The sequence below is a fragment of the Mesoplodon bidens genome (genome assembly GCF_964165515.1).
Source record: "Mesoplodon bidens genome assembly, chromosome: 3".
NCBI classification, from domain to species: Eukaryota; Metazoa; Chordata; class Mammalia; order Artiodactyla; family Ziphiidae; genus Mesoplodon; species Mesoplodon bidens.
In genome coordinates this window covers 178,352,794-178,463,720 of record NC_138178.1, presented here as the reverse complement: position 1 = coordinate 178,463,720, position 110,927 = coordinate 178,352,794, and the positions used below count along the sequence as shown (strand labels likewise).

Below are 110,927 nucleotides of genomic sequence, written 5' to 3'. Positions count from 1 at the left end.
GGGTCGGGGGGGACTCCGAGCGCTCCCCGCTCCTCCGGGTCGCCCGGGGCCCTTGCCAGGGTTCCTGCACGTCCGTGTGCGACAGCGTGCATGTGCGTGTGCGTGAGTGCATGTGAGCCTACGTGCCGCACGCGCGCGCCCCGGGTTCACTCGCGTGTGGGTAAACCAGCGAGCCTTGGTGTCGCAGGTGGTGAGGAAGCCGATGGGGTGCCAGCAGGGCTGGGGTGGAAGAGGCCCGTCCAGGTGGGTGAGGGCACTGACAGGTCAAGGGCGCGGAGCTTCCGGTGAGCGGCAGGAAGTGGGAGCAGCTCTGCCGCTGACCTGAATTTTCTGAGGTGGGAGGAGCCCATGCGATTGGAGTGGAAGAGACGGCTGCACACGCACGCGCACACGCACGCGCACACGCACGCGCACACGCACGCGCACACGCACGCGCACACGCACGCGCACACCCCTCTCCCACCTGGACTCTCCCCAGCCCTGAGCAAAGCCCCTTCAGTGGGTTGGCTGCACCCCTTACATGGTTACCCCCGGAGACCAGCTGCAGGCCTGGGCCTCCCCCCACGCCTGGCCCTCGCGCTCCCCCGCCCCCCCGCCCCGTGTCCTCCCGCCCTTGGCTGCGCCCGCCCCCTCAGACCCCAGGTCCTGCTGCAGTGCTTCTGGCCACCCAGCAGGATTGTGGTCACACTCCCAGGGCGGCCACAGTGCCTCTTCCGGTGCCTGCTGACTTGAGGGATCCCCTCCTCCAACTGTGGGTTCCTGGAGGGCCGTGATCCCTGCCTTCCAGGACCTTCCGCGGGGCAGTGCACACAGCAGGTGCTCAGTAAATGCTCACTGGGTTGAGCTGATGGCCAGACCAGCCCTAGTCCCCCACCCCAGCCCAGCAGCCCCCCTGGGTGTTACCCAAACTGCTGTAAGGAGGTTGGCCGGAGCTCCAGCACCCTGCAGAGGAAGCCGATTGCTTCCGGCCGAGCACTGGGCTCCCCGGGCCCCCGCGTCAGCCGGGGCGTTTTCCACGTGGGGTTGCTGCCTCTGCCTCGTCTGTCTGGGGAGGTGGGTGGGGGGAGAGGGGAGCGAGTGGGGAGGAGAGCCTCACCCCACACCCTCGACAGCCCCACCCCTGGCAGTCTTCCTCCCCAGGTCACTTCTGCTTTTTTACTCAGTGGCAGCGGATGACGGGTGGGGGAGGGCACAGCGCCTCAGACCCTGCTGTGCAGCTACAGACCTCGAAGCATGTCCTCGCCCCGCCCTCCTGGCACCTGGTCAGCTTCGCAGCAGCTTCGGGCTTCCCGGGTCTGGGTTGGTGGTGGGTCAGGGGCAGCCCCTCTTGGCAGGGCTACCAGGCAGCCTGTGTCCCTGCCCACCCTCCTCCCATGGGGGCATCAGAGCAATTCCTAGCAGGGGGTCTGCTTTAAACCCGCCCACAGGCCTTCGGGGTTCTCTACCCCAAAGACACTGCCGACATTTGGGGCTGGAAAATTCTTTGTGGTGGAAGAGGGCTGTCCTGGGCGTTAGGGGTTGTCTGGCATCATGCCTAGCCTCCCCCACCCGAAGCTAGCAGCACCTCCACCCCAGCTGGGAAACCCAAAACTGTCTCCAGAAAGGCTCAGTGTCCCCTGGGGACAAAATCGCCCCATCTGGGGACCCCGGGCAAGGTCCTGGGCCTAGATGGGTTGCAAGGAAGTGAGGTCCTCGGGGCCTCAGAGGCAGGGGATCCAGGGGGAAGACTTCTGCTTTCACTCCCGACCTGCCATCTGCGGCTGACCTTGGACAGCTGAGCCAGGAGGCAGACTAGAAAGAAGGCAGACGCTCGGACACGATGTCTGAGCCGCGCCACCCTGCCACGCGGGCTGCTCCCGGCTGCCTCTCCGCTTCTGCCTCAGCTCTCGCTGGACCGAGCTTTCCAAAGCGCCTGGGGCAGGGCACGTGAAAGGCTGCACACACCTGCACTTCTGCTGGGCAGAAGCTGTTCTGCCGTCCCTCTGGGGGCGGCCTGGGAGTGGCCCTGGTCTTTGGGACCCTTCCTGTGTCATGGGATCCGTAGGGCAAAACAAGCAGCTCCCAAAGGCCGCTGAGGCTGGACCGCAAGGGCCCGAGGGCCAAACTCCTGGGAGGGCAGCAGGGCTGAGGGAGGGCAGAGGTCCCTTACCTGGGGCGGGGAGACTATCTTGCCCCTGCTTTGGGCCTGGCACACAGTAGGTGCTTAGTAAAACAACTGTTGGCCGAGTGAATGGCCTCCTTGTGTGGCCCTGGGCACATCCTGTCTTGCAGAGAGGCTCACTCACCCGGCGCCTTCCCAAATTCTCGGGTGGGTAGCCCTGGACAGGGTGAGCACCTGCCAGCCAGGCTGGCTCAGGGTCCCCGGTCAGGCGTGCTGAGAACCGTGGACACTCTCCACCGAGCGTCTGCCTGCTGAGGCTCCCTCCCTGGGGAGGCCAGGGACCGCCCAGGGGGCTCGTGGACCCGCCATGGGTGGGGGCCTGTGGGCCGCGTCCACGCAGATGCCGGTGCCTCTCCCCTGCACGTCTCCACCTGCAGAAGCTCCTCGCACACCTTCCGTATTAATTCTTGTTAATTGTAGCGCCCGTGCTCTCCTGTTCTGTCTTCGTGCGTTAACTTGGTCCAGGCATCCCCTCGGACTACAGGGACAGACAGAGGGGGAGGCCCTGTCATACGAGCAGGATTCGGAGTGACAGTGACCCAGTCCTATATCTGGAACCCGCTGGTGCCCCCAACAGACACTGGTGATTGTGGGTCCCCAAAATATCATCGAGACAAAGTGTCACTGGACGCTTTCTTTTTTCTTTTTTTAAATTAATTAATTTATTTATTTTTGACTGAGTTGGGTCTTCGTTGCTGCACGCGGGCTTTCTCTAGTTGCGGTGAGCGGGGGCTGCGCTTTTTATTTATTTATTTATTTATTTATTTATTTATTTATTTATGGCTGTGTTGGGTCTTCGTTTCTGTGCGAGGGCTTTCTCTAGTTGCGGCAAGTGGGGGCCACTCCTCATCGCGGTGCGTGGGCCTCTCACTATCGCGGCCTCTCTTGTTGCGGAGCACAGGCTCCAGACGCGCAGGCTCAGTAATTGTGGCTCATGGGGCTAGTCGCTCCGCAACATGTGGGATCCTCCCAGACCAGGGCCCGAACCCGTGTCCCCTGCATCGGCAGGCAGACTCTCAACCACTGCGCCACCAGGGAAGCCCCGGGGGCTGCTCTTTATTGTGGTGCGTGAGCTTCTCTTTGTTGCGGAGCATGGGCTCTAGGCACGTGGGTTTCAGTAGTTGTGGCATGTGGGCTCAGGAGTTGTGGCTCACGGGCTCTAGAGCACAGGCTCAGTAGTCGTGGGGCACGGGCTTAGCTGCTCTGGGGCATGTGGGACCTTCCCGGACCAGGACTTGAACCCATGTCCCCAGCATTGGCAGGCAGATTCTTAATCACTGCGCCACCAGGGAGGTCCCTTGATGCTTTCTACTGAAGAGTTGATGGGTCTTTCTAGAAATTCTGGAATGAACAATAAGGTTATTTGCCATATTTAGCTTCCCTGGGAGGAGCACCGTTCTGTTAGTGGAGACAGGGGTGTAGCAAATCCTGTTAATGCTGGTGGGCCAGAGCCATGTGGGCCAGAAGCCACGTGGGTTGATGGTTTCGGTTCTCCATGTGGGTCCTGCTTTCCAGGCTTGGGGGTGGTGGGTCTCCTGGGGTTTCTGGGGGGAGAAAGCCACCTTCAGAGGAGCTGATCCAGCCTTTACATTGGGGCCTTCTCCCCTCCATCTCCCCTCCTCTTCCCTCCCCCAAACCCCCTCTCCCAGTTTCTCTGGTCTCTGGGGTCCTCCTCCTCCCAGATCAACCCCCCTCTGGACGCTTTTCTCATCTGGGGGCAGTTTCATCCCTGGGCTTGGGCAGTGTGCGCCTCACCCACCAGTCTGGGACCTGCCTTTGCCAGGTGGAAGGGAAGCTGGTGACCACGTGCGCCCAAGGCAGCACACCCCCAATACCCAAATGCCCCTTCTTGCTTAGGAAGAGCACCCAGGGTCAGTGGGCACAGTGAAATCAAAGACCACATTTCCCAGCTGCCCCTGCAGCTGGGCGTGGCCACAGGACTGCATTCCTGAGGAGGCAAGACCAGAAGCATTGGATGGGGATTCTGGGATGTCTCCTCAAAGGGGGGTGGCCCCATCATCCTCCAGTTCCTTCCTTCCTGACACCTGGAATGCAGATGTGAAGGCTGGAGCTCAAGTAGCCATTTTTGACCAAGAGACAAGGCACCTGTTTTCCCAAGGCCATGGAAGCTGCTGGGCCAGCCCCGGGAGGGAGAGAGAGAGAGAGAGAGCGCGAGGGAGAGAGGGGGAGGGAGGGAGGGAGGGAGGGAAGGAAGGAGAGAGAGAGAGAGGGAGAGAGAGAGGGAGAGAGAGAGAGAGAGGGGAAACCCCTGAGTTCAGCATGGTTGTCTGGGGTTTCTGAGGTGATGGGTAGCCTCTCCTGGGCTGATCTAGGGCACACTATAACTTTGTTGAAACCATGACCCATGATCCACACTCAGAGTGTGCCCTGGTCAGAGGAACACAGGCTGGTAATGAGTTTCAGAATCACCAAGCTCTTGGGGTGACAGCTTCTCAAAAGCCCCTTTCCATTCCCAGCCTCTTCTCTCTCAGGGAAACTCTCCGAAACTGCCCTGAAAGTCCCTTCCCTGGCTGGTGCCGGGGAACTCCTGCCCTCTTCTGAGAGCACTGAGTCCCATGGAAACCCCCGGAAGCTCCCTGCCTCCCCCTCCCCCAGCCCGATTCAGTGACTCAGCATCACTGAGGCTCAAAAGTGGGGGAGCGGGGAGAGGTCAGCAGTCAAGGAAGCCTGGCAGACTCACTGGAAGAAGAAAAAAAACGGTCATCCCAGCCAATGGGATCTGGCGTCGCACAAACGGACTGACACACACGATGGAGCAGGGCTCACTCCAGGCACATGGTGTTTGGTGATCGACGGACAAAATTTACCACAATAAAAAGCTAAAGAGACAGACGTGTGTCACCCCCACAGGGGCGGGGCGGGTGGTTCATAGAGTTTGGGATAACTTGAGTGTGGTCGACGGAAACACACTGAAGATACAAAACCCCACGGGTCCTGCACACCAGTGTTCACAGCAGCGTTACACATAGCAGCCAAAAGGGGGAAGCAACCCACGCGTCCATGGACGGATGATGGATAAACAGATGTGGCCCATGCACCCAGTGGAACAGGATTCAGCCATAATGCGGAGTGAAGCTCTGACACCTGCTCCAACACGGGTGGACCTCCAGGACCTCATGCTGAGTGAAATAAACCAGTCACAAAAGGACAGATCCTGTGTGATTCCACTCATATGAGGTCCCTAGAGCAGCCAGAGTCCTAGAGACAGAAGTAGGATGGTGGGGGCAGGGGCTGGAGGAGGGGATGGGGAGTGAGTGTCGAATGGGGGCGGAGTTTCTGTCTGGGGAGATGAAGAGTCCCAGGGATGATGGCAGTGGTGGTCGCACGACGTGAGTACACTTATCACTAAAAGTGGTTAAAATGGTAAATTTTACGTTATGTATAATTTACCACAATAAAAATCCCTGAGTCCTTAATGATACTCGGGAAGAGGGTGAGAGAGAGTCCCAGACCTTGGCTGCAGCAGGAGGCGACTGTTGCCTGTCGGTTGGGGGGAGAGGGGAGGGACAGCTCATTTCCCCCCAAACCTGCTGGAGGACACAGGTGGAAACGTCACGTAATGGGAAAGTCACCACTTCGCCAACCAAGCAAGGTGGCTGCCCTGGGATGGGGAGTGGGGGTAGAGCTCCAGGAGGGGCGGCCAGGGTGCCGGAGGGCGTCCACCCCACCACCCGTCCCCGGCCATCGAAGGAGTGCTTGTTGTCGCCGTGATCCAGGCGCCAGAAACGTCGAACTGAACCTGCCGGGGCTTTAGAACCACTTCCCAGTCACGGGGAGCCCGTGATGGAGAACCACGTCCAGTGACTCTGGGAGGACCCAATCAAGCAAATCGAGAATGTGCGATGTTTTAGGAGACAGGCCCCTTCAGAAAGCGAATGTCACGGGTGCAAGGGGTCGGGGCGCTGCTTCCGGGTGAGGAGACCAAGAGGCCTGATGCCAACCAGGTGCGCCGTCCCTTCTGTAAACACCTGGGGACAACCAGGCTGGCTGTCGGGGGCCGAGGGGTGCAGAGGACGGGCAGGACGCGCACGTGGCCCTGGAGGTGAACTCGGAGGGTCTGGGTGCCGAGCCAGGGGCCTGATTCTACTCACACACACGAAGCCCGTCTCATGGGATCTTCGTGCCTGTTAGACGTGAGTGGTGGTCCCCTCCTTCCCCTATAAAACCTGTAGGGGCAGTGAGGAGAGTGGAGACGTTGCCCGGAGGTGCCCGGTGCCCGGCAGATGCCCGGAGAGCGTCGCCACCGCCCGCCCTCTTCCCTCTTCTCGAGTTTGGATCCATGAATATTCGACCCACTTAAAACGGTGAATAATGTTCCCCTGTTATGAGGTGATGAAAGTGAGGGTGCAGACAGGATCAGGGAGGAAACCCTTCTGGGTTCACAGACACCTGCCTGGTGGAAGTGGGACCACAGAAGCCAGTGGCCTCTTCTCAAGGGGGGCCCCCGGGACATTGTCAAGAGGGGGCTACAGGGTCCCCCTTTGTCCTGCCTGAAAGACACTCAGTCTCCAGGAAAAGCACCCAGCCCCCTCACCCCCCCAAAACCCCTTCCCCACAACTGCTTTGCTGGTCAGGAATTGTGCTCGGAAGGGGGTGGGGTGGGCACAGCTGCCACCCCCCAGCTCACAGCCCTCCACTCCCGCCCCAGGGGCCCAGGCTTCCCTTCCCAGACCCCCCTGAAGACCCCAAGGGGAGGATTTGGCTGCCACCCCTGACCCGACAGCCGCGGCACGGAGGGTGACGGTGGCCAGGGTTTCAGGCCCAAGCGCGTCAGTTGGGTGCGGGGCAGCCCGGGAATACGCGGACCCCTAGGTGGGCGTGCAGAAGGGAACAGTCCCGGGGAGGGCCTGGGCCGCCCCCATGATGACAGCTGTCCCCCACCATCCCTGAGGGTGCCTGGCCCACCGGCCGGATGTGGGCTGTGTCCCGGCTGAGGCCCTGCTTCACTCGGACCCCAAGGGTGTGGGTACCACCTGGCCCACCCAGAGCCTCAGCTCTACCTGCCACTGCTCACCTGGGAAGGGCTGCCCTGGACAGGTGCTCTGGGAAGGCTGAGGTGAGCCTGTGCTCAGACCTGCACGTGCTCCGCACCCAGCTCTCTGCTGCTCCATGTTCCCACCCACCCTGAGAAGCTGTGGTGCGGTGGAGGTGGGGGGACCGAGAGGGAGCCAGCCTCCAGCCACCAGACGAACGTCCCGAGGGAAAGTGAAGAGTGGGGGTCCGCCCTCCCGGGCTCCCCGGGCCCTCAACGTGAGGGGGGGCGCGGTGGCCTCAGTTCCAACGCCGCCTACCGCCCGTGCTGTGGTGCTGGACACAGATCACCCACAAATGTTGGTGGGCCCAGCCCTGCCCTGGGCTGAAGAGCCAGGTCTGCAGTGGGGATGCAGGGAGGGGCCCATGGTGCCTCCGTCTCACCCCAAAACCCAGAGTCAGCCCAGGGTGGTCAGACAAGGTGGCGGTCACCTGCAGCCCCCCGCATCTTCCGAGGACACTGGCCACGTGCTTTAGGCTGTGATCCTGCAAGCCGTAGAGAGACACACAGACCCCCCACCGCCAGCGTGGACTCTGGGTCCCCGGGGGATCCCACGCGGCCTCTCAAGAGAAACCCACCCTCAGAGGCCACCTGGCCTGGCTGGGATCGGCTTTAGGGGCTCAGAGACACCACCTAGACGGGGTGTGCTGGCCCACCCCAGGACGGGGAGTGGGGAGGGCGGGCTCCATGTGAGATGTCTGGGCGCTGGGGACAGGTGCTGTCCTGGGGCCACAGTGGGCAGTGCCGGGCAGCATCTCTGCTCCCAGTGCCCCATGGGTGTCCCTGGGAAGGCAAGGCCTCTTGCAGGCGGCCCTGCTCTGTGCCCAGCAGCCTGTGAGGGGCCACGCCAGGCCTGGGCCTGCGGAGCTGGGGTCCATCTCCCTGGGGGTCCCTGCCCCTGGGTGTCCAGCCGCAGCTGTCTGGGAGCACTAGGCACCAGCAGCTCATGCGAGCCGGTCCCATGTCCGGCCCTAGCCGCCTGGGAAGGTCCTGAGGGAAGGCAGGTCTGGGTGTTGCCAGAACCACGAGAAGTGGCACTGAGGCTGTTCTCAGCAAAGCGATGAGGCCACAGTCTCAGCACCAGTGAGGAGCCGCCCCGGAGGGCTGGCCAACCCCAGGTCTCGCTCTGTTTGCGGTTTGGGGAGTTTTAGAGACACTCCTGCTACTTCCTGAAAGCTCTCAACTGCGCCTGCAGGGAGGGAGCACGAGGCTGGCACCGGGCGGGCCCTGAGTAAGTCCCGGGCCCATGTGCGGGGAGCAGTCGGGGTTGGGGTCTGAAGGCAGAGTGATTCGTTGGCATAAAGGTGGGGGCTTGGTGGAGGGTCTTAACCTGGGCTCCTTCAGCAAGAGGGACCCCGGGGCACCACAAATGCGGAGGGAGGGCGGGGGACTGGGGGGAGGGACGGTCCCTCCGCTGCCCCTTCAGAGCTGCTGAGATTCCCCTCTGCAGAGTCCCCCGCCCCCCCGGCCACAGTGCTGGGCCGGCTGGGAGCCGGGAGCCGGGGGCTTATCCCCCTGGGAAGGTCTCCTTGCCGTCTGAAAGTGTATCTTAAATGACAGGAGGGACCCACTGCATACGCAGGGCATAGGGCGTCGGGGGCCAGCGCTGGGGGCCAGGTCCCTCAGGGCCTCCGCCAGGCACTCAGGGACTTCCCAGGGCTGCGTGCTTGTCGCTGATTCTCGGAGGTGGTGGGGAGCCTGGCGGGGTGGGTATAATGCGCGGCCACCCTGGCCTCCAGGGCCTGGTGGGGCCAGAGGCACGTGGGCGAGAGGAGGGATGGAAGGACAGTGGGTCTCTGCTGGGGTGGGCAGCCAGCCTGGTTCTGAGGCTGGGCAGCTCGCAGGCTTCTTGGGACGGTGTCCAGCGCCAGGCACTGGGGGGGCTCCCGTAGGCGTCTGCTGAGGACGGTGGGCAGGGGCTGGGCGCTGAGGAAGGGGTTCTTCCTGGCGTCTCTGCCTGGACGGTGACAAGGTGATGTTTTAGGGGCTCCTCCAGGCAGAAGGGAGAGGACGGAAATGCCTCCGGCGACGGTGGGACAGGTGCGGGCTCTCCACCCCCCTCGCCGTCAAGGAAATGGAGGCGCGTTTGAGAAGGCACACTCTAAAAACTCTACCTAAGTGGGGGAAATGGAGAGGGACTCCTGCTGTGCTGGTGAGATGGGGGCCCCGGTTCAGCTGCCTGAGAGCAAGGAGCTCAGGGGCTGCTAAGTCAGGAGCTGCCTCCCCAAAGTGTAACCTGCGCAGAGACGGAAATAAAGTCAAAGCTCTGAGTGGGAGCAGGTGGGAGTGAGAGGTTGGAAGTCACCGACAGGCCCAGCCGTGGTGAAAGGTAAAGACTTCCAGCAAACCCACAGCGATGATCAGTAGCTGGGGACCAGGTCCCATGGCGTGCACTGGGGCACCGGGAGGTGAGGGCAGTGGGCGTGCTGGACGCGGGCTCGTGCCCTGTGCTTTTGCATTTGTTTGAAAAGCTCCAGAGTGAAACGTCTGAAAGTGTATCTTAAATGACGGGAGGGACCCACTGCACACGCAGGGCATAGGGCGTCGGGGGCCAGCGCTGGGGGCCAGCATGTCACGTGAGCATCCATCCGGACACAGTGCTTCCTGTGGGGCTTCCGTGGGCCCTTTGGGGACGTGCAGGCACCAGGGTGGTGCCCAGGGCCAGAGGGGGTGGGGGCGGGAGGCAGGGGCCGCTCGAGCCCAGGGCTGGGTGCATAGGGGCTTCGGGCTGACCTGGGCCACCCACCCCATGGCCTGTGGCTGTCATAGGCCCCCTGGAGCACAGAGCGGGGACGGAGGCCCTGAGCCCACCAGGCTGGCATGCTGGGCAGGAAGGGCGGTGAGGCTGCCGGCGTGGAAGCTGCGTCCCTCTTGGCACCTGACCCCGGGAGAGGACAAGGGGGCACCCAGGCCTGTCGGCTCCTGGCCGGCAAGAGCCCCAGCTCCTAGTGGGGAGGGGCCACGGGCACTCTGGGGCTGGCAGGGTGGGGACACCAGGAGGGGACAGTCCACGGCCACCCCGGGAGGTGGCCGGGGCGGAGACCTGAAGCCATGTGTCCACTGGGCAGGGAAAGGCCAGGACGAAGCCCAAGACTGGGCTGAGCTCTTCTGGGCAAAAGGCCAGGGGTGGGCACGGGGGCAGGTGCCCAGGCCTGTGGGCATGAGCAGGGCAGGACCGCACCTGGGGCGTGGGGCGGTTCCAGTGCCTGGCTGCTCCGGCCTGGGCCTTCTGTGCCCCCCGATCCTCTCAATGTGACCCCTGCACCCTGCCAGTGCAGGCAGACTGTGGGCACCTGACAGTCAGGGACGCGGCCCCAGATCTGGAATCAGTGCTCCGCTCTGCAGACTGCATGGGGCTGGGGGGGCGAGCAGGGGCCCCAGGACTGCACAGTGTCAGTTGCACCACTTCCTCTGGCTTTTGCAGAAGTGACTTCTAGAGACAGTGGTCACCTTTCTGCTGCCATCTGCATCAGGGAAGAGCCGGGCAGCGCAGCCCCTGGGGGAAGGGACCACCTCCCAGTTTTCCAGAATCTCAGTTCTGACAAAGGAATCGGGCCCAGGGTGAGGCTTTTGTGTCCCTCCCAGGCTCACGGGGCTCAGGGGCGTCTGGACAGCTCCCAGGTGGGCTGGCACCCCTGCAGCTCATGTGGGCCACCCTCACAGTTGGAGACCCTCCTGGACCCCCCTTCCTCAGGCTCAGCCCTCCCTCACCCCCGAGCTGACCGGGCCACAGACCCACGTGCCACGCTGGCCCCACTGGGTGGCCGCCCTGAGCACCTTGGGCCATCTCCTTAGAGGGCAGTGTTCGCTCTGCTTGCGGGTCTCAGGGCCAGGCATAGACCGCAGGTAGAGCACCCCTGGGTGGCCCCCTGGGGGCTGACTGAGCAAGGGGGGTGCAGGGATGGACGGGGGTGGGGGTGCCCATTGACCCTCTGGCCACGCCCCCCAGTCTGTCAGGACGTCAGTTTTGAAAGGTCAATGCGTTTCTTGATTCTTTGTTGCCTCAGCGCCTTACCTTTGTCTGTATTTCCGAGGTCTTGCTCACAAATTCTAAGTCGATGAACTCTTTGCAGTTTCAGGTAAACACCTTGGCTTCCTGTTATTTCCCGGTGGTTCATCTGTTGTCAGCACAGTCGGCCCTCCCAGTGTTGGGGGGTGGGTCCTGCACCTGCCGACGCCCCACGGGGCTGGGGGCTCCGCCTGACAGAGGCTGTGGGTGGGGTCTGGGCCTGGCTCCAGGCTGGCTGAGGAAGGGTTTAGAGAGCCCGCCTCCCCCAGACCCTCTCTAGCTGACAGGATGGAGCTTACGTTAGGGGCACCTCTGGTTCAGGAAGGAAGCAGAGAGATGGGGGGGCAGAATTCTGCACCATCTGCCAGCACCCCCGAGCCTGTCCACCTCTGTCATGGGCAGTCTCCCAGGGGTCCCGGTCCCTTTCACAGGAGCAATGTCCATGCACTTTGCATCTCAGGTAATTCTTTCACCAGGAAAAATTCCTAGAAAGGATTTTATCTGCTCAAAAGTGAAGCACAGGGCTTCCCTGGTGGCCCCAAAATAAATAAATTTATTTTTTTTAAAAGTGAAGCACATTGAAAAAAATTTTTAATTAATTAATTAATTTTATTTTTTGCTGTGTTGGGTCTTTGTTGCTGCGTGCGGGTTTTCTCTAGTTGTGGCAAGCGGGGGCTACTCTTCCTTGTGGTGCACGGGCTTCTCATTGCAGTGGCTTCTCTTGTTTCAGAGCACGGGCTCTAGGCGTGCGGGCTTCAGTAGTTGTGGCTCGTGGGCTCAGTAGTTGTGACTTGCGGGCTCTAGAGCGCTGGCTCAGTAGTTGTGGCGGACGGACTCAGTTGCTCCACGGCATGTGGGATCTTCCCGGACAAGGTCTCGAACCCGCGTCCCCTGCATTGGCAGCCGGATTCTTTTTTTTTTTTTCGATACGTGGGCCTCTCACTGTTGTGGCCTCTCCCGTTGTGGAGCACAGGCTCCGGACGCGCAGGCTCAGTGGCCATGGCTCACGGGCCCAGCCGCTCCGTGGCATATGGGATCTTCCCAGATCGGGCCACGAACCGCATCCCCTGCATTGGCAGGCGGACTCTCAACCACTGCACCACCAGGGAAGCCCACATTGAAGATTTTTGAGACATGTTACCAAATTGTGCTAGAAAACATCTGTGCCCGTTTATGCTCCCAACACAGTGAAGGATCCCACTTCCTCACTCTCTTGCCAACACTAAGAATTAAAGTTCTTTATTTTTGCCAATCTGATAGGCAAGAAAAAGACCACTGTTTGGTTGTTTACGTTCGCATTTCTTTGACTATATGAGTGAAGTTGAGCGTTTTCCAATCTGTAGGAGGTACTTTTACTTCTTCTGTGAATGATCGGCTTTGACACTTATTTCTGTTGATTTGTGGGAGTCCTTTTTATATTAAGCCTCGGCTGTTGTATCCCACAGGATGAATACAAGACTTGGCACTTAACAAATGCTCACTAACCATTTGTCAAATAACTTAATTTGTGATTTAATCTGATTTCCCTAAAGCAATTTCAACCCACCCTTTCTCCAGGTCACGTGAAACTCGGAGGAAACGTCTCAACAGGATCGTCATATGACATACACCGCAGCCCCATCCTGAGCCCAGAGCTGTCAGACATGACAGGTGAGAGCCCCACCCCATGCCTCCTTTGACTTGGAACATTTAGGAGGGAGCCCGTGAAAATCTTTCTACCAATGTAGTTTGTCTCATAACAGGGAAAATTACTTCAAAAATTAGCATGCAAAAGTAGACTTCTCAAGGGACTTTCCTGGTGGCGCAGTGGCTAAGACTCCGCGCTCCCAATGCAGGGGACCTGGGTTCGATCCCTAGTCAGGGAGCTAGATCCCACATGCTACAACTAAGAGTTCGCATGCCACAACTAAAAGGATCCCGCATGCCGCAACTAAGACCTGACGCAGCCAAATAAATTTTTTAAAAATGTAGACTTCTTGAAATAAAAACTAACTTAGAAACAATAAAGCTGGAGGCTTTCCATCAGGACATCAGGAAGCCCCCACTTCTTAATTCCCTTGAAGTGCTAGAAAAGAACCAAGAACAGGACTGAAGGAGACGTGGAGGCTCTGGGGTCCACCTGGGCCTTGTATCCTGCCCAATTCTTGCGAGAGACCCTGTGCCGAGCCACAGATGCCCCACAGAGCCTCCTTCCCCTCCCGGGGGCTCGTGTGCCCCCAGCCCGGGAGACTCCTTTCCCAAGCAGTCAGAGTCCTCTGAGTGCCCCGCGGTGGGAGGGGCAGGCTCTCACCTGTGTGCTCAGTGCTGGTCACCAGACGGCTTGGGGGAGGGGACTGGGTGTGGGCAGGTGAAGATGGGAGGCCACGTGCCAGCCCTGTGGCCCCAGCAGGTGGCATGTGGCTGCACTAACTACACTGAGTCCAGTCTGCACCCTGGGGGGGTCGGCAGTGTTGTAGGGGTGGCTGGGAGCAGCGAGGGGCCCGCAGGCCTCACCTGGGCCTCCACTTGGGTTTTGGGTTCCCTCACGCTCTGCCCCCCAGAGTGTGGCAAGACAGGGTCGGTGCTGGGATGGAGCCAGGGCAGTGCTGGGGTCCAGGGGGTTGGGCTGGCACCTTGGAGGACTCGCATGGCTGGGAGGGACAAGCCGTCCAAGCAGGGCCAGCCTGTGCAGACAGGTGTCACCTTTCTCCCACCTGAGAACCGCCCCCCGCAGCCCAGTGCTCCCCTACACACCGTCGGCCCCTCCGCTTGGTGCAGCCCGACTCGCGTGTGGAGAACTGCCAGCCGGGCCTGATGACTCCCCGACACCCTTCTGTCTGCACGTGGAATGAAGCCCACGTCCCGGAGTTTAGGGCCTTGAGTGGGGGCCCAGAAAAGGGACCGCCTTGCTCCTATCGGGACAGCCACTGTCAAAACCAAAATACCGGGCTTCCCTGGTGGCGCAGTGGTTGGGAGTCCGCCTGCCGATGCAGGGGACACGGGTTCGTGCCCCGGTCCGGGAGGATCCCACGTGCCGCGGAACGGCTGGGCCCGTGAGCCATGGCCGCTGAGCCTGCGCGTCCGGAGCCTGTGCTCCGCAACGGGAGAGGCCACAACACTGAGAGGCCCGCGTACCGCAAAAAAACAAAACAAAACAAAAAAACCCCCAAAATACCAAGTACTAGTGAGGATGTGGAGAAATGAGAACCCCCGTGTGCTGTTGGTGGGATCGGAAAATGGAGCAGCTGCTGGGGAAAACAGTATGGAGATTCCTCAAAAAGCTAAAATAGAGAATCACCATATGCTCCAGCAATCCACAAAAAAGAAGTGAACTTGGGACTTCCCTGGCAGTCCAGTGGTTAAGAATCTGCCTTCCAATGTAGGCGACTCGGGTTTGATCCCTAGTCAGGGAACTAAGATCCCACATGCCGCAGGGCAACTAATCCCACGCGCCACAACAAAGAGACTGCGTGTGGCAGCTAAGACCCAACGCAGCCAAAAATAAATAAGAAGTGAACACAGGTGTGGAAGAGGTATTTGCACACCCACATTCATGGCAGCACTACTCACAACAGCCAAGACGTGGAAGTAGCCCAAGTGTCCATAGACAGATGAGTGGGAGACCCTAATGTGCTCCATCCACACAGTGGGCTATTACCCTGTCCTAAAAAGGAAGGATGTTCTGACACATGGACCCTGAGAATATGATGCAAAGCGAAAGAGGCCAGTCACAGGAGGACACATTCTTTAGGCTCCACTCACAGGAAGGTCTGGGGGAGGAGTGGGCAGTGGGTGTTTAATGGGGACAGAGTTTCAGTTTTGCAAGATGAAAACTTCTGGAAATGGATATGGTGACGGTTGTACAACAACGTGAATGTACTTAGTGCCGCAGAAGTGGACACTTAAAATGGTTAAGATGGTCACTTTTATCTTATGTATATTTTACCAGAATTTGTAAAATTGTGAAAAACAAGTTAGTGGCACAGAAGGGTGTCGGGAGCGCACTGGGGGGCCGACGGCTCCGTCACCCTGGGGACCTTCACAGTGAGCCTTCAGCTGAAGAACAAGCACTGCTCTCTGCCCGCCTTCACTGTCCTGCCGCTAATTTCTGCATCAGGTCGCCCTGTGGGGGGCGGGGGGTGCTGAAAACCATGCATGGGCACTGGGGCTGAGTCCCTCAGAAGGGCCCTCGAAGCCTGAGGGATCCCGGATGGCTGCCCGCGACCCCACGGCCATGTCAGCGTTGGGATGCACCAAGGTTTCCTTGGCTGTTGGAAGGGGTCTTCCAACAGGGGTCTTCAACCTAAGCAGCTAAAGAGCTTCCAGGCCTCAGGGGTCACTGGGCTGCGGAAGCAAGAGCCGCGTTCTCTGCTGTCACTGAGGCCACCCCAGGCCTGTCCAGCCTGCTGTCCACTCCCCTGGCCGGATCACAGGGCCATCACCGCCAGAGGCTGCTGCAGCAGAGCGGCAGCGCGAAGCCCCACCTGCGTCCGGGCACTGCCTGCGGCTCCCGCTGACCTCAAGGGGCTGCTCCGTCCACAGTGTGCTGTGCACAGGGCCTAAACGGGACAGCATCTCCCGAGGCCAGGGCACAGGCTCTGGGAGGTGCGCGTCCCCCCATGGCCACCCAGATGTTCCTGTCGCATGGCAGGTCCCAGGGGCGGGTCGGGAGGGAGAGGGTCCAGGGAAGCTCTGGGCACAGGTCAGGCAGTGGGTTCTGGGGTCACCGCCACGAGAGGGACCCAGGAGAGGCAGGCTGGGCGGGAGAGGGAGGGCGCCTGGGACACGCTGGCTTCCTTCCCCACGTCGTGTGGGGTCCCTCAGCCCGGGGAGCCCCCAGTGTGAGTCACCGCACTGTCCATGGATCCTTAGACGGGGGCAGGGGGCTCACCCCTACAGCAGGGCGACTCATTCCTTGTCCCCTCGGAAACACCTGGTGGGGAGGCAGGTGAGGGCACCACCTCGCAGGTGCCTGGGGCCTGGAGCACCCGTCCTCACTGGCTTCTTTCCCCCTGTTGAGACGGGTGGTAACTGGTGTCCCAGGCAGGGCTTAAGGGGAGGGCAGGTGGGCATCCAGGTCCCGCCATCCTCCTGGGTCCTCCATGACAAGCAGGCACTGGAGCTTGGAGGAGCCCCCAAGGCCAATCTCTGGTTCTTCCCAGCCCCCCATCCCAGCAGGGACCGCAAAGCCCTGGTGAGCTTCCACTTCCCATGCTGTGGCCCACCAGCCCGGCTCTGCACGGTCCCAGTGCGAACCCTGCAAAGCCCAGGTGACACATCTGAAGAGCGTGAAAGCTTGGCTGAGCTCACGGGGGTGGAGGAAAGTCGGGAGCGGGCAGCGGACCGTGGGCTGTGGGGAGCCCTGGGCTGTGTGATGCCGAGGTTGCTCTGAGCTGGGCTTCATATGATGGGTGACGGTGGCGACTGTCCAGTGTAACTGACGCTTAGAATCAACAGAGGGACGCTGACAGGCCTAAGGTTTCAGGGCTCGTCTCATATTTATGGACTGATTCCTCATCGTTTGTTTCTTGAGGGGACAGCGGGTGAGCCCTGGCTCCCACGTGGGGAGGGCGTGGGCTCGGAATTGGGACACCTGCATAGAGACCCCAAAGTTCAGCCCCGCTATGAGGCCTGGATGGAAACCAGCCCTGGAGTAAATCCAAGGACTCCTGCCCTCCGGCCACCTGAGCCCACAAGCCCTCGGGAGACAGCCCCTCCCACTCAGGAAACGCCCACGGATAACGCCCCATAAGGCATGAGCTCACAACCGCCACAAGACATGCGAGGGAGCCGGCCTGTGGGAGGGTGTGCAGGCACTGTGCCAGGGCGGGGGTCCGGCCTCCAAGACTGCAGGTGCTGGGAGGGTCACGCACAGTGACATCAGTACGTTGAGTGAATGTAAGGAGATCAGAGACGGAAGGAAAAACATGAGCAGAGAACAAGAGACTCGAAAGGGAGCCAGATGGAGTGTCTAGAAATGAAAGACATGATCCCTGAATTTTAACGCAGTGGATGAGTTTTTAAAAAACCCCACCAATTAGACACAGATATAAAGAGCTCACAAACTCAAGTTCAATGTCAGTAGGTTGCCTGGACAGACGGACGGTCCTGCAGGATGGGGGAGGGGGGGAGGGTGCAGAGCGAGGTGAGGATGGGGCGAGAGGTCCAGCACGTGCCTGACCAGAGCCCCAGGAGGCAAACAGAGGGGCATCCAGAGCACTGGGGTGTACAGAGTCTCAGAGTCAGGGGTCCGAGGGCAGAGCAACTAGACAGCAGGCGGCCGCCGTCGCAGCTTCAGAAGCCAGAAGCTGGGCTGCAGCGGGGCCCGAGCTAAATCGGACCCCTGGGGGAACCGTCCTCCAGAATTGGGGTAAAAGTGCATTTCAGATGAACCAAAGCTGGGGCAAGCTCTCGTCCCCAGGGCTTGTGAGGGCTGTCTTCAGGGAAAGGAGGGAATGACCTCGGAAATGCAGCAGGAAAGGGAGCGGGCAGGAGTCTGGCCGACATGTGGGCCCCTGTGAACAGGGATGGACAGTGTGAAGTCACAACAACAACCACGGCAGGAATGGTAATAATAATAACATCTGACCTATGGGGTTAAACAGGCAAAGAACCCACACGACTAACATAACTGGGACCAGAATTGCACATCAGCCAAACGTGGGGCCATTAGAGCAACAGCGTCCCAGGGTTTGTGCCCACGCAGGAGGTGAAGGTTTTGGCTAACTTTAGACACTACTAAATATGCACATTAAAACATCCAGGGTACTCTCGAAAAGATTAAAAATGGCTTAATAATATCCAAACCAATAAAGGGGGAAATAGACTAAAAACTAAACTCCATAAATCCAAAAGATGTATTGTTTGCTAGGGCTGCTGTAACAAAGGACCGCAGACCAGGTGATTTATTTTTTTACTTTATTTTTTGGCTGTATTGGGTCTTTGTTACTGTGTGTGGGCTTTCTCTAGTTGTGGTGAGCTGAGCGGGGGCTACTCTTTGTTGCGGTGCGCAGGCTTCTCATTGGGGTGGCTTCTCTTGTTGCGGAGCACGGGCTCTAGACACACGGGCTTCAGTAGTTGCATCACGCGGGCTCAGTAGTTGTGGCTCGCGGGCTCTAGAGCGCAGACTCAGTAGTTGTGGCGCACGGGCTTAGTTGCTCAGTGGCATGTGGGATCTTCCCGGACCAGGGCTCGAACCCGTGTCCCCTGCATTGGCAGGCGGATTCTTAATCACTGTGCCACCAGGGAAGCCCAGACCAGATGATTTAAATCACAGACATTTCTTCTGTTGTAGCCCTGGAGGCTGGAAGTCTGAGATGGAGGTGTGGGCGGGCTGCATTCTTCCGGGGCCTCTCTCCTCGGCTTGGGATTGCCGTCTTCTCCCCGTCCTCACATCGGCTTTCGTTCACGCGTGTCCCTGGGTTTAAATGTCCCCTTTTTATAAGAACACAGTCATACTGGATTAGGACCCACCCTAAAGACCTCATTTTGACTTGATCACCTCTGTAAAGACCCCATCTCCAAATCCAATCACGTTTTGAGGTCCTGGGGGTTGGGACTCCACATATCTTTTTTTTGGGTGTGGGGGGGGCACAATTCAACTCATAACAGAAGGCGAATAGAGAAATAAACTCACTTCAAGCCCACAAACAACACTTTGGAAAATGACTCGGTTAGTGACAAGGACGAGGTATTGCCGCCCTTGTATCTTCGAGGCCATCGGCTGGGGGATGGGTGATTTAGGATGACTTTAGGGAACCATCTGGAAAACTTGAACCCTGGCGCGTCCAGTCCGCAGCTGACAAGAGCCTTCTTGCCCCTTCTTGCACCATCACATCTGATTCAGGTGGTTCCCAGCGACACCCGCCCTCACGCTGTCTCTGCCCCACAGGAAACGCCACGCCGGTGGCCAGCCCTCTGCCAGGGGCCCTGTCGACCGGCGTACCTCACCAGAACTGCACGGTGCCCTTCAACGACAGCAGGGTGTTCCTGGTGACCGTGTACAGCACCGTGTGCGCGCTGGGCCTGCCAGCCAACTGCCTGACGGCCTGGCTGACGCTGCTGCAGGCGCGCCAGGGCCACGTGCTGGCCGTCTACCTCTTCTGCCTGGCGCTGTGCGAGCTGCTCTACATCGGCACCCTGCCGCTCTGGGTCGTCTACATCCAGAACGGGCACCGCTGGCCCCTGGGCCCGCGGGCCTGCAAGGTGACCGCCTACGTCTTTTTCTGCAACCTCTACGTCAGCATCCTCTTCCTGTGCTGCATCTCCTGCGACCGCTTCCTGGCAGTGGTGTACGCGCTGGAGACGCGAGGCCGCCGCCACCAGAAGACCGCCATCCTCATCTCCGTGTCTGTCTTCATTCTCGTGGGGCTCATCCACTACCCGGTGTTTCAGATGGAGGAGAAGGAAACCTGCTTTGAGAAGCTGCCGATGGACCGCGAGATCGCCGGGTACTACTACACGCGCTTCGCCGTGGGCTTCGCTGTCCCTCTGTCCGTCATCGCCTTCACCAACGAGCGCATCTTCAGGAGCATCAAGCTGAGCGCCGGCCTGAGCGCCACCCAGAAGGCCAAGGTGAAGCGCCTGGCCATCGCGGTCGTGGCCATCTTCCTGTTCTGCTTTGCTCCCTACCACCTGGTGCTCCTGGTCAAAGCCATAGCCTTTTCTTACTACAAAGGAGACAGGGGCCCTGTGTGCGCCTTCGAAATCAACCTGTACACGGTCTCCGTGGTGTTCCTGAGCCTGGCCACGGTGAACAGCGTGGCCGACCCCATCATATATGTGCTGGCCACAGAAGTTTCACGCCAAGAAGTGTCCAGAATCCACAAGGGGTGGAAAAAGTGGTCCACGAAGGCAGACGTCGCCAAGCTCACATATTCAAAGGACTCACAGGAGGCACAGTCGCCCACATAGCTCACAGACAGCCACGCCTTCCCCAAGCCTGTCCGCCCACCGGGGCCACTGCCGGGCACACGGCCTCGCCACGCACCCTGGAGGGCCTGACTGAGGGGCCCGCTGAACCCAGCATGGGAGTCCAGGGCCAACCGCTCGGCTTCCCACAGAGCCTGCCCGCCGGTGTCCATAGCACTGGCTGTGGAGCCCCCTCTGGATGACACGCCACAGATTTCTCGTTCCTGGAGCTCCTGCGCCTTGGGGGCCCCAGCCCCCCAGGCTTTTCCACTGGGAGCAGAAGCCCCACAAGGGAGGTGGCAGCGCCCCGAGGGTGAGGGCGGGTCTGCCAGCTGCAGGGAGAGCCCGTGGCAGGCAGGAGGGCTTGTTCTGGCTGGCGCTCTCGGCTATTAGCGCGCCGCAGGGTCGCAGGCAGAGGCCGCGTGGCCACGTGGTGCTGCCGGCAGCTGGCACAGGCCCTGCGTGCGGTAGGTGCCTGTCAGCCTCCGCGTGATGGCTTTATTTCCCGTGCTTTTCTGCAAGCGTTGCTTGGAGGACTGGGAGAGGACATGGTGGGGCCTTTGTTCTTCCGCCCCAGATGTCAGCGCAAACCGTGCCCCTTCCTGCGGCGGCTGCTCGCGGGGCCTGGGCTGGGGCCTCTCTGTACGGCAGACCTGAGGGGAGCCGGGGGGGCGGGGTGCACCCACACGGCCTCCGGAGGGAGCCCCACGTGCTCGTGGCCGGAATGCCCATCAGCCGGGAGGGCCGGGGGGCACCCCAGGCAGGGTGACACTCCGCCAACGGGCTCCGAGGACAGCGGTGAGTCCTCCGCACCGAGGCTTCCCAGCTCCGCTGTCGGGGAGAAGCCGCCGAGGGCCAGGCCAGGTCACAGCGCAAACTCCGTTCCCCCATCCGTGACAGGGGCCAGTGACATCTACCTCAGCGGGTCGGCATTGGGGGCTGACCACGCCCACCGCTTATGTTCGCATTTCCCTAAGGCAGCAGCGATCGATGTTCTTCATTGTGAGAGACCCTGAGAGGATATGTGATTTAGAAAATACGTTTAGAAATAAAAACGCAAGAATACACGTCGGTGCCAACTTCCTAACCTGGGGTAACGTCATTTTACCTTCTCAGGCAAACGTTTCCCTCTAGGGATCTCTTGGAGGGCCAAGCCCGGGGGGAGGGGCGTGCGCCTGGGCTCTCCAGGTGATGGGCCGGCTTCTAGGAACAGTCTGGAGTATTCAGGCCCGCGATCACAGGACGTTTGGACAACATCTGACGTATGACTTCCCGGGGCTGCTGTAACGAATTACTGCAAACGGGGGGGCATAAAGCAAACAGGATTCTCTCAGCCTTCTGGGGGCTGGAGGTCGGAGATCAAGGCGTGGGCAGGGCTCCTTCTGGCGGCTCTCAGGAGAGCGGGTTCCATGCCTCACTCTCGGCCTCTGGGGCTGCCGCGCCCCCCGCCCCGGGTTCACCCCCCTCTCTGTCTCTCTTCTGTCTCTTTGGACTTAGGGCTCCCCTGGATAATCCAGGGTGAGCTCAGTGCTGCGTCCTTAGCCAAAGCCTATTTCCAAATAAGGCCCCGCCCCCAGATTCCGGGGAGTAGGAGGAGACGGATCCTTCCGGGGGCCACCAGTCCATTCACTACGAATGGCAGGAAGGAGCAGAACCCTGCTCTGTGGCTCCCAGGGGAGGAGTGGCCCCCAGACTCATCGCCCACCCCTCGTCGCTCCGCACCTGTCACCATCCACTTGGCGGTGACCGTGACAAACGTGGGGAAGACACGGTTACCGCGCGAGCACCCCACGACTGTGCTCCGGCCTCCTAGTTGCTGCGAAAATCTGCTGTACAGAAAAAAGAATGATCGTAGTCTCTCTATCTTCTTCATTAAGACCCTTTCTTGGCAGTCTCATGTCGCTTCCTTGGCAGTTTTAGGAAGTGTTCCTGGCATCCGAAATCCGAGCCTGGGGCTCTCCCTCCAGCCCCCTCACCTGGCAAACCGCCCCCCAGGACCGTCCTTGCACCCTAGTCTCTCGGGCAGCGTCACTGGCCCTGGGGTTTCAGCATCTTACGCCTCAATTTCAGCCACAGAGGTAAAGCTGCCACCGAGGGGAGCAGCAGGGCCTTGTGAGCAGGTCCCCACCTCCTGTCCATGAGAGTCCGGGGCCACCGAAACAAATGATTGCAAACCAGGATGAAATGCCTTAAAACAACAGCAATTTACCCTTTCACAGCTCCGAGTCCCCAAGTCCAAAATCAAGGTGTCAGCAGGGCTGCGCTCCCTCCAGAGGCTCCAGGGGATAGTCCTTCCTGGCTTTTTCAGCCTCTGGTGGCTCTAGGCATCCCTGGGCTTGTGGCTGCATCACCCCAATCTCTGCTTCTGTCTTCACGTGCCCCCTTTTGTGTCCCTCCAGGTTGCCCCTTCTTTTTTTTTTTTTTTTTTTTTTTTGCTGTACGTGGGCCTCTCACTGCTGTGGCCTCTCCCGTTGCGGAGCACAGGCTCCGGACACACAGGCTCCACGGCCATGGCTCGCGGGCCCAGCCGCTGCGCGGCACGTGGGATCTTCCGGGATAGGGGCACGAACCCGTGTCCCCTGCATCGGCAGGCGGACTCCCAACCACTGCGCCACCAGGGAAGCCCTCCAGGTTGCCCCTTCTGTCTCAAGGCCGCGTGGTGGGCCCCAGTGGCCGTCTGGACGCCCAGCACTGGCCCTGCCGGGTCCGCAGTCATCCTGGCCCAGCGGCTCTGTGGCAGGGCACTGCTTTCTGTCCGCTCTCCCCGGGGAGCTCAGAGCCTGCCTCGCCCGCACCAGGGTGCCCAGGCTGCGCAAGGCGCAGGGGAATCGGATGGGAGCTGGGTGAGAACTGTGCCTGACGGGTCCGCACCCTCCACCCTCGGGCCATGGGGCTTCATCCACACAGGCCTGGGAGTAGCGGGTGCGTGAGCCTTAGCGGTGGGCCTGTCCTGTCCACCCTGCCCCTCCTCTCTCCCTCTGTCCTCTCACGGGACAGTCTCAGAGGACCGCCTGTGTGTGTGTGTGTGTGTGTGTGTGTGTGTGTGTGTGTGTGTGATGTGACCCTGGACGCAAGCCCCCAGCCCCCAGCCCCCAGCGAAGGGGCTTCCCCCGTTAGTTCACCACCACCTCTTCACACCCAGGCTGGGAACTGCCTACTTTTCCATCTTTTGCTGACATCATGCAATCAATAAACGGCCCCTTTCTTCCCGGGCAGGATCCCATCAAGCGCTGCCCGGCCCACCAGCTCCCCACTGTGGCGGTGGCAGGGCTCAGGTCCCGGGAGCCACTGGCTCAGGAGAGGGGCTGCCAGGACTTTGCCAGGAGGGGTGGCCTGGAGGGTCTCCGCCCCCGGGGAGTCTCAGAAGGTGCCTGCTGGATGACGTGGGGCCACATGAAATTAGAAGGTGGCCGCAGGGAGGGGCTGTCACTGCTGGGGAGGGCAGGCTCCGTGCTCAGGGCCCAGCCAGGTCCCAATCCGCCATCCACAGCCCTTAGTGGAGAGGCTGCCCGGGCCGGGGTGGGCCTCGAGGGAGGGGCTGGGCTCCGGTCACCTGCCAGCTCCGTGCTGGACACAGGGCCACCCAAGGCGTGAGGCGGCCCTGCCCTTGAGGCCGAGACCCTGGGGAGCAGCTGGGGAGGCGGTGGTCAAGGGCCCACCTTGGCCCGAGGCACAGTCTCCCCAACACTCCCCTCCCCTCCCCTCAGATCGTGGCTGAACCTTCGTTCACGGACCACAACCTTTCTCCGTCATCTGACTCACGTCGCTCAGGGAAACTTCTCACGTTCATAGTGCGGTTACAGAGCCTGAGAGCCGGTCAGACAGCCTCCCCTCCCTCCATCACACCCCTCCCTCCATCACCCCCCCATCACCCCCCTCCCTCCATCACCCCCCTCCCTCCAACCCCCCCTCCACACCCCCTCCATCACCCCCTCCCTCCACCCCCCTCCACCCCGCCTCCACCACCCCCTCCCTCCACCCCCCCTCCACCACCCCCCTCCCTCCATCACCCCCTCCATCACCCCCCCACCCCCTCCCTCCATCACCCCCCTCCCTCCATCACACCCCTCCCTCCATCACACCCCTCCCTCCATCACCCCCTCCCTCCATCACCCCCCCACCCTCCCTGCCCCCCTTCCATCCACCCCTCCACAAAGTGCTCCCCACGGTTCCACGAGGTGGGGAGGGAGCCAGGCACAGTGAGGCCCACCCTTGCTGTCCTGGGGTCCATGGAAGGGGACAGGAACTGAAGAGGGGAGCCCCCAGACCCCTCGGGGCTGCCCGGCCACCTCGAACAGCCCAGGCTACACTCCTGGGCTCTTTCCTCAAGTGTGTCCCAGACCAGCGCTCCCTGCTATTTGTTCACTGATGTATTCCCAGCTCCCTGGACAGTGCCTGTGCCTGAACAGGGTCTGTTGCTGTTCCCTGAGGGACCGGTGGTCGAGTGCGTGGGCAAGCTCCCTGCCAGCCGGGGAGACCCACCCAGGCTCCCCCGACATTTCAGCACTCACATGTGTCCAAGTATTTGAAAAGTCAACAACCTAACAGCCCCGTTCCACCAGACACACCCCGGCTCCAGCCCTGACAAATACACCCGCACATCCGGTGCAGGGTCAGGCCCCCTCCGGGGCCCACCCTCACTCCGCCGGGCTCGCGAGTGGCCACAGGTGTGCACACCGGGCAGACCCCGTGGGGACAGGCCCAAGGAGAAGCCACGGCAGCGGCGGGGGAGGTGAGCTCTGAACGGTTTGGCTGGGAATCCTGGGGTCACATGGTCTGGAGTTGGTCTAGAAGAGGCGGCACAGCCCCAGGAAGGCACACTGCTGCCCAAAGCCTCCTGACGCAGCTAGAGGGACCTGCCCGGGAGGCCCTCCTGAGTGGACAGGACAGCACGCTGACGTTCCGGGGAGCGCGTGGTCCTAGCGGGGAAACAGCCGCGCTCTCCGTGTGACTCTAAGACCTTCCGGAAACCCCGGACGTCGGAGGACAGCTCGCTTTGGACGAGGTATTTCACCACCGCCAGCCCAGCTGGCGTCACCTGTGATTTGGGGATGGCCACAGGACCTTCCCGCAGGGCTGTTGGGGACGTTCACTGACATCATGTCTGTCCCCCGCTTAAGCTGTGCCTGACACCGAGTGGGCGCTCAAAACTTAGAGCCTCGTTTCAGCTTCCTGGGTGGTCTTTCCCCGGGGTCCTGCGAAGACCCAAGTTCTTAATGACCAAGGCCCGCCTGTCCCAGTGACGGCCCCTAGAGGGTGCCCGCGAGGCCGAGCACGCCGTGCATGTCCGGCCCGCGGCCGCCAGGGGGCAGCACCACCTGAGGCGGCTGCGGCGGACTAGGCGGACTAGTGTCTGAGCGCCCCTTCCTCGCCGGATCCGGACCCTTTAGAGCGGTTCTAATGGGAGAAACCGCGCGGCGCCACGCAGGCAGGGCGTGCGGAACCGGGCCCAAAGCCCGGTCTGAGAAGGGGAAGAGAAGCCGCGAGAGGCCCTGCGCCCGGTGACAAGTGACAGTCACGTGATGGTTGACGGTGACATCAACCGGTGCTCCCGGCCTCGTGCGAATCCTGAGAAACTGCAGGGTCACGGGGCTTCGGGGCTGGGCCCCGAGGGATGGGAGCACGCCCCTGGGGCGGGGAGGGCGGGGACCAGCAGGGCCGGCGGTGGCCCTGTCCCTGGGCTCCCGGCAGAGCGGAGGCGGCCAGGGCCGTGCAGCAGGGAGGCCCTCCCGGGAGGCACCCAGAGCACACCCGCCACCAGCCGGGGCAGCTGCTGTCGACACGGTCTGCCGGTGCCTCAAATTTACACGTGACCCAGCAATGCCACTCCGATGGCGTATCCAAGAGCGTTGAAAGCATCCGTGTACACAATGCTGGGAGCAGCATTATCCCCAGTAGCCAGATGGCCATAGCAAAACGTGGTCCATCACACAACGGACTGTTACTCGGCCATGACAAGGAATGAAGTTCCGGCCCCTGTTACAGTGTGGCTGAGCCTGAAAAACGTGCTAAGTGAGAGGCCAGACACAGAAGGCCACATAAAGCATGATGCCATTTCTAAGAGGTGTCCAGAATAGGGAAATCCATAGCAACAGAGGGGAGATAAGTGGTCGCCTGGGGCTGGGGGCGGGGCGATAGCTAAAGGGCAGGGGGCTCTTTCTGAGGGGATGAAAGTGTTCTAACACTGACGTGTCTGTGGATACACTAAAAACACTGGCTTGTGCACCTTAAAAGGTGAGCTGTATGGTATGTGGTCGCATCTCAATAAAGCTGTTTTTTAAAAAAAGACACATCAGACCCCCTTCATCCAGACTGCAGCCCCAAGGCCCCTGAAGGGACATTCTGGGGCCACCACAGCTCAAAGGAGGGTGGGCTGAGAGGCCTCAGCCCCAATGGCCCCCATGTATCCCCCGCTCATGGCTCTGGGGCTCCACAGTCCCCTAGTGACAGAGGCCTAGGTTTCAGGCAATGGGCAGGCAGGGTGGGCAGGGTGGCTGAGGGTCCCCAGTGGGCTCTGCCCTCAGCCCTGCCAGACCACCTCCCAGCCTCACCCCAGGGTGTCAGGTGAGGTAAGCAGGGTACCTGTTGTTTCTGATGCCCAGGAGATAATCACCTTCCTCCCTCATGACCATTCCTGACCCCCCTGGAGATGACAGCCCACCCTGCCCTGCCCGCCCCTCCACTGCTGGGTTTGGGCTCTGGGTGGGCTCTGATTGCTTCTCAAGTTTCAGCCTACATCAGAATCCCCTGGTGGGCCTGCTGAAACACAGGCAGACAGAGCCTAGCCCCAGAGCTTCTGGGTTGGAGAATCTGCATCCATAACAAGTTCCCAGAAGATATTGCTGCTGGGGGGGCGCAGGCCTACACCTGGAGAACCTCTGCCCTAAGCCAAACGCCACTGGAAAGGCCTGTGTTCAATTCTGGCCAGAAAACAGGTGGGCCAGGACTTCAGTTTGCCTCCTGGAGGAAAGGCTCTCTCTTTCCCCAGAACTCCTGTGAGACTGGGTGCACGGTCTGGTGCCGCTGCAGCCACTCTGAGACTCTGGGGGCAAAGCCATCTGAGCAGGAAGCCCACACACAGGGGGGACCTCTGTGCTCTGCACCTGCCCATCCTGCTCCTTGGCCTCTTCAGGGCTAGTGGCATTTGCCTCCAGTCCACCACAGCTCCTGTGCCCAGGGCCTGCTCCACACCAGAAGGTGTGCCAGCCACACGCTGATCGACCCCTTTGACTTCCTTCAGGTCTCTCACGCTGCCTCCCCCGCCGTGTCTCTTCAGTTTCATAAGGACACCGTTTTCTTTCCTTGATGATTACATCCATGTATACTTACAGAAGTTGCGCTTTTCCTAAACATTTGCTTGCCTACATAGGTACCCATGGAAACTATATAGAATTATTGTGTGTATATACTTTTATCCAACTTTTAGTTTTGAAATAATTTCCAATTTACAGAAAAGCAGCACACACAGTTTTGTGGAATTACAGAGACTAAAGTAGGAGCCGGGACAGACCTGCAGGGGAAGCTCTCGTGCCTACTGTGCATATTATCAATTACCCCAAACAGGAGACGACTTTACCTACATCTCTCACAAAAGGTGCCTCCAGTTACAATGCAACAGGAAGAAGAAGACTTCCCTCCGCCCCACGACAGCCCAACCAACGAGAAGCCTTCATACTTGGGACTCTACGCTCGCTCCCACTCTTTGGGTATCACAGCCCCTCCCAACTCCCTTCTTTTCCCTATAAAAGCAAGTTCCTCCTCCTTGTTTTCTGGATTTGCCTGGGGTCCACCATAGTTCGCATATGCAGAATTGCTATTCCTCTGGCTATTCCTGAATAAACTCACTTTTGCTGGTAAAATAACTGGCTACTGTATTATTAAAGTTGACATATTTGGTGTCCGAGGTGGGGTCCAAAGGAGGCAAACCCCGAGAGATGACAGCTTGTGGAATGCGGTGACGTGCCCACACTGAGCCCCTCGTGCTCATCACTTCTGTGAGTCGCCACCTGCTTTCGGTTTGGTGCGTCTCCTCTTGGATTCCACGCCCCGCTCTTTTTGTGTTTTGAGCTCTCAGACTTTACATGGGATCTGGAAAGGTTTTGTCCTTTCTGGTTCAAGGCTTTGTCCTTGGTAAGTACTCAGTTGTTTTCTGGAGTGCGGTAACAGGGTTCTCTTTTGGGGATCATGCTAACTGGGACCTTTATTCCTTTTGGTATCTGGGCAAGGACTCTAGCAACCATCTCGGGTTTCCAGGAGAACTTAGGGAAATGGCATCCCAGTCTCCTAAATTCTCTGAGGGCAGCCCGGCTTCAGGGACTCTGGCCAGTTTCATACTCAAAAACTATGGACCCCCATATGTACATTTTAACTAAGTGGGCCAAACAAACTAAAAGTAATCTGGAATTACAGTGCACATTATGGGGAACTTTTAATCTCAAACTCATTTTTGTTAGGAATACATTGGAGGACCGTGGTCCTAAAATTAAACAAATGAATGGTAGATTTCTTTTTCTTTTTCTTTTTTTTGGATACAGTATATCTATCCTACTAATCACCTAAGACATTATAACTGAAACAAACCATCACGAAAGAAAGTGCTGCTAATTGGTTTCATCAGTTAATATAACATGGGTGAGGCTGTGTGTAGTTTAATTGCTAATTGGTTTTATCAGTTAATATAACATGGGTGAGGCTGTGTGTAAATTCCCCTCCACCTCTCTAAAATGTCATTTAACCTATAATAAAAATTGGACCTCCCTAAAACACAATATATATTTTACAATAATCTTTTCAAAAATTTAATTGTCATCCACTCTAGCATAGCTGACATAAATGGCGCCGAAGAGTGAGCTATTGGTCAGAAGTAAGGCAGAAGATTTAAAGAATTCCCGGTTGGTTCTTGAGCAGTGGATCTTCTTCCTGGTTTCCGGGGAAGAGCATCTTTGCAAAATTGAGAAAAACATTCAGGCCTTTGCCTCTGACCACGATCCCAGTGCTGTTTTCTATTGGTTTGTATTCCTTGTGTTTTTTGTACACCAAAAGGGCGATCACAGTGACAAATATGGCCATGCAGCCAACGAAGACCAGGGTACCATTTGCCATTCTTAAAAGGGAGTCTGGGTCTTTTCCAGGGATAGAGACAAGGGTGCTCGTGAGGGCCAGGCTTGCATCATCACCCAGAGTGACGTTCATACAGTATGTCCCAGACCCACCAAAGGTTCTTCTCACTGTCAGCAAGCACATGTTGCCCAGGTCCATGTCCACAGGGTCACAGACTGTGTTCTGAGTGACCTGGCAGGTGGGGTCGGAGATGACGGTACAGACCTCTGTGGGGATGCTCCCTTGGCAGGTCACGACGAAATCCACCAGGGAGTTGTCAGGCTGTGGCACGGGCATCAGGACATCTGTCACCTGGATGATGTTAACCTCCAGAATTCCCTCTACAATTGTGATGGTGGCTTTAAAGTAGCCGCATCTGTTAATATGGCAGTTTTTATCAGGAATCTCCCTCAGCGCCAGGGCATTGTCACCAGCAGGTACTGGAGAGTCCAAAGAAGGGGTGGTTTTTGGAGGTCTGGGTGAAGGTGAAGGACAAGGTCCAGGCACTGTAGCTTGCACAGTGAGGTTGAGACTGAAGGTTCCATTGAGAACATAGGTGTGGTTCAAAGTGTGATTGTCGGAAACAAACAGACCAGTATTATCCCCAAGGTTCCACTTGTAGTAAATGGCAGACTCATTGAGGAAGTGGCTGGGATCATGAATCAGGACATCGAACGTAATGGGGAGGTCCTTGAGGAAGGTTTCATCAGATGAATTTCGATTGTTCTTCTGGGACATAGTCACAAATACAGGAATCGGATCTGTTACCACATACACATCTTTCACTTTTGCTATGGGAACGTATGCCCGTCGGTGTCTTCTATAGACAGTTACTTCCATGATTTGAGGGCCAAGCGTCACATTGGCTGTATTTATAGAAACTCTCACTGAACACTGTCCCAATGCCTGGAAATATTGACCAAGTGTGTGGAACACATAGACGAAATTCCACTTTGCGGGGTGAGGGAAAGGCTTCCCGTGATGGCCTTGTCTGGTGCCATTTCCCCAGTCACTGTCCTCTGTCCATGCTGTGCAGTTGTAAGCATATGGGTCAGGAGATGGACCAGTATCATTTCTGCAGTTCTTCTCATAGACTATGTTGCCACTGGCGTCTTCCTGTTGGCATCTGGGGAATGCCAGGTTCACTGCGAATGTTAGAGTTGAGCCCGTGCAGCACTGGTCAGAAGTGCCTGCGCACGGCTTCCTTTCCAAGAGTTTTTCCACCTCGAGTCTCCCCTCTTCCACACTGGATAGAGTTTTTCATTACAGTCATTTTCATCTGATGACCAGCCATTTAATTGCCTGTGCTCCCGCACATAACCAGAAGGTTTTTCATTGCTCAGCACATCATGAACGCCTTTTCTAGCTTCTAGAGGTCTCCCTGCATTTCCTCCTGGCTTAGGGCCCGCTTCCATCTTCCAAGCCAGCCGTGGCCGGGCACGTCTTTCTCGCACACAATCACTGACACTCGGTAGATTTATTTTTATTGGCACCCAAAAGCTTCCAAATGTGCACAAAACTCTAAAATTGCCTCTTTGCAAGATACCTTTTCTAAACTGGCCAAAACAACAACAAAAACCTAGAAAAGAACAAAATGGCTTATGAAGCCTGGGGCTCCTTGTGTTCCCTCCCCCAGCTTCTTTGTCTTGCTTGTCTTCCCTGCCCGCTTCGTCTCAGATTCCACCCCTTTGTCTCAGGTCCCATCCCCTTGACTCAGACCCCACCCCTTTGTTTCAGACCCCACCCCTTTGTCTCAGGCCCCATCCCCTTGACTCAGACCCCACCCCTTTGTCTCAGCCTCAGCCCTTAGCACCATCTCCCTCTCTCCTCCTCAGCAAAAACCTGCCCCTTTAAAATTGGATCCAAATGCTAAACCTTTAATTACTGTTTCTACCTTAACTGGAGCAAATAACAACTAGAAGGACAGATTTAAATAGCAATTGCCCAAGGTTTTTGATTACAGACAAATATACTCCAAAGCTTCTAGGGGAAAACTTGCTTTCTGTTTCTGTCTGTTTGTTGAAGCGTTTTGGTAAGTCACCATCCTGTTCTAAAGGGGGAACCTTTGTTTGAAGTAAGTCCACCTTAAGGGGCACCCTTAAAAGAGAGAATTCCAAACGTCTCAGGAGACCATGCAATGCGTCCTTCCATTGGTATGCAGAAGCTTCTAAAAGACAAATTGACTCCATAAACGGCTCTAAAAGGATCCTTACAGCACAGTTTGGATCTGACTATTCTTTTGAGCTTATATCTGAGACATGGCTAGAATTTTAAATGAAACTGTAAGGCCCCTGTTTGCATCTATCTGTGTTTTCATGTGTGTCTATATATGTGTGGTAGATGTGTGGTATTATGTTTCTCTTCTATTTCTGGTTGGTATTGTTAACATTAATTTGTAAAAGGGCTCTAATTAAGTGGTTTAAAAACAAACAAGCCCTTATATGAATTAAAATATAACAGACTGGCCTAGGTGCTTTTGGGGTTTATGTGATCTAGGATTAATTTTGGTGAATTAAAGCTAACTTGGAGTTGTTGGCTTAATTAAAATAAACATGTCTTTGGAGTTATCAACGCTGAAAAGAAGGCAGCCATTCTAAGACCTAAATAGACATTTCTCCAAAGAGGATATACAGATTGCCAACAAACACATGAAAGAATGCTCAACATCATTAATCATTAGAGAAAAGCAAGTCAAAACTACAATAAGATATCATCTCACACCAGTCAGAATGGCTATCATCTAAAAATCTACAAACAATAAATGCTGAAGAGGGCGTGGAGAAAAGGGAACCCTCTTGCACTGTTGGTGGGAATGTAAATTGATACAGTCACTATGGAGAACAGTATGGAGGTTCCTTGAAAAACTAAAAATAGAATTACCATATGACCCAGCAATCCCACTACCGGGTATATACCCTGAGAAAACCATAATTCAAAAAGAGTCATGTACCACAATATTCATTGCAGCACTAGTTACAATAGCCAGGACATGGAAGCAACCTAAGTGTCCACTGACAGATGAATGGATAAAGAAGATGTGGCACATACATACAATGGAATATTACTCAGCCATAAAAAGAAACGAAATTGAGTTATTTGTTGTGAGGTGGATGGACCTAGAGTATGTCATACAGAGTGAAGTAAGTCAGAAAGAGAAAAACAAATACCATATGCTAACACATATGTATGGAATCTAAAAAAAAAAAAAAAAAAAAGGTTCTGAAGAACCTAGGGGCAGGACAGGAATAAAGATGCAGATGTAGGGAATGGACTTAAGGACACGGGGAGAGGGAAGGGTAAGCTGGGACGAAGTGAGAGAGTGGCATGGACGTATATACACTACCAAACGTAAAACAGATAGCTAGTGGGAAGCAGCCACATAGCACAGGGAGATCAGCTTGGTGCTTTGTGACCACCTAGAGGGATGGGATAGGGAGGGTGGGAGGGAGGGAGATGCAAGAGGGAGGGGATATGGGGGTATACGTATATGTATAGCTGATTCACTTTGTTATAAAGCAGAAACTAACACACCGTTGTAAAGCAATTATACTGCAACAAAGATGTTAAAAAAAAAAGAAATGAACATGCTCAAACTACAATAAAAGATTTAAAATAAAAAAAAAAGCAGGCATTCTACCTGAGCTATTTATTTATTTATTTATATTTGTTTATTTATTTAGGCTGCTCTGGGTCTTAGTTGTGGCATGTGGGATCTTTTTTAGTTGCGGCATGCATGTGAGATCTAGTTCCCGGATGCCCAGGGATCAAACCCGGGCCCCCTGCTTTGGGAGCGCAGAGTCTTATGCACTGGACCACCATGAAAGTCCCCTGCCTGGCTTTGTTGGTCGGACAAGTTCATGTTATCTTTGTTAAATAATTTGTCAGCAAGAAAAATAACTGGGTATGATAAAATTTTTCATGAGTGATCTAAATATGACTGTTGAAAACAAATGAATTGAATGGATGTGGATGAAATACAAGTTTCTAGGTAAACCTTTTAAATAGGTTCCTCAGACCTTTTTGGTAACCTGAAACCTTACAGTTCTGCTAAGTTAAATTAAATGATGGGTAGTCATTAAACATCTAGATTATTCCCAAATAAGATAAAATACTGAAACATAATTAAAAATAGTTTCATTCACTTTTGGCTTCCTTTACAAAGGAAATAGATACTTTGGTCTATTGGTAGATATTTGGTCTATTGGTAAACATGCCAAATTTACTACAAGGATAATATGCTTTTAGGAATTATGAATTGTATTGATGAATTGTATTGATTGAAAAATTGAATTGTACTGATAAATTTGCTAGTAACAGACCATTCATAATTGTTTAAAACTACTAGAAATAATAAAGGAAAACAACTCTGTATACAAGGAAAGTAGGATGTGTGTTTTTGGTAAGAAAAGGTATGAGGAATGGAAATGCACTTTGTTGAGGGAAAGAAAGTACTTTTGTTCTAAAGTGAATTTGATTGTTTCAGAATAGGAAAAAGGAAAGACAGGACAGAAGCTGGATGGTAATACTAAGTTGTAGGTTTGTGGAAAAGGAATCTTAAAAAAAGGAAATTTATGTGTGGTCAAGATGGCGAAAATTGAATTGCTATTACAAGGGTTTTAAAAATAAGCTTTAAAATCAGTAGTGCACTTATGAAAAATTAAAACCTAAGTTTCATATGCTAACAGGACGAGGTTTTCTTGAATTGTTGCCTGCTTCTGATAAGAGATTGTGAAAGGTTTTTCCTTACCTTTTAGTAATCTGCTTAGAAAACCAAAATTGTGTTTTACCCAGATTATTTCCTGTGTTTCAGGTTGTCTTAATCAGGTATTTGATTACTTAAGAAAACTGAATCTTCTCAATATTAAAAGAGCTACATTTTGCTTACAACTATGTAACTTTTTGTACTTATCTTTGAAATCTTTTATCATTACTTTGGTCAAATAGATAATTAAGCATCATTTCTTTTTTTAAAAAAATTTTTAATTTATTTTTGGCTGTGTTGGGTCTTCGTTTCTGTGTGAGGGCTTTCTCTAGTTGCGGCAAGTGGGGGCCACTCTTCATCGCGGTGCGCGGGCCTCTCACTATCGCGGCCTCTCCTGTTACGGAGCACAGGCTCCAGACGCGCAGGCTCAGTAATTGTGACTCATGGGCCTAGTTGCTCCGCGGCATGTGGGATCCTCCCAGACCAGGGCTCGAACCCGTGTCCCCTGCATCGGCAGGCAGACTCTCAACCACTGCGCCACCAGGGAAGCCCAAGCATCATTTCTTAATGGTCCATTGTCCTCTTTGAGCAAATGTCCAAGATCTTTTGATATTTTTGGCAAAATTTCCAAAAGTTTGGTTCTAAATGAAGTCTTTCTGACCTTGAAGTAACTCTGGGCTCTTCCAGCAGGCCTTTGGAAAAGCTCAAAGGATTTGTCTCTCACCCGGTAAAATGTTAAACTAATCAGGCTTATTTGATGTTAAGTTACATGGGACGCTTGTTAAAGAAGAAGGAATACTAAACCTTTTAACTTTATATTTGTATAGGTATGTATTAATATAACTATTCCAAAATTGTATGAAATTCCCCAAATTCTGAGATGTCCTGATATAATGTCATCAGTAATAATTTAAAAGTAGATGACAGAAATAAGATCTTTTTTTTTTAATTAATGTATTGTTTATTTATTTATTTATTTATTTATTTTTGGCTGCGTTGGGTCTTCATTGCTGCACGCAGACTCCCTCCAGCTGCGGCAAGCGGGGGCCACTCTCCGCTGAGGTGCACGGGCCTCCCACTGCGGTGCCCCCCCCGCGGAGCACGGGCTCCAGGCGCGCGGGCCTCAGCAGCCGCGGCATGCGGGCCCAGCAGTTGTGGCTCGCGGGCTCCAGAGCCCAGGCTCAGCAGTTGTGGCGCACGGGATCAGCTGCTCCGCGGCATGTGGGATCCTCCCGGACCAGGGCCCGAACCCGCGTCCCCTGCCCTGGCAGGCGGACCCCCAACCACTGCGCCACCAGGGAAGTCCCCAGAAATAAGATCTTCGTTGAGCTTGGGGATTTCCCTTGTTGTGTAGTAAAGAAAGGAAAGTTGTCCAAGGAGAGGGCAAAACCTTTGCCCTCCGGTCTTGGGAGGGGATGTCCTGCCAGCTAGTAGTGTTTTGCTGGGGGCCTGGGGCCACACCACATAGTCTAAGATGAGATTTAGGGTGGGGGTGTGGAAGCCCCGAGCGAGCACGGATCTTCCTGGCTCCAGCCCCACACACGGAAGACTGTAATCTTTATCTCTGCATCCTTTCGCAGTAATAAACCATGACAATAACAGTTTTCATCTAGTTTTGTGAGTCCTTCTGTGTATCTTTAGGACCTCTCCACTAAGAAGTTATTTTTTAAAGAAACCTCCTCTCCTTTCCTTTTTTTTTTTTTTTTTTTTTTTGCGGTACGCGGGCCTCTCACTGTTGTGGCCTCTCCCGTTGCGGAGCACAGGCTCCAGACGCGAAGGCTCAGCGGCCATGGCTCACGGGCCCAGCCGTTCCGCGGCATGTGGGATCCTCCCGGACCGGGGCACGAACCCCTGTCCCCTGCATCGGCAGGCGGACTCCCAACCACTGCGCCACCAGGGAAGCCCCTCCATTTCTTTTTAATTAATTCATTTATTTTTGGCTGCGTTGGGTCTTCGTTGCTGCGTGCAGGCTTTCTCTAGTTGCGGCGAGCGGGGGCTGCTCTTCGTTGTGGTGCGTGGGCTTCTCATTGCGGTGGCTTCTCTTGTTGCGGAGCACGGCCTCTCGGCGCGCGGGTTTAAGTAGTTGTGGCTCGCGGGCTCTCGAGCGCAGGCTCAATAGTTGTGGCGCACGGGCTTAGTTGCTTCGTGGCATGTGGGATCTTCCCGGACCAGGACACCCTGCATTGGCAGGCGGATTCTTAACCACTGAGCCACCAGGGAAGTCCCCCTTTTCGACTTCCGTGATTTCATTTCTTACAGGTAAACCTGAAGCCCCTGGAGGGACGAGCAGTCCAGGGAGCAGAGGCGCCGGGCTTCCCTCCCCCACCCCGTCCTCTCCCCCTCCCCCACCCGTCCTCTCCCCCTCCCCCACCCGTCCTCTCCCCTCCCCCACCGTCCTCTCCCCCTCCCCCACCCCGTCCTCTCCCCCTCCCCCACCCCGTCCTCTCCCCCAGCCCTACCAGCCCCGCCCTCCGGAGGCCAGCGCAGGCGCACTGGGGCCGCGCGCGGAGACCTGGGAGCTGCCGGGGGCGGGGCGGCCGAGGGCGCGGGCCCAACGGCCAACGCGGCCGCGCGGGAACTCGGGCGCCAGGCCCCGCCCGTGGTTTGAACCAGAGGCTCCGCCCCCGCACCCGGCCAATCAACGGGCGGGGCGGCCGGCGCCACGGCGACCCATTGTGGGCGCTGCGCGGCACCGCCCCCGGCCCCTCCCCGGAGGCCCCGCCCCTCCCGGCGGCTCCTCCCTCGGCGGTGGCGCGGGCGGCGCGGACGCGGGCTGCCAGGTGAGCTTCTCGGCTGGGCCCGGGCCTTTGTGCGGCGGCGGGGTCCCCGGGAGGGCTCGGGCGTGGGCGGCGGGGGCCCTGGGAGCCTGTGGGGTCCTTGGGGGGCGGCCTGAGGCGGGGGGCCCGGAGGGCTGAGGACAGCCTGGGGAGTTGGGGGGGGCTGGGGGTAGTCCGGGGGAGGGGGCGGCCTGGGGGTCCGGGGGCGCGTCGGAGGAGGGGGCGCAGTCGCAATGACCGGCGCCCCCCGCCCGCTCGACGAGTGACCGGCCTCCTGGGATTCTCTGCTGCCGCAGACTAAACTTTGGCTCTTCCGCACCATTTCAAGTCAAAAATAATATATAGCCTTGCCTTTAACCTAATTGGGGGCTCTTTTTAAGAGGAGAAACAGTTACGATGGGTCTGTTGGGCTCCTCCGCAGGGAAGTCCCTACATTGTCTTACCTTTGACTTGGAAGGGGTCGGTGCAGGCCCTCCTTCTCCTGCTTCCCACGAAGACCCTCCTGGGAGACCTGTGGGGACCCTGGCAGCCTACTTGGATTTACAAGCCCTGACCACAGTGCCACCAAGCTGCCGCTCCTCTGTCACTCATCCATCCCTCATTCTACGCCTCCTTCCACCCACCGGTCGGTCCTTCCATCCATCATCCACCCATCTACCCATCAGTCCATCATCCATTCGTCCATCGTTTTATCCACCCATCTGTCCATGTTTCTAGGTTTCCTTCCTAATCTGCATTCCTTGTAGAGCGACGAGTGGGTGGTGAGTGTTAGCGATGGAACACTTGAATTGCATCCTAGGTTCTTTTAGCAGAACTGGGATTTGCAGTACTGTAGTGCCTTCCAGAAATGGCCCGGCCAGGGGCACCTTCCTCTGGAACCCCGGAGGGCAGGGCTGCCTCCCTGTAGTAGGCTGCATGCCTGTGAGCGCTCAGTTTGGGTTCTTTTCCTTTGTGTCTCAGTCTTAATTGCTTTGAAAAGGAATGTTAAGGATATTTTGCAATATCCTTCGCTCCCCCATACTGTAGGAGACCCAGCTTCTCTCTAAGCTGATCAAGGGGGTATCAGGGAGCAAGGGATGCCAGCCTTGGGTGGTCTGAAGCTGGTGCTGTCTGCTTCCCCTGCAGGCTGGCCTAAGCTCCCCAGTCCATTGGAGACAGACATCAGGGAGGGGAGCAGGATGTGGGGGGAGGAGGACTCCCGGACCCTGGCTGCTAAGGAAGCTGTCTTCAGTGGGCTCCTTGTCCCGCGCCATCCTGCTGCAGTCAGAGGACTAGGAAAAGTACCAGGCACTCACTTCCACAAGTCAGAGGCAAGCGCAGCTCTACATTTTCAAAAGCTTATTGTCCCCACAGCAGGATTACCAGGAAAAGCATCCACCAGGTAACTGTTTGCTGGGAGAAGCTGTGGTCCGAATAGAGGGTTTTCCTCTGCTGGAAATTGCCGTGTTTCCTCTTGTGGGGCCCTGTGTTGCTTACACAGAACAGCCAGACTGAGTTTACTGTCTGAGTTTACTGTTAAAATGAGGCAAAGAAGATACTGTCCGCTTACAAAATTAAGTTAAATATTGTATGAACTTCCTACATACAGTTGCTCTTTATTTTCAAGTTTCACCATGTTTTATAATTAGAGTTGAAATTCAGAATAAAAAATCAGTTACAACCTTTTTTTCCTTTTTTCTTTTTTTTGGAGAGAGAGAATGGCAGGTTTTATCTTGGAAGGAGGGCTGGAAGTTTCCCTCAACTTGCCAGTAGAACATATTCCCAGGCAGAGAGGTTTGTGTATTTTATTCCAAGTAACAAAAGTACTTGAGGGAATTCCTTGGCGGTCCAGTGGTTAGGACTCTGCGCTTTCACTGCCGTGGGCCCGGGTTCAGTCCCTAGTCGGGGAACTAAGATCCCACAAGCTGCACGGCACAGCCAAAAAAAAACGTACTTGAAACCAACTTTTTAGTGCTAGCTTTTGAAAGCTGCAGACAGTCAATAGTGGAGGGGTGACCGCCACACAGCTTAGAGGTAACCGTTTCAAAATTTTGCTTTGCTTGCTCCATCTTCAGTTTTCTTTGATGAGTATTTCAAAACCAAATAGTGAGACAGACACTGAGAGTGTTCATGTTGATTTGCCTTAAAAACCTGAAACTCACGAGAGTGCTTGGCCGCGGCTGAAGGTCATGGTGACGAGTCTATCCCCAGCGCCCCCAGCCCTGCTGCTCTGGATCTGGGGATCTGCATTTTCCACCGGCTCTTGGGACGGTGGCCACGTGGCGTGAGAGCTGCTCAGGAATGGGGACCTGGCTCTGACTGGGGTCTCCTCTGCTGGGAGTGCTCGGGGTGGGCGGGCACAGTGCCCACCGTGGCTTCACCGCCACGTGGAACTCCGTGGCCTGTCTGTCCCTCTTCATGTTCCTCTGTCCGGCCTGCGCCTGTCCTGGAGGAGGCCTGAGGGCGGTGCTGTGCAGCGACGGGGGTCAACCCTGGCGGGCCGGCTGTCCGGCGATGTTGGAGGGTTTTGTGTGGTACGTGCTAACTGAGGACTCGGTGCGCCTCGGGGGTTTAACCAGCTGCGTGGCGAGACCTTCCAGCCGACTGTGGAGGTGACGGAGGTGGTAATAATGCCTGACATTTTTTTGTTCTGCACTCAGCGGTGAGTCAGGCTCTGCGGTTAGGACAGCCTCGGAGGCGCAGGGCCTTGTGTCACCCCGTGTTAGAAGGGTTCAGTGCCCTCAGTCCACAGTCACTGCTGGGCAGGGAGCTGTGCTCCACCAGGCCAGCCTAGGGGTTCTGGGTCCCCACCTCTGCCCTGAGCATCTCTCAGAGTCCCTTCTGAACCATGCTCTGTTCTGACTTTGTCCCAAACGCAGTTGTCTGAGGAGGGGGAACCCTCACAGGCCACCGTCTGAGATCATCGTGACCCCACCCACTCACCCAGCCCCTGGGTGATGGGGCACTGCCCATGGACTGCTCCCTCCCGTAGATGTAAGTCGGCCAGCATCTTCTTTTGTGGAGTGTGGCACAAATTAACAGTCGCTTAGGCTTTGGAACGTTTGCGGGGAATAATTTGGGCTGACTTTGAGCCTGTATGTGTTCTGGCCTGCCCGTCGGGGCGCGGGGGGCGGGCAGTATCTAAAGTGTTTTAGATTTAATGTGGTAGCCACCCCCATCACATTGGTTACTGATGCATTTTTGTTTATTATGAAGGTATAATTCGATGAAATGAGATGAACAGGTGTTAGTTGTGCAGTTCAGTGAATTCTGACAGATGCATCCTCTCGCGTGACCAAGGCGCCCATCTGGAGGGGACTGTATTCCCACCGTCCCAGGGAGTTCCCGCCAGTCGTGACCCGTCAGTGGCAACAACTTGGGTTAGCTTTTGCCTGTTCAGTGAGTTCATGTACATAGCAGTACGGTCCCTGTGTTCTTGTTCTTGCTTTGTTATTCATATTCACGTGGTGTTTTGAGATCCATCGTGGCGTGTCCTTGCGTCTCATGGTGGGTTTTGTTTGCCAAGTGGTGTCCCGTTGTCAGATACACCACTCTTCACCCATTCAACTAGCTGATTTTCAGTCTTAAGTAATGTTAACGTCGGGTGGTGAAACCGGCTGGTGGGGGGCCCGAGCAGGCAGAAGTGCTGTGTGGGGTGGGAGGGGTAGGGATGTGGGCGGGGAGGGTCTAGCTGGGGCTGGGGCTGTCGTGAAGCACAGTGGGAGCTCGCCAGCAGCTGTGACAGATCGGTGCAGGAGAAATGGCAGAGGGGGAATTGGTTCCTTCCTTCCCTGAAGGCAGCTTGGTAAAATCGCGCTGTCCCTCGCCCTGCAGACGCACTGAGGAGTCGGTGCTGGAGCTGTGGGGCCGCCTGCACCCGCCTGGAAGGCTGGGAGGGCAGGGCCCTGGATTAGCCGTCAGTAAGATCAGGGCGTTGTATGTTGGGGCAGACTCGCGGCTGTCAGAAGTGGTGGTAAAGTTCTGAGTAACGTGGAAGGTGTGGTGAGCAAGGAAAGCAGGACTTGCTGAGACTCAAACACGCAGAGGAGACCGCGCTCGGGACGCGCCGGGAGCTGGCGTGATCACTGGTTCCCGAGTGTCTTTGTCTTGTGCTTTCTGCTTCTTTCCCGATTATGTGCAGTGACTGTGGAGATGAATGAAGGCTGCCTTGCGAGAAGAGCAGAGGCTGTTTATTCCAAGCTGCTGCGGCCGGGGAGCCGGCACCACTACTGCCGCCACCGGGCTGAGCAGGGACTTGGGCAGCAGGGGAGTGGGAGCGCTTCCCGGTGGAGAGGGGGCTCGGGCTCCTGCTGGGGGCTGCGGGGCTGGGGAAGCTGGACGGCTGACGAGACCCGGGCGCCACTGCGATGGCTGGGGCACGTCCGGTTTTCTGCGGTTGGTCCTCAGTCGGGAGCGAGGACAAAGACCGTGGAAGCCGTGGGTTATTGATCAAGCCAGGCCATTGGGGGGGGATGTCACAGGGCGGTTGTAGGGCTTCCTGGGCTGTCGCTAGAGATGGAGGTCTGCCTTCCTGCAGGTCTGGCGCAGAGGGAGCAGGCTGCTTCCTGGGCTGGTTCCTGTGATGGTGGCTGGGTGTCGTGGCTGTGCCCGCTCAGTCTCTCAGAGCGAACGCCGTAAGCGTGCCCTCTGCCCCTCGTGCCTGGCAGTGCTGCCGCCCCAGGTGTGGACCACACCAAGCTGCAGCTGGCCCGGAACTCAGCCCCTGGGGCTCCCACTGCGTTGACCACTCGTGAATTCGGGGGCTGGGCGTTCTGAGGACCCCTCGAGGAAAGGGAGGTGCGGTCCCAGGGTTTTCCCATGTAGCTTCCCGGCTGTGGGTCAGCCGTGGTCTCCAGCCCGACCCCGCCAGCCTGAGTGGCCGCTGACCTGAGCTGCATGGGGCCCATGGAGGGTGGCTCGACTTCCTCTGTTGGTAAACTCAGGCTTAATTGTGTTATTCGAGGGAGTTTGGTTTGGGCCTTAAATAATCTTTTTTTTTTTTTTTTTTGGCCACGCTGCAGGGCTTATGGGATCTTAGTTCCCTGACCAGGGATGGAACCTGGGCCCTCAGCAGTGAAAGTGCGGAGTCTTAACCACTGGACCACCAGGGAAGTCCCTGGGCCCTAAATTAAATTGGTCGCTGTGCAGAGTCAGGATTTTAGGTTTGGTCGAAAAGATGCTAAAAGCCAGAGGTGATTAACTTGCCACAGAGGAACCCTTGAAACTTAATTTTTTCCCCCCAACACAGGGTGTCTCTTTATAGACATACTTCATATTAATTATAAATTAATTATAGTTAATTATAAATTAATTTACATTATAAATAAATTATGTCTTTATTGACATAATTTATAGTAACTCTCAATATGCTTAGAAAATTTAAGCCAGTGACTTTTACACAAGTAACTGGGGAAAAAGACTAAAAGTTGAATTTGTAGCCAAGACAAAAAACTTGAATCCTTTATTACTAGAAGTCACTGAAATATTTTTCCTGTATTTTGGTGGTAAGCTGCTTTTGTAAATGCAAGTTCGTGTGCCGGATGCACAGTGAGGCCAAACAAACTGAAACACCAGAGTCTGGAGCAGAGAAAGGTTTACTGCAGGGCCTCGCACGGAGACGAGGTGGCTCGTGCCCTAAAAAGCCTCGAGCTCCCTGAAGGCTTTCGGCAAAGAGGGCGAGGGAGTGGGGGTCGCGGGGTTTGTGATCAGGTCGTGCACAGTTTTCTGATTGGCTGATGCTGAGGGAACAGGGTGGTGTCACGGGGGTTCACGTTATCCGGCCGGCCTTAGGCTCCAGGAGGCCTGGGGCTATGGCTCATGGGCATCAAGTAGTTAACATCTTCCATTTGGAGGGGGAGGCTTTCACATCTGCAAAACAACTTCAGGAAATGTGCATCAATTACTATCATCTGGGTACTTCAGAGAGGCGCTAAAGCGGAGGACATGGGGGAGGGGCTGTGCTGGGAAGGCCCCTGTGGCGTCCTGCCCCGTTACACTGTCCTTCACTTAAAGACAGCTAATAAGCGGGGGTGTGCAAGGTGTTATGATTGGCTGTGGCCTCGGGGTTATGTTGATAAATTAGACCTGTTTGCTGTTCTGGGGAAATTAGTCTTGAGGGGAATGAGCTGTAGTCACTTAGTTTTTAAACTTTTTGTTTTGAAATAGCAATAGTTATGGGTCCGGGGGCAGTTGTAAAGAAGTGTCCTGGAGGTACATGCTTGCCCTGCTACCCGGTGTGGGCGTCTGCGTGAGACGCCCAGACACGCATCCGCACCAGGAAACTGGCTTCCGAGCAGCCACGGAGCTGATTCGGATTGTGAGGGAGAGGGGGAGGCGGGGGGCGTGTGAGCGCGCATGCGCGCGCTTGTGTGCGGTTCTGTGCAGTCGGAGCTCACGGGGCACTTCCTGGACCCCCCACCGTGGTCCCCACACGGAGCCGTGACCTCGCCCCAGAGAGCCCCTTGGGCTCACCCTTGGCCGCGCACCCATCTGTCGTGTTAGGGTCCTTACAGAGGTGGAGACTGCCCTGGGCAGCCTTCTGAGATTGGCTTTCTCGCGCTGCATGACCCCCTTGAGACCCATCCGAGTCCCCTAGCCACTGGTCACTCCTGTGTGCTGTGTGCTGCACCTGAGTGGCAGCCTCTCCCCGCTTGAAGGGCTTGGTTTCCAGAATGGGGCTCTTACGAGTGGAGCTGCTGTGAACATTCTTGTACATATTTTTGTATGAACATTGGTTTTCATTTCTTTGGGATAAATGCCCAAGAAGTCACTTTAAAAAAGTTTTTTGAATGTTAAAGTACACAGGAGGTGAGAGCTAGGACATTGAAAGGAGATTCAGAGGCCAGGGGACCTTTTTCTGTCTGTTTAAGGCTGCGGCTGGCGGGGCTCGGGGGCAGGTGTGGACGGGGCTGCTTCTTCCTTCACCACAGAGCTTCCCATCAGCAGGTCAGCACAGGCGCTGCCACCCGGTCCCAGAGCCCCTGGCCACACCGCAGTCATAGGCCAGCAGCAGCCACAGGGGGCCACGGGATTGTTTTGCTTTTTAAAGAAGGAAATCCAAAAATTTGCGTATTTAAAAGATTCTAATCCTCCTGGGACTTTCTGGGTGGTGCAGTGGTTAGGAATCCGCCTGCCAGTGCAGGGGACATGGGTTCGAACCCTGGACCAGGAAGATCCCACATGCTGCGGAGCAACTAAGTCCATGCGCCACAACTACTGAGCCTGTGCTCTAGAGCCCGTGAGCCACAACTACTGAAGCCCGTGTTCCACAGCAAGAGAAGCCCCTGCGATGAGGAGCCCGCGCCCTGCAATAAAGAGCAGCCCCCACTCGCCACAACTAGAGAAACGCCCGCACCCAGCAACGAAGACCCACTGCAGCCATAAATAAATAAATTTATTTAAAAAAAAAAAAAACCTCTAACCCTCTTGATGAATACTCAAATGGATTACCTGAAATAAAAATGTTTATCTACTTTATGAACTTGAAGAGAGAGACAGTTCCTGCGTTATAGCTTAACTTTGTGCTTGAAAGGACAGACCTTGCCAGGGTGCTTGTTGGGGGAACGCTGGGGCCCTGGCCCCTTCTTGCTCCGCGTTTTAATTCCCCAAAGGTCTCCCAACCTAGAGTCTGTTCAGAGGGACAGCTTCCTCGTCGTTTTGCCTCTGAGAGCAGAGGTGCGGTGAGCTGGCTGCGTCCGGTCAGCATCGGTCCGGGTGAGGCCCAAGAACCAGCCAGCATCTTCACGTCATGGTGCTGGTACGAAGTCCACTCTGAGTGATGCCGCCTGGGCGGCCGTAGGCTGCCCCAAGCCCTGGTGAGGACCCCGCCCCTGGGCCTGGGCCTTGCAGACACGGAGGGAGTGGGGGGAGTTGGAAGGGGGGCAGGTGGCCTAGCAGAGAAGGCAGAGCCCGGCCTGGCAGAGCCTGCCCTTGGAGGGAGAGCGCTCGTCTCGGCTTGCTCCGCCAGTGCCCCGGGGGCTCCCTGCAGGTCCGGCAGCTCCCCTGAAACTCCTGGGGCACGGCTTTTCAGGGGTGCTGTGCGACACGCGTGGGGGCCCCCTGCTGGTGAAAGCACCGAGGAGCCTGCGCCTGCCGTGCAGGAACGGCTGTCGGTGGCCGGGATGCCTCAGTCAGCCGGCTGCGCGTCACTCAGCCCAGCGACCGCGAGGCCCCGTCCTGCCCGCGGCCCCCGTGCTGCGCCCGAACTCCTCCCGCCCAGGCGCCAACACTCGGAAATTCGGTGTTCCCGTTCAGCCGAGTTCTTTAAAATGCATTTATCCTATTTTTGGTCCATTTATCTTTTTTAAAAAAATTTATTTTTTTAATTTTTGGCTGCGTTGGGTCTTCGTTGTTGTGCGGGGGCTTTCTCTAGTTGCGGTGAGCCGGGGCTAATCTTCGTTGCAGTGCAGGGGCTTCTCATTGCAGTGGCTTCTCGTTGCAGAGCACGGGCTCTAGGGCCCGCGGGCTCAGTAGTTGTGGCTCGTGGGCTCTACAGCGCAGGCTCAGTAGTTGTGGCGCACGGGCTTAGTTGCTCCGCGGCATGTGGGATCTTCCCGGACCAGGGCTCAAACCCCTGTCTCCTGCACTGGCAGGCGGATTCTTAACCGCTGCGCCACAAGGGAAGCCCCATTGATCTTTTCTGATGGAGACGGTTGCGCTGTGGTTTAGAGGTGGCGTCTAGAACAACCTTCACAGGGTCTCTGTGGCTGGGCTTGAGCTCGAGGGGCGCAGGGGCTGCAGCCGCCTGGAGGTGCCCCTCTGCCCCGTCCCGCGCCGCTGTCTGCGTGGGTCACCCCTGACGCTGAGACTGAACCTGGGGCAGAGTCTGCGCGGACCCTGAAGTGGGCTCAACGGCATCTTTCTCGGTTTCCGCAGGGCACGATGTTCGCGCGAGGGCTGAAGAGGAAGTGCGCGGAGGACGCCGAGGCCGCGCCCGCCTACAGCCTGCAGCGCCAGTCGCTCCTGGACATGTCGCTGGTCAAGCTCCAGCTGTGCCACATGCTGGTGGAGCCCAACCTGTGCCGTTCGGTCCTCATCGCCAACACAGTCCGGCAGATCCAAGAGGAGATGACCCAGGACGGGAGCTGGTACGTGCCGGTGCCCCAGGCCGCGGGGCGGGCGTCGCGGGACCGCCTGGTGTCCACGGAGATCCTGTGCCGCTCGGCGCGGGAGGGGGCGCGCCCGGCCCCTGACCCCGGAGACCCGGCCTCTGAGCTCCAAGTGGTCCCAGCAGCACAGGCTCCCGGGGCCGCTCCCGGTGGCGTTTGGGACGGGGACGGCCCTCGAGAAAACAGAGGAAGCTTTCACAAGTCACTCGATCAGATATTTGAAACGCTGGAGAGTCAAAGCCCCGGCGCCGTGGAGGAGCTGTTTTCCGATGTGGACGGCTCTTACTACGACCTGGACGCTGTGCTGACCGGCGTGGTGGGCGGGGCCAAGTCGGGCCAGGACGGGCTGGAGGCCTTCGCCTCCGCGGCCGCTTCGCCCCCCAGCGCCGGCTGCAAGTCGGACCTGGGCGAGCTGGACCACGTGGTGGAGATCCTGGTGGAGACCTGAGCCGCAGCCGCGGCACACAGCAGATGTGTTTGTGAGGCCCACGGAAACAGCCGGCGCGCTGGGGGTGTGGGTGCCCGCTGCCCTGCAGCCGGGGCTGGCCTCTGGTTTGTCTGCGATTAGGAGACCGACCCAGAACAGCATCCGATCTGCCCGCTCCCCACTCTCTCCCCCCCTCCCAGGGCTGGGCTGCTTTCCCGCAGGCCGGTCATCGCTGCCGCCCTGGGCCCTCGTCTGTGTCCTGCTACAGCCCCGCTGGAGGATGCCAGCCCCCTTCCGCATCCAGCCTCATCCAACTTTAGATAGGTGAATTTTCTAAAATTAAGTTTTATACGTTTTGGGCAATATTTTGTCTTAAGATATATTTTTAAACTTTTTATACTTTTATCACTTTAGATTTTTTTAGCTATTTTCTTAAAAATGTATTTTTTCTATAAACATCCTCTGCTGCTATATTAGAAACTTTTGTAGCCTAAACAGTTGCAGTTGGTGTATTTCATTTTTTTTAAGGTTTAACACACACTGTTCTTTTTCCGACAAGCGTCACAGCCCTGAGCCTGCAGTGTCCACACATCGTGATTTCCGCTTTCGGCCCGGGTGTGAGCCTTGCCCGTACGCACTGCTGCTGTAGAGTTGAAGGCCTTGCACGGCGGTGCCTTTTACCAGATCTGCTGTGCGAGACACGTCTCTGTTAGAGCGTTTTATTTATGCCTATTTATGTGTAAGTGTCTTCAGAGCCGACGGTCAAGTACGGTCTATCTGGGGATCATGCGCGCCCTGAGGTGTCTTGGGCGGTGCCTCCAGAGGGTCTGAGACTCGGGGCCCCTCCTGCGCGGGTTCCCAGCACAGCTGACCTTCCTCCCAAAGCTGCTGCCCTCCCCATGCCCCTGCCCGGCTGGGCTGCTGGACCCGCGTCAGCTGGGCCCGTGTGCCAACGTGTTTGGGGAAGGCACGTGTCCGTGCACCACTGGATTGGAGAATGGTGGCATAAATTTAAGTCTAGGGTTAAAGAAGTCTGTACACATGTCATCTGTGGGCCCTCGATCTTGAGGGTCATTGACGGTGGGGTTGGCTGGGAGGTGTGTGTGCCCTGTGACCCTGCCCCAGGCACCGAGACCGCCTGCGACTTTGAGATCTTTTTCACTTGTTTACAAGTGAGGCTGTACTCTCTCCGCACGCCCACCCCACGTTTCCCGTTTCTCATGCTTTTTCTTCCTTCTCCAGCCCTTAGCCAAAAAGGATTGTTTTCTTTTGCGCATATGCCATTCTTAGTATCAGTGGTGTGCACCTCATTTTATTAAAAAATTATCCAACAAAGTGGAAATGTGTTGTCAATTATCTACCATGTCGTAGTCCTCGAGTTGGTCTTTTTACCCTAGTTGAGCTCAGCCAGATTATCTAAGGGAGACTGTGGGGCTGCGAAGAGATGCCACATGGGTTTGTTGACAGGCAGGCTGTGGGACGTCTTCATCACCTGACCTCGCAGGGCTCTGAGGCAACTCTCCCCACCCCAGCTCTTGTGGCAGAAGACAGGTGAGGGAGAGCGCCCTTGGATTTGGGCCGATGGTGGGAGCCTAGCCCGGTCAGGAAGCTGTGGGTGAGAGGCAGGCTGTGGCTCTCAACGTCCAAGGGTTGCTTCCTTCCGAGTTTGAAAGTATTTCCTTGTGGAAAGTAGCTTAAGTGTATGTTTTATAAGCAGCAAACCTAAAGCTGTATTTTGTGTCTTTATGGCATTTCTGTCTTTTTAAAACATTTGCTCAGTTTCAGGGTAGCTACAGTGTCTTTATCTGGCAGCCTTCCGCAGTATGACACAGGCAGGCCTCAGGGTGGGGAGCGCACAGCGCCTATAGCCAGGCTTCAGCTTTAGGGTCCCCCTCCCCGAGAGGTTGAGACCCCAGCCTCCTTTCTGCCCCTGCTAGTGACCCCTCCTTCGTCCCTTTGCTCTTCGGGTTCTTTCCCAGCCACCCACTCTCATTTTGGTAGTTCCCTTGAGGTGCTGATGGCCTAGACGTCCCGGGCAGGGCGAGGTGGGGGCCCTGCTGGACACCGATTCCCCTGGAAGCATCAGAGTTTCTCCAGAGAGGAGCAGAGGCAGGTGGCCAGTTGCTGACGATGGATTTGAATTGAATATGGAAGTGCGGGGCGGGGTGGGGCTTTAAACTCCCGTGTGCGTGTGGTCACGTGTTTGTAAACTCTGCAAAAGGAGGGCTGCTGCCTTCACCCCACCACCTCTCCTGGGCTGGTCCTGGGCTCTGGGTAAGGAAGCTGGGTTTGTGGGGAGCGAGTCACGGTGTGTGTTTGCAGTTGCTTCTGAGCACAACTGAGCTCTGGCCACCTCCTCCCCCGGAAGGACTTGGAATTCGCCCGCTGCTGTCCGCAGCACCCCTCGATGTCCCGGGAGCACATGGAGGGAGGGGAAGTGGCGTTTCGTGGATGGGGGCAGCAGCCAGCCCTCGAAAGACTCCGAAGGGGTTCCCAGCCCTGAGAACAGTTCAAGGTACAAGGCTTGGCCAGTGGCAAGTCCTCATACTGAAACTTCTGAACCGGCGCTAATAAACATACATCGAGTTATCTTTATGGACAGTAAGTGATAAGAGATTATCATCACACGAGAAGGTGATTAAAAAGCTTGTAGGCAATGCAGGTTGAAGTACTGAGATGTGTCAGGCAGTGATTAATCCCAGTTCTGTTACTTTTCTGGAGTTCATGAACTCCACTCTAAGCACTGCTGGCGTTGCTTCCCTCCATATTTTGATGTTGTATTTTCCTTGTCATTCATTTTTAGAATAAACATTATCACGTGTCCTCCTGGCTGGCTGTTGCTTCCTCCCCCATGTGGCTGGTTCCTGGGCTGGCAGACTCCAGCACTGAGTCCCTGGGCATCTCTTGGCTCCCGTCTGTGTGGTCACTCAGGACTCCTTCTCTAGCGTGGAGGCATCAAGGAAGCCAGGCTCCTTTTTACACAACAGCCAAGGTCTCTCCAGGCCTGTGTCTCTGAACCCAGCTCTGTGACGCTGATTGAGACTTGGTGGCAGAAACCCCAGAGTGCCCGCCAGAGGGGCTTTCTCTGCTCTCCGACCCCCACTTCTGAGAGAGCTGCCTCCTGCTCGGCGGGGATTTCCTGCAGCTCTCCCCCTCACGCCCGGGCTGGAGGATGGGTCCAGACCTGCCCGCCGCTGGGGCTGCTTGGGACTGGACTCTGCTGGCCCAGCGTGGAGCTGAAAGTCTCCTCGCTCACCGCTGGGGTGATGAGAGCGGCTGTGGGTCTCTTCTGCTGCCTGATTTCAGTGCGTATTTAAATTTCTTTGCAGTCTCAACCGTGTTTATTTTAAACCATGGTTTGGTAGCTGATTGGGCTTGTTCTGCTCAGGGTAAGAGTGACCACCTCTTACACCCTGTACATCTGAATCAGGTGACCAGTCAGCACTTAACCGTGTGCCAGCCTGTCTCTCCCAAGTCAAGAAGTCCCCTCCTCGAGCAGATGGGCTGGACATGAGGACACAGAATCAGAGGCAGACGTGATGTCTGATTAGATGGGGAGTGAGGGGGAGGGGAGCGATGGTTTCCGGCCTGAGGAGCTGGGTGGGTGGCGGAGGAGCAGAGCGGGCTGGGGGGAAAGTTCGCATCTGGGGCCTGTGGGGTCTGGGACGTGTGTGAGGAGAGCTGGAGACCCAGCTGGACACTGGGCCAGCGAGGGGAGGGGAGAGCTCGGCTTACAGCCAGGGGGCAGGGAGGGCAGCTGTGAGGACAGTGAAAGGACAGCATCTGAATGAACCTGTGGGGGAGGCACAGTGGCATATTTTGGGTTGTCACGTCTGGCTTTAACCAAAGGCTAGGAAATGACGGCGCGGCTCAGGTGACGCCTGCTGCTGGGGCCCTGGGAGACCCCAGAGTGGACGCTCCCCTTTGACGGAAGCAGCATGGCAGAAAGCAGTTTCCAAATTCCCACCTCCTTCTGGCTGAAAATGAGAAATTAGGCAGGTTTCCCAAACATACAGCCCCCCAAAATCTGTTACCTCTTAACATAAGCCTCAGATCCACAGGTGGTCTGTGGAGTGGCCGAGGGTGCTGGGGTGCGGGTGCCAGCCAGCCACCTCCTCCCATGTGACAGGTGACATCTGCTGGTCACTGTGACCCCACTGGGCCTCTGTCTGGATCTGACACCTCCATTGATGGAGCTGGCGTCTGAGGCTGCCCCCGGCTGTGGTCCCCCAGACTCGACAGTGGCCTTGGAGGGACAGTGACGCCGGGGTCCTGCCGTGCGTGTGCCGGGCCCCGCCAGCCTTCAATCCCCAGGCCTCCCTGAGGGACTGGAAGGGCCGCCCGCCAGGGTTTCCAGCACCAGCCCCCACAGAGCTGGTGATTCAGCAAGAACACAGCTTGTCCACGCTGTTGTTAGTTAATAAAATTTTACAAAAGCCAGTGCCCACTGCTGGGTTCTGCGGTCACAGAGTTTCCCTCAGCTGATACAGGGTGGCTCGCCTGCCGGCAGGCAGACATCACCACCGGATACACACCCAGGCACCGGGCGGGCGGGCGAGCACACTCGCTTTGCAGAAACAGCACCTAGCCCTGCGTGTGCCTTGCCACGTGGACACCCAGGCCAGGGGCCAGTGTGGCAGCAACGCACGCAGGGCCCACCGGGTCCCTGAATGGCTGCTCCCAGTGACAGGTCCAGCCACGTGCGAAGCCACCCTGGGGTCCCAGGCAGCATAGCTTAGGCAACCAGGCCTGGGGTCCCGCACAGGTGCCTCCAGCGGCTGGCAACACCTTCCCAGGGGAGGGTCCCTGGAGCCAGGCTGGGGTGGGGCTCCTGGGGACCCGGGTGCCCCCTTCCTGGTGACTGGCTCTGCCGAGGGACATTCCCCCCATCAAAGCGTCAGCCCTGATATGGAGCACCCCTCTACAAAATAGCTCTGGTTTCTAGTACCAAACCAAACCGGTAAGAAACCTTAAGATCCCTCATCAAGACACAAAGTCCTCCCGCTTTAGCAAACGTCACCGTTAAACAATGTCATTTTTAGGTTACAAGGAGTGAAAATCTTCTTCTTCCTTGGAATCGTGATGTATTGCCCATTTCCGTGTATGGGGGTCTTGAGGAAGAGGCTGTATGTGATCAGGCTGCCCTGTCTGCCGCCCGGCGTCCCTGAGAGCTGGCAAGAGAGGAGGGGCAGGTCGGGGAGAGCACGCGCGCCCCCAGAGACACCCCCGGCCGCCCGCGCCTGCCCGGGGCCCTCGGCCCGTCTCTGGCGGCGTCTCCTTCCCCTCATCCTGCGCCCCTCCCCACGCGCTGCCACCACAGAGGCGCGCGGGGATAGAAGCCACAGCTTCTCCCGGAGCAAACGGGACTGCGCCGTGAGGAGGGCACGCTCGGCCCCGGCCCTTGTCGGCCGCCTCGTCCTCCTCCCACCCCGCCGGCGGCCCCGGGGACATTCCCAACGAACCGCTGCTGTGGCCGCGGTCCCCGCAGGGGCTGCTCGGGGTGGGGGTGGGGGGCTTGCTGGGGACGTTTCTGTCTTGCTGCTCTAAGCCGGTCCCAGCCACATGCCTCTAGAAGGTTCCGCCTCCTGCCCCGCGGTTTCGCAGGGCAGAGGGGTGGCCCCTGTGCCCGCCCGGCTCCCGCCGAGAGTCCCGCCTCCGCGCGCCGGCTCCCTCCACGCCCTCCTGCCGCCCCAGCTCCGGATCAGGCCCTTGGCCTCGGCGCCCCCTGCGTGGCACCCCGCACTCCACCCTGTGCCGTCCTGCCTTCTCCCTGGGGGAGGGGGGCGCTCAGAGCCAGCTCCACATCCGGGGCGGCACGGGGTCCTGGGGCGCGGGGGTGGGGACGCGCCCCTCCAGGCGGAGCTCACGCCCCGCGGGAGCTGGGCTGCTTACAGCGCACCCCTCCCAACACGTGGTCCCAGGGTGGGCGGGAGACCCTGTTCCCGGAAGAGGCTTTTCCTCCAGAGGGCCTGCAGGACTGAGGCCGCCTGCCGCCCCTCTGACTCTCACCAGCCCATGAGAGTGAAAGGATCGAAGCGACTGGAACCCGAGACCCAGGCCCCAGGCGTCCCGGGCGCTCACCTTGGTCTGGATCAGGGCTCTGCAGCGGTGAAGGCGGAAGCCGAGCTCTTCGGGCTCCTGGAGGCCGGGGTCTCCCAGAGTGCGGCCCGGGCCCTCCGAAAGGCTCTGAGGAAGTAAACCAGTGTCAGCAGAGGGAAGGAAGATTAAAAGGTCGTTTTCTCCCGTTTTCCCTTTTTCACCTGGGCCCTCCGGCACGTCTCCCTGTAAAATGGCAACGTGGCCCCGACTCGGGCTCCACTGCGGGCTGCCAGCCGCCCACCCCGGCTCACGTGGCCCTCCGGCCAAGGGTCGCGGTGGCCTTCTCAACCGAGGTCCTCGCCGCCTCTCCTCCCCGCTCCCCGCACTGTTTCCCTCCCGCAGAGACTTATCAGCCGGGTCACTGTCCAGCCCCGCAGGCCCTCTCCAGGCCAGTGAGGCCACGGCCACCATTCCTGTGCCCCGTGTTCACCGGGGCCAGCCTGCCAGCCCCTTCTGTGTTTTCCACTTTTGAAAATTTCCATAATACTTAAAAAATGGAAAAAGATCTTCGCCAACTTGGTGCCTGAAAGACGACCATCCTTTGTGTTTCTTTCATGACTCATGAGCCCTATGGCGTGTAAGTGGCTGTGAGTTGGCTCTCGGTGAGACACGTGGCCTCTGGCCGTGGCCTTCCCGAGCGCATCCCCGGCCACCGCTCTGCTCTGGCTTGGCTGGCTCCCACCTCAGGGCCCACCTGGCGGCAGACCCCACACCTCCCCTGCACCCCCCGCCCGCGGCCCTCACAGTGACCCGGCCCTGCCAGAGCCCCAGCCCCCAAGCCCACCGCCTCCAGTAGCACCTGTGGCGTGGCTGCGCCCTGCGGCCCCCAGCGGAGTGCACCACTACATCACCGCGCTGCCAGGGCACCTCCTTCACCAGGCGCCGAGGGCGGGGCTGCGCCTGACGGCCCGTCGAGGAGCTGCGGGAGCCAGACGAGGGCGCCCTGGCTCACCCTTCCCGCCTTCTGAGACGGCAGCGTCCCGGCTGCAGGTGCGCGCCCCGACCCCCGCCCCGTCCAGGAGCGGCGCACAGGGTGGCTGGCAGAGATGCTCGCAGTCCAGCCGGCCCCCAGGAGCCCACCTCCACCCAGGTCATTGCACCTTCTGAGCAGCATCTATTCCGAGAACAAGAAGGAAGTTTTCCCGGCAACGGGACTCGCTCCAGAGGCATCGGGAAGTCATCGTGGTCCTGGGGTTCTGAAGAGCTCTCCAGAGTGTTCTGGATTCAGACCTGGAAAAGAGCGGCATTCATTACAAAGTGACCCAGGAGGCCTTCAGAAGGGAGGCAGAGAGGGCACCTGACCCTTCAGAACTCTGACACCAGAGCCCCGGCTTCTCACCACTCTGTTCGTTTACTCAAGCATCTACTGTCCTGCAAGTGCCCAGCACTGCCCCCTCCTCCCGGCTTTATTCTCTCTACAGAGCACAGCTCTGGTCTGAATGACCAATTTCACCATCACGTGTCTCCTCTGAGGGCAGAAGCTCTGGGAGGCCAGATATTCTGCAGTCTTGTTTCCTGATGATCTCAGGTGCCTAGAACCACGCCAGGTACCACAGAGCAGTCCAGAAACCGAGAGGAGCAGGTGCCCAGAGGGATAAACACAGAGCGTGTGCCATGGCCCCGCCCTGCCGCTCAGCCTGGCCTCCAGGACAGGAGGCATGGCAGGCGCGCAAACGGCTACAGGGGCACAGACTCGCCAAGTGCCGAGCCGCTTCCAGACCACCCCAGAGTAATCCTAACCCTCTGTGTCACCACAGCGTCCAGCCCGGCCCGGTCCCGACACTCAGGACCACCTGTGCCTGCGGGTGCCCCAGGATCACACGGCCCGCCTTCTGCCCTGGACCACGACCTGGGGAAGCAGCATGCCCAGAGGGCACACCAGCCACCTGGGTTGTCCTGGTCATCCAGGCTCTGGCTCTGGTCCCCAGGCCGCTGCTGGGGTGGGGGGAGAGTGCTCTGGGCAGGCGCTGGCTGGGACCCCAGCTCGGACCCCCGCCAGAGCCTAGGAGAGCCCACCTGCAGAGCTGTCTGACAAAGTCTCCGCCTGCCCGGCAGCGCGCAGGAACTAGGGAAGCTAGCTCCCACACACCTCCACCTCCTCCCTCTGGGGCCTGGGTCCAGCAGGTCCCAGGCTGCTCAGCTGCTATTTTATCCACTCGAGCTACACTAGTTTTTCGCTCAGTGCTCAGTGAAAGGGTGTCTGAGAAACTGGCAGTCCACAAACAAGTGCCTCTGTGATCTCCCTTAGGGACCTTGCCCTGGAAGTGTCAGCCTTGCTGGCAGCCCCAGGAGCACCGGTGGGCTGACCCTGCGGTGGGCCTAGAATGTCTCCAGGGCACTGGGGTGTCTCCAGGGTACTAGGGGGTCACTCGGTCCAGTCCCCCAGGAGCCCCTGTGCCCGCCACCCAAGCCCACTGGTCCCTCCCTCACCCCGAGCAGTCTCACCAAGACCCAAGGAGCTGGCACTCCCTGGCCCACTTTGCTCCAGGTGAGCTGGTGGGGGCGGGGGAAGGGCTGGACATGGCTCCAAAAGGAGGAGCTGCTGCACCTGTGCCACCGGGTCCTTCGACCCTTGGACCACAGGTGGTGGAACCTCGGGAGGGACACAGCCCTCTATAGAGGTAAAAACAGAAGACCCCATGCATCCACCATATCAACCAAAGGCATAAATGCAGAGCTGCCAGAAGAAATGTGAGTGCCAATTCAAGTTCATTACCACAGTTTATGCACAGATTCAAGGCCAAGTTTTTCTTCATTGCTTGTTTCTAAGAAATGGTCTAAGGTGGAAACATCTTCAGTTGCCTGTGGGACTGGTACTTCTTGAAAAGCGAACCTAAAAATCTTCTCATAGCTGACAATAGGCTGAAAAAGAAGAAAAACATACCAAAATTAGGAGAAATACACACATCATGTGTATATATAATTTCGGTACAAATGAAATTTGTAAATGACTATATACTGTTGCTGCTACTAAAACATGACACGTTTGTTCTTAAAAATCACTGCACTGTGCATCGTGCAACGGAAACCAGTGTGTGTGGAAAAGTGTGATTAGGGCACAATAGTCATAAACTTCATCAGTGACACATGGAAAAAAGATATTCACACAATAAAAATGTGAGCACTGTTTCCCACGTGTTAATTGGTTGAGAAATCCATTCCTATTACAATAAACATGGCCCTTCCCGGAAAAGAGGTTTGCAGGTTGTGAATTAGTGTGAAGTGCTGGAAGGTGGGTTGTCTGATGTCAGGGTGGGTGTTGGTAGACCGAGGTGGCTGGGAGAGGTGGGCGTGTGCGTGGTGTTTATTCACATGGGCCTCGGTTCAGCAGGTGTGGTTTTCTGCATTCACCTGGGGTTTCCTGCAAAGTTCACATTATGCTTCCATTGTTCCCCGCTACGGTAATCGCATTGGAAGACCGTCCTGTCTTCAAAACAAGCATTAACGCAGAGCTAACTGTACAAAGAGTGGATCTGGTCAGAGGTCCTGGTTTGGAAAACAAACGGGCCGTCCTCAGAACCAGCACATCCTGTCCTCCCTTCTCTGTTTCACTTTTGGTGTTTGGGGTAAACCATTTGGGAAGAGAAGGCAGAGAAAGAGGAGGATGAGAGGCGGTCACACTAAAGGGAAACCCTGGAGGTCAGGGCAGGAAGGTGGGTGGAAAAAGGGGGCGAGCCCTGGGCTCTCCAGGCCACCTCCAGTGCTTGGTCAGTGCATGCACACTGAAATGTGACCCTTGGTGAGGTTTTCTAAATAAGTAGGTTGACAACTCAGACGAAAGAAAAGCTCTTTCACCACGTGCCCTAAACTGGGGCCAGGAAAGCACAGCCTGGTTGATGGAGAGTGGGCAGACGCTCCCCTCAGGAAGGTGGAGGGGAAGGAAGGCGGGGGTGGGATGAAGGCCAGGAGAGAAGCAGACCCCCTCCCTGGCCAGACCACCAAAGCACAGGAAACACTTCCTGTGCAACATGGCAAAGATGAATACTTTAGAAATACCTCAGAAGGTGTGATGGCGCTGGTTCCTGTCACCCCAGGTCCACCCTGGTGAGGCTGGCGAGAACTACACTCCTTTGGGGCAGAAATGGTTCTCGGCGGCTGGGGTTCTGTGGGCCTCTCCGGGAGCTCAAAGGACTGAGAGAATTGTTCAGACCTGGCTGAGGATTCCCGAAAGCCTTCAAACTCTCCCCAGGCGCCGCTGTGTTCCCCTAGGTCTGCACCACTGGCGGAGGCAGACAAGCCCTCTCCGCTGCGCCCAGAGATCCTGGCTTCCCCATCCCCATCCGGCGGGGGAAGGAGGGAGCGGGGACTCGCCCACTCCACAGCGTCACCGCCCTGTCTCCCAGGTGCCGAGCCTGCACCGCTGTCTTTAGAAACCCGGCAGAAGGAAACCCCGCCTGCTTGCTCTGCGAGGTCACTCAGAAACGCGCAAAGAGGGGGCATGTGGCCAGGTGCTCCCCCCAGCTCCCGCTGGCCTTGCATGTTGGTGCCGCCAAGCCCGCATAGACACGATGGGGAGATGCTCAGGAGACATCCACACCGCTGTGCGGGAGCTGCCCGGGGCTGGACAGGGCCCGACGGGGTTGCCTGCTCGCCCACTGCCCAGCAGCTGCCGGCGGCTCCCTCGGGAGTACGGATGGGCTGGTGTGGGTCCACTGTCGCTGTGGAACGGACACAGACCGCATACACAGCCTGGTCACCCAGGCAAAAGTGACCGGAGCCGCTGCCCGGCTTCTTCCTCCACGCGTCTGGGCGAACGGTCCAGCACAGGGGCGTGTCCCAGAGACCAACCAGGTGCTGGGGGTCAGCACTGCCTGGGAGGGTGGACGAACTGCGGGGTCCTGCCTCGGCCGCCGTGCGCAGGGGTCTGCGAGGCCCAGTCTGGCATAGCCGGGGAGAGTCCGGGCGCCCGCGGGAGGGCGGCGCCCGGGGGTCCCCGAGAGTTGGGTCGGGGGCTCGGGTAGTCCCCTCGCGGGGCGGGCGGGGGTCCGAGGCGGCCGCTGAGGACGACGACCGGGCCTGGCCTACGGCTCCCGAGGAGCGGACTTGGGGCGCGCTGGGGCCCCGGCATCCGGCTTGGGCCCGCACCCACCTCGGCCACATCTCCGCCTCCGCCCGCGGGGGCAGCAGGCTGCGGGGGGTCTCCTCGGCCTGCGCCGGACAGTTGCCCGGCAACGACGCGCGACTGTCCAGCTTCCGTCGTCGGCCGCCCTGGCGTCAGTGCGCCGGCGCCGCGCGGGGCGTGGCAGCGCCAGGCCCCGCCCCCGCGCCGGCGAAGTTTTGTGCGCGTAGGGAACGGACTATCCGGCTGTACCCGGCCGGGGCGGGACCCGTCACCCCCGCGCCTCTCAACCGCCGCCCGAAAAGGCTCTGGTTACTTAGACGACTCCTCGTGCTGCCACCCAATGTGGAGCGGGCGCCCTACACGCCCCGCGGCCGGGAGTGAGCAGGCGCTTGCTGCCGCCGACGTCCATCCCCCCAACCCCGGCGGCCAGCTGCAGCCCCCCGACCCGGGCCGCCCTGGATGCCCTCTCGTGCCCCTGCCCCGCCGCAGTGCGGATGTGTGTAAGCTGTGCCATCTGTCTTGTCAAATCCTGAATCTCCAGAAGCTAGTACTCCCACGCGTGGGCCTCTTGGCAGGCAGGACCTGGGGCGCGACCCCCTCCCTCTCGGGTCCCATGTAGTGCCCTGATTCTCGGCCTGGTCACCAGCCAGCCCCAAGGCAGAGCAGGGCCAGTCTGGGCCATGGACCACCAGCCCCTCCTGCCGCCACCTGCCCCAGGGCAAGGGGCACTCATGGGCTAGCCCTGCCCTCCTGCTAGCTCCCGTCCCAGGCACTCCAGGCCTTCCCCCATCTGCCTAAATCAGCCCTCCACAGATGCGGCCATCAGGCCCCGGCTGAAGCCCTGATCCATACGTGGTCTCCCAGTCTACCTTCATGCTCAGATTCCTCCACCCTGGGACCTCCTGGGGATCTCCCTGGGCCCTGTCCGGTTTGCATGAATCACCCGCTCTCTCAATGGTCCTTCGCAGCTAAGCTACCGAAAATTTCAATTTTAAAAATTACCAGATGAGATCGTTCTCTGAACCCCGGACCTTAGCCATCTGCCCCGCCCCCTGCTTCCCGAGGGGCACAGCGGCCAGCAATGCAGTGTTGGAGCAATGCAGTCAGACTGCCCAGTGCTGGGCAGACACTGGGGTGACCCCGCAGGAAGGTGACCAGACACTGGCTCTCTCCTGCCTCGACGTCACCCAGGGAGAGCGGTCCCGTGCTGTCCACCCACTGCTCGGACCCCCTCATTCACTGTCCTTGCCATCCTTACAGTCCAGGGGCTGGAAAGGGGTAGGAGGGGTGTTGTCTTCGTATCCGGTGAGGAAACTGACGCCCAGGCGCGAAGGCCTGAGTGAGAAGTGTTGCTGGGGCTGGAGCCTGCTCTCCGGACCCTCGGCAGCTCCCCACACGCTGTCTGGACCTCAGTGAAGAGTGAGGACGGCACTGTGACCCTCAGGGGACAGAATGAGGTGACCCGACAAGACACAGGCCCGCGGTGGGTCGCTCTGCACTATGTGGGCGGCAGCGGAATAAAGCCTCCCGCAGGAGCCGCTGCAGGTCCCCAGGACCTGTGAATTTGACGTCTCACAAGGCAGAAGGGACTCTGCAGAGATGATCAAGTTACGCCTCTCACGATGGGAAGAGGGTCCCGGGTTACACCACTGAGTTCGATGTAATCACAAGGGTCCTTACAAGAGGGAGGCGGGAGGGTCAGAGTCTGAGAGAGAAGACGGCAGGACGGAAGCAGAGGTCAGAGTGATTCAGGGCCACCAACCAAGGAGCGCAGGTGGCCTCGGAAGCTGAAGAAGGCCAGGACATGGATCTGTCCTGAAAGAGATCCCCAGGAGGAATGCAGCCCTGCCAACACCCGGAACTGTAAGGGAATAAATGAGAGTTGGTTTAAGCCACTGCCTCTGTGTGTGTGTGTGTGTGTGTGTGTGTGTGTGTGTGTGGTTACACCTGGCTGACCCCTGGCTACGCCTCTAAGGAGGTGCTGCGTTGGGGGAACCAAGACTCAGAGGAGGCATCAGAGGTGACCCCGACATTGGGGGCCGTGCCCCCAATGCAGGAGTGGGTGGGAGAAGCCCAAGGAGCTGACACGTGGCCCCTGGCTCCTCAGGCCGGCGTCTGGGGGCTCTGGGCATGACGTGGGGCAGAAGCCGAGGGCCAGGCCTCCAGGCGGGTGGGCAGGGCAGGCAGCTGTTGAAGTTTGAAAGGCTTCACGTGCTGGGGGAGACTGGCCAGAGGGGGCAGGTCCCCATTAAAGTGGAGGTGCAGGGGACACAAGCCACGACTCCCCGAGGTGCTGTGCAGGCTGGGCACAGTGTGGTGAGGAGAACGAGCCTACGTGGCCTCCCAGGCTGCTCGTCTGTCGACACCTCGGTCCAGCCCTGCGCCCCAGCCCTGCGCCCCAGCACTGCTGAACGGTGCGGGGGGCGGGGGCAGCTTCTCCTCTGCCATTGCCCAGCCCAGCCTCTCCTGACACAGTCTCAGGAACAAGGGGCCGGCTGCCACTCCGCCTGGAGCCCCACGGTATCCTAGCAACTCTGCACATCGCCTGATGAGCCATGGGGAGGGCCACTCACTCCAGGGAGCACCTAGCTGGTCCGCTCCTCAGCCCCGAGTCCTTAGGGTGAGTCAAGGAGGACACCCGTCCCCAGGCCTGGAGTGGGCACTCAGCTTGGGGGAGAGCGAGGCAGTTAGAGGCGGGGGCCAGCAGACCTGGAGCCCTTCCCCCCGCCTCTGTGCAGAGGACTGGGTGGGAGGGCAGATGGCAGTGGAGGACGTCCCTGGTGCCCCCACCACCCTAGTGTGCCCCTCCAGCTGGGCTGGGCTAGGGCAGGGACAGTGGCAGAGCTATTTTTGCTTATACTGCTGCGGCTGCTGCAAGGAGGCATCAATCATTGATGCTCTGGGCATCCCTGCCTGCCCGGAGTGGCACGAGAGCGGCCAGCCAGGTGGGTGGGGCAGGCCTGGGGCTCTGCTGAGGAGCGGGGCCTAAGGAGCTACGGCCGGCCGGCAGCCCTGGCCCCTCACCCTGTCCCCAGCAGTGCACTGCACCGCCAGTCCCAGCACCTGGCTACCTAGTCTGAGACCCGCAACCAGCGGGCCGGGCCAGGGCTGGGGTGTGGCGCCAGCCTCCCGGGCACAGTGCTCCTAGGGAGGGAGTTGAGCAAGTGCGGGCCAGCGGGAGAGAGCGCGGGCTGCTTACAGCCCCCACAGGCCGCCCCCCGCAGGGGTGACCCTCAGAAATGGTGCGGGGCCTTGTGTGTGCCAAGGGTGGCTGTGAGTCAGCCCGCGTCTCCATGCTTCTTGAGGGGCAGCTATTCCTGAGCCATGCCCAGCTGCTGTGGCCTCCGCCAGTGGGGTGTCTGTCTCAGGACGGGGCTGGAGCGGAGTGTGACGGCAGGAGCTCCTGGCTGCGCAGGGCTCTGCGGCAGGCACCTGGCCAGGCCTCGGCTGGGCGGTAAGGAGGGCGGGGGTCAGGCACAGATGGGCCTCGCAGGTCCTACCCGGGCAGCCTTCTCCCCATCAGGCGCTGTGACCCTGGGGCCAGGCCGGGGTTCCAAGGCCCCCGCGGGTGGGAGGAGGGATTGGTAGGAGGAGGCAGGGCCCAGCCTGGCTGGCCTGGGGCTGACTCATGGGCAGCCTCCCTCTACACAGCTGCAGTCGCCAGCCATCCGTGGGATACACTGCCTGAGGGACCACACCCTTCCAGAGATGAAATGGGCCTACAGGGCCCCAGGTGGTACATAAGGGTGCGCACAGGGGGTGAGGCCGACCCTCTGCCTCAGGGGACACAGCAGAGGGGAAGGGGCAACCCCTTGGCTTGGGGGGGGGGCGGTCCCTGCCTACCCTCATCCTGAATCAGGGGCCCTGAGCCAGTGCTGAGTCAACTCCCTGGCTGCAGAGTGAACTCGGCCCCAGCAGGAAAATGTAAGCCCACCCAACCCTCACCAAGCCCAAAGGCAGAAGTGGCCCCAGGGAGGGTCCCTGCCTCAGCCTCCCCCAGGCCCTGGCTGGCCAGGATTCCCAGGGAGCACCCCATTGCCTAGGGACTGCCCCCAGAGGGGCCAGCGGTGCCCGACTCCACTCTCCCTCAGTGGCCACATGAGACCCCCTCCTCCTGGCCTCTGTCTAGGCGGGGCAGCCCCCTGGCCTCCCCACCCAAAGCTCCATCCTCCCCTCCCCACAGAGCTGACAGGAGCCACCACAGCCCTGTGTGCAGCATGCTGGACAATCAGGATATGTCACACAGGGTGAGGCCACTTCAGCTGAATGGGGGCCCAGGATCCACACGACTTATCCAAGTTCACATGCCTAATAGGGCAGGGGGACAGAGAGCTTGTGCTGACTGCACAGACTGCCCCTTGTTCCCAGGCCCACAAGGCCAGAGTCACACACACAGAGGACAGGCAGGCTGAGACCCCCGACAGGCCCAAGCAGACGCCAGACGCACCCAGGGACACATACAGCTCTCTCCCTGTGCCCACAAGTAACTGATTCCCATCCGGACAGAGCAGGGCAGGGTCTCGGGCCCCAGGGCAATGCTGCCTGGCCTGAGAGAAGACACCAGGGCAGGAGGGGTGAGACCCAAGCCCCAGTGTCCCCCCCAAAGGACAGGGCTGTGCCCCGTCATGCCATGGGCTCGAGAGACGGGAGGCTGCCAGGGCCTCTTCCCGGCAGTGAGTGTCTGTCCGTCTGACTGTCTGCTGGAAGGCTGCCCAGCTGCAGCCCAGCTAACGGGAACTGCCGGGCATGAGTCGTCCCGCTGGGCAGGCTCACCTGGGCCCTGCCAGCTGTGCATATCCCTGAGTGAGCCCAGGAATAAGTAGTGTGCTCTGTGTGTGCACCTGTGTGTGTCTGCATCCTGTGTGTGTGCACATCCCGGCACGTGGGCCTGAGTGGGTGCATGTGTATGAGCATGTTCCCAAGCATTTGTGTGTGTGTGTGCGTGTGTGTGCCTGTCTCTGAGTGCATGGGGACATATCCAAGTAGACCTATGTCTGTGTATTGGTGCCCGTGTGTGACATCTCATCTACAAACGTTTGTGTGTCTGTGTCATGTGTGTGTCTATGCGTGTTTCTGTGTCTGTGTCAAGTTTGTGTGTCTGTGTGGTCCTCCTGTTTCAGCCTGGCCCCTTTCTGCCCCAGCAAAAGTTGTCTGTGTGTGTTTCATCTGCCCCAGCACCACCGGCACCATTCCAGGGCAGCCCCCAGGAATGTGCTGGCCCCAGCTCCTCACGCCCACCCCAGCAGGGCCCGCCCTCCCCAAGGGGCCCTTCCTCAGGTCTACGCCAGGCTGGGCCTCAGGTAACCCCCTACTTCCTCGGAAACAGAGCTCTCCCAGCCATCCCCACTCCCTGCCCACACCCCCAGACGTGCCCCGTTGCACACGTCTGCACGACACCCAAGCTGGAGCCCAGGGTGGCCCCTAAACCTCCCCAGTGGTCTTCCAAGTCCCCTCTGCCAGCTTCCGGAACATCCAGGACCCTTCTCCCTCATCACAACCTTGCCTCGGTCCAGCCCCCACCCTCTTGCGGGGCTCCTGACCTCCAGCACTGCGACCCTAGCGACATCCCCCAGCCACCTGGTAGTCAGCCCTGTGCCCCCTGCCCCCAGCCCCACTGAGCCTAACTTCCAGCGCTCTTACTCTGTCCGTCCTCTGCACACACACTACTGCGTTGCTTCGGTCCAGAACGCTGTTCCCTACTCCCTAAGTCCGAGCTTAGACTGTCCGCCCGGAGCCTTCCAGGACCCCTCCCCACCCACCCCCACGTGGCAGCATGCTACCCCGCTGCGCACGCCTCCAGACCAGGAGCCCCCAGGACCGGGCTAGTGGGGTCAGATCACATGCCGTGGCCTCCCTGGGCTCCCGCTGCCCCTACGCCCTCGCCCAGGGTGCCCCGCTCCCCAGCTTGTGACTGAAATGTCTTGTCTCTGGACTGTGGGAGGCAAGACTGCGGCGCGCAGATCAAGTCCGGGAGTCCTGGCGCAGCGTCCGGGGACCGCCCCCGGGCCCCCGCCCCGGGCCTCCCCCGAGAAGGCGTCCAAAGTCAACACTCAGGACTCTGTTGTGGCGCGGGGCGGGGCCAATCTAGTGGCGGGGCGGGCCTGCCGCGGAGCCTGTGCCGGTGATCGGACTGGAGGTGGGACGTTGGCGGGGTCGGGACTGAGAGGCGGGGCCTTAGTGGGCGGGGCCTGGGTCAAGCCGGTTCCCGGCTGGACAGGGGCGTGGCGTGGCCCTTAGGGGGCGGGGCCTGGCGGGCAGCAGCCAATGGGCTGAATGAGGCCGGCGGCGCCGCCCGCGCTCGCTCCGCAGTGGCTGGGCTCGGGCTGGGCTGGCCGGGGCGGGGTCCTGGCGGTGGCGGGGTTGGGGGCGCGGGCTCCGCCCGCAGTCCGCGGCCTGCAGCCAGCGGCATCGCAGGCCTGCGCAGGCAGAGCGCTGTGCTCACCCGCCCCACTGGCCGCCCGCTCGGCGGAACCGGGATCTGCGACTGGACGCGACGGGCCGCCGCCGGCCAGCACCGCCCGGCCGCCAAGATGTGCGACTGCTTCCACATGGTGCTGCCCACCTGGCCCGGAGCCCCCGGCAGCGGTGCGCCTCCTCCCCGCCTGCAGCCCGCTCCCCTCGGGGCGGGTGGGCTCCGCGCGGGGCGCGCGCGCCGGGCGGGTCCTGGGGCGCGCAGTGCGGGTGGGCTGCGGCGCCGGCCGGGGTGGGGGAGCCTCTGGGACCGGCCCGCGATCTCGAGCGCGTTTCTGCGCCTCGGGGGCTGCTCGGGTCTGTGCCTCCCTCCTCCTGCGTCTCGTCTCTTACCTGTCCCTGTCCCTCGGCCTCCCACTCCTCTCCATCCCTGCCGCTCACTTTGTTTCTGTGGGTCGCTGACTCGTCTCTACCACTCTGTCACTCCTCGCCTCTCTCTCTGTCACTCACTGTCCTGTCTGTCTCTCCCTCTCTGTCAACTGTACCCCTGCTGTAGCCCTCTGGGACGTGTGCTGTCCCTAGAGGCAGCCGCCTGGGGAGGGCCACACGTGTAAGTGGGGCCTGACTGCCGTGGGTCACCAGGCGGTGGGAACCTGCCGCCAGGACTGCCCTCTGATCTGCTTTTGGGGAGAGCAGTCTGGCTGGACCAGGAGTTAGGGTTGTTGGCTTTGGTCCAGGACTGCTAGGCTGGGCTGGGCTGGGTCCAGCGTGTGGCTGCTGTGTGCTGGCTCACTGGCTAGGTGGTGGCTGAGGTCTGGGGCTTGGTGAGGGGCCTGAGTGGGGTCAGAGCTCAGGCCACAGGGTCCTCCAGCTCTGAGCAAGGGTAGGTGGAGGTTGCCCATGGGGCAGGACCCCTCCCTCTGCACCTCTGGCCTCAGAATGAGAACCAGGTGCTCTGTCTGTCATCTGTCTGTCCCTGCACTGGGCCTGGTTCCAGGGCCTGGGTGTCTCAGCATCGTGGAGGGCAGGGTGGGGTGGGGCAGGGACAGTCTTCCCAGCCCAGGGTCAGTAATGCCGCAGCCTGGCCACACCCAGGACACCTGGCCGGCTGCCAGCAAGGGGGGCTGGGGCCACACTGCATTAGCACAGGCGGAACCCCACTGCCTGGGGAAAGCAGAGATCGATGATGATGGCACTGCTGATGCAGAGGGGGTGGGGCTCCCCTTCAGCTGCAGCAGGAGCCCCCATGGTCCCTCCTGTTGCCCATTCATCTGGTTAGCACTGAAGCCCAGCTGACCTCCTGTTTCGGCCTCCCTTGCCCAGGTGGGAACCCAAGGCACCCCAATTCTCCCGATTCTCCCTGGACAGCCAACGGGAGAATGATGGGTCCCCAGCCCCCTCCTCCTGACTGGCGGGCGTGGCCCACACCCCTGGGAATCTGCCGCACCACAGGGAGAGGAGCGGGGCCCAAAGGACTTGGGGCCGTGCCCTGCCTCGCGTCCCACAGCGGCCTCCTCACTCACCGGCCGCCTGGAGGCTCCCAAGCTGCAGGGACTCGGGCCATCTTATCCACCCTCCTGCCTTGCAGAGGCCTGTGCTGGGAGCACCTCCCAAGCTGAGGCCCTCATTCTGACTCTGACATGTGGTTCTCTGGCCTCTGGGGCAGTTCCTCCTTGAGTCCAGCCTGCAAAACCATCCCCTCTTAGGGAACAAGGTCAGTGGCTTTCATGGGGCGTTGGCAGGAGGCCTGGCCCTGGGGGGTTGTGTCCAACATGCAGATTCCCAGGCCATCCCCATCCTTATGAGGAGGCCAGGGAACATGCACTCCTAATAAAGAGCCATGGGGATTCAGTCCAGGCATTTTCCAGCTGCAATTCCCTCCTAGCAGGCCAGAGGTGGGCAGGCCCTCCCCGCCCCTCGTGTTTCTGCCCAGCCCACACCGGCCCTCCTGGACCAGCCCCTCCAGGTCCTCTGAAGACCCCTCCCACATCCTGTCGGTGCCCCAGACAGGGGCCCGGGGGAGGGAGCCATGTCTGGTCCAGCCTGCGCTCGGAGGCTGCCCCCTGGTGGCTGTGCTGGGAACACACCAGCACAGGATCCGCCTAGCCTCCCTGTGCCTGGCCAGTCTGAGTAGCACCCGCTCACCCCCACCCCACTACTGCCTTCCCAGGCGACCTTCCCCTGCTCCGCCTGGGCGCACCGCCACTCCACCTGGAGTGGGCCCCCCTTTCCTATCCCAGGGGCAGCCGGTTCCTTCCCCAGGCAGAGCTGGGTCCTAGGCAGCTGGACTACTGATAGGGGAGCCCCCAGCTCCCAGGCTGGGCCTCTGCCCTGCACCTTCAGTCCCCTGGCTTGGCCTGAGCCCCCTCCCACACCCACCCTGAGAAGCCCCCCCAAGGGTCCGAGAGCCCCAGGAGCAGATGACACCATGAGGGGTATCTGGGTGGTCTCTCCCTGGCAGGGGGCCACGGCAACACTGGGGCCTCTCCCGAAAGCAGTGCAATGTCGGGCATCCCCTGTGGCGGCCTCACCCTTCTGAACGGGGCCGGCGGCCTCTGCACGGGCCCGGACTCTGGGCTATGGGCTGGATCTCAAACCTATGAACAGGAGTGACCATGGCTGCTCACGGCCCAGGCGGGGCACAGAGGTAGAGCTGTGTGGCCAGGGAGGCCAAGGGACAGCTCCAGTGAGCTGTCCAAACTGGTGGCTTTGCCTGGGTTGTCCACACTGGTGGAGGGCTGTGTCCCCAGTTTGCAGACAGGGACACTGAGTTTCAGAGCAGTGACGCAGAGCCCCGAACCAAAGTGGAGCCTCTCTGGCCTCCACAGGGGCCAGAGCAGCCATGCCGCACGCCCCGATGCTGCGCTGCCCTGCTCCACCAGGCAGGGCGCCCACAAGGCCGGGCACGGAGAAGGAGGCCTCAGAGGCCATCCTGGACAGGAGTACTGACCCTCCTGACACTTTAATGAGGACGATTCTGAAAGCCACCGCTGGGGATAGCATATGTGTTCCTGACAACATCCCACTTCTTCTCTTTGTGGTGAAACACTCTGGATAGCCTAGCTCCAGCCTCAGGAAGCGGGGTGGGGCCCAGGAGTGGATAGGAGGGTCCAGTGCCCCAAACCACCTGCCTCCCCCTGTGCGCCCACTCCACCTGGGGCTCATCATGGCCTTGCCCTTGTGAAGGCCACGGCCTTCTCTCCCTCTGGCCAGTCTCTTTCATCCTGGGCCCAGCCAGGAGCTGCCTCTTCCAGGAAGCCCCTGGATTGCTTTCCTTCAGACTCCAACCCTCTCTGTATCTTCTCTTGTGACTGCCTTTGCTGAAAGGCTGTGTTTCAGGTTCAGCCTGGGGCTGCTTTGCCTGGGGGTGGGGAAGTGGAGGTGCCATCGAGGAGAACCCCAGGGAGGTGGGGTGGAGCATGGGCCATCTGGGGGTCCCCGCCACCCATTTCAGGGGTGAAAAGCCCAGATTTCCCCAGCTTGGCCCTCTGCCTGGACAGGGGCAGGAGGAGGCAGACCCTATGCTTAGGGCTAATGCAAAGTAGGGTTGCCTGTCCACCCACCCATCCATCTGTGCATCCCAGGGGCCCTGGGCCTAAGATGTTCACAAATTGGGGGGCAGGGGTTCACCAGTGTTCATTCATCAAAGGTGAGACAGGTGGGGCTTCTGCCATCAGTGCCACCTTGGTGCACAGGGAAGTCAGGGAGGGCTTCCAGGAGGAAGGGCTGCCTGATGCGGCATCATGTGCAAGAGGCCTGGAGAGAATGTTGACTGGGGAGCAGCAAGTAGCTTAACAGGGTGGGTCTGGGGGCGGGGGTGGGGGTGGGGGTTAAGGGTGGAGAGGGGTAGGGACCATGCTGTTAGGAGGGAGGGCTACGATCCAAGGGCGCCGGGGAGCCTCAGAGGGTTTCAGGGCAGGTCCCATGGGAAGGGATAAGGCCCAGTAGGGCGGAGGAGGGGGCATCGGAGGAGCTGAGGCTGAGAGCGGGGAGGGTGGAAGGGGAGCCTCAGCTGGACACACACGAGAGCTGGCCACACTCCCCTGAACCCCCTCCCCATTCTAAGGGCAGCTGCCTCTTGTGGCCGGAGTCTGGTCACACTGGGTGCCTTCAGGGACACCTCTAGGCCCTGCCTGCCTGCCCTGCCTCTTCCTCCAGGTTTCCCTTTGTTTTTCCTTTTTTGGAGGCACAGGCAGCTGGGAGCTAAAGGTCCACCTCGCTGGGATAAATATTTAATAGTCAGAAGCACTTTCTAAAATGGAGAGATGGAGCTGGGCCCAGGAGGCCTGAGGGGCTGGGGCAGGGTGGGAGATGGCGTCCCACTGTGCCCACTGCTTGCCTGGTTCCTGCCCTGCGGGGAGCCGGAGGACCCAGTGTGTGTACCTGAGGGTGAGGGGCGGCGTTGGGCCCCTCCCCAGAGAGCTTGGCGGTAGAGACTCGCCAGCGCGTCGCGCCCAGGGCTGCTGGTGGAGCGGTAGGCGGAGCTGTGGCTCCCAGCCGCCAGCAGAGGCAGGCTTTCCACCTTCTTAGCTGGTTGAACTGCCAGGAGTCCTGGGAAGGTCCAAGATGGGCTCCTGCCCGGACACAGCACCGGATGTGGGTGGCCATTGCCGAGAGGACGGCCGAGGCTCAGAAAGGAGCGGGCCAGGAAACCTGGGGTGGGGTCCTTATTTGGGCCTCCCTGTCACAACAGTGGGGTGACAGGCTCGCTCAGCCCCGTGTCCACTGGAGGGTCCACCCAGGTGCCGGTGTCTGCGTGGGCTGGAGGCCCCGGAGGTGAGGCCCCGCTGGGCCAGGTCAAGGCTACTTTCTTTGGGGCTCAAGCCTCTGGCTGGCTGCCCACCCCAGGGTGGGGGTCAGACCGTGGGCTGCCTACATTGGGCTCTGGGTGCCCCGCCCCTCCTACACCTCCCCCGACCCTGGCTGATGCCCTTGTTTCCCAAGAGCTGCCAGTGCTTCCAGACCCTTCCAGGCGGGAAGAGGATGGCCTCCCACCAGGCACCTGACTTCAGGACCCCTCCAGGCGGCTCCCCCCACACCCCCGCCCCGGCAGGCCTTGCTCTTGGGTGGCAGAAGCCCCTGCGGGCTCCTCCGTGACACATCCCCTGAGAATGCCACGCTTGCCCCCAACCTCCTTGCCAGCTGATTCACTATCAGCTGCCCCTGGCCCCGCCCCGCCCTTTCCCACAGTGACTCCAAGGCCCGGAGTCCAGGCGGCTCTGAGCTACGGCTGCCGGTGCAGCGGGGGTCGGGGGACACGTGCTGGGCCGCCTGCATCCAGGCCTGGAGGTGTGGCAGCTCAGCAGCTGCCCTGGCCAGCGTCCCTTCAGCTGGCCCAGCACCAGCCTGGAGCCAGGGGACTGGCAGGTGGGGTCCCCGGGAGCCAAGGTGGGCGGACAGGGCCTCCTCACCCAGAGCCCTTATCTGCTGGGGAGCCAGGTGCTCCCTGCGGGGCTGACGCCAGCCCAGGGGCGGGTGAGGAGTGGCCCCCTGACTCGCCGCTACCGGATCACAGCGGTCCCAGCCCAGAGCCCCGTGCCAGCAGCTGACTCCTTCCCTTCCCAGCCACTTCCCGGCGCCCTGGAGCTGCCCGCGCACAGCACTGCAAGGGCTGCTGGCGCTGGCCTCCTGCGGGAGGATTCCAGGGTCTGAGCCGGGGCGGGATGGTGTTGGAGTCTGGAGAGGCCTTGTGGGGGGCGGGGGTGGAGCATAGGGTGTCGGGGAGAGTGTGGCTGAGGCCTCCTCCAGCCAGTGGGCGGGGGGTGTCTGGCCGCAGGAGGTGGAGGGCTGTCCCAATGGTCCAGGGCCCGGTGGGTGGCCGCAGGGGAGGTGACAGGGCTCAGGAGGATGGGGGACGGCTTGATTGGGATGGAGCGCCCAGGCTCAGAGGGGACGAGGTGGGGTGACCCTGCTCCGTGCCAGCATCTACCCCAGCCTCCCAGCTGAGTCAGCCGGCCCGGCCCTGCCCGGGGGCGGGGTCGGGGGGTTTGGGGGTGTCAGTAACAGTCTGGTGGGGTGTCGAGCAGTAAACTAAGAATTCCCAGGTGAGAACTGTGTGGGCCGGTGGAGTAGGTGAGGTCACTGGCCAGCAGGCCTGGCCGGTTTCCTGTCTCAGTGTGACTGGAGTCTTTTCTGATCGTTAGGTTTTCAGGGGGGACCGGCCGGGAGGGCCCTGGGTGCTTTTCCTCCTTCAGGCCTCTCACCCAGTTTTCCCAGCAGTGCCGGCTGCCTCGAGCTGGTGGAGCCCCCTGCCTACCCGGGAGCCCTCTGAGCGGCCAGGGGCCTTCCCCCGCTGTCACCCCACCTCAGGCCGCTCCGGGCTTCCCCTGTCCTGGTGGGGGCCCGGCCTCCCGGCAGCCGCTTTCGCTGCCTGTTGCCCTCAGTTACGCAAGGAGCCCTCAGCTCTGCGGCCACTGTTGCAGGCCTGGTGCGTCTGGTGGGGCTGTAGGTGCAGGTTCGGGCTGACCCATCCCCGCCCTTGAACCCCAGCCTGGGCCCCTCAGCTGTGCCGGCCTGCTCCGACCTGCCCGTGGGATGCAGGTGCCCGCAGCCAGCTGGGCCCCGCCCCACGGGGCTGTGAGGCGCAGGGCGGGGCAGCCCAGCCCCGGGACCAGCAGCAGATCTGCAGATAGGTCAGCCCGGGGGCCTGCCTGGGCCTAGCCGGGCCTGCCGGGCTCCTGGAGCTGGGAGGGGCCTTGGAGCCAGAATCCGCGTTCTCCCGCCCCCCTCAGGGGTCCCCCAGGGCAGGGGCTGGGAGTCCTGGGGGCAGAAGGGTGAGGTGACAGGAGGGGGCAGCCCGGCAGGTGGGGTCTTGGGGGCGGGGGGGGGGTTGGGCCCATATTCCTCAGCTGCCACTTACATCCAACGACTGGGGAGGGGGTGGTTAAAACTGCTGCTTCCGGGGACCCACCGCACTCAGCTCATCAGATGCCCTGGAACTTTGAGGGGTGGGTTTTGGCTGAGAGGGCTAGAGGGTGGCCGGGGTCAGGCTGCCCTCAAGGGGCATGGGCAGGGGGGCAGTGGCCAAGGCCACCTTCCCCAACGTCACTGGCCCAGGCCATGGGTAGGCTTGGTCTGGCCCTGCTCTGGCCTTTGTGGCCTTGGCTGTGGAAGGGGCTGGCTGTGCCCTCGGCAGTGGTCTCAGCAGAGCCTGAGGGGCCGTGCAGCACTGAAGTTCCAGAGGGAGCAGTAGCCTGTGCCCATCCTGGGTCCCTCCTGGAAGGGCCTCCACCCCCACCTTGGGCTATGCCTCCACACCCCTCCCCTGCACCCCCAGCCCGACAGCCCTCAGCCTCTGTCCCAGGCTCGTGCACAGGCTGCCGGGACGGTCCTGTGTGACATCTGAGTCTGTCCACACAGCAGGACTGGATTGGACCGGGGCGGTGGCAGTGACTCACCCACCCCGAGCTGGGCGGTGTCTCTTCCCCCAGTCAGCTGCTCGGCCTGGGGGGGCGCTCTGGGGGAGGGGCGGGGGCCTGTAAGGGGACCAGCCCAGTCCCTCTGGTAGGGCGAAGGGGGCTTGGCGGGCTCTGGGCCCCACGGAGAAGGGGGCCTGTGGGCGGGGCAGTGGAGGGAGGGGCCGTGGAGGGGAGGAGTGGGAGGACGGCCAGAGGGAGCTGCAAACCTGGGATCTTCACCTCGGGGCACGTTGGGAGGACGTCGGGCTCGGTAAGCGGCTGCGCTGTCTTCTGTGCCCACCCTGTGCCCCCTGTCCCCTGCCTTCTTCCTGGGTTTAGCCCTGGGGCACCTGATCACCTCACCACCCAGCAGGTGGAGGGTGGGGGCACAGGGGTGGGGGCTGGCAGAGCCGGGCTGGGCATCTCCCTGACTCTGCCCTGCTTCAGCTCCAGCCGATGTTGGAGGGTGTCCAAGGGCACCAGCGTGGCCATTTCAGTCCCAGGACAGGCAGATCCCCAAGGCTGGACCGTGTGGCCTGCAGGGGGTCCTCAGAAGATGGCCGTTTGGTGCACTGGGAACCCTGGGGGGTGGCGGGAGGGCGCTTCAGACACGCTTACCTGCAGGTGCCAGGTGGGCGGTGGGGGCCCGTGGTGGTGGGCCACCCTGTCACAGGGTCACACCGTGCTGGGCATCTAGGTGCTGGCCTTTCAGCCCAGAAAGAGACTCGGGCCCGCTGGTCCTGTTGGGGTGGACAGGAGGTGGGGACGCTCCTTTCGGCTGCCGGGCCCATGGAGGTGGTGGACTGGCGTGCCTGCTTCAGGTCTCGGTGTCTCCAGGTGCAGGAGGAGAAGCGCCAGGCCCACCTGCTGCCCCTCCCAGCCCTCGAGACCCCGCTGCACCCTCAGGCTGGGCGGGACTCACCTTCCCTTCCTCTGCCCACCTATGCCCAGCACTAGCATGCACCTACTAGGTGCCGGGCTCTGAACGTTTGTGAGACTGTTCTAGGGACCAGGGACCAGGCAGTGGCCAGAGATGATGACAGGGTGGCCAAGCTGGACCGTGAGATGGCGGAGGAAACTGCATGTGGAAAGGACAGAGGTCGGGGGAGAGCCTGCTCTGGAGCTCAGCTCCGAAGGTCTGGGGCCCAGGCGGCAGCGGTGCAGACTGGGGAGGCTGCCGATGTTGGCGGGCCAGGCAGACTGACAGGCCGGAGAGGGCGATGGGAAAACCTCCTGGTTGCAGCTGCGGCTGCATGGCAGTGGCTGCGGACTGGGTGAGGAGTCCTGGCCCCCAGGCCCGGGCAGCCGAGGCTGGTTCCTGGGCCTTCCCGAAGCCTTGGAGGCGGAGCAGGAGGCTGGGACGCCTCCCTGTGCAGCTCATCTTGAGAAACGCTGGGGAGGCGGGGCACGCCCTGCCCGTGGGTGTTGCTTCAGAAAGCCTGACAGTCTGGGAACGAGTCAGCCGAGCTCCGCACTCTCCTCGTGGGGCTCCAGGATGGGATGAGGCCGAGCGTCCCGCATGCCCTGTGGGCACCGGGCTCCAAGCCCGAAGGCAGCATCCCCCGAGGAGGGAGCCTACATCCGGGGCTCCCACTCTCTCGGCTCCCTGGGCCAGCCGGGGGCCTCAGCTGAGGCTGTACCCATTCACACACACACCCAGCAAAAGCACGAACACCCCGTGAGCAGACGCCCTCGTGTTCGTAAACACACACGCGCACGCGCGCGCGCACCCGAGGCTGGACACTCAGGCCCCTGTTCAGGGCCCTGCTTTGTTCGCAGCTCTCCTCCCCACTGCCCTCACAGTCCCCCGGTCCCACCGCTGCCCTCGTGACACACCAACTTGCGCCCACACCCGGCTCCACTTGGAGGCTGGAGCTGGGCCCCGGCAGCGGCCAGTTTGGATGCAAACTTGGGTTCTGTTTAAGCAAAACTGCCACACCCACGAGTGGCCCTGCTCTGGGCCCCCTATGAAGTCCCACTTGGCTGGGGGCTGGCGGGAGAGGCCCCAACTCAGTCCGGGGCCCAAAGGGCAAGGTAACTTTGGGGAAGTCATCCAGGCACACGCCCCCTTTCTGCGCCCCCTCCACCTGGTCCCCCTCCGTCCGCACTGCACCTCCGCCCCCCTCCGTAGACTCACTTCCTGGAGGTCCCAGCCCAGAATATTACAATTCCCGGGAGTGAAGCTTTTCAGCTGACGTGGTGCCAACCACGCCCGCCCCCAAGTCCCCCGGTAGGTAGTGTTTGAGGCCATGGAAGAGTTAGGGTGAGGGGCTGGATGGACATACAGCCCAACCAGGGTGCTGGGGCCACAGCAGGGCCTTGAGCTTCGAGGAGGAGGGGGACGGGCATTTGGCGAAGGACCAGGTGCCAGCAGGGGGACCTGCCGGGCCTGGCTTAGCATGTCACCTCCACGTCCTTCTCTGTAAAGTGGGGTTTGGTGACCTTATTTTATTAGTCATTATTCGAGGCGACTGCTGGGTCTGGGCTATCTGCGGGGCCAAGGCCAGGCCAGGCAGGCTGTTAGGACCCCTCCCATGCACTCAGGGGGTGGGGCCCTCAGGACAGTGCTCTGGGGGGTACTTGAGTGCCTCCTTTTCCCTCCCCAGGGGCATGCCTGAGGCTGGCAGGGCTGCTGGCGGCCTTGCCCTGTGGCAGGCAGGATTTCCTCCTTCCTGTTTGTGCATCTCTGGGCCAGGCTCCAGCCAGCCTGGGGTTCTGCCCTAAGGTTGCAGAGGGACCAGAGCTTAGAACCACAGCCGGGCATCTTCCCAGCGGTCTGACCTTGGGCGAGGCCTGTCCCCGCCTCCCTGAGCCCCATTGTTTGTTCCTACCTTGGGTGTAGGGCTCTTGCACCCAAGGGGGTGGCTGGGAGGGCAGGACTGGGCCGGGTGGGGGCCCAGAGGCAGGGGCGGTGGTCCAGCTGGAGCAGGGCTGGCTGAGCCTCCCCCGCCCCAGGTTCCCCGCTGTTAACACCTTTCCTCACCCCTGCCCTGGAGCGGATCTGGGGGTACTTCTCAGGGCCCGGGGGTCCCAGCCCGAATCCGGGGCCTTCCACCGCATCGCCCCCGGCACACAGCGCCCAGCCCAAGGCCCCGCTGGCTGGCCCGACCGCACACCTGCTCGGGGTCCGCTCCTCCAGCAGCCGCGGTCTAGAGCTTTCCCAGGTCTGGGCAGACCGCCGCCCTCGCCCCCAGGTACACGTCTGCCTGCCCCACGCGGAGGGCGGTCCGGGCCTTGTTTTGCTGTGACTCAGAGGAGGCTGCGGGGCTCGGGGGAGGCCGGGCTGCCTTTCTGGGCGCGTCCGAGCAGCTCCGTAGACCTCCCCGCCCCTCTGCCGGCTGCCCCAGCCCCGAGCCCAGGCCGGTGGGGACCCTCCGACGCCCCCAGCCGGGCGCAGGGCGGGAGAGGCAGCCCCGCAATGACCGGTCCCGGGATGGCTGGGGTGGGAGCACGGCCACCCCGGACTCCGCCCGCCGCGTCTAGTCCCCGCGCCGCCCCGCGGGCTGAGCCACCTCGGGCCAGTGGCTTCCCCTCCCCCAGCCTCAGATTCCTCGTTGCTCACCCACAGCGCGCCCACTTTGGGGCGGGGGGTGAGGGTCTCGGCAGAACTGGAAGGGAAACTGCGGCCGGAGAGAGTGGGGTCAGCTGCCCTCGCCCTTGGCTTCCGCGCAGGGCAGCGGGCTCGGTGGGGAACAGGCTCTGATCTCCACCGCTCCCGCGGGCGGGGCCTGAATCAGGCTGGGACTCTCTCCCGCCTCCCCGCCGCGCTCCCCCCAACACCCGCCGCCCCTCGGCCTCCTCCACAACCTGCTCTCCGCTCCCCGCCCCACTCCCCGCGGTCCCTCTGGGCTTCTGGGTGGGCAGAGTAGCCCTCTGACATCCATGGGGAAATCAGGGCTCAGAGAAGGGACAGGCTTGCTCAGGGTCACACAGCAAATTGGCCAGAGAGTAGCAGGCAAACCTGCACTCCCGCCAGGACTGGGCTTCCCCCGTGTGTTCCATGGGGACAGGGACGTGCCTGGTGCCCATGCCGGCTGCCCGGCCTGTGGGACAGGGGTTCCCTCCCGGCTCTGAGCCCTGCTGGCTGCGGTGGGTTGGGAGTGGGCACCCGTGTCCCCTCCTCACCAGCAATGCAGTCACAGCCACAGAGGGTGTGGCTGAGCCCAGGGCCAGACCTAGTGTGAGATCCTGGGCTGCTTCTCCTGGAATACTGAGTACAGTTCCGGGGGCGCTGGGCCCGGAGGTGCTTGTGGACCGGTTTTAAGGAAGGGCTTTGGTTGTTGAATCATCACAGGACTATTTACGTAGCCTGTTTCTCCTTGTGTGGTGCTCGCAGCGTTGTTTCTCTAGGAATATGTCCAATTCCTCTACATTTTTAGATTTATTGGCATAAAGTTTATAATTTCCTCATTTCAATTTTATGTAGAATTTAAACATTTTTGGGGAAAGGTACAAATCATATGTGTGTAGCTGGATGCATTTTCCCGAAGTGGACACACTGGTGTAACCAGTACCCCTTACCCCCACCGGAGGCCTCTCCCCGACTGGTCTGCCCCTCCCAAAGGACTTCCAACACCAGTGCACCTGTGAACTGCGTCTAGCGGGTTCTGTTTGAGCTCTTTATGTCTAGCTCTATTGCAGCACTAAGTTTGTGAAATTCACCCACACTGCCTGTGGACTCAGTTCATCGGACAGAGACTCCCAAGTTTTTTTCCTTCTACTGGTTTTTTTGGCTGTGCTGCACATCAGGTGGGATCTTACTTGCAGACCAGGGGTTGAACCCGTATCCCCTGCATTGGATTCTTAACCACTGCGCCACCAGGGAAGTCCCTAATTTAATAATTTTAACAATTAATCAGTTGTTTCCTTTAGGGCTAGTGTTGTCTGTGTCCTGGTTAAGAATTGTTTCCCTATCCCCAGTGTCATTTCTGTTTATCTTCTGGAAACTGTATCGTTAAACTTTGGATATCTGCAATCCACATGAAATTCATACTTCCTGGGGCTGACCTAGGGGTCCAGATCAATATTATTCCTTGTGAATTTCCAGTGGACCCCACACTGCTGACTGAAAAGATCATTACTTTCCCACAGCGCTGTATCTGTATGAGTCTGCTTCCGGGACCTTTGTTTTATGCCGTTGGCTTTATTAATAACTTGCATTTCCCTGACGACTAAAGAAGTTGACCATCTTTTCCGTGCTTACTGGTGCATCTTCTTTTGTGAAGTGTCTGTTTAAATCTTTTGCCCACTTTTAATTGAGGTGTTTTTTTTTTTTGTCTTTTTCTATTGATTTGCAGAAATTCTTCTGGATGCAAGTTCTTTGTCAGATATATTGAATTGCCTTTTCATTTTCTAAAGAATGTCTTTCAAGACTGGAAGTATTTAATTATGATGAAATATGATTGATCAGATTTTCTTTTATGATTCACACCTTTTGTGTCCTGCCTAAGAAAACACTGCCTCCCCCAAGGTGGTGAAGAATTTCTCCTGTTTTCTTCTAGAAGTTTTATAGTTTTAAGTTTTACATTTAGCTCTATGATTCATTTTGAGTTAATTTTTACATGTGCTATGTTGTAAGGGTCTAGGGTTTTTTTCCCCAAATAAATATCCACTTGTCCCAGTACCATTGTTGAAAAGGCTATTATTTTTCTATTGAAATAATTTGGCTGCTTTGTCAAAAATTAATTGATCTTACAAAGTGTGGGACTATTCTGGACTTTCTATTCTTTTTCACTGATATTTGTGGTTATACTGTACTGTCTTGATTCCGTTGAGAGTCAGAGAAAATACCTAGTTGATTTTTTTTTTTACATCTTTCTTGGAGTATAATTGCTTTACAATGGTGTGTTAGTTTCTGCTTTATAACAAAGTGAATCAGTTATACCTAGTTGATTTGAAATGGTCTTAATTATTTTAAATTTACTGAGACATTTAAATGAGCCAGCATATGATCTATCTTGGTGAATGTCCCATGTGCACTTAAGACGAATGTGTACTCTGCTCTTGTCAGGAGGAGTGATCTCCGCTGTGGTCTCATTGGTTGATGGGTGGATCAGTGTTCTTACCTATTCTGTTTTGTAATGTTATCGATTACTGAGAGGAATGTTACGATCTCTATTGTAATTGTGGATTTGTCTTTTTTGTCCTTTCATTTTTGCCAGCTTTCTGAAGCTGAAGTGTTTTTAGCCTCTGTTATTAGGTATATACAGACTTAGGTTTGTTATTATTATTTTTTATGAATTGTGCCCTTTATTATTATGAAATGATTAGTTTTTGCACTGTATGTATTTTTTCTTTCCTTTTCTTTTAACTTCTTTATATTTATAGTCCATTTCTCCTAGATAGCATGTAGTCAGGTCTCGCTTTTTTAATTTAATCTGATAATCTCTACCTTTTTGATTGGAATTTTAAGTCCTTTTATATTTAATGTATTGTCAAAATGGCTGGTTTAAATCCTATCATCTTGCTAATTGCTTTCTATTTTATTCCATCCATCCTTTGCTCCTCTTTCCCCGGTTCCTTATCTTGTTTTAGAATTAATTAAATATATACACAGGTATATAATTACTTAATAACATATATTACATATATAAATATAAATTTTGTATTTATAAACTAATATAGATGTATACGTTATATATAATTAATTATATATTAAATTTATATATTAATGTAAATTATTTATATACATTATATATGTATAAAAACAACGTGTATTTTTAGTATTGCATTTTATTTCCACTACTGTCTTATTAGCTACACATCTTTTTCATCTTTTTTAAAAAATAAATTTATTTATTTTATTTATTTATTTTTGGCTGCGTTGGGTCTTCATTGCTGCGCATGGGCTTTCTCTGGTTGCGGCGAGCGGGGGCTACTTTCTTCATTGCGGTGCGTGAGCTTCTCATTGCGGTGGCTTCTCTTGTTGTGGAGCATGGGCTCTAGGTGTGCGGGCTTCAGTAGTTGTGGCACGCGGGCTCTAGATTTCAGGCTCAGTACTTGTGGCACATGGGCTTAGTTGCTCTGTGGCATGTGGGATCTTCCTGGGCCAGGGCTTGAACCCGTGTCCCCTGCATTGGCAGGCGGATTCTTAACCACTGTGCCACCAGGAAAGTCCCTATTTTGCCTTTATTTTTGAAGGACAGTTCGCTAGATATAGAATTCATGGTTAATAAAGTTTTTCTTTCAGCAATTTGAATATATTGTTCCATTTTTTTCTAGCTTCCGTGGTGTTGACTAGTAATTGTATTGCTGTACTATTAAATGTGATGGGCCACTTCTCTCTTGTTGCTTTCAAAATTTTCTCTTTCCCTTGAACATTTTGATGCGATTGTTTAGGTCTGGATCCCTTTGTGTTTATCCTACTGGGGTTTGTTGAACTTCTGGGATCTGTAGATTGTTTTTAGCCATTATTCTTTCAAACATTTTTTTCTACCTCCCTCTCTCTCTCTCTCGTTTCCTTCTGAGACTTCAACTACACATATATTGGTGTTCTTAATGTCATCTCACAGATCTCTGAGGCTCTATTCATTTTCCTTCAATCGTTTTCCCCTTGTTCTTCAAATTGGTTAATTTCTATCAATCTACAGGTTTTTTGTTTTGTTTGGACTTTTTTTTTTTTTTTCTGGCCACACTGTGTGTCTTGAGGGATCTTAGTTCCCCAACCAGGGATTGAACCTGCGCCCTGGCAGTGAAAGTGCCGAGTCCTAACCACTGGACCACCAGGGAATTCCCCTAATCTACAAGTTTTTTGTTTCCTTCCACTGGCATCTCAGCCCTGCTATTGAGTCCCTCCAGTAAACTTTCAACTTCAGAGTTTCCATTTGGCTTTTTTTTTTCTTAATATAATTTCTGTTTCTTTATGACATTCTTTCTTCATTGGGCCATTGTCATCATATTCTTCATTAATTCTTTAAACGTGGTCTCCTTCACTTTTTTGAATAATTTATGAATGTTGCTTTGGAGTCTGTGCCAAATTCCACAGCTGTGGACATTCACAGCTTGTTTCCATTAACTGCTGTCTTCCTCAGTGTGGATCATACTTACTTGTTTCTTTGCATGTCATGTCGTTTTCTGTTGAATGCTGGACATTATAGTTTATATATTATACTAACTCTGGATTCTGATTCCCCGTCAGGGTTGTAGTTATTGTTTTATTTGTGTATTTGTTTAGTAGCTTTCTTTGACTAAATCTGTGAAGTCATCTACTTTGTCGGAGCCCACCCCCCCGCCCCGTCCTGGCTCACTGCCATCCCACCTGATCTCACAACCTCCCCGGCTCAGTGGCTGTGGGTCCTCCCCCGACCCCTGCATGTGCTCCCAGACCCAGGGTCCAGGGTTACACCACCTCTGTGGTATACAGCCTCCCCTGGGCCCCTACCCCCAGCTCACCCTCTGCTCTGCCCACCTGCAAGGCTCCACTGACTCATCCTTTCCCTTTGCAGTGTCTGGCCGGCAGTTGCAGGCTGAAGAGCCAGATGCAGAAACCAAGGAGGACCACTCTGTAAGTGAGGTCCAGGGAGGGTGTGCCCCCCCCTCCTTTCCTGGACTTGAGCAGAGCCCGAGTGGCTGAGGGCGACCTGATTCTCTCCTCCTACCAGGTGACTGAAGGGTCTGTAGATGAGACCATTCGGCCCCGGCCACAGGGGTCCTCGCCTGTCTACGAGTACGTGACTGAGGGTGCCAGCTTCGGACTCCCGGTAAGCCTGCTCTACAAACACCCACAGGCTTAGGGAAGGCTCAGGTGTGCAGCCACAGGTGACCACGCCTCCTGCATCCCCCTGTGTGGGCAACTCACGCACGCACCTGTGCAGCCACACTGCCCTGCCACAGCGGTGTCCACTCGGCTGTCTTCTCTGACTCCTCGGTCCTTCACTAGAGCCCTCCCATCAGCTGGCCAGGACACACTTGAGATGGCACACGTGTGTGTGTGTGGGGAACAGACCTCATGCTCCTGTGTGCGACAGGGCACAGGTTATGTGCACACACGTGCCCTCTCTGACGAGGAGACACAGGGTCCCGCGGCCACCTCTGGAGACACCTGGGGGAAGGCATGGACCAGGCGTGTTTACTAAAGGCCTCATTCTTTTTTCAGAATTGTTTACGTACTTACTTCTTTTGGCCGTGCTGTGTGGCATGTGGGATCTTAGTTCCCTGACCAGGGATCAAACCCATGCCCCCTGCAGTGGAAGCACAGAGTCCTAACCACTGGACCGCCAGGGAAGTCCCAAAGGCCTCCTTCTTGTACTGTTTCTTTTTTGCCCCCTCTACTTGCGGACACGGGGGCTGGGCCCCGTGGGAATCACCAAGGCCCAGAGTCACCTTCCCCCTGGAGGAACTCAGCTCCCCCTGCACACAGCGCACTCTGGGGAATCTAGCCCCTGAGCTGGGGCCTCCCTGAGTCCCTCCCGTCCCCTGGGCTGGGGCAGGTTGGTGACCCACTGCCTGTCGCTGCTGTAGGAAGACACGCCAAGGAGGCGGAGGTCCTGGTGGAAGCGGGATGCGGGGGACTCGCAGACGCTTTCCAGGATGAGCCGTCTGGAGGTGGGTGTGCCGGGAGCCGATGTGGGGGAGCGGCCTGTCCACACGGGCTCCAGCGGGGGAAGCCAGGGCCAGAGCGAGACGGCGAGGAGCCGGAAAGCTGGCCGCGTGCCCCTGTGCCCTGGGGAAGGGCGTGCCACCTCCCTCATCAGGCCGGGGGTGGGTAGGGGCTCCAGAACACGGGTCCAGGCCTCCCCCAGAGCCCTCTACTCTCACGGTGAAGGACCAGATGGACCCGGGTGCACGGACCTCAGTGTTCTCAGCTGTACAGTGGGTACGGCTGCTGCCTGCTGTCACTGGCGGCCCCAGCAGTTCTAACGCCGTCCCAGACCCAGAGGAACTGTTGTGTCCGAGGTCAGGCTGGCCCTGCCGCTTCCAGTATTTTCCTCAGCACTTATGGCCCTCCTTGGTCTGAGCACTGTCTACCTTGTATGTGACTGGTGCTTGGAGTGAGTGTGGTGGTGAGCCCGGAGCTGATAAAGGAACGCCTTGGCCACGTGCAAGCGGAAGACTCTGCCCTCTGCTTGCCAAGCCCCGCTGGGCCCGGATGGCCGGGGCCGGGCTGCTCCTGAGTCCTGGCAGGTGGGGACGAGGACAAGGGAGGCTGCTCCCAACGGAGACGGCTGCAGCTGGCTTCCCCCAGAGCCTGGACCCCGTGCCCGGGCTCAGCTGCCCAGTGATGGGAGGACGCTGGGGTCCCTGGCCTCGGGGGAGGCAGCCTCCCAGCACCCACGCCCGCTGTGGGATAGGCGCAGGCTCACCAAGGCCTGATGTGATTCTGCGTTAGTCCATGCAGGAGGCGACGGGGGAGACACTGAAGACCAAGGTGGAGGCCGGAGCCAGTGGCTACATTGTCACGGGCGGCGGGGACCAGGGGATCTTTGTCAAGCAAGTGCTGAAGGAGTCCTCAGCTGCCAAGCTCTTCAGCTTGAGAGAAGGTGCCATGGCCCCATCCCCATGTCCCCGTGGTCCCATCAAGATGGGGGGGCCTGTAGAGGGATGGGCCACAGTGGACTCAGGATGGCCCCATCCCCGTGTCCCCGTGGTGCCATCAGGTTAGGGGGGCTTGGAGGGGGACAGGCCACAGTGGACTCAGATGAGCCCCTAGAGACTGCTTAGCGGTGTCCAGGCTGGGACCACTCGCTCTGACAGGTTTTCTGCTTGGAAATGGGGGCTCCTTCCCACCCGGGGCTCAAGAGAAGGAAGGGGCCGGGCAGCCCGAGCGGGGTCGCCCTCTCGGTCACGCACCCCTGTGGACCCCTCTCGTGAGGCCCGACGAGGTCCGGGATGCTAAGGCGTGGGGACCGCTCTCTTCGTCTAGGGGATCAGCTGCTCAGCACAACCATATTCTTTGACGACATTAAATACGAAGATGCTCTCAAAATCCTTCAGTATTCAGAGCCTTACAAGGTTCAGTTCACAATCAAACGGAAACTTCCTGCCGGGGAGGACGAGGAGGGAGCTTCCGGCGGCGCTCGACGTGGCTCGAGGGGCAGCAAGAAGCAGGTGAGCTCGCATGGCCAGCAGAGCTGGGCCCCGGCCGGGCTCCTGGGACCCCCACCGCCGCCTCCCGTCCCCGGAGCCCCTGCCTCCGACTCCCTGTACAGGGGCCCAGAAGGTTCTCTCTCCCTGTTTCAGGACCAGGATATCGCCGACGGGCGCTCGGAGACCCCCACAAAGACGCTACAGGAAGATGGAGACCAGGAGAGGCTCATCTCCAAGCCCAGGCAGGGCAGAGGCAGGCAGCCCCAGAGGAAGCGGCTCTCCTGGCCCAAATTCCAAGCTCTAAAGAGCAAGCGTGGGCCAGGGCCCCGGAGGTCACACAGCTCCTCGGAGGCCTACGAGCGAGGGGACATGCCTGACCTGTCCCCCACGAGCACAGACACAGAGGCCCAGCTGCCGGAAGAGGAGCAGGTGCCGGAAGCAGGGCCAGGCAGGCAGCAAAAGAGAAGTTTCCCGAACCTGAGATTCCGGGTGGGCTCAGGGAAGGGGCTGTCGGGCAGGGGAGTCCACGGTGGGACAGTCCAGGCTGGGGTCCTGGTGGAGACAGGGCCCTGGGATTCTGGGCGAGAGGCCGCCAGGGCTGCTGCACATGGCGGGAGAGAGGACAGAACGACAGGGGCGCCAGAGGACGCCGAGCCCCCCGCGGAGCCCGGCCTCCCCATTGAGGGAGCCCCGGGGGAAGGGGCCGGCCCAGCACCCAGACTCCGAAGAAAGACAAAAGAGGCCAGGGACAAGGGGGAGACTGTGCCCCAGGGAAAAGCCGGGGTGGGCCCAGCCCCAAGACAGAGCAGGGAGGGGGCCACGGAAGGCACGCAGACGCTGGAGATTGGCATTGCCAGACTGTCTCTGCAAGACTCAGCAGACCAAGGCAGCCACCAAAACCACCAACCAGAATTCCATGTCCGCATACCCACTTTAAAGACACCCAGGTTTGGACTTTACAAAGAAAAAGTGCTCGAGAAAGAAGGAGCCACGACAGCTCTCCAGGGGGGACCACGGCAGAGAAGGGACTCTGGTGAGGACACGGAGGCCAAGAAGGAGGATGCAGGTGGAGCAGACATGCACAGGAGCAGACAAGCCCCAGGCCACCTGCCAGCACAGGAGGGGGGAGAAACGGAAGAAGGTGCAGCCCGGCAGAGAGGCGAGGACAGCAAGGCTGGGGACCAGCACATGGTCGAAAAGGAGGGAAAGATGAAAACGCTAAAGTTCAAGCTGCCCTCCTTTGGGTGGTCACCAGCGAAGGAGGCAAAAGGAGACAAAGTGACACAACTCCAGGAAACAGAGAAGGAAAAGGAAAGCAGCATCACGGTAGTGACATTGGAGACGGACAGAAAAGGCAAAGATGCACTAGAGACAGACAGCAAGTTCAAAATGCCCAAGTTCAAGATGCCGTCCTTCGGGGTGTCAGCGCCCAGCAAGTCCGTCAAGACCACTGTGGAGTTGTCCGTGCCCAAGGCCCAGGCCGAGGTGACCCTGCCCTCAGTTCAGGCTGACGTGAAGACCAGTGACCTCAGCATCGAGCTGCCCTCTGCCGAGCTGGAGGTCAAGGCCACAGAAGTGGGCCTAAAGCTCCCAGAGGGCCACATTGCCGAAGCAGAGCCCAAGGAAGTGGCAGCGGGAATTGGACTCAAGGGCCACCTGCCCAAGGTGCAGAAGCCCAGCATCAAGGTGCCCAAAGTGGACATCAAGGGGCCCAAACTGGACCTGAAGGACGCCAAGGGTGAGGTGACGGTCCCTGACGTGGAGGTGTCGCTGCCAAGCGTGGAGGTGGACACTCAGTCCGTGGGCAGCAAGCTGGAAGGCGACATGTCCCTTGGGGACAAGGAGGTGGCCGTCAGAGACAGCAAGTTTAAAATGCCCAGGTTCAAGATGCCGTCCTTTGGGGGGTCAGCGCCCAGCAAGTCAGTCGAGGCCGCCGTGGAGGTGTCCGTGCCCAAGGCCCAGGCCGAGGTGACCCTGCCCTCGGTGCAGGCTGACGGCAAGACCAGTGACTTCAGCATCGAGCTGCCCTCCGCCGAGCTGGAGGTCAAGGCTGCCGAGGTCAGTGTGAAGCTCCCGGAGGGCCACCTTCCCGAAATACAGCCCAAGGAAACAGTGGGGGGAATCGGGATTAAGGGCCACCTGCCCAAGGTGACTGGACCCAGCATCAAGGTGCCCGAGGTGGACATCAAGGCCCCCCAGGTGGACATCAAGGTACCAAAACTGGACCTGAAGGATGCCAAGGTCAAGGTGACGGCCTCCGACGTGGAGGTGTCGCTGCCCAGCGTGGAGGTGGACACCCAGGTAGCGGGCTCCAAGCTGGAGGGCGACGTCGCCCTTGGAGACAAGGAGGTGACCGCCAGAGACAGCAAGTTCAAAATGCCCAAGTTCAAGATGCCGTCCTTTGGGGGGTCAGCGCCCAGCAAGTCAGTCGAGGCCACTATGGAGGTGTCTGTGCCCAAGGCCCAGACCGAGGTAACGTCAGTGCAGGCCCACGGCAAGACCAGTGACTTCAGCATTGAGCTGCCCTCCACCGAGCTGGAGGTCAAGGCCACTGAAGTGGGCCTGAAGCTCCCAGAGGGCCACATTGCCGAAGCAGAGCCCAAGGAAGTGGCAGCAGGAATTGGACTCAAGGGCCACCTGCCCAAGGTGCAGATGCCCAGCATCAAGGTGCCCAAGGTGGACATCGAGGGGCCCAAACTGGACCTGAAGGACGCCAAGGGTGAAGTGACGGTCCCTGACGTGGAGGTGTCACTGCCAAGCGTGGAGGTGGACACTCAGTCTGTGGGCAGCAAGCTGGAAGGCGACGTGTCCCTTGGGGACAAGGAGGTGGCTGCCAGAGACAGCAAGTTCAAAATGCCCAAGTTCAAGATGCCGTCCTTCGGGGGCTCAGCACCCAGCAAGTCTGTCGAGGCCGCTGTGGAAGTGTCCATGCCCAAGGCCCAGGCCGAAGTGACCGTGCCCTCGCTGCAGGCTGACGTTAAGATCAGTGACCTCAGCATCGAGCTGCCCTCCGCCGAGCTGGAGGTCAAGGCTGCCGAGGTGGGCATGAAGCTCCCGGAGGGCCACCTTCCCGAAATAAAGCCCAAGGAAGCAGTGGGGGGAATCGGGATTAAGGGCCACCTGCCGAAGGTGACTGGACCCAGCATCAAGGTGCCCGAGGTGGACATCAAGGCCCCCCAGGTGGACATCAAGGTGCCAACACTGGACCTGAAGGATGCCAAGGTCAAGGTGACGGCCTCCGACGTGGAGGTGTCGCTGCCCAGCGTGGAGGTGGACACCCAGGTAGCGGGCTCCAAGCTGGAGGGCGACGTCGCCCTTGGAGACAAGGAGGTGACTGCCAGAGACAGCAAGTTCAAAATGCCCAAGTTCAAGATGCCGTCCTTTGGGGGGTCAGCGCCCAGCAAGTCAGTCGAGGCCACTATGGAGGTGTCTGTGCCCAAGGCCCAGACCGAGGTAACGTCAGTGCAGGCCCACGGCAAGACCAGTGACTTCAGCATTGAGCTGCCCTCCACCGAGCTGGAGGTCAAGGCCACTGAAGTGGGCCTGAAGCTCCCAGAGGGCCACATTGCCGAAGCAGAGCCCAAGGAAGTGGCAGCGGGAATTGGACTCAAGGGCCACCTGCCCAAGGTGCAGATGCCCAGCATCAAGGTGCCCAAGGTGGACATCGAGGGGCCCAAACTGGACCTGAAGGACGCCAAGGGTGAGGTGACGGTCCCTGACGTGGAGGTGTCACTGCCAAGCGTGGAGGTGGACACTCAGTCCGTGGGCAGCAAGCTGGAAGGCGACATGTCCCTTGGGGACAAGGAGGTGGCCGCCAGAGACAGCAAGTTCAAAATGCCCAAGTTCAAGATGCCGTCCTTCGGGGGGTCAGCACCCAGCAAGTCTGTCGAGGCCGCTGTGGAAGTGTCCATGCCCAAGGCCCAGGCCGAAGTGACCGTGCCCTCGCTGCAGGCTGACGTTAAGATCAGTGACCTCAGCATCGAGTTGCCCTCTGCCGAGCTGGAGATCAAGGCTGCCGAGGTGGGCATGAAGCTCCCGGAGGGCCACCTTCCCGAAATAGAGCCCAAGGAAGCAGTGGGGGGAATCGGGATTAAGGGCCACCTGCCGAAGGTGACTGGACCCAGCATCAAGGTGCCCGAGGTGGACATCAAGGCCCCCCAGGTGGACATCAAGGTGCCAACACTGGACCTGAAGGATGCCAAGGTCAAGGTGACGGCCTCCGACGTGGAGGTGTCGCTGCCCAGCGTGGAGGTGGACACCCAGGTTGTGTGCTCCAAGCTGGTGGGCGACATAGCCCTTGGAGACAGGGAGGTGACCGCCAGAGACAGCAAGTTCAAAATGCCCAAGTTCAAGATGCCGTCCTTTGGGGGGTCAGCGCCCAGCAAGTCCATCAAGGACACTGTGGAGGTGTCCGTGCCCAAGGCCCAGACCGAGGTAACGTCAGTGCAGGCCCACGGCAAGACCAGTGACTTCAGCATTGAGCTGCCCTCCACCGAGCTGGAGGTCAAGGCCACTGAAGTGGGCCTGAAGCTCCCAGAGGGCCACATTGCCGAAGCAGAGCCCAAGGAAGTGGCAGCGGGAATTGGACTCAAGGGCCACCTGCCCAAGGTGCAGATGCCCAGCATCAAGGTGCCCAAGGTGGACATCAAGGGGCCCAAACTGGACCTGAAGGACGCCAAGGGTGAGGTGATGGCCCCCGACGTGGAGGTGTCACTGCCCAGCATGGAGCTGGACACTCAGTCTGTGGGCAGCAAGCTGGAAGGCGACGTGTCCCTTGGGGACAAGGAGGTGGCTGCCAGAGACAGCAAGTTCAAAATGCCCAAGTTCAAGATGCCGTCCTTCGGGGGCTCAGCACCCAGCAAGTCTGTCGAGGCCGCTGTGGAAGTGTCCATGCCCAAGGCCCAGGCCGAAGTGACCGTGCCCTCGCTGCAGGCTGACGTTAAGATCAGTGACCTCAGCATCGAGCTGCCCTCCGCCGAGCTGGAGGTCAAGGCTGCCGAGGTGGGCATGAAGCTCCCGGAGGGCCACCTTCCCGAAATAAAGCCCAAGGAAGCAGTGGGGGGAATCGGGATTAAGGGCCACCTGCCCAAGGTGACTGGACCCAGCATCAAGGTGCCCGAGGTGGACATCAAGGCCCCCCAGGTGGACATCAACAGGCCCAAACTGGACCTGCAGTATGCCAAGGGCGAGGTGATGACCCCCGACATGGAGGTGTCGCTGCCCAGTTTGGAGGTGCACACCCAGGCCGTGGGCAGCAAGCTGGAGGGTGACGTCGCCCTTGGAGACAAGGAGGTGGGCGCCAGAGACAGCAAGTTCAAAATGCCCAAGTTCCAGATGCCGTCCTTTGGGGTGTCAGCGCCCAGCAAGTCCATCAAGGCCACTGTGGAGGTGTCCGTGCCCAAGGCCCAGGCCACGGTGACCCTGCCCTCGATTCAGGCCGACATGAAGACCAGTGACCTCAGCATCGAGCTGCCCTCCACCGAGCTCGAGGTCAAGGCTGCCGAGGTCGGCGTGAAGCTCCTGGAGGGCCACCTTCCCGAAATAGAGCACAAGGAAACAGTGGAGGGAATCGGGCTTAAGGGCCACCTGCCCAAGGTGACAGGACCCAGCATCAAGGTGCCCAAGGTGGACATCAAGGCCCCCCAGGTGGACATCAAGGGGCCCAAACTGGTCCTGAAGGATGCCAAGGTCAAGGTGACGGCCTCCAACGTGGAGGTGTCGCTGCCCAGTGTGGAGGTGGACACCCAGGTAGTGTGCTCCAAGCTGGAGGGTGACATAGCCCTTGGAAACAAGGAGGTGACCACCAGAGACAGCAAGTTCAAAATGCCCAAGTTCAAGATGCCGTCCTTTGGGGGGTCAGCGCCCAGCAAGTCCATCAAGGACACTGTGGAGGTGTCCGTGCCCAAGGCCCAGACCGAGGTAACGTCAGTGCAGGCCCACGGCAAGACCAGTGACTTCAGCATTGAGCTGCCCTCCACCGAGCTGGAGGTGAAGGCCACCGAAGTGGGCCTGAAGCTCCCAGAGGGCCACATTGCCGAAGCAGAGCCCAAGGAAGTGGCAGCGGGAATTGGACTCAAGGGCCACCTGCCCAAGGTGCAGATGCCCAGCATCAAGGTGCCCAAGGTGGACATCAAGGCCGCCCAGGTGGACATCAAGGGGCCCAAACTGGACCTTCAGGATGCCAAGGGCGAGGTGACGACACCCAACGTGGAAATGTCGCTGGCCAGCGTGGACATGGACACAAAGGCTGCGGGCAGCAAGCTGGAGGGCGACGCATCCCTGGGGGATAAGGAAGTGGCCGCCAGAGACAGCAAGTTCAAAATGCCCAAGTTCAAGATGCCGTCCTTCGGGGGCTCAGCACCCAGCAAGTCCATCGCGGCCGCTGTGGAAGTGTCCATGCCCAAGGCCCAGGCCGAAGTGACCGTGCCCTCGCTGCAGGCTGACGTTAAGATCAGTGACCTCAGCATCGAGCTGCCCTCCGCCGAGCTGGAGGTCAAGGCTGCCGAGGTGGGCATGAAGCTCCCGGAGGGCCACCTTCCCGAAATAGAGCCCAAGGAAGCAGTGGGGGGAATCGGGATTAAGGGCCACCTGCCCAAGGTGACTGGACCCAGCATCAAGGTGCCCGAGGTGGACATCAAGGCCTCCCAGGTGGATATCAAGGGGCCCAAACTGGACCTGCAGTACGCCAAGGGCGAGGTGATGACCCCCGACATGGAGGTGTTGCTGCCCAGTGTGGAGGTGGACACCCAGGCCGCGGGCAGCAAGCTGGAGGGTGACGGGTCCCTGGGGGACAAGAAGGTGGCCGTCACAGAGAGCAAGTTCAAAATGCCCAAGTTCAAGATGCCGTCCATTGGGGTGTCGGAACCCAGCAAGTCCGTCAAGGCCACCGTGGAGGTGTCCGTGCCCAAGGCCCAGGCCGAGGTGACCCTGCCCTCGGTGCAGGCCGACGGCAAGACCAGTGACCTCAACATCGAGCTGCTCTCCGCCGAGCTGGAGGTCAAGGTTGCCGAGGTGGGCGTGAAGCTCCCAGAGGGCCACCTTCCCAAAGGGGAGCCCAAGCAAGCGGCAGCAGGAATTGGACTCAAGGGCCACCTGCCCAAGGTGCAGAAGCTCAGCATCAAGGTGCCCAAGGTGGACATCAAGGGGCCCAAACTAGACCTGAAGGACGCCAAGGGTGAGGTGACGGTCCCTGACGTGGAGGTGTCGCTGCCCAGCGTGGAGGTGGACACTCAGTCTGTGGGCAGCAAGCTGGAAGGCGACATGTCCCTTGGGGACAAGGAGGTGGCCGCCAGAGACAGCAAGTTCAAAATGCCCAAGTTCAAGATGCCGTCCTTTGGGGGGTCAGCGCCCAGCAAGTCCGTCAAGGCCACTGTGGAGGTGTCCGTGCCCAAGGCCCAGGCCGAGGTGACCCTGCCCTCGGTTCAGGTTGACGTGAAGACCAGTGACCTCAGCATCGAGCTGCCCTCCGCCGAGCTGGAGGTCAAGGCTGCCGAGGTCAGCGTGAAGCTCCCGGAGGGCCACCTTCCCGAAATAGAGCCCAAGGAAGCAGTGGGGGGAATCGGGCTTAAGGGCCACCTGCCCAAGGTGCAGAAGCCCAGCATCAAGGTGCCCAAGGTGGACATCAAAGCCCCCCAGGTGGACATCAAGGGGCCCAAACTGGACCTGCAGGACGCCAAGGTCAAGGTGACGACCTCCGACGTGGAGGTGTCGCTGCCCAGCGTGGAGGTGGACACCCAGGTAGCAGGCTCCAAGCTGGAGGGCGACGTTGCCCTGGGGGACAAGGAGGTGGCCGCCAGAGACAGCAAGTTCAAAATGCCCAAATTCAAGATGCCGTCCTTTGAGGTGTCGGCTCCCAGCAAGTCCGTTGAAGCTGCCTTGGATGAGTCCATAGCCATGGCCCAAGCCCAGGTGACCCTGCCCTCAGTGCAGGCCGACATGAAGACCAGTGACGTCAGCATCAAGCTGCCCTCTGCCGAGCTGGAGGTCAAGGGTGCCGAGGTGGGTGTGAAGCTCCCAGAGGGCCACCTTCCGAGAGCAGAGCCCAAGGAAGTGGCAGCGGGAATCGGACTCAAGGGCCACCTGTCTAGGGTGCACATGCCCAGCATCAAGGTGCCCGAGGTGGACATCAAGGCCCCCCAGGTGGACATCAAGGGGCCCAACCTGGATTTGAAGGACACCAAGGGCGAGGTGACGGCCCCCAATGTGGAGATGTCGCTGCCCAGTGTGGAGGTGGACACCCAGGCCATGGGCGGCAAGCTGGTGGGCAATGTGTCCCTGGGGGACGAGGAGGTGGCCGCCAGAGTTAGAAACATTGAAATGGAAGGCGGAGGTAATATCCAAATCAAGAAATCACATTTTAAAATTCCCGAAGTCTTCTCTTCGTCTGGCAAATCCTTCAAAAGTTCTGCACCAGTAGATGTTTATTTTGGGGTTTCTCTGCCCCCAAGTACCTCTGTCATGTTCTCAGAATTTAGTGGTGGTGAATCTTTGACGCAGGATTTGGCCACCAGGGAGCCGTCCGTGCCTCTTCCCTGGCTGGGTTGGCCTGGTCTTTCTGGCAGCCTTGATCTCAGTGGTATCCACACCGAGCCTGCCTCTCTGTCTCCTGCCGAGGGCATCATACTCACAAAATACCAGGTGACTCTCCCTGGAGCTGCCGCCCCCCCGGAGCTCCCTCTGGAAGCTGCCCCTTGTTCCCAGAACAACGCCTATCTTCCCAGCGTGGGAAGTTCTGCCAGTCTCCCAACCCAGGAGAGAGTTGCAGTGTCCCAGACTGACAGTCCCGCTGGCCCTGTGGACCCCATGTTTCTTGCATCATATGGTCGGGTGAGTTTTCCTAAGTTTCATCCACCAAAGTTTGGGTTTTCTGTCCCAGAAGCAGCTGATGCAGAGGTGGAGGCCAGTGCTGGGGATTGTGCCCCCTCTCTATCCACTACTGGCCCTGCCCGGGGCCTGGACTCCACAGCTGTGCCGCGCAGCGCAGGGCTGTCGGCAGTGGCTGCAGGTGAGACCCCAGCTGAAGATACTAAACGTGGAGGGAAAGATAGTCCCTTAAAAATGCCGTGGATCAAGCTTCCGTCATTCAAGTGGTCCCCAAAGAAGGGGGCGGTGCCCCCAGGGGACCCTGAATGCAGCCTGGATGACGCAGAGCTCGGCGTGGCTGTGGACACGGGTCACAAAGGCGTGCCCCCTGGGTGTCCTGTGTCTGCAGTGGAGGTGGCTGTGGACGTGCCTCCGGAGAAGGACGGAGAGGAGAAAGGCGTGAAGTCGCCTGGCTGCGCTGTGCTGGAACACGCACCTCTCACAGTGCTCACTCCAGAGGGAGGGCCCGGCCTGCCACGGGGAGACCCCGCTGCTCCACGCTCTAGGTCCCCGGCGGGGGGTGGCGCTCGTGCCACAGAGAGGGCTAGTAGTGAGGTTGGTGCTGGGGGCACCGGCACGGTGGTCGGCCCCCCAGAAGGAGCGGGCGTGGACCCCCATCTGCCACAGGCCCATGCTCCCCTTTTGGACTTTGCCAGACCAGACCTCAGACCCAGCAAGCCCAAGGTGAGGGTGAGTTCGTCAGCTGGTGACCCTCCGTCTCTGGGACACAGCAGCCAAGGGCACGGGCTTCGGGACGGCTCGGCAAGCCAGCCTCTCGGCGAGGCGACGGCCCCCTCAGTAGGAGACCCCCAGCAGCCGTCCTGCAGCCCAGCAGATGTGGACGCTCCCGCGGTGGAGAGCGCGGCCTCGCAGGGGGGCTGGTTCAGGATGCCCGCGCTCCGCCTGCCCAGCCTCCGACGCCCCGCCAAGGAGAGGGGGGTGGCTGGGGCTCAGGGGGCGCCAGTGCCCGCGCCTGCTGCCAGTGCACTGAGGGAAGGAGAAAGACCAGCTCCAGTCGGGGCTCAGGGGGTTCCTGGGTCAGAGGTGGAAGAAGCTATGTCCCTGCAGTCCCCAGAGGCAGGGGCAGACGAGGCAGCTGTGGAGCTCGCGTCCTACGCAGATGCTGACGTCCTAAAGAGAAACCTTGAGGACAAAGGCTCAGAGCCGCACCTCTCTCCTGCAGGGGTGCCCGCTGCAGACCTTCCCCCTTCCGAGGCCAGGGTCCGTCCAGGCGAAGGCTCCCTCCCTCTTCAGATGCCCAGCGGCAGGCTTTCAGGAACCCAGGCCCCTCCTGCTGGGCCTGCAGGGCTGGGCCTCGCTGCGAGGCAGGGGAGGGCAGAGGAATGGTCCTCCCAGCCTGAAGGCCCCATTAAACTGAAGGCGTCCAGGACCGACGGGCCGTCCCAGGTTTCTGTCATTAACATGGGTCAGCCCTGGGAAGGCTCCGTGGTAACGGTCAAACTGCCCAGGTTAAGCGTGCCAAGGTTCGCCTTTCCTGACCCCAGCTCCGAGGCCGACGTCTTTATCCCCGCCGTGACAGAAGTGCGGTGCCCAGGGAGCAGCCTTGCCCGCGCCCTGCACGAGGAAAGCCCAGGAGTCTGGGGAGCCAGCATCCTGAAGGCAGGTGCTGAGACCCCCGGGGAGCAGCCCGTGGCCCTTGACTTCTCCCCGGAAGCTTCCCCCGTTTCCAAGGTCAGAGTGCACATTCAGCGTGCACAGGGAGAGAGCCCCGAGGTCGCCGTCCACAGCAGGGTGACGGCAGAGTTGGCTGACCTCTCGGGACCTGAGGCTATTTCCACCCAGGTCGTGCGGCAGTTGGAGATCCCCGCGTCCGAGATCCAAACAGCTTCTTACGGATTCTCTTTGCTAAAGGTGAAGATGCCGGAGCCCCGCACGCGGGTGAGTGTCCGAGACTCCCGGCTGAGGGAGGGCCTGCAGGAGGCTCCCGAACAAGCCGCCCCGGGAGTGGAGCCCGCCTCCGGAGGTCTGCAGCCGGACACCGGAGAACCGTTTGACGTGATCTCGTCCAGTGTCAATGTGCCTGGACGGCCAACATTCACGCCCAAAGTGCACTCTGGCCACCAGGGTGCCGACAGCTGCTCCGACGACGACGATGAGGCTGCAGAAGTTCTCGAATTTCCCCCTGAAGAAGACAGCGGGGAGGCAGCTACCTCCCTGGCAGAGGAAGACAGGGCTCCAAAAGAGAAACCAGGAAGTAAAAGATCTTCTGGTCTGTTCAGGTTTTGGCTTCCGAACATTGGGTTCTCTTCCTCTGCCGAAGAGCCACGCGCTGATTCCAAAGATGAAGTCCGCGCGTCGGCTGCCGTCCAGACACAGGCTGGGGCGCGGCCCGAGGCAGAGCTACCCCAGAAGCCCCAGCAGGCGGGCTGGTGTCGACTTCCCACAGTAGGACTCTCCTCTCCCACCGAGAAGAGCGAAAGCGCTGAAGACGAGGCAGCTCCGGCAGAGCAAACACCCCAAGAACAAGCGGTCACGTTCTTTGATGCCCCAGAAAGCTTCTCCCCAGAGGGTGAGGGGGACGGGGAGCCGGCGGAGACGGCAGGCGCCAGGCCAGGCGCCAGAGCTATGACCACGTCCGCAGCAAGGACGGGGCTGGTCCTGCTGGAGCAGGACCCAGAGGGCGGGATGAACCTGCATCCGGGCCCACCACCAAGTGAGGACAGACGGACAGACGAAAGGAGGCCCTGCGAAGCTCCCACCGTGAGGACGCGTGTGTCCACCTTGATTCACAGCACCGAGAGCGAAGCAGAGATGCCCGGGAGCGGCGGCGCCCCACCCTCACACAGCCCTCCCAAAGGGGGACCCCAAACGTGCCGGCCCCCCAGAGCCTCGGCAGCAGAGGCGGCACCCGCACTCCCCGCGAGACCCCGGCCCCACGCAGGGTCCTGCGCTCCTGAGGGTCTTCGTTAGACACGTTACTCGAGATCCCTGCCCACGAGGCCCTCGAGGACACAGCTGCTGCTTGGAGAAGGGGCTGTGGCGGCTGTGGGTGCAGAGGTCGTCCGGGCCCCGCTTCCGTCCCGCTGCCGCCCCCCGGGGAAGGTCGTTCCGCTCCTTCCGGCAGAGTCCGGCATATTCCCGGAGACCCCGTTCCCCGCTCGCTTACAGCCAGCTCACTCCGCCGTTGGATGTCTCGCTGCCAGCGCAGCAAGCTTTGGGCTGCTTTGTGTGACGATGCCCGCGCACTGGGCTGGGGGCGGGCGAGCCAGCAGAGGTCGTTCAGACGGCCGTGAGTTCCCACGAGAGGGTCTGCGGGCGTCCGCTTGCCCGCCGGTAATCCCCCCCGCGGCGTGCCCAGCCCCTCAGTGTACCTGCTGCAGCCAGGCTGCAGGTGGGACCTACTTGGCTGCTCCCTGGACCCTGGACGGGCAATAAAGCAAGTGCTGCTTCCCCAGTGATGACTGCGAGGTGTTTTGTTCTGGGTTGGAATTCAGCCCTGCTCTCCCCCACGCGCTCCATCCTAGGTCGCTCTGGAAAGCAGAGTCGAGGGCGGCTCACTCATCCTTTTGTCTGTCCAGACCCTCCTCTGAGCCAGCGGCTGCGAGAGACCGAGAGGAAGAAGGCGAGGCCCAGGAGTCCACAGTGTGGCCGGGGACACAGACACACGCCCCCACCCCCAGCTGGGAGGCAGCACAAGGCGTGGGTGGTGGGCAGAGCAGGGACCGCACACAGAGGGGCCCTTGGCCTCGGGGGCCGGGGACGGGTAGCTGGGTCCTCGGCCACGATGGGGGCCCATCTCAGAGGCTTCCCTTGGCCATGGCGGCCCTCCTCTCCAAGCAGCCCACGGGAAGCAGATTCAGAACAAGGTTGAAGGAGTTTCCTACAAACTTCCAGGGGTCAGATCTCCTCCCGGCTGCCTTCAGACGCCCCTCAGGGGCCCGTGGGCACGATGCGCTCGGAGTGGGAGCTGGAGCCTGTCCCACCTCCCTTCTGCTTGGAGAAGAGTGGCTGCTCTCATGGCTGAGGCTACAGGAAGAAGAGCAGGGCTGGGACCCTCCCGCCCCCTGGGGCGGGGACGGGTTGGGGGGACGCTGGGCCCAGAGGGCATCCTGCTGCTCCCAAGGCTGCTCCCCCCACCCCCCTCCCCATGCTGCCCTGAGAGAGCCTGGGAGGCTGGGTCCTTCCCCCTGGCCACCGTGGGAAGTCCCATCTCCCGTGGCCGGCTGGGAAGGTCCCCCACGGTAGGGGATGTCGAACCCTCTGGAAGGTGGGGCGGGGGGAGGGAAAGCTCAGTGGGGACTGGGTCCCGCAGTCAAGGAGACTGCAGTAGCCTCTCCCAGCCCCAGCCTCGCCCTGCCTATCAGACCGACGTGGGGAGCACAGCCCCCTGGGAACGCTGCGGTGGGGGGTCTGCCTGGCTCCGTGGGTCTCATTCCTCTCTGAACCCAGAGTCAAGGCATGAGATATAGTAGCCTTGGTGCTGGAGGCCGAGCAGGCAGCTGTCAGCCCGTGGGGAGCCGCTGACCGCACAGGCCCGCCCACCTTCCGTGTGGCCTCTGTTCTGTGTGACATCGTCACCGCAAATGAGTGGCTTGAAACAACACACATTCATGAGCCCCGGGCTCTGTGGGTCAGGAGGCCAAGCACAGCTTAGCTGGGTCCTATGAGGCCGCCATCAAGGCCCTGGCTGGGCTGCCATCTCATCTCCAGACTCAACTGGGGAAGGAACCACTCCCCAGACTCACAAGGCTGCTAGGTGCAGGCCAGCTGGCTGAGGGCCCTGTTTCTTGCTGGCTGGGGGCTGGAGGCTGCTCCTGGGGCGCTGCCCAGCGGGGCTCTCCATAGGACAGCTCACGGGAGTTTGCTTCATCAAACCACCAAGGGTCGGCCCCCGGCAAGATGCTGTTACCACTCGTGTCACATAACCCCCTCTGTGCATTCTACCTGTCGCAGGCGAGGCAGCTGGTGCCCTCCCTCGAGGGAGGGGTCACACAAGGGCCTGGGTTCCAGGCTCCCAGGAGGCAGGGTCTGTCCCCCACACCCCAGAAGGGGTCCCCAGGCCTCTCACGCCTCATCAAGCTGGACCTCCTGTGACGGGGGTCTGCTTTGGAGGCCTTTGAGGCTGCCACTGAGATGTGGCCACCAGACCCACAGTGTGTGAAGTGGGCCTTGCACTGGCTGCATCTTTTCTCCCTGTTGCCCCGCCATAGCCTGGCGCACAGAGCCCTCCTGGGCCGCAGCTGGTCAGCCTATAGGGAGCTGAGGGCCTGGGGTCTGCGGCTTCCGGGGCGCTGCCCTCTGCGGGAGCGGGTGCTGCCAGGGGCAGCTCAGGCACAGACCAGCTCCCAGAGGCCCTGGGTGCTTCTCAGGCCGCGTGGAGCCGTGGCACTCTCTCCAGATCCCCGTGGGTCTGGGCAGGGAGACAGGCTGGGTTTGGGGATCTTCCTCGCAGACGAGGACACTCACGTCAAAGGCGTCCAACAGTCACCCAGCCACGTCTCCCTGGGCCCAAGATGACGCGGGAGCTGGGGAGCAGCAGGCCGGGCTGGGCCTGGGGTCCACTCGCTCAGCTCCCTCAGCGGCCAGGGTCTCCTGGACATTGAGCCAGCCCCCAGCTCTAGCCTCGGGTGCCCTGGGGGCCTCTGCGAGGGCAGGTGGGCTCTGAAGCCGAGGTCAGAAACCAGGAGGTGGCGAGGCCAGGGCCGAGACAGGCTTCTGACCCAGCATTCCTAGCAGAAGGGCCAGCACCGAGTTGTCAGACCAGGATTCAGCTCCGGCTTCTGCAGGGCAGGTGCTGGGCGAGGCCCAAGAGAGGGTGAGCTCCAATGGGGCTGCATCCAAACCCCATCCTGGCTGGTGTCACCCTCCCCCCAGCTCAAACACAGGTCCTCTCCACTCTACAACGCTACTGCCCGGTTCCTGGCCCCTTATACACCAGGACTGGGTGCCAGAGCAGCTTAGCCTCTACAGGCTTGGGCCCACCACCCCAGGCGCCAGCCCTGCCCCCATCAGGCCTGGGCCCACCCCAGGTGCCAGCCCCGCCCCCATCAGGCCTGGGCCCACCCCAGGCGCCAGCCCCGCCCCCATCAGGCCTGGGCCCACCCCAGGCGCCAGCCCCGCCCCCTGCTCTGTCCCTGGGTTCCTGTGGGCAGGAGGCTGGACGCTGGCGAGAGTCAGGGGCTCGCATGGCGGAAGCCCAGCCCAGCCTGAATGTGGCCTCGTGGACACAGGCGCCTCGCAGGTGGGTAGAGGCTGAACTCCAGCCTGGGGCTGAGAAGGTGGGACGCAGCCTGACCCAGGACTCACAGGAGAAAAGGGAGGCACACAGTATTGTAAAGGCTCCGTGTGTGGGCAGGAATTGCGGCTCTGTGGGAACCAGGGAGGGCATCCTGGAGGGCTCCGAGGAGGAGGTGGGGGTTTAAGAGGGGCTAGCTTTGGAGAGCAAACAGTTTGCGCCTGCCCTGCATTGGGCAGTCCAACCCCTGACCAGGGCTTGTGCGGATGGAGCTGCTCGGGGTCCAGATTGGGGGCCACGCAGAGAGGCCTGGTCGGGAGCCGGGGGGCTCCGCAGCCAGGAAGGGCTGGACGTCAGCCCTGCCAAACACAGTCCTGGCCCTGGGCCTGTCCGTCCAGGCCTACAGCGTAGCGGGAACTCCAGTCTCGCTCAAATAGTTGCCGCAGCTGCTCCTGCACAGTGGTCACCCCTGGCTGGGTGCTGGAGGCCCTCTGGCTGACCACCAGGCCCACACCCGAGGTGCTGCTGAAGTAATCTTCGGACCAGTTGGAAGTGCCTGTGGGCGGAGACGCTGGGTTACTGGGCCGCACGGGAGGTCCTCTGCTGCCTGGCCCAGCCCGATGGCCCCAGCGGCCACTCGGCCGTGGTCCGACTCCAGACCTGCAGCCCCTCTGGCGCCGAGTGCAGCCCGCTCTTCGAGTGAGGGACTGCACCCCAGCAGCCCACAGACTCAGTGCTCGGGGGGCTCGGTGCCAGGGGTCCCCACCTGCCTCCATGGGGGAGGGCCTGAGCCCTTCAGCAGGTCCCTGCCCGGGGTCCACGCTGGACGGAAGAGCAGTGCCCCCTTCAGCACCCTGGCCTGGCCACCGCCCAGGTGACACGATCCCTTCTGCGGGCCTGTGTGCCCTCTGCTGGTGTCCGCTCGCTCGGCAGCCCACAAGGACTCAGGCAGGGGTCCTGAGCCTCTGCCCGCAGCCCTCACCCCTGCTCACCTACGTAGGCCGCCTTCTCCGTGACCATGAACTTGCTGTGGTTCACCCTGCTGAAGGGGATGTTGGAGTGGTTCCTCACGGGCACAATGAAGACTTTCTTGGGGGAACAGAGAGGGCGTGTCAGCCAACAGGGAGGCTGCCTCCCGGCCCGGCCAGGGGGTGGGTCCTCACCACGTCCACGGACACGTTGGCCGCGGGGTTGCTGAGGGCCTGCAGGGACCGCAGGTAGGGGAACATGCTGGGGTCCGTGTTGAGCCAGCAGCTGACCAGCAGGCGCACGCGCACGCCCCTGCCGACGGCCGCCGCCCGCAGCGCCGTGTCCAGCACCGGCCAGTACCTGGGGAGGGGTGTGGGGGAGGGTCAGGGTCCTCAGGTCAACCGGGCCGTGCCCACACGCCCCGAGTGGGCAGGGGTGCTGGTGGTCAAGGCGACAGGCCAGGAGCTGCCCACGGGCAGAGGGGCCTCCCCGGTCCGGGGCCGCCCGGCTCCCGCCCGGCTCCCTCCCGGCCTACCTGGCGGGGTGGATGAAGCGTGTCGTGGGGAAATACTCCATCACCGAGGCATAGATGAACTCCCGGGCGCTCCCCATCACCGCCAGCAGCGCGTCCAGGTCCCGGGTGCGGCCGTGGGGGCAGAGTGCAGGTGGCGATGCCTGTGCGGGCAGAGAGGTCCCTGAGGGCACTGCCCACCCGGCTCTGAGCCACTGGGTTCCTGGGCCCATGACGTCACGGTGCACCCACCCTCCAGCCCTGGGAACCAGGAGGAAGACACGACGTCGGGCCTAAACAGGGGCCCCAGGCTGGCCTGACTCTGGAGGAAGCTCCCTGCGCAGCTCAGCCTGGGTCCCCACGTCTGGGGACGCGTCCCTGCCTCCGAGGCAGGGTCTCCACTGTAGCCCAGCACTGGGGTAGCTGCCGTGTACCCTGAGGGAGGGTCGTGGCTGGTGGGCATGACCGCCCGCCCCTCAGTCCCCCTCTCCTCCCCCCAGAGTGACAGAATTGCCTGATGCACGGGTCTTCCCCCCACCCTCCCTGGTCCTGAGTCAGACCCCATCCAACAGTGTGCTCGGAGGCCCCCAGGGCCACAGGACGACCCCCACAAGCACTCAGGTTGCCTGTCTCCCGTGGATGACGATGACCGTGTCCTCTCCTGGGGCCGGGCCTGCCCCTCATCCTGAGGCCGCAGCGCCGTCCACGGTGCTGGCTCCCCGAGCCGTGGCCCCGAGGACCTAGCCGACTCTGGGCTGTCTGCAGGGTGGGCAGGGCTCCCTGTGCCTCTGGCCAGCCAGGAGAGCAGGGCCTCCAGTCGGCCCCCTGACCACTCTTACCGAGAAGTAGGCAGTGGTGGGCAGCCCGTCAAAGTAGTCCTGGAGGGGCTGGAAGCGGTTGATGTGGGAGGAGAAGTCCCGAGGCCAGGGTCTGGGGAGGACAGCCTCCGGCAGCCCCAGCACCCAGTAGGTCTGGAAGGTCTTCTCCAGGTCCTGGGCCAGGCGGCTGCAGTTGTAGATGATGGCGCCGAGCTCCTTCACCTGCAGGCACCGGGGCAGCGCTGCGGGAGGGGCCCCTCTGGGGCCGTGTGGACCCCCTGGGCCAGGGGTGCCGGGCAGGTGCAGCCCCCGGCTTGGCAGCCGGTCAACAGCAGCAACCATCACCCGCGAGAATCCATAGTAGATGGTGCGCTGGGGGAAGCCATGGGGTGGGGTGCCCTGCGGGTCCCTGTTTTCCTTGAACATTGTATTCCAAGGGCAATACGTGTTTATTACCAGAAGACAATAGAACATACATAAGTGCACAGAGAAGAAAGAAAACAAATCATCCTCGACTGCTAAACGACAGCTGCTGCTACCGTTTTGACTCAGGGTTAAAGCATTGCTTTTCCTAGAAGGGATCGTGCTTTGTCTGCACGATTTCCTGGATAAGGTGACTTGAGCATCTTTCCGGGCGGTTAAATGACCTTCCGCAGCAGGAGCTCGGTGCCGTTAGAATCCGGTAACCAGTCTCCGGGTGTTTCTACCACAGCGATGTTACAGACATGGCCACTTCCCCCAGGGTGACTGCCCGCATGGGGACATGGGGTCTCCCCTCCCGGGGCTCGGGGACTCACCTGTGTCAGCGACCGCCAGTCCATGTTGGCACTGCCCACATAGACGTGCCGCCCATCCACGACCCAGAACTTGGAGTGCAAAACGCCACCGGTGAGCCTTCCCATGGGCACATGTCGCACCTGGGCGCCTGACGAGGGTGCAGGACGGTGCGGTGAACCCACTTCGTGCTGAGCCGGATTCTCAGCTCTTTCTTTGCAGTTGGGTGGATTCCTTTCTCCTCACAGCAGCCCTACTCAGTTGATGTTGTTATTCCCATTTAACAGGTGGGAAAACGGAGGCATTGACCAGCCTGGGGTCCCTCCAGGCAGCCCGGCTCTGTGAGGATCCCTGCTGCCTCTGGCTCCCGGCCAAGCCACCACCCACAGGCTGAAGCGGCTCAGCAAGGCCCGGAGACCACCCTGTGCTCTGCCCCCTGGGACATGACACGTCCGGCTGCCTGGAACCAGCCCTCGGGGAAGCCCACTTGAAGGTGCTCGCAGCCCTGGGCTCCCGGCCTCCCCGTCCCGGGCAGCCCCACTGCTCTCGCCCGTCCCCAGGCCCAGGACGGCAGGAACCTACCTCGGGCCACCAGGACCTGCAGGTCGGTGGAGTTCCGGACCAGTGTCGGGGTGCTGGTGGCCACAGCCAGGGAAACGTTTCTGTCCAGCAGCTGCTGCAGCTTCTGCAGAAGAGCCTCTCCCTGCAGGAGCAGGCCAGCGGTGAGAGGCCACCCCCGTCCCACCAGGAAGGGCCCAGACTTCCCCAGGAGCCCGCCTCTTCCCGCCCACAGCTCCATCAGACAGATGTGCGCCTGCTGGGCTTGCTGTGTGCCTGGCCCCTGGACGGCCCACAGCCTCCGAGTCGGGGGAGGGGTGGCGCACCAGCTGGGAAGAAGAGTCATTGACCCCAGTGTCGGGCCCCGTGAGGGACCAGTAGAAGGAGGCCACATGGACACTCTCCCAGGCGGCGTCCAGCAGCTGCAGCCAGGCCTGGGCCAGGGGCTGGGCAGACGGGCTGCCTGCTGCAGGCGGCAGGTCCTGGGGGATGCTTTCCACGAGGACAAGCCTGCGGAGAGAGGCGCCAGGTGTGAGCGCAGGAGCCACCAGCCAGCCTCGCATCGCCTGCTCCGTCCCATCCAGCCAAGCGGGAGGGCTGAGCCCAGGCCGAGGGTGCAGGAAGGGGGCCGCAGGCCAGACTGGGCAGGGCAGGCCTGACACCCAGGAGTGCCCCGGGAGGGGCCTGAGTGGGGGGCCTGAGAGCAGGGCAGATGGGGCCCAGGCCCACCCCACGCCCAGGCGCTGTCTGCTCGGGGCTGTCGCTTGCAGAGCCCGGCAGAGGTGTTGGGTCTGGGCTCCTGCAGCTGTGGAGGCCCTTGGAGATGCCCGGGCTGACCCAGAAGGGAGGGCTGGGCCAGTGGGGGTTGGGGGTATGCTGGGGGTGTGCTGGGTTGCCAGGACCCCCCAGCGGGGAGGGAGGGGCGGGGGCTGCGACTCCACCCCAGGTGGAAGGGCTGCGATGGTGCCACCTCGGCCCAGGTAGGACCGGGGCTCGCGGCCTTGTCGGAGTCCCTGGGTGGCAGCCTGCGTTTGCTGCAAAGAGCGCCCCAAGTCGCGCCCGCCCCCCGCCCCCACTCCGGCCCATACAGTTCGGGGATTCTACCCCTCCCCCAACCACTCCCCCCCGCCTCAAGCCCACCCTCCCCGAACCTGCCTCTTCCAACAGGAGGTGGCAGGAGGCGGTGCTCGTCCCGCTGGGGAGCCCCGGGGGGAAGGCAGGCGGCGGCCGGAGCAGCGCCGCGCCGGCCACCCTGCAGACCTCACGGGCTCGCTCACCTGCAGGAGTCCTTCTGCTGCTGCCGCGGGGTCTCCCCTCCCAGGGGCGCCCAGGCCAGGCTGGAGCCGGGGCCCCACGACGCGGTGGGCCCTTCCTCGGGGCGCACGTGGCCCCCGGCAGAGGGAGAGAGCACTTGCCACAGCGCGTAGGTGAGGGTCACGGCGCTCAGGCTCAGCAGGGCCAGAGCCCCGCGCACCTGCATCCGGAGGAGGGCGTCACCACGGGGTCCCCGGGGCGCGGCCGGGCTCTTCCCGGGGGGCCTGACGGCCTCTCCGGTGCTGAGACAGACCGTCCCTGCTGCCGGGGAGGCCAGGCCTGCCGCTGGCCGGGGCTGGCGAGGATGGGGCCACGCAGGCCCGAGCCCACCACCGGCGCCCAGCCCGGGGCCGCATGGTCACTGGCCATCTTCCCAGGCACCCCGAGACAGGGCACGTGGCAGGTGCCGAGCAGCCCACCAGGCAGGGCGCCCCGGGGACCCCGTGGCGACTTCTGTCCTTGCCACTCTGGCCCAGGGGTCCTGTGAGGCTGCTGAGCCCCCTCCTCAGGCCCCCAAGTCCTACTGGGCGGGCCTCCCTGTCCCGTGGGCTGTGGGGTGGCGTGGGTCGGGGCCACGCGGGGGCCACCGATGCGCTCTGCAGAGGCCTCCGCACCTGCTTGGGGTGACCTGGCATCACCCACAGCTCCAGGCCCGGCTGCAGTGGCTCCACGGTGCCTGGGCAGCTGGGTACAGGGACCACCACCTCGTGGGGACCCTACAGCCACCCACTCCTGCCCACGGTCGCACCCTCAGCACAGCCTGGCCTGAAGCTGGCGCGTGCCGTGCCTGTCACCAGTGCGTGTGCATGTGTGCGTGCGTGTGTGTGTGTGCGCCCCGGTCTGTTCCCGGGACACACGTGACCCGCTGTTCTCCCTCTTGGACCCCCTCTCGGCGGGCACGTGGGTGTCTGAATCTCAGTTCCTTGTTTCAGTCCCAACCTCAACGAGTCCGATGCCATTTCTGCTTTCCACCGTGGCCCTCCAAGGCCGGCCTACAAATAGCTGCTTCCCTTTCGGGGCTGGGCCCCCCTGTCCTGGCCCCTTGCAGCCCCTCCTGGGCGCCAGGCAGCAGCCCTTGTCCTGGCTGGGGAGACCCGGCCCAGAGAGAGTGTTGCTGTTCAGGGGGCTGGGGGCTGAGTCGGGGTCCCTTGATGCTGCCAGAGGGGCTCTCCCTGTGCAGCAGGACTCTGCAGCCATCTGGGGACGGAGGATGCGTCTTGTCCCCTCAGAGTGGTCACTTCCACAAGGAGCTGGAAGCCGGCCGGCTGGGCCCCGGCTGGAGTTGGGCCCCTCCCCAAAGCAGCCTCAAATGCCACCATGAGTGGGATGCTCCCGAGCTCAGCGCGCCCGTCCCGGAGTGCAGGGAGGGGCCCATGCGCAGCGACAGGGATCACACCCCCCCCCCGCCCCACCCGGCCAGCCAACCTCCGAGGCATCTGTGAGGGGTGGGTGCAGCCCTCCCTCCTGGCCTTGGTGGGGAAGTGGCCCCTGCAGCCTGGGGCCTGGGGCCTGGGCTGCGCTGCCTGCCTGTGAGTGCAGCTGGGCCAGGCACTGGGGCCCAGGGAGCGGGTGTCCTTCCACAGGACATGCTGGCCCACCTCAGTGTGGGGAAGGGGCGGCCGTAGGAGCTGGGCCAGGGGGGCTGCGTCTGCCCTGAGCCAGAACCATTACCGGGAGGCGGGGGCCCCAGAAAGCAGAGTGAGAGAAGGGGACTCAGGCAGAGTGCCCGAGGCCCGGCACCGCTCCCTGCCAGGAGCCCCCATAGAGGGCAGTCAGGGTGCTTCCCCACCCGCACGCCGCAGAGGAGCGCTCGGGGGCCCGCCCCTCCCCTGCCTGCCTGGGGAGGGCTCGGGGCCACATCAGGCCTTCACAGTGAACAGGCCGCAGGCCCCTTCACTGACCCTCAGGAGAGGCAATCGGGGTGCAGTCCTGGGCGGGGCCCCAGGGCCATCCTCGGACAGACGCTGCCTCTGCTGCACCGCCCGGGGCCCCAGGCAGACAGGAAGGTTGGAGCGCGGCAGCCCTGCCCCCACGGCCCCCATCTGGGACTCGGAGCACAGCCAAGGCACCTGCCGGGCCACCCATCCGCTTGGGAACTACAGGGGCCTGGGGAGGCCAGCCGTCCAGGGGGGCTCTGGGCAGCTGCAGCCCTGGGGACTCTGTATGTCCAGGGGTGGGGCTGGCTGTTGGGAGAGGATGACCCACTAGCGCTGGCATCTCAGGGCCGTGACGGGCTGGGAGACTCCCATGGGACAGCTCTGGGCTCCCCCCAGCCGTGTGCTGGGCAGCCGTGGGACCCTGCAGGCATCGGAGGTCATGGGTGAAGGCGTGGGACTTCCTGCCGTGCAGGGCATGTGGCGCAGCTGCCCGGCCCAGGCTGGGGCAGAGGGAGGGCTTGCTCTGAGCTCTCTAGGAGGCCCCGGGGCCCTGGCGGTCCTGGCTGCACAGACTGGCAGAGGAATGGCTGCTCTGCAGGCGTAGCTGGAGACTTCATGACGCTTTGGGCCCAGGGCTGCAGGCAGCACGGGGCCAGGGGACAGTGGAGCAAAGCCCCCATCTCAGGACCTTGGGCCTGACTCTCCCATCTGGCCTCACTGGCACTTACCTCTGGGCATCCTGCCTTGGCGTTCATCTTGGCTTTGCCACAGACGCAGGCCCTCAGCTCGCCAGCGAGCGCCCGATCAAGTCCCACCGGCCTCCTCTCTGCAGCCTGCCGCTTCCCCTTCTGGCCACTTCCTTTTCTTCCTGAGTACCTCCCTCCGCACCCTTGACAGACATCTGGAGCTGGGTGGGCCAGCCAGCTGGTGGGGCTGAAAACATTCACATCCAGAGAGAATCCCTCCCCACCCCCCAACCCCAAGTCACAGGCTTATGCATCTGAGTTAGTTTTGGTGCAAACCACCGAGACACTTGACTTGAGGAACCGGGGCTTGAACATTGTTTTTCTCCATCACACTGACCAGATTCTGGGGCTGGCAGCCTAGGGATGGTGTTGGTTCCACAGTCATCAGGAGCCAGGTCCCTGCAGCTCTCAGCTCCCAATCCCTAGGGTTGACTGGCAGCCTCATGGCCCCATAATTGCTGCTGGAGCCCAGCCATTACCTCATGCTCCTAGCAGAGCATTAAGGGATATCCCAGAGGAGCCATCCTGGAGGTCCCACAGGGTACTTCCATTTATGTCTCATAATTAAGAACTTAGTCACATGGCTGCATCTAGCTGCAAGGGAGGTTGGGAAATGGAGGCAGCTAGGACCCCCATCTGGGAGAGCGCAGGTGGGTGGCTTACTGGGCTGCCTGAAAAGGCAGGCCTGGCTATAGTTTGCTGGTGCTTAGCCTGGGTCCCCAGCAAGGATTTCTGCCTCCACCTGCTCCATCCCACCGCCATCCCCCCCGACCAGGGCTCTCTGAATACAGGATCCTTTCACCCCCACCCCCATGCCCCCTGCCCCGCCCCCGCAAACAGTGGCCTTTAGAATAGCCCTTCTCTTTGCTTTTTGTTTTTGGATTTGGTTTTCTTTTCCTCCCTTTGGCTGCTGTCTTCATTTCTTCCTTTTTTTTTTTTTTTAAATAAATTTATTTATTTTTTAATTTTTGGCTGCGTTGTGTCTTCGTTGCTACACACGGGCTTTCCCTAGTTGTGGCAAGCAGGGGCCTACTCTTCATTGCAGAGCACGGGCTCTAGGCACACGGGCTTCATTAGTTGTGGCATGTGGACTCAGCAGCTGTGGCTCATGGGCTCTAGAGCGCAGGCTCAGTAGTTGTGACGCACGGGCTTAGTTGCTCCGCGGCATGTGGGATCTTCCTGGACCAGGGCTCGAACCCATGTCCCCTGCATTGGCAGGCGGATTCTCAACCACTGCACCACCAGAGAAGCCCTCTGGATTTTTTTTTCTCATTCCATTTTCTCCTATTCCCTTAATTCTAGGCTTTGGGGGATGATGCTTTGTGATGGAAACTCACACAGACACAGGGGAGGATTCTTTGCCCTGGCCATCCTGTGGTCCGGCAGGTCACCAAACAGGTCCTGACCAATGCATTGTGAGTGAAAGGGCGTTATGTCAGTTCTCTTCTGAAGCCTTTAATCTTGGGTGTAGGAAGTACCACTCTTCCCTCCTGTCTGTTCGGGGCTCTGACAATGCAGCCCCAGTGGGAGAGCCCCTCGGGCTTGCTCAGCAGCAGTAACTATTCTTTGGTTGTGTTGATCCGCTGATGTTAGGAAGTGGTGTGTTTCCACACTACGCAGCTTATCTTTAAAATTTTGCCCCACAGGGCTTCCCTGGTGGCGCAGTGGTTGAGAGTCCGCCTGCCGATGCAGGGGACACGGATTCGTGCCCCGGTCCGGGAAGATCCCACATGCCGCGGAGTGGCTGGGTCCGTGAGCCATGGTCGCTGAGCCTGCGTGTCTGGAGCCTGTGCTCCGCAACGGGAGAGGTCACAACAGTGAGAGGGCCCGCGTACTGCAAAACAAAACAAAACAAAATTTTGCCCCACAGACATAAGAAGATATATACATCATAAACATCTTTCCCTCTTCCTGAATAATGTGAGGACGTTTGAATACTTCAACTCCAGTGATCTCCTTATATTCTGCTATTGTCTTTTTTTTTTAAATTCCAGCCTGTAATACTATTATTATTATTATTATTTTAAAACCCCAAAGGGGGTTCCCTGGTGGCCTACTGGTTAGGATTCCAGGCTTTCACTGCCATGGCCTGGGTTCAATCCATGGTCAGGGAACTGAGATCCCACAAGCCATGCGGCACAGCCAAAAAAAAAAAAAAAAAGACCGCCCCCCACAAATTATGCGTCTTACATTTATTTTATCCCCTCGGGGTGTGTTGAAGAACTACTCACTTTTATGGATTTATCTACTCATCATTCCTTCTTTTATTTCAGAGCTTTCCTCTGTGACCACTGTCCTTCTTCCTGAAATAATCTTGTAGAATGAACTTGATATAAAATTTATATTTTAAGGCAGGACAAGAAAAAGTTAAACGTAAAGTTCTCTCTCTGTGTTTGTTTGGGCCTCCTCCCTCCCTGACGTGCCAGGTACATCTGCGTCACACCTTAGCCAGAGCTCCTCAAAGGTGGGCATGCCTGCCCCCCTGTAAAGATTGATTTTTCCTTCCTTCTGACGCTGGCAGTGCAACTTCTTAAAGAATAGCGTTCCTTCCCAGCTCTGCAGGGGTCACGGTGACCCGCAGCCCACTTTGTACGTGCTTCCCTGGGCTGTGCCCCCTTGGTGACCTTTATGTAAACTACCGCATGTCATTCTGATGTACGATCCTTTGTCTCGAAAATGTGTGTGACTGTGTCTTCCACTCCGAGCAGGCAAAACCGTCCTCAGAGCTTTTGAGAATCTGCTTCCCCAGCTAGAATCCTCAGTTGGCTTGAATAAAGTTCCCTTTTTTCTTCTTAACTTGACAGTTCCTTGAATTTTTGTCAACAGACTTGACTAATCATTCAGCTGGGGATAAAATTCTCAGTTGCCCATTATTTTCCATGAACTGGGAGCGTGTTGACAAATGCTCCGTTTTTAGTAACATGAACATGGCTCTAATGCTCCTTCATTACTGAAAGAACTTTTCCAGGTACAGAATTCTTAACTGACAGTCATTTTCTCTGGAGCCCCAAAGTCTTTAGGGTCCCATCATTGCTGGGAGACCCGCTGTCACCCCTTTGGAAGGACTCCTTTGCTCTGCTTGCTTTTAGCAGATTCTTGTCGATGTCTGTTATCATGATGTAACCAGGTGTAATTTTCTTTTCTTCCTTTTATCCTGGCATACATTATGCTTCCTGTAGCCGTGGATACATGTTGTATTAGTTTGCTGGAGCTGTTGTAGCAAAGTATCACAGACTGGGCAGCTTAAACAGCAGAAATGGACTGTCTCCCAGTTCTGAAGTCTAAGAGGCCCAAATCAATGTGTTGGCAGGGTTGGTTCCTTCTGAGGCCAGGAGGGAGAGTCTGGTCCAGGCTCTCCCCTAATTTCTGGTGGCCCCTGGGGTTCCCTGGCCTGTCTATGGCATTCTCCCTGTGTCTTCACGTCATCTTCCCTCTGTACACATCTGTCTCTGTGTCCACATTTCCCTTTTTCTAAGGACATCAGTCATATTGGATTAGGGTCCATCACAGGATTTCATCTTAATTTGATCATCTGTAAAGACCCCACTTCCAAATAAGGTCCCATTTGCAGGTCCTGGGTGTTAGGACTTTAACATCGTTTTGGTGGACACAGTTCAACCCACAGCACGTGTCTTTCCCAGGTCTGGAAAACTCCTCTCTGTTCTCTCTGTGAATCCGTCCTCTGCCCTGTTCTCCCCTTTCCCGTCAGGAACGCCAGGCAGACATGTTCCACTTTGTCACTCAGTCCTCTCTGCCATCAACCCGTCTCATAGCTTCTACTTCCATGTTCCTGGGCATTGCATTTGGATAACTTCCTCTCGTCTTTCTCAGCACTGACATTCTTTTCTTTTCTTATAAGCTTTATTTATTTATTTTTTGGCTGCATCAGGTCTTCGTTGCTGCATGCGGGCTTTCTCTAGTTGCAGCGAGTGGGGGCTACTCTTTGTTGTGGTGCTCGGGCTTCTCATTGCGGTGGCTTCTCTTGTTGCGGAGCATGGGCTCTAGGCGCACGGGCTTCAGTAATGGTGGCGGCTCGTGGGCTCAGTAGTTGTGGCTCGCGGGCTCTAGAGCGCAGGCTCAGGCGCGCAGGCTTAGCTGTTCCGTAGCATGTGGGACCTTTCCGGACCAGGACTTGAACCCACGTCCCCCTGCGTTAGCAGGCGGATTCTTAACCACTGTGCCACCAGGGAAGTCCCCGCTGACTTATTCTTATTTTAGCTGTGTCTAACCTGTTATTTAATTCTCTTATTGAGGTTTTTACAAAGCTTTCTTTTGAGTCATTATCATTCTCAGTGTGATGCTTTTCCAACTCTGGCTATAGTTTATATTCTTTTGCTCTTTTCTAATCTTTTTTTTTTTTTTTTTTTTTTGCCAATCTGCATGGCATGTGGGATCTTAGTTCCCCTACCAGGGATCAGACTCGTGCCCCCTGCACTGGAAGCACGGAGTCTTAACCACTGGACCGCCAGGGAAGTTCCAATACAATTCTATTTGTTATTTCATGCTGGTGTTGCTCATGGTGTGTTTTATGACCTTTGACCAGGAATTCGTCCTGGGCTAGACGTACTGTGGGGCGGTGGAGGGTCCTGGGCTGAAGAGGCCTTTCTCCAGACGTGATTTGCATTTGCTTCTGTGGGAACCCAGGATGGCGACCAACCTAGAACCACTTTGAATACATCACTCATCCTGGAGGTTCTTCACCCGTCTGGGGCTGTATATATAAATTTGAGCCCCAGGCCCACATGACACAAAGGAAACTGAGAAGAGACACACGTCGGTGGTGCTCACGGCTCTTCTTTCTTTCTGTAGGTTTGGAAGATGCTGGTGCAATGTTTCCAAGTTGGATTAATGAAAGAACAAGCTGACCTCGAGTCCTGGACCCAGGAACTCTTAATATGAGTCTGTTACTCAGCCAGGAGGCCCTGCGGTGGGAGATCTCAGACGGCGTCTGCCCCACCCCCTCTCACTGAGGGCACAGAGATCTTCAGGGATCTGGTCTGTCTCCCTGGTTTTTTTTCCGTTGAGGTGTAGTTGACGTACAATGTTATATTAATTTTAGGTGTACAACATAATGATTCAATATCCGTATAGATTACACTCCATATGAAGTTATTATAATATAGTTCCCTGTGCTGTACATCACATTTTTGTAACTTACTCATTTTATACCTGGTAGTTTGCACCTATGCTCCCAGCTCCACGGGGAGAGGACAGCTTGCCCCACAGGGCACCCAGGGCAGTGCTGGGCCGGTCGCAAGGCAGGCGGCGAACTGTGAGGAAGTGCCTTCGTTGCGGTTTCTGCGGGAACGGGGGCTGAGGCGGGGCAGGCAGGCTTAGGATGGGCCAGTTATGTTTGAAGGGCACCCCACCCCAGAAGCTGGTGCTCCCTGTGGGACGGGCGTATAGTTGGAGGCTGTGTGGGGACTCCAGGCACCCAGGCGAGTCTTCATTTGCTTAGCGATGGCTAACAGGCCCTCAGGTGGATGATAAAGCATCAACTTACAGATAGTAAAGTGTGGCTAATACCCTCCCTGATGCCTTTTTCTAGTGCATCTGGCCCGTCAGTACCCGCCTGAGCTTGCCTCTCTGCAAGTCTTTGGGGACCTACAGGACGGGGTGCTGCGTTTCTCCTTCACTTATGTGTGTTTAACCCATTTTCCACTATCTTCCACTTATACCAGGCAGGGCCTAAGGCTCTCCGTTCGGCATCCTTTACACAAGAGAGTTTTGGGGGGTTTTTGTTGGTTTTTTTTTTTTTTAAATCCAAAGCTGGGGCAGAGACAGACAGGTTTCTTCAGGTTTGAAGGCAGGGACTTCCCTGATGGCGCAGTGGTTAAGAATCTGCCTGCCTATGCAGGGGATACAGGTTCGATCCCTGGTCTGGAAAGATCCCACATGCTGCAGAGCAACTAAGCCCGTGCGCCACAACTACTGAGCCTGTGCTCTAGAGCCCGCGAGCCACAACTACTGAGCCCACGTGCTGCAACTACTGAAGCCCACGTGCCTAGAGCCCATGCTCTGCAACAAGAGAAGCCACCAGTGAGAAGCCCGTGCACCGCAATGAAGAGTAGCCCCCACTCTCCCGCAACTATAAAATGCCCATGC

At 59.4% G+C, this 110,927-nt stretch overlaps 6 protein-coding genes across 14 annotated transcripts; 3 read left to right on the top strand and 3 right to left on the bottom strand.

Annotated features, from left to right (window-relative positions):
* The first annotated feature begins 8,434 nt into the window (after positions 1-8,434).
* Positions 8,435-20,209, top strand: GPR132 (G protein-coupled receptor 132). The gene is made up of 3 exons (XM_081230377.1): positions 8,435-8,445; positions 12,781-12,873; positions 19,094-20,209. The coding sequence occupies exons 2-3, from the start codon at positions 12,867-12,869 to the stop codon at positions 20,113-20,115; spliced, it is 1,029 nt and encodes a 342-aa protein (XP_081086503.1). The 5' UTR covers positions 8,435-8,445; positions 12,781-12,866; the 3' UTR covers positions 20,116-20,209.
* An 8,671-nt stretch (positions 20,210-28,880) lies between these two features.
* Positions 28,881-30,113, bottom strand: LOC308615189 (transmembrane glycoprotein NMB-like). Its single transcript, XM_081230376.1, has one exon. The coding sequence runs from the start codon at positions 30,049-30,051 to the stop codon at positions 28,990-28,992; it is 1,062 nt and encodes a 353-aa protein (XP_081086502.1). The 5' UTR covers positions 30,052-30,113; the 3' UTR covers positions 28,881-28,989.
* Positions 30,114-36,611: 6,498 nt separating this feature from the next.
* Positions 36,612-47,545, top strand: CDCA4 (cell division cycle associated 4). Of its 3 annotated transcripts, none has more exons than XM_081230378.1 (2): positions 36,612-36,693; positions 45,544-47,545. In XM_081230378.1, the coding sequence occupies exon 2, from the start codon at positions 45,550-45,552 to the stop codon at positions 46,222-46,224; it is 675 nt and encodes a 224-aa protein (XP_081086504.1). In that variant the 5' UTR covers positions 36,612-36,693; positions 45,544-45,549; the 3' UTR covers positions 46,225-47,545. The 3 variants fall into 3 exon arrangements, with proteins under 3 accessions (XP_081086504.1, XP_081086506.1, XP_081086505.1); XM_081230380.1 differs by lacking the exon at positions 36,612-36,693 and adding an exon at positions 36,959-37,315; XM_081230379.1 differs by lacking the exon at positions 36,612-36,693 and adding an exon at positions 37,887-38,071.
* A 2,734-nt stretch (positions 47,546-50,279) lies between these two features.
* CLBA1 (clathrin binding box of aftiphilin containing 1) lies at positions 50,280-57,498 on the bottom strand. The gene is made up of 5 exons (XM_081230367.1): positions 56,299-57,498; positions 55,019-55,164; positions 53,403-53,532; positions 52,285-52,389; positions 50,280-51,374 (listed from the first exon to the last, which is right to left on the bottom strand). The coding sequence occupies exons 1-5, from the start codon at positions 57,400-57,402 to the stop codon at positions 51,210-51,212; spliced, it is 1,650 nt and encodes a 549-aa protein (XP_081086493.1). The 5' UTR covers positions 57,403-57,498; the 3' UTR covers positions 50,280-51,209.
* A 6,263-nt stretch (positions 57,499-63,761) lies between these two features.
* AHNAK2 (AHNAK nucleoprotein 2) lies at positions 63,762-94,459 on the top strand. 7 transcript variants are annotated; one of them, XM_081230347.1, is made up of 8 exons: positions 63,762-63,949; positions 79,617-79,675; positions 79,773-79,871; positions 80,632-80,715; positions 81,500-81,650; positions 82,034-82,218; positions 82,351-85,389; positions 85,867-94,459. In XM_081230347.1, exons 1-8 carry the CDS (start codon positions 63,895-63,897, stop codon positions 93,988-93,990), a joined length of 11,796 nt encoding a protein of 3,931 aa, XP_081086473.1. In that variant the 5' UTR covers positions 63,762-63,894; the 3' UTR covers positions 93,991-94,459. The 7 variants fall into 7 exon arrangements, with proteins under 7 accessions (XP_081086473.1, XP_081086474.1, XP_081086475.1 ...); XM_081230348.1 differs by having other exon boundaries at positions 82,351-86,370; positions 86,848-94,459; XM_081230349.1 differs by having other exon boundaries at positions 82,351-86,460; positions 86,938-94,459.
* A 2,897-nt stretch (positions 94,460-97,356) lies between these two features.
* Positions 97,357-104,977, bottom strand: PLD4 (phospholipase D family member 4; the record flags this gene model as incomplete). Its single annotated transcript, XM_081230369.1, is given in 11 exon segments — positions 97,357-97,811; positions 98,248-98,344; positions 98,419-98,584; positions 98,760-98,899; positions 99,575-99,775; positions 100,351-100,478; positions 100,910-101,030; positions 101,212-101,395; positions 102,163-102,359; positions 104,805-104,878; positions 104,881-104,977. Coding segments are annotated over 11 exon segments (1,608 nt in total). The 3' UTR covers positions 97,357-97,608.
* Positions 104,978-110,927: the final 5,950 nt, after the last annotated feature.

Coding starts and splice junctions, on each gene's coding strand:
- LOC308615189 (XM_081230376.1), bottom strand. CDS start 30,051: ATGGAAGTAACTGTCTATAGAAGACACCGACGGGCATACGTTCCCATA.
- CDCA4 (XM_081230378.1), top strand. CDS start 45,550: ATGTTCGCGCGAGGGCTGAAGAGGAAGTGCGCGGAGGACGCCGAGGCC.
- CLBA1 (XM_081230367.1), bottom strand. CDS start 57,402: ATGTGGCCGAGGTGGGTGCGGGCCCAAGCCGGATGCCGGGGCCCCAGC. Junction 53,533..55,018: donor GAATCTGTGCATAAACTGTG/GTAATGAACTTG, acceptor GCTCTTTTCCAG/GTCTGAATCCAGAACACTCT. Junction 52,390..53,402: donor GAATAGATGCTGCTCAGAAG/GTGCAATGACCT, acceptor TTACTTCCTCAG/AGCCTTTCGGAGGGCCCGGG.
- AHNAK2 (XM_081230345.1), top strand. CDS start 63,895: ATGTGCGACTGCTTCCACATGGTGCTGCCCACCTGGCCCGGAGCCCCC. Junction 79,872..80,631: donor GTGCCAGCTTCGGACTCCCG/GTAAGCCTGCTC, acceptor TCGCTGCTGTAG/GAAGACACGCCAAGGAGGCG. Junction 80,716..81,499: donor CCAGGATGAGCCGTCTGGAG/GTGGGTGTGCCG, acceptor ATTCTGCGTTAG/TCCATGCAGGAGGCGACGGG.